Source organism: Ostrea edulis, chromosome 8 (genome assembly GCF_947568905.1).
Source record: "Ostrea edulis chromosome 8, xbOstEdul1.1, whole genome shotgun sequence".
Taxonomy (NCBI): domain Eukaryota; kingdom Metazoa; phylum Mollusca; class Bivalvia; order Ostreida; family Ostreidae; genus Ostrea; species Ostrea edulis.
In genome coordinates this window covers 54,087,089-54,188,029 of record NC_079171.1, presented here as the reverse complement: position 1 = coordinate 54,188,029, position 100,941 = coordinate 54,087,089, and the positions used below count along the sequence as shown (strand labels likewise).

General features: G+C 36.5%; 3 protein-coding genes across 4 annotated transcripts; 2 read left to right on the top strand and 1 right to left on the bottom strand.

Moving 5' to 3' along the window:
• Positions 1-4,135: 4,135 nt before the first annotated feature.
• On the top strand, positions 4,136-7,657 carry LOC125661945 (E3 ubiquitin-protein ligase Midline-1-like). The gene is made up of 2 exons (XM_056146471.1): positions 4,136-5,035; positions 5,357-7,657. Exon 2 carries the CDS (start codon positions 5,387-5,389, stop codon positions 7,046-7,048), a length of 1,662 nt encoding a protein of 553 aa, XP_056002446.1. The 5' UTR covers positions 4,136-5,035; positions 5,357-5,386; the 3' UTR covers positions 7,049-7,657.
• Positions 7,658-22,374: 14,717 nt separating this feature from the next.
• LOC125661323 (cytoplasmic aconitate hydratase-like) lies at positions 22,375-62,756 on the top strand. Of its 2 annotated transcripts, XM_048893288.2 has the most exons (23): positions 22,375-22,440; positions 32,987-33,085; positions 34,459-34,627; positions 35,024-35,161; positions 36,976-37,119; positions 40,085-40,154; positions 42,154-42,337; positions 43,506-43,645; positions 43,754-43,925; positions 44,441-44,541; positions 46,650-46,778; positions 47,254-47,401; positions 47,722-47,857; positions 48,856-48,940; positions 49,276-49,432; positions 49,682-49,746; positions 52,728-52,787; positions 54,240-54,344; positions 54,885-55,027; positions 55,472-55,619; positions 58,947-59,069; positions 60,039-60,224; positions 61,557-62,756. In XM_048893288.2, exons 1-23 carry the CDS (start codon positions 22,428-22,430, stop codon positions 61,665-61,667), a joined length of 2,826 nt encoding a protein of 941 aa, XP_048749245.2. In that variant the 5' UTR covers positions 22,375-22,427; the 3' UTR covers positions 61,668-62,756. The 2 variants fall into 2 exon arrangements, with proteins under 2 accessions (XP_048749245.2, XP_048749252.2); XM_048893295.2 differs by lacking the exon at positions 36,976-37,119.
• An 8,940-nt stretch (positions 62,757-71,696) lies between these two features.
• Positions 71,697-100,626, bottom strand: LOC125662647 (uncharacterized). Its single transcript, XM_056146465.1, has 11 exons — positions 100,147-100,626; positions 95,202-95,989; positions 92,257-92,395; positions 91,790-91,842; positions 88,426-88,613; positions 87,342-87,646; positions 87,091-87,231; positions 85,246-85,479; positions 84,442-84,548; positions 80,958-81,099; positions 71,697-72,922 (listed from the first exon to the last, which is right to left on the bottom strand). The coding sequence occupies exons 2-11, from the start codon at positions 95,309-95,311 to the stop codon at positions 72,125-72,127; spliced, it is 2,217 nt and encodes a 738-aa protein (XP_056002440.1). The 5' UTR covers positions 95,312-95,989; positions 100,147-100,626; the 3' UTR covers positions 71,697-72,124.
• Between the last annotated feature and the right edge of the window lie 315 nt (positions 100,627-100,941).

The following is a 100,941-nucleotide window of genomic DNA, read 5'->3' as shown; positions in this document are numbered from 1 at the left end:
GAAATAACTATGAAGTTTTAGAGCTAAATATAGCCAAAAACAACGTGCCAATAAGTGGAGCCAAATTCGTCCAAGGATAAGAGCTATGCATGAGGGAGATAATCCTTAATTTTGAAATGAATTTCTAAATTTTATAACAGCAATTAAATATACATCCGTATTTTCAAGCTAGTAACGAAGTACTTAGCTACTGGGCTGTAGAGACCCTCGGGGTTAAAATAAACTGTTAACACAAAACAAGTGACCCTTCAAAAATGGTCTGTAAAAGATTACCTACATTTTTGCAGATACTCCCCTTACATCGGAAGTTGGAGGCGCGCTTACCATTCCGGTCTTATGTTTCACATAGATATATGTAGTATTTTAAAACAAACAGTGTATAGTAAAGCTTACGTTACCAAATTCTTTATTAAGCTGAGTTTTAACAGTTTGTACTACATCTATGACGAAACAAGGTTCAGATTCTTCGATTTTATAAAGAAATCTTTAATACGTGCACTTCATCAAGTTCTAGAGTTTGGGAAAGGGGGGGGGGGGGGGGGGGGGGGGGGGGTTATAGCCGTATTTGATGTTTAGTTCTATCCAAATTATTGTGCAATTAATATCGAGAATTTCAGGAGTAATCTGTTTTAAAAACAATGGACACATAGAATTAAAAGCAAAATGAATCAGGCACGCAGCATCGTAAAAAAGGGGGGGGGGTGAAGATAATTTCACAATATTGCCTGAAAATTGACAAGTAAATTTTAATCCAAAGTTATAAAAAGCATTGATGGTGTGTGTGGTGTTGGTGGAGGGTGGGGGGGGGGGGGGGGGGGGGGGGGGCTAAGGTTGTTCTCTCAGTTCAATTTTACACTTCCACTGTGTAAAGTTCACGACAATGCTGTTAAAAAAAAAAAGAGGAGGGAGGGCAACCAATCTGTCTAAAATCGACCTCTGTACGTAAAAATTTATCAACTTTGCATGTAATGATAAAAGGTGTAGAGCCATTATTGCTACGTGCCTGATAATTATATAAGTGATCATTTGAGTAATTGCAGTACAGTTCAGTCCATGTTTTTACAAGTACAACGGCTAGTGTCACAATTTGCCTTGCATTTACAGCGAAAAACGTTCAAAAGTTTATCTGGCGCGACATGTAATTTAGTTTTAACGGATACAAGAATTGCTGAAAGCAGTGATAAGCCCCAATTAGAAGGATCCAAATTAATCATTTCTTTAGTCCATTCTATGACTTAAAAAAATCTTGCAGTGCTCCTTTTCTGCAGCTGTAGTTAGTAGTTAGTGGCAATGACTGAACTTATAAAAATGATATTGTGTTAGACAATTCTTCACATAGCAAATCTCCTATAAGTGTCTCTATGGTATTCCATCGTACAAAGTCGATATGACATCGACACCAGAATATATCTTTTTCTCTATGAAATCCTCATATAGGAAGGTGAAGATAACGAACAGTGATCCATCTCGTAATTCCTATAAGCAATACAAAATAGAGAGGTGGGCAAACGCGGACCCCTGGATATACCAGAAGTGGGATCAGATGCCTATGGGCTATAAGGAGTAAGCACCCCCTGTTGACCGGTTACACCCGCTGTGAGCTCTATATCTTAATAAGGCAAACGGAGTTACCCTTATTCAATATCATTGTGCCAAAAACGGCCTAACAATCTAGTATATGAAACAAGTCAGGCAGATTTGACCCAATGATAGGTTGTATTGGCAAAGTAGATTGTTATAACGACCATATAATTCGCGAAATGCTGACTTTAAATGAAACAGTTGAAACCCCTTCACCATCAACTTGTTTGTCAGTAGCCTGCCTCCATTTAAAAACTAATCATATACAGAATTTTTTCGCGATTTGTCTACATTTTTGACTATACAGGACCTGTTCCGATGCCGAACATTCTTGACGTTGTGTCGCATCCTGTGAATGCATGTAGAAAGGGAAAGGATTGACAAACTTCTTTTCCTAAAAAGACGTCTGGTTTTAACGATATTCTTCACTTATATTAGGGGCAAGATAAAAAATTCAATGTCTCACAAAAAACTAAGTTCACATAGTTTTCACCAAGAACCCCCCCCCCCTTTAAAACTTAATATGACAAATGTTGAAACTAATCGAATAACAAGAAAAGAAACGTACGATTATAAATAACACTCTGTATACTTTTCTACTGTTTATTCACAATTGAAAGTGTACACTAAATCTATTAAATGTTCATTAATATGTTTTAAATATTATGTGGTATTCAACAGTCGCTTGTCTTTTTCCTTTTTCCACTAAAGTGTAATCGATGTCGAATGACAGAAACTTGCTGGAGTTTTTATTCCCCTCCCCCTAACTAATTGAATTTAAATTTTCATCCGACATTGATTTCGTCCCTAAGGGCAGTTATGTTTATTTCAGAGTTCGTTGCTATTTCTGTGCTTTATATATAGACATTTCAAACACAATGTGCATTTTGTATGATCCTCTAAAATTTACGATAAATAACTGTATCCCATTTCCATTCTCAATGATCGTGTGCCAGCGTGGCGAGAATTCCATCGTCATCGAAAACAAGTTGTGTCTTGAATAGATGGCCGGGCGGTCTAGCGCGGTGTTCGCATGCTGCTAGGAGATATGGTTCCACAGGTCGTGAGCCCAAGACTAATTAGAAAGAGTAACTACTCGATTTTACATCAAATCATGATACTATGCGCAAGTGTTTACTTACATTGATTTTTATTATTTATATTATCAATGTTTTATTATCATTATTATTACCCATGAATGACTCCCCAAACCTGAATTTGAAAAAGAAAAGCAAAAATACTTTACTTACTTAGTTTTATAAAAGTTTTTAATACAAAACGCTTGCTCAAATGATGAAGATACAAAATAACTGAAACTTTTAACCCGAATGATTTTCCATACTTTCTTTTTAACAACCGTAATTTCCCCTTGTAAATTGACACTAATTCTTTAAGATTTCATTTATAATTGATTATTCATAACTTCTAAAGTAAATATTGTGTTTTATAATTAAAATTAATTCAGTAGAGGGTCAAACAAAATATTTTGAAGCTTTATTCGCGAAAGTTCCCCGGGAATGGAAGTCTGCAAAGAAATTTGAGATGCTGAGCAATATTGTATGTATATAGAAGGTCTTAAAATCACCCTTTTAATACAACTGTTAAGCAGTTTAATCGCGTTTTTTATTACATGCACTTTAGATCGTCGTGTATAACTTTATTCCGATGACTGTCACAGTTAAGTTATTCCCCTTTAAGTGTACGACATGCCGTAAACACCACAAAATATCGATGGTTTACTAAAACATTTAAGTCTAAATTTTAAATATTTCCCATTGTCCGATTTTGTCCGATTTTTTGTACGTTGTTAATCACGCTTTTGTTTATTAAATTCCGTCGAGTTTGTTTCTGTTGCAATTACTTTGAGGTGATTTGCTAGATTGACTAGACTATAAGTCGTTATAACAGATATTGACAGTTCCATCGTCAAACGCTCGACATCAGGTGTGAATGTCACTTGTCCTCGGAGATGACCTTAAAAACGGATGCCCCGTGTGACAGTAGGTGTGGCACGTTAAAGAACCTTCACTGTTCAATAACGGATGTCCCGTGTGACAGTAGGTGTGGCACGTTAAAGAACCTTCACTGTTCAATAACGGATGTCCCGTGTGACAGTAGGTGTGGCACGTTAAAGAACCTTCACTGCTCAATAACGGATGTCCCGTGTGACAGTAGGTGTGGCACGTTAAAGAACCCTCACTGTTCAATAACGGATGTCCCGTGTGACAGTAGGTGTGGCACGTTAAAGAACCTTCACTGTTCAATAACGGATGTCCCGTGTGACAGTAGGTGTGGCACGTTAAAGAACCCTCACTGTTCAATGGACGTATACGGCAAACAAAGGTTTTCACCGGTCTTCCTGTCGTCTCCATATGAGTGAAAAATTATGTCTAGTGTCCCACGAGATCCACAATACAATAACATGCATTATATTGTGATTTTTCCTTTAATAAATCACTGGAAGAAAGTTTTCTTTATTATTTCTGCTGTATTTCACTGTATCAACAACACTTAAAATATTCAGGAAATAAAACTCGGAATACATAATGTAGAGTAATCTCGCATGCGCGAGTGCAACAGTAGTTTAATTATAATATACACATGTACATAGACATCTGGAGGTTCATTGTTCCACTCAACTCATTCTACAATAGAAAACAAAATATGTTAACTACATGTATATTGATACACAAAATCATGCGTGACGCATTCCATGACATTCTCTCATCAGAGAGCACAATACGCAAGCTTCTCCTGGACGTTAAAACACGGGTAATTAACCTGTTCTTTATCTGTACACAGGTGAGCAATTTAATGTAAAAGCATGACAGGTAAATATAACCTGCGCACCGTTCCCTCTGGCGAGATACCGATTTCATACCCCTACAAACAATAAAATATGCGAGATGTAGGGTTTAATTTGTGTGCGGAGAAACGTTGAATTTCGTTAAACAGGAACATAGCATAGTTTTGTTTTTGTTTGAAAGTGATATGGGGGTGGGGGGGGGGCAATCGGAGGGGAAATTATAAAACAATTCGTTTAAAATTCTCGTCAAGCCCCCCCCCCCCCCCCAAAAAATATTACCCCGCCAGCCAATTTTTTAAAACATCCATCAACTGAAACGAATTGAAAACTAAAAGGGGGAGAAGGGTGGGTGGGTGTAGATAAAGAACCCTCACTGTTACGATTCAAAGCGAGGCCCCCGTGTCGTCAAGTAGACTTTGCAAATTTGTTTTTCTATTATTTTTTTTTTTTTATGAAAGGAAATTCTATCTTCTGACAGAAATGTTTACACAGCTACCCCACGTGATTTAGGTCAAACCAAGCTTTAAAACCATTTACACAATCGATAACACGTAGATAGTGTATACAGGCTGACACGTCGCACAGGTATTTAATTCTCAGGACAAGACGGAAGGTCGAAAGAACAGGGAGGCCATGTTGGATTTTAAGGTGAGACTAAATTATATATATGTATTTTGACATTGTGGTGTCAATAGTATCGATATTTGTGTGATTAATGAGATAGATCTGATCACTAAGGTATTAATCTGTGATCAACGGAATCGAGCTGCTCACTTCGTTACTAATTTCATAAAATTCAACGGGGGGAGGGGGGGGGGGGGTAGTATATATCATGTCTCGAACCTATCATTTCATTTTGAAATATCAAATTTAATGACCGGTGTTTCATACCATACTGTAATCCTAGCTTGTCAATTGTTTCGAACTGTCAAAATCTCTAATAAAGATTCTTTTTTTTTTTATTGACAGTGAAGTTCTGGTGTGATCACGGCGTCAGAAATGCATCCCCGGCGCAGTGCTCAGAAAGTCCTACTGTGTGACCTCTGTGAAACTGTTCCCCTACAGAGTCATTGTGAACTTTGTAATATAAACTTATGCAAGGCCTGTGTTGGGGAACATCTCTCAGATTCCTCTAAAAGACACAAAGTCGTGCCGTTTTTACAGAGAAAGGATACCCCTAACTACCCGAAATGTCTGAAACACCCCAATAAACACTGCGAATTTCACTGCGAGAAATGTAACATTCCTGTCTGTTCTACATGTGTCACCTCAGGTGAACACGAAGGTCACAAATTATCAGATATTCTGGAAAAACTCAGCGCTAAAACAGAAAGTTTACAAAAAGATCTGGACGAACTAGAAACAAGAATTTACCCACGATACCAAGAAATAGCGTCCAACGTCAAAACTGAGAAAGCCGAGTTAGAAACAAAGTACGGGAAACTGACCACAGCCGCTGACCAACAAGGAGAAGTCTTGCACCGGGAGATTACCGCCATTGTCAACAAGCGGAAATCCACCATTGCGGAGATGAAAACTAAACATCTGGACGCGATAAATAAAAATACAGATGAAATCACACAGAAAATGGCGGAACTCCAACAGATCATTTCCGACTTGAAATCAATCCTAAAATCAAATGACGTCTCCTTAACCTCTACTTACAAATCTAGGAATTCTGAATTTAGAACATTACCGCCTAAAGTCCGAGTTACAGTACACAGTTTGTCTGCTCAGAAAATAAACAAAGATCAGCTCAATGAAATGTTTGGTTCTCTGCCGCCATTATCCATTAACACAGAACATGGCGACACAATGAAGTCAGCAGAAGCTGTATCGTCTCCTCCAGTCAAACCACTGCTTGATGAGCCGCGCCTCACCGCCACCATAGACACTGGGTATGAAAATCTATACAGTGTTAGCTGTCTGAGTGAAGATCAAGTCTGGACACGCGGGGAGAACGAAACCATGAAGCTGCTCAACCTCCAGAGTAAACTACTGACATCAATACAAACCAAGTCAGGGAACGAACCATGGGACATAGCAGTGACACGGGACGGAGATCTTGTTTATACTGACCCTAATAAAAGAACTTTAAACCTGATAAAGAATAAACAGATACAGACCGTGATCACACTACAGGGGTGGAGACCTTGCTTTGTCTGCTGTACCGCCTCTGATAATCTCCTGGTTACCATGAACAGTGATGATGACAAACAATCCAAAGTCGTGCGTTACTCCGGCTCCACAGAGAAACAAAGCATTCAGTTTGATGGTCAGGGTCGTCCTCTCTACTCATCTGATAGTTACAATAAATACATCAGTGAGAACAAGAACCTGGATATCTGTGTGGCTGACTGGTCAGCTAGTGCAGTAGTGGTGGTCAATCAGTCAGGAAAACTCCGATTTAGATACACTGGTCATCCCTCTAATACCAAGCAATCATTTACTCCACGCGGCATCACTACAGACAGCCAGAGTCACATCCTGACAGCAGACTGTGGCAATGACCGTATCCACATCCTAGATCAGGACGGACAGTTCCTCCGTTACATTCACTGTGATTTAGAACGTCCATTCGGTTTATGTGTGGACATCAGAGACAACCTCTTTGTGGCTGAGTGGCGCACTGCTAAAGTGAAGAAAATCCAATATCTATAAACACAGTGTTAATTACACAGCTCTACAGTGTTAATTACACAGCTCTACATAGTGTTAATTACATCTGCTTGTGAATTACAGTCCTGTGTTAATTACATTCCTGTGTTGATTACAATCCTGTGTTAATTACATTCCTGTGTTAATTACATCCCTGTGTTGATTACAGCCCTGTTTAGTGATATGTAACATGTACTTGTGAGTTTAACTGATAGAACATTAGTCTCCACTGTTGTTTAGTAATTATATCTTGCAGTATCTGTATTATTATATTTAGTGGAACATCATTAATTTTAGCACATTAATTAATTACTAATTATACTCTGTTACTAGTTATCCATCTCTATACAATCTTTTCAAAACCAGTGAATCGCTGAACACAATCTAGAGAATGTAAATCAGTTATAATCGTGAAGTAATTAGTATTGTCACTTTGTCAGTATTTGTGTGTAGCCTTGAATTATAGTACATCCACTACTGAGTACTTGTATGTATGTATGGACTTGTTTCAGTGTGATAAACTACTAATTGAACATTATTCTGTTTGTGAATTATATCATTCAATATGTGTTTGATTTTACAATGTATATATTAGATAAACATGATACAGAGTTCAGTCTTACATTATTACTGAGTACTTACTTAGATTTGTAGTACTGTAACAGAGAGTGACCCCAAACGTCCAGTTTTCATCACAGATCTTCAGATTCAAGGTCATAGTCTTCTGTTTACCATCAATAACTTCACACCACTTATCTAAATCTCCAACGTCCTACAAAATAAACAATGTGTAATCATATCAAACTGAATTGTCAAGGATAGTTTGTGATATATTTACATGTTTACATAGATGTCAATGTAATGGGAAGGAAAAGAAGATATGGCTGAACCGGGAATCGAATCCAAGGCCCTTCATTCCCTTGATATGACTAGACCAGAAATTGGACCCGAGGCCCCTGTATTACTGGCCAGATGCTCTAACCACTGAGATATCCAGATTGATATCAATGGTTTGACTGGACTGGGAATCAAACCTGAGACCCCTGTATTACATATGTAATAGTCAGGTGCTCTAAACACTGAACTATCCAGATTGATATCAATGGTTTGACTGGACCGGGAATCAAACTCGAGACCCCTGTATTACATATGTAATAGTCAGGTGCTCTAACCACTGAGCTATCCATGCCGATATCCACAATACAAATAGAGTTTTTAGCTGACCTGAGCTGAAAGCTCAAGTGAGCTTTTCTGATCGCATGTTGTATGTCGTCTTTCAGTCTGTAAACATTTTACATTTTTGACTTCTCCAGAACCACTTGGCAATTTCAACCAGACTTGGTCAAAAGTATCCTTGGGTAAAAGGCCTTTAAGTTTATTCAAATGAAGCGCCATGTCCCTGTCAAAGGGGAAATAATCACAAAAATGCAAAAATAGGGTAGGGTCATTTAAAAATCTTCTCAAGAACCACTGGACCAGAACAGCTGAAATTGATATGAAAGCTTCCTGACATAGAGGAAATTCAATTTTGTTAAAATCATGGGCCCCGGGGGTTGGATGGGGCCATAATAGGGTATCAAAGTTTTACATACAAATATATAGGGAAACTTTTCTCAAGAACCATTGAGCCAGAAAAGATGAGATTTACAAGAATGCTTTCTGACATAGTGCAGATTTAAGTCTCTTAAAATCATGGTCCCCGGGGGTAGGATGGGGCACAAGGGGGGATCAAAGTTTTACATACAAATACATAGGGAAAATATTTAGAAATCTTCTCAAAAACTCCTGGGCCAAGAAAGTGGAAATTTACACGAAAGCTTCCTAACATTGTGCAGATTGAAGTTAGTCAAAATCATGGTCCCCCAAGGATATGATGGGGCTACGATAGCGGATCAAAGTTTTGCATATAAATATATTGGGAAAATCTTTAAAAATCTTCTTCTCAAAAACTACTGGGCCAGGAAAGTTGAAATTTACATGAAAGCTTTCTGACATAGTGCAAATTCAAATATGTTAAAATCATGGCCCCCGGGGGTTGGATGGGACCACAATAGGGGATCAAAATTTTACATACAAATATATAAGAAAAATCTTCTTCTCAAGAACCATTGAGACAGAAAAGCTGAGATTTACATGAAAGCTTCCTGAAATAGTGCAGATTCCAATTTGTTAAAATCATGGCCCCCGGGGGTTGGATGGGACCTCAATAGGGGATCAAAGTTTCACATGTGAATATATATGAAAAATCTTTAAATATGGGCCAAGGTGACTTAGGTGTCAGAGCGATGTGGCCCATGGGCTTCTTGTTCCAATCGAAATTTATCTGTTGTTATTAACTTTTTACATTGCCATCTTCTCCACAAACACTTGGCCAATTTCAGTCAAACCTGGTACCATTCATCCTTAGGTATAGGGAATTAAAGTTTGTTCAAAAGAAGGAACAAAGGGGAAATAATCAAAACTTAAAGCAAAAAAGGGTGGGTCATTTGAAAATCTTTTGAAGAACCACTGGACCAGAAAAATTCAGACTGGTGTAGAAGTTTCCTGATATATTATAGATACAAGTTTGTTAAAACCATGGCCTGCCTGGGGTGGGGTAGGACCTCATGAGGGAAACAAAGTTTTACATGGATATATAGAGGAAAAACCTTCACAAGACGAGAAGGTCACAATTAATCACATTAATATGCAAGCATGCCCAGGTAGTACAGATTTAAATTTGTTCAATATGTGGTCGTCAGGGGGGGTGGGGGGGGGGGGGGGTGGGGGGGAGTCGAACTACAATAATGGACGTTTTTGCACTTCTTTATCTCAACAATAACAGGGCCATGATTAGTCATATTAATATGCAAACACGCTCAAAAAGTGCAGGTAATTCGCTTAAACAAATCATTTTCAAGTGTTTTGTAGCCCTGTGGCTATAGCCGGGGAGGGGGGGGGGGGGGGGGAGGCATACTGTCCGGTCTTGTATGTCTGCCCCCTACTTTAACATTGCTACTAACTTTTGCATTGTGAGTCATATGGCTCTCATATTTCATATATCGCCATTCTATATAACAAGACCTTCCTGATGTTACCAGAGATTTCAACCTTGTGACCTTAACCTTAGAGTTTGACCTTTGATAAAGAAAACCAAACTTAGACAGTATATCCCAAACTATTCATAGTACAGCCTTTGGATTTTGTATATAGATTCCTTATGACAGAACCTTACATTTTCCACCATTATCTTTGACTTCGCTGTCTTGACCTTGAAGTTTGACTTATATTTCAAAACTTCAGGTGACACTTGAACCTTGCTGCTCATTATTGCTCATTTGTGAGTAATATGTCTTTCATTTTTCATGTTTGAATTTCTTGTGACAAAACCCTTTTAGGTATCAACATTTTTAAACTTGTGACCTTAGCTTTGGTTGATTGATTGATGTTTTCCGCCACACTCAACAATTTTTCAGTTATGTGGTGACGCCCAGTTTTTATTGGTGGAAGAGAGAACCCAGATACAATGTACCTGGGAAGAGACCACCAACCTTCTAAAAGTAAACTGGGAAACTTTCTCACTTACCGGCGCGAGCAGGAATCGAACCCGCACTGAAAGAGGTGAGAGACCGTGTGATTGTGAGCGCGATGCTCTAACCACTTGGCCATGGAGGCTTTGGTGTTTGTATATAAGATTCTTTATCACAAGACTCATTAATAAAATGATATTGTGACCTTGACCTTGAAGATTCATTCCAGCTGCGAAACCTTTATTGAACTTCAACTTGCTGATAACTTTTGAATGATGCGAGAATAACGAGATACAACTCATACGTGAACTAAAATTTACGTGTGGATCAGTATGACCATTTGATAAACCAATATCTAGGAGAAAAACATGCAGATCTTTAAAAGTAAGTGCTATTTTTATCTGAACACATCACGTTTGTTTAAAAACATTGTTTGGTCAATAGGGATATGGAAGTTGCTCTGATAAGAGGGGTGGTTTATAATTTCTTAATTATATTGATTGATTGATTGTATCTTGCTTAACGTCTCGCTCGAGAATTTTTCACTCATATGGAGATGTCACAAAGATTGGTGAAGGGCTTCAAATTTGGGCCTATGCTCGGCGCTTACGGCCATCGAGCAGTGAGGCTTCTTTAGCGTGCCACACGTACTGTGACAAGGGACATCCGTTTTTAAGGTCATCTCCGAGGACCCGTGACATTCAAACCTGATACCTAGCGTTTGTAGATGGAATTGTCACCACTTGTTTTAACAACTTAGGTATATCGCGGCTGGGATTCGAACCTCGGCCTTTCGCATGCAGGGCGAATGTGCTAACCTCTATGCGATCTCTTAATCATAGGAAGCAGAGAATAATCTCATACTTGAAAAGTAAGTGTAGATCCCTTAAGGGATATTTAAATAAGTTTCTACACAACACATTTGCAGTCATTCTAAATCACATGAGGTAAAATGTCCGAGTCAGCATGAGGAAACCTTTGATTTCCAGATGATCTTCAAAGTATAGATGAGATCTCACTAATGTATTCAATTTGTTATGAATTGATGTGATTTTTATCATTTCATTGATACATGTTTTTAAAAAATTACTTGATTGGAATATGATAATGAGTTGTAGTGTCAACCCCTTTAACTTTTCTCTACGTTAATATTCTGCTTTTGAAAAAAACACTAGATGTGTCGTAGCTATACAATTGCTTCCACCCAAGGTTCATTATTTTACCAAAGAAAAGATTTTTCCTATATATTACTATGTAAAACTTCTGATCCTTTAATATGACTCCACTATATGCTATCCCCTGATATGGTCTCATCTTACTCCTTGGTGTCATGGTTTGAACAAACTTGAATCTACACTATGTCAGGAAGCATTCATATAAATTTCAACTCTTCTGACCTACATGTAGCGTTTCTTAAAAAGATTTTTAAATGACTCCACCCTATTTTTTTTATTATCTCCCCTTTGGAGGGAGCAATGTCCTCCATTTTGCACAAACTTGAATCCTCTTTACCCAAGCATGCTTTGAGGCAAGTTTGGATGATATTAGTCCTGTGTTGAAAATGTTAAAAGTTTACGAAGAGACTAATAGACTCATGCTGGACAATAATTGATCAGAATAGCTCACTTTAGTTTTCAGCTCATGCGAGCTAAAAAGAGTTAACACTAAATGTCCCAGTCATTGCATGAATGAGGGATAAAAACAGAACATTTTACTTAATTTCATTAACAAACCTGACATTTTCTACAGCAATAGAGTTATCCAAGTCCTACAGAATGTCAGAGTCTCAGGGAAATTATCCTCATCAATCAGCCGGACATCTCAAGTAACTGCTACCCTGTAAAATTTATTTCAACATTAAGGAGTAGGTAACCAAAATGACTTCTTCACACCATTATATCATGCTATTAGAACACGAATGTCTACAAAACATCCATGTAATAATTCTGAACGTACCAAACTGAGAACAAGAAAATAGTTCTCCTTCCCCTCTTGTCTCAACGTAAAATTCAGAAAATAGTTCTTCTCCCTGTCACCTCACTACATAAAGTTCTGAAAACAGTTCTCCAACCCATCACGTCTCGACATCAAGTTCAGAAAATAGTTCTCCACCCCTCACCTCCCAACGTAAAGTTCAGATAATAGTTCTCCAACCCCTCACGTCTCAATGTTAAATTCAGAAAATAGTTCACCACCCCCTCACCTCCCAATGTTTTAAGTTCAGTATTTGTAAACATGTTTAATACTTAAACCATGTACATGTATGAATAAAGAGTCCTAAAAGTTCATTGTGGTGATATCAATGTTACTTAATCCTATTAATAATTTTTACATAAGGGCAGATTCTATCCAGAATTTAAGAATAAAGATTTGATGAAAAATCAATAGAAAACATTCTGTGTTGTTGAATCAGTGTACCTGTTGTCAACATCAAAGCATTAAGAAGAGGCCCATTGACCAAACCATTCACCTGAACCACCTTTGCCCATATTCAAAGATTTTTCCTATATATTCACATGTAAAACATTGATCCCTATTGTGCCCCCATCCTACCCCCAGGGTCGATGAAATTTACAATTTTGAATCTGCACTATGTCAGGAAGCTTCATTGTAAATGTAAACTTCTTTGGTCCAATGGTTCTTGAGAAGAAGATTTTTAAAGATTTTCCCTATATATTTTTATATAAAAAGTTGATCCATTATTGTGGCCCCACCCTTTCCCTGGAGGACATAATTTTAACAAACTTAAATTTGCACTCTCAGGTAAATGTAAACCTTTTTCGTCCAGTGATTTTTCAAATTCACGATTTTAAAAAAATTTCCCTATATATTTTTATATAAAAAGTTGTTGTGGCCCCACCCTTCTCCTGGGGGACATAATTTTAACAAACTTAAATTTGCACTTTCAGGTAAATGTAAACCTTTTTCGTCCAGTGATTTTTCAAAAGACGATTTTTAAAGATTTTCCCCAAACAGTGTTACCTCGGTATATCATCACTCATTATGTCGCCCTCCCCACACACCGCCATCACTCATTATGTCGCCCTCCCCACACACCGCCATCGAAATGTGTAGAACGGATTTCCATACACGCTTAAAATCCTGATATAATGCTAACCTTGCCTATCGCCATCTGCCACCTGTTTTCAGGTACAAAGGTCAATTTGCCTTTCTAAATCCCCCGATAACTATGCCAGCGACCTGAGGGATCAGAAGCCCTAACCATGCATAAAGGGTCTGCTGCAGTGAATCAGAGCGAAACTAAATTTAGTATATATGTGTCATGAAAACAAGTAAGCATAGGTAACTGCGATAATAACTTGAACATACTCAATTAAAAATTTTCTCTGAAAATGTCTAGTAGTATTGCTACTATCGGTTGCACACTTCTACCAATGTTCATTTGCACACTAACTAAATCTCTATTCGATGAGATTTGCTATCAAGATATGCTGTAAATTTTGTGCATCATGTGACTTTTGTGTGTATTTATGTGTGTTACATCATATTTCTGTGTCCCAGAAAATAGTTGCAGCCATTACATGTGTGTTTGTCAACCGCTCAACCCATTCAGTCAGCGTAGAACCTACCATGCCACAAATGAAACTATTGTAGATATACTTGTGTTTTACAAATGCACAAGGGCAGCCGCATTCTTTAGCAAACTTTAAAGAAGTAAAGCAAAACAATTATTTTTACACATCGCAATAAGTATTTCTGGAATAAATTCTTAAATGACCACATCCTATCTTTCTTCATTTGTTGATTATCTAACATTTGAAGGTGAGAGGCCATTCATTTAAATGATTTTTAATCCTTTAACAGTACTAAGTTTAATTGAAATTGGGCTCTGTGACTGTAGAGGAGTTAAAATAAGTTTACAGACAGATGGACAGACAGATGTGCAACAGACAAGTGATGATCAGAAAAGCCCACTTGAGCTTATAGCTAAGATGATCTAAAAAAGATAGAAATTTTACCCGCATCATACAAAAGTTTGTCTCCAGAAATGGATCAGATGCTAAGAGAACCTTGATCTGTCTGTTTTTAAGAGATACCAGTAAGAACTGCTCCTACTGCAGGGTGTCACCATCTCAAGAGGCCCAGGGAGCTGAAAAACCAAACTGACAATGAGTGCTGGAATGACCAGAAATCAAACAGGCAAATGAAAGTTTGAGCAAATTAAAAATCCTCATGAACTTTGTCAAAAGAAACCAGCTTGTTATCTTTTAAACAGGAGACTCACTGACCTTATTGGTCACCTGAACATTGGTTATTATGCAACACTACAGACAGACATACAGACATTACTGTACCATAATACATCCCATCTACAGACAGACATACAGACATTGCTGTATCATATAATATGTCCCATCTACAGACAGACATACAGATATTGCTGTAACATAATACACCCCATCTACAGACAGACATACAGACATTGCTATATCATATAATATGTCCCATCTACAGATGGACATACAGACATTGCTGTACCATAATACGTCCCATCTACAGACAGACATACAGACATTGCTGTACCTTCATACGTCCCATCTAAAGACAGACATACAGGTATTGTTGTAACATAATATAATACGTCCCATTTACAGACATACAGACATTGCTGTACCATAATACGTCCCATCTACAGACAGGTATATAACATGTTCAATTGGTAATGCACGAGATACGAAACACAGTGTTGGATGCAGACCAACAGCAATAGTCACTCAGGTAAAAATGCATTCCTAGAGAGTCAGGTACATGTAATCTACAGTTAATTCTGTAGGTAACTGTATGTACACTGGCACGATGCATGCAGCTACAACTCATGTTTTTGACTACAATCCAAATTGACAACATACATTCAAACAACATTATGTAAAATAACATCATTAGCAAGTGCTGTATTATAATTTACATAGTCTAAGGGAGATAACTGTAAAATCTGCCTTCATGCTCTTTACATGAACTAAACTTTTTACAATAAAAATGAATACTTCTCTGAGTCTTCTCAATTTTCCTTAAAGTGTTCAGTCTCCAACAGCAGGCAATGATGGAGTGGTGAGTTAATAAAATTTCTTCTGCCCATTAATACAAGTCCCTAAAAAATTCAATGATAACGAGGTTATAATGAACAAAATTAAGAATGTAAATGAGCCTGAGATGATTTAGTCACAGATGTTGCCAGCAGCTAAATGTCATGATCCTCAGGAGAAATGAGTCCCTACATGCAATCCCGCGATGACATGTACAATAACCCCCTGTACATATTATGTACTCGAGGGAGGTCGAGTCATTCTTGCAGCCAGCAACACAAAATGTGTACTCCTGCCTTAAAGTCTGTCACCTCAAAGCATGAAAATAATTAAAATGTTGACAAAGAATAAACTTTGCTGAATGGTCACTTACAAGAAGACAATGACAAAATGAAGATGGTGTCGACTATTGTGTTAGTGTATGTGACAAATAAAACCTCAGACTCATAATTAAATAGTTGCCTAAACATTTAAAGTGTGTAACAAGAAGACTTGATTCATTTTCTTCAAGAATTATTATAAATATATGTTTTCTTTCCTTAATCATTTGCTAGCAGTTAACATGGTTATTAGGTATAATACATATACTATATGTTAGTAAGTTTCAACAATGAATGTTTGAAATCTAAGGACTTGTTTTTAATAAAAGTGTTTTTTTTTATTCAATCATGAAATTTGAGCCAACCGTTTTCATATCCATTGGGCCAAAGGGGCAGTAAAAGTTCTCAGATGATTCTAAACAAATGAGTTGATAGTCGGCCAAGTGACCAGGAAATAAACATCGTGTAAAATAATGCAGTCCTGACTACCTCATTATGCTTCTTGAGAGACTTCACTGATCGGGTGCACAGTGCTGCCCACTTTACTGATAATGGACCAGGCAGCTCCGTTCAATGTCTGTGTGCAGGGTAGGTGCTACGATCCCCATCAATGTCTGTGTGCAGGGTATGTGCTACGATCCCCATCAATGTCTGTGTGCAGGGTAGGTGCTACGATCCCCATCAATGTCTGTGTGCAGGGTAGGTGCTACGATTCCCATCAATGTCTGTGTGCAGGGTAGGTGCTATGATTCCCATCAGTGACTTAGTGGACAACATCCTACATAAAAGAGAGACAACACAATTTGAATAAAACACATAAAGAAGTATCTCAGTACAAAAGTAAAAAAAGACAAAATATAAACAGGATCACGAGCCCAAGACAAAAAACTAGACATCCCGAGCATCATTCTAATTGTTCAGACAAAAAACTAGACATCCCGAGCATCATTCTAATTATTCAGACAAAAAGTAGACATTCACATCCGAGCATCATTCCAATTGTTCAGACAAAAAAACTAGACATCCCGAGCGTTGTTCAGACCCAAATATTAGCTCAATGTTTTCAATCATTGTTAAATTTCAATATTTTTAATTATCACACAAAATGATGAACTTTTGATGATTTGCCCCACAACAAAATCTCACATTTAGAAATAGTGCACCTTCCCACCCTAGACTCGGGGGTCGTGATGTAAACAAACTATGCAGGACAGGACACGGAGAGGCTAGAATACATAAAGTTGAAAAATAATCATCATGTTTTTGTCCTTTAAAAGATTTTCATCAAAAAAATGTCTTGATTGATAATGACAACTCTACTGTGGCTCCATCCTAATCCCAGGGGTAATCATAACATGACATAACTGTAATCTACAGTGAAGGAGAATGATCATCTGAGTTACAGCGTTATCTTTTTTATAACATCAATCCCATTTCTGTGCATTCCTCCTTGTGACCCCCACCTTGAACCGAAAAGTCGTGTTGTGAACAAACTTGAACGTACAAAGTCATGTTGTTAACAAACTTGTGACCCGACCTTGAACTCGAGAATCGTGTTGTGAACACACTTGTGACCCCACCTTGAACCCAAGACTTGCGTTGTGAACAAACTTGTGACCCCACCTTAACCTGAGAGTTGTGTTGTGAACACACTTGTGACCTCACTTTGAACCCGAGAGTTGTGAGAATTTGCACGAGGGGCCATCCAACCTCACTGCCACTCTGTTGTCAAAAAATTGTGAGTTATTTATCTACCAAAGACCAGAAATTAAAGCTTGTTTAAGCCAGCCACATTGATAATAAAATATCAAATGGTTAACTTTTTGCTTGTTTTTCTTATTTGTTTGTATGAAACATTTCCCAATTTCAATCAAATATCGCTATTTTCCCCAAACTTGAAGGCCCTGGCCCCTGGATTCAAGGGGTAAAAAAATCCCTGCTTTATGGGCAGTACTGCTCACATGCATAATCTGCATAAGAGAAGGGGGACTGGTTTTAATCAGACTAGAAATCATTGTGTCTACCAACAGGAATCTACACTACATGAGGATGTGGGCCTTGTTGCTTTTAATTGCATATCATTGTGAAAATTATTTTTCCAAAATCTTCCTATATATACAAAACTTTAGATTCTTGTAATGTCCCATGATGACCTAATGTTGGTGATGGTGTGCACAAATTTCGATGATCTCCAAAAACTCTTAATTAGTGCTGACCACAGAGGACACAATATCAAACAACTTGAACCTATAATAATTATTATATCACATGACTTATTGCACCCCTGTGATTCTAGGTTCTTGAGAACTTTTTTAGTATCACAAACTTTATTTAAAACTTTGAACCCCATTTACTATCCTATCCTTGCCCTCAGGAGAGAGCCATGGTGTTTACAAACAAGTGGCGGATCTAAAGGGCGTTACAATCCCCACCACATGTACACACACTTTTGGTTGATCTACTCTAGAAGGGATAACAACAACAACCCCTGTTGGATTAACTTTAAAGGAAATGTTTGCCCTTTTGTGGTTTCCACACCCCCGTGTTTTGGTGGAAAGGGTACAACATTACAAGTACATTGTAGGTCGCAGATTCCTTTGAAAATTGTTTGGATCCGCCACTGGTGTAAAGTGTAAACAAACACGCCTAGGCCTGCAATAGCATCACTAATTTATGTGGAAACGAGAGGGTTATTCATATTCGGTCTTTCCTATCCGATAGGGAATATAAATAACCCCCTCGTTTCCACAGAAATTATAGCATCACCAGACTGAATGTAAAAAACAAAATATTTCTGTCATGCCACTCTAGATAAATAACCATACAATTTAGTAATGCCTAATAGTACTGTACCGTTTGCTAAGTATCAGAAAATATACCTAGTTTAGCTAAACTAAGCTGTCCCTCAGATTCGGCAACCATTTTCGTTTTCACAGCAAGTGTCTTCTGCTTCATCAAGAAAGATAACTGTCGTAGGTTTTTAGTGGAATAAAAATCAGTGGCGGATCCAGAAAATTTTCAAAAGGAGAGAGAGAGAGAGAGAGAGAGAGAGAGAGAGAGAGAGAGAGAGAGAGAGAGAGAGAGATAGTCGAATACAGAAGAATTGCGAATGACATTTTTTGGTTGAAAATTTTCAAACGAGAGGTGGGGAGGGGGGGGGGGGGGTTACAATTTCCGTAACATACCCTCTTGATCCGCCACTGATATCTAGCAGCAATTTATTTTAAAGCGTACATTTATTATTTTGTCTCACTCCATGTTTGACGCGGCTTTGACTGCAAGTCTGATTTGAACAAACTAGCATGACATGATCACATTATTCAGCAAGAAACGCGGTATTGGTACAAGCTTGGATATGTGTGTCTTGGTACCACCACAGGCACTTGAAGTATGGGCATTACTACCCCCCCCCCTTTTTTTGATAATTTTTTGTAATTTCATGTAATCGTTCCACGCTTTTTGTAAGCTTTAGAGATTGGCTTTCTACTGGTATAATAAAATACATTTTTTTTAGTTTTGATCAATAAATAGATACAAAAAGAAAAGGGAAAAAATACTTTATTTATATACAGGTATATTTAAATGTATTTAATTACTATTTAAATTTATAGAGGTGTTTTTTCCCCTCTCTTTTCTTTTTGTAAATTTATTGATTAAAATTCAGATACCCGTGCTGACCCAGTACAAGCACCAAACTATGGACTGGAAAGGTGAACTAAAAATTTTATTTGCGGTTGATTGTCAATTCAACTAACTTCTCGGGAAAGAAAGGTGTTTCAAAGAATTCACTTGTTTAAAAGCGCTCGAAAATTCCACCGGGCTTGAAATTATCAAATCCAAAAGTGAATGATTCATTGCTAGCACCGCCGGGCAATAACGCAGACAGTCTTTAGAGTTTTATGTAATTCACAACACAAAATTCACCAGCAGGCTATACTCTGTTCACGCTTGTCCGATTGATTGATTGTATCTTGTTTAACGTCCCTCTCCGATTGATCGATATAAAGCCTCTACCAAAAATAAATTCTTAATAGAAAAACAGGCTACATACATGTACTTGGCCTCGACTAAAATTGTCCTATTTGCATTCCTTCATTTTCTTGACGTTACGCGGTGATTTTTCTTTTTCTCGGCAGTTTCGTAAAGTCTCGTCGTAAACATGCTTTTACAAATTAAAAAGTTCAGTAGACCTTTACTTGTTTGTCGCTATGTATTTATAGAATAATAAGGATGTCCTTTAACCAAAAAAAAAAAAAAAAAAAAGAGCACGTGCGCACCCCCCCCCCCCCATATTCATATTTTATTGATAGAGACCTGTCATTGTGCGGAAACACCCAACTAATCATATTCAAAGCATGTATCTGTGTGGAAGGAGTTGCATTTTGAGCCTCGGAGACGAGCGGATAAATATAAATACCAGATCCAGAAAACTCCCAAAAGGAGAGTGCGAGCAAAACAGGGGAGGGGAATCGAAGACCGCAAAAAAGCAAATATTTTTTGTTGCTGTTGAAAATTTTCAAATGGGGGGAGGGAGGGGGTTGCACTATGTAGCAGCTAAAGAATAGCAATTTTAATAAGTAAGTCAGACTCTAAGGTCAAGGTCACAAAGTCAAACCTCCTAGCTGCAATAATGTGTCTTGGGGGGGGGGGAGCAACTGTTTAGGATCTCCTTAATGGTGCATATATGTGAATGATTCACTCTCGCAACATTTTCTGGTGTCCTTTACTTACATATGTTTCTTAATTGATAAACTCACAACCTGTAAATTGCAATTTGTGAAACTCCATTATACCGTTTTTAACAATTGCGATTTGTCGATTTACATTGCGCGCTGCGTTTTATGCATTGAACATGAACTTCCGGCTGTCGAATTATTTCCATATGTCCATATAAGGTAATGTTTTCATTCAAAGTACGCTTTTCTGCCACCATTTTGTTCCTCGTGATGTTGAGTTACTACACGTAGTTTACCGTTATTTTTCCTTTTTTACTGTTTACAATGCGTAACTAAAGTATTTCTAATGGTCAACCAAAATATGAATAGCAGTTGTCGAGTTACTAGTGAGATACATCATTCACAATTCTTTGCAATGTAAATAATTAAGACTTGCGCCATGTTTTTGTTTTCATATCTAGATTGCTTGATAGAAAATAGCATGTTTAAACCAAAATCAGATGTGCCAAACACTAGCAGCTATTTAATAGTGTTCAGAATTAACGTTGCTTTAAACGAAACTTTTACTAGTATATTCAACCTATGTAAACCAAAACATGACACGAGCCTTGTTTACATAACAAAGAATTGTGAGCTCAGTATCTCCAACGTACGTACCTTGACAACTGACACTCAAACTTTTTTGACCATCAGAAATACTTTAATTAAGCATTCTAAACATTAAAAATGAAAGAATTTTGTGTAGAAATTTTCAGCTCGAATCGTTCCCATGTCCCTTTGACATGTATATGTTATATGTGTATTGATTGATTGATTGATGTTTTCCGCCACACTCAATAATTTTCAGTTATCTGGTGGCGCCCAGTTTTTATTGGTGGAAGAGAGAACCCAGATACAATGTACCTGGGAAGAGACCACCGACATCCCGAAAGTAAACTGGTAAACTTTCTCACTTACCGGCGCGAGCGGGGTTCGAACCTGCGCCGACAGAGGTGAGAGGCCGTGTGGTTTTGAGCGCGATTCTCTAACCTCTCAGCCACAGAGGCCCCTTTTGTGTAATGAAATGTCTAGGTATAAAGCAGATATATAAGATATTTATATAAATTATTTAGAATTCACTAGGATATATCGAATCGACATCGGTATGGAAATGAATGTTGTCAAAAGTTAAAACGTCGTCGATTTATCTGAATTTCGAGTTCAAGCCCAAAGCAAGAGATTTTTCTTCTCCATGACTTGGAAGCTTTTGAAAAAATAATGTCTCGTTAGAATATAATAACAAGTCAGTTAATAATGGATCATATTTCATGCCCATGAGAATTCCAACAGACTGTTGGAAGACCTGATCAGTGATCACCAAAGACTACGAAGATATTGTCAATGAGGAACTCCAGCATATTTTCAGAGAACTTGTGCGTAGAATAAAATAATGTTTTTGATGACCGACCACAATATATGAATGTTTCGTCTTCCCATTTTTATCGAAAAAGCAGTTGTCTATGAAGTCAAAATGTATCGTAAGAAATGATCATGTAAAAAGTTGAAAATGTTTTGACGTTATTGATGCCAGTCTAGTGCTTTCTAGTACTTTCAGTTCTTTGATTGATATCTATCTATTTCTCGTATGTTTTACTTTATGTGCCCCCAAGAACTCAGAATTGTTTAGCTTGATAATACAACCTTACCTTTTCTTATTTTATCATACTGATTATTGTGGTAAACACTGCAAGCTAATAGTAGTGTACGAGTAACAGCAAAACTGATAATCAAATCGAATAAATTAAAGTACAACTTGACTAGGTCTAGTGTGCGTGACTTCCGCAAGTAGGAAAATGGCGACCGAAGGTAGGTAGCAATATCAACATATCAGATCTTTCCGATTCCTTCAAACCTAGCCGTGGAGTTTATTTATTGAAGTAATGTCAAAAAAATTTAATTTCTGTCATTTCGATTTATTTATGTGTCTGTAAAATCCCGTTGAAACATTTCAAATGTTACGCAAGCAACTAATGACATGAACTTTGACCAAACCGTTCCAGATGTACTAGAGGTAAAACATTGATCAGCTGATTTTATCGGTCCATGGAAACACCGTAAATACCAGGTGTTTCCTGTAAATCCATGGACCCGTCAGAAATTATTGTCAGCAGATTCATCGAGGCTGGATATTCGAGCTGACGCATCTTCCGGAAATTGTCCGGAAAGGCTGACCCTTAATTTACTGACATCTCAATAAATGAATTATGGGAATATGTACAAAGTCCAGAGTGCATGTCAAACTAACTCTGGTTCTTCAATACCAATTTGTCGGACGGATGAGAGCTGTAGTGGGTACAATTATGTACAAAATGATACTACCAATCTTCATTGATTAATTGATTGATTTAATATTGTTTAACGTCCCACTCGAAAATCTTTCTTTCATATGGAGATGTCACCATTGTCAGTGAAGGGCTGCAAAATTTAGGCCTATGCTCGATGGTTATGGCCTTTGAGGTGGGAGGGTTATTTATTGTGCCACACCTGCTGTGACACGGGACCTCGGCTTTTGCGGTCTAGTCTGAATCGCCTCTTAAGACAAGCTAGGGATACCGAGGAACTATTCAAACCTGGATCCCCATGGGGCTGAAAATACATAATACAAACAAACAATGCTACCGATCTTGAATACTTAACAGTTAATGAACAACGTTCGAAAACAATGTGAGGAGTAAATTGCAGATCTACTATGTGTTCGACTTCGTTCCATAAAACCCAAAATTTGGGAAAATTCTGACACCCTTGATTTTTGCAAATTCTAAAGTTAAATAAATAAAAGCGACCCGATGGTTACCATTAACCAGACAACCCATTTTATTTAACAACACATACCCAGAAACATGCTATGTCAATCCCAATACGCCGGTTTCGAGATACGTCCGAGTTATTTCCCTTTGGCGAACTCTCGTACATAGTGAGACGTGAAACAATTTGTTTACACGCGGGAGTGGGACAGATATGCATCACTGTGTAAGTGAATGTACTCAGTAAGTCTCTCATACGCTGTTTGATCCCCCGAATTCAACTGATACACAAACTAAGTAAGTGATAAGTATTATGGAGTAATTAGATACATAGAATTGTTATCATTTTACGTTATTTTGCTGGTCAAAAGTACCATATCTAAGATATTACTTGCAAATATGACATTGTTTTTATGTTTCCACTTTAGTAAAACATTTATTTCGACGGTATTTTGTCCTTCCCACATTTACGTATTTAAAGAAAAGCCACTTTTAATACATTTCATCATCTTCCTCGTTGACTGTAGGTCCACTCTGTCCCACTTAGACATTCAAAGTTCCACTAAATTCACCTCCTACACAGAAGAGTTCGTATCTCGAAACTGGCATATTCAATGGTTTAACAGATTATTATCTATGTAAATGAAGAGAATGTCAAGTGCAGCCGGTATTGGTGTTTGCCAAATAACTTGCAAACCAAAGAGCATGAAAACATCTGGTACAAAAATTACGCAAAAGTAACATACCTCCAAATCTCAGATCATGCAGAGAGCCACTGTAATAACATCCTGTCCATTAATTAACAGCAGCAATGAAAATTAATTTAAAAAATGATTTTTGAACATGTTTATTATACTTTGACCTAACCACAACATTGCTCTTACTAAAGTTCATAACGATGTCACGGTTTATGAACTTTCATCAAAAGAGAATATTTTTTGTTTTATTGAATCCCAAACACAGGGATTTTTTAGGGTCTGTAGAGTGCCGAAATTCGGCCCCATTCCCATTCCCATTGCTGAAAAGCAGGTGTTTTTCCCAAAATGATGCCTAAAAATTCCCAAATAATGGATGCTTTAATGAGAATATATGCCATGAGGGGCCATTGAACGTCAGTGCCACTCTGTTACAAACTTTTTTGACAGTTTCTTCTCAGCCAAAGACCGATAATTAAAGCTTGTTTAAGCCACATTGATGTTGAAATATCAAATGCTTAACTTTTTGCTTGTTTTTCTTAATTATTTGTATGAAACAAATTTCCCAATTTCAATCAAATATTGCTATTTTTCCCAAACTTGAAGGCCCTGGCTCCTGGGTTCAAGGGGTAAAAAAATCCCTGAAACATCATGGATAACATTTGTAAAATCTACACGTTATTCTATTGATCCTCATTGACTGTTATTCTGAAGATTGGGTAACTGTTGTTTAATTTTAACAACGGGACGATCCGAAACATTGGACCATTTTGAATTAGAATCATTCCTATAGAGAAATGTAGTTCTAGACACAGAATGCGTTGCATGGAGTACAGGGATGGATTTTCTTCACTCAGTAAAATTAAATCAGCTAAATCAATCTATCTCATATATAGACTGAGCATGATGTAGCGTGATATAGAGATTAAACTGAACCCATGATAAGAGCATTTTAGAATTAATATATTGTTATCCCTGGCATGAAATCGTAAGACAGATGCTTCTTTCTTTATGTAACAAGCGATTCTTACTCCTGCATATTAAAAAGCGGAACTTGGTGTGGTCAGCTTCCAGTGTTTTATTTGGACGTGATTTGGGGTCGAAAATCGGCCCAAGTCCCAATCCGAAATTCCCTGAAATTTTCCCAAATCTGCCCGAAAAATTTCCAATCATAAATTCCAATTTTTTGTGTGACGTATCTAAACAAAATGTTTATATTGCAGGGTTTGACACTAAGGCACGTCCGACCGACCGAGTCTACTAAATGATAGGTCCGGTCGGGTAAAATGTCGATTTACTAGTCCGACTGGTCGTGTTAAAAAATAAACAAGAAACTTTACTTTAAACCACAAGATATTTTATTCTTGGCTAAAAAAAAATAACTGCAAAAAGTTTGAGAGCAAGTTTGAATCTCGTGATGACACAATCTCTATTTTATAGTTGTAATAAATAAGTCGCGGTCGGGTGTGATGTTTTACGACATCAACTCAATGTTAATGTGTGTAAAGTTATGTTTTGGATAAACAGATATAAATTGAATTCATTTTCATTAAAAAAAACCCAGTTTAATTGAATTAAATATTTATAAGAAAGTGTTCATCCAATTAATAAATTACTTCTAGAACAACCATTTTTCGGTGCTGGTATATGTGCGGGAATGTCTCTATATTCAAATATGCCTTCTCATCCTCAAGGAAAGATGTCCCAAGAGAAAAAAAACTGAAAAGGATGGAAAGAAACAAAATAGGGCTTATGAAATAGAAATAAAAAAACCGGTTTATGTCATTTTATTCTAAATGGACTGAATAATTTCCGTGCCTGCAGAATTTAAAGAAACAGAAAATGTGTTTGAAAATAAAAGCATCAAATAAATGACAAGATTAAAGTTTTTTGAGACAATTAAATATGTTTTAGTTCAAACTTAACGTTTGTAACTTGAATTAAGTATCTAAATATGTAGAAGCTATCAGTTAACTTTTTTCTGGAAAGTTGGTCAGGGCTAGTGGATGTAAGGTCAGGTCTAGTAAAAATCATCTGAAGTAGCCCGACTGGTCTAGTGCTCAAAAAAGTAAATGTCAAACCCTGTATTGTGTACACTTTATTTATTATGGCACTTCTGGTGAGGAAAACCTTGTGATTTCTTGTTCAATGAGTACTGTCGCAGCACTAGTATTCATTAAATGTGAAGCATGGTTGTTACACATTACAGTGGAACCCCGTTATTACGTTCCCCCTTTATTACGTTAGTTCGCATATTACGTTGGAATTTCAAAGCACAAAACCATTTCTTAACAAACCTATATAAATTAGACCTCGTTATTATGTTGTCCTAAAATGCCGGGACTCGGTATTACGTTGTAAAAATTCCGACAAAAACGTAATAAACCCCTAATTATTCAATAGTGATTCTCAAAATAATAAGCCATTCACACCTTGACTGCCTAAGGCAGTCACCATGTAAATTTCCTGGTCTGTTTGGGGATTAGAGACGCTTGACTGATCACGCTTCGATAGATCTAGCGACATCAATACAGGTGAATACCCCGTATAGAAGCCAGTGATAAACAATTAAATAATGTTTATTTAGAAATTGTACTCAATGAAATTTACTTCATTTTTCATATTTTGATAATCAAAGAAATAATTTCTCAACCACCTGCGTGTTCAGCATAGTGTGATTACCTTCGCTATTAAAACTCTATTCACGGAAAGCTTTGGTACCAAACAAGAAAGACAAGATTTATCGTAGCAATGTTACAACCGCTTGGGTAACTGCTTGGACATAGGTGACTAAAGGTGTTCAATTAAAAAAATTGTTCGTTGTTTGGACATGCAGCTTGGGTGTTCGTAAATCTCGTCCATACATACACCAATCTATCGGCCGATTCGTGCACGGCATTTACCTCAGTGAATATTTTAAAATCCCTTGATGCGCACGTGATTTTAGTGCCATCATTTAGCGTTGTAAATGAAATCTTCGTGCATCATTATATTTTTTTTTATGTGGATTGCGCTTAAATTGTTCTCCGTGTTTATCGTTGGTGAGAAGTGTGTACGTGTTGGGTATCGTGTGCGTTTTGTGTCTATAGTTTTGTTGTTTTTTGGGTGGGATTTTTTTATTGTGTTGTGTATTGTGTAATTGCGAATATTTGTCAGTTGTTTCTCCTATTTCAAACATAGGTGGCGCAAGACTCGTTTACGTCCTTGTTGACTTCCGGTGTACATAAGATTTATGAGAGATTGTAAGGTTTTTGTTGTGCAAATAGGGAGCGGGGGTAGAATTCCCGAGATATGAAGCTTTTATAAAATTCAACTGGTTCATTGCCGTCATATGTGACAGCGACAACGATCGTTTTAAGTTCCACTCAGCGTCGTGCGCTATAAACTTCAGTCTTCAGTTCAGTCCACGTCCGACTACACAGATATCAGATGACGACTTTATTGCAGAAAGTATTTACGGGGGATTAAACATTTGCTCTGTAGATCGTAATATTCTGCATGAATGTTTTATGCTGAAATTTTATCTATCCTTAGTGATACAGTCATCAATGATCTTATAATTCTATGACCCCCCCCCCCCCCCCCCCCCCCCCCTTCTAGACTAGATCTATAATCGAACAGGGGAAATTTGAGTCATCAATATATAAACGAAGTATGGTACAAAAATATATTTCAGATGTCATTTAAAAATTAATTTTAGAGTTAACCAAGGTAATCAAAACATGAATTGCTACCAGCACCCCCCCCCCCCCCCCCCCTCCCTCGGTACGACGACGCGACTGTAATGGAGGGGTGGCTATAATCAGACTGTAACTGTAAGGCAGTGAATATTCCTAGGACTTGTTTTCGTTTTTGATGACTGGATTGTAAATTAATTTCAACACTTTACTTTCATTGTTAATTTTGTTATAATTCAAAAAGTGTTGTAAAATATTGTTTGAATTTCAGGGAAAACGAGTCTAGATTTTTCAATAGTCAATACGTATGGAATTAATCAAAATATGGGATGATATTGTCAAACTTTCATAACTTATCAAAGTTTGCATTATCAAAATAGTTATGTTGTTATGTCATGTTTATCAACTGACCCACGGACAGTCCTAGCCTATTTTAACTGTTGGCGCAAACCAGAAGAAAAATGCATCTCAAGAGATTAAGATATTTCTGAATTTTTTAGAAATAAAATTTGAATCATATCTACTTTTATCAAAATTAAATGCAAATTCATAAAGCTATAAATTTATCCAAGTGAAGTAAATACAAATTTCACTGTAATATATACAATGTTGTGTTTATATAAAAGCCACACACAGGCCTATTGTTCATTGTGGTTTTTTATTTTAAAAAAAATCATTGCATTGCGTTTTTCAATATTCACTTGTAACTTCGATTTCAATCTGAAGTATGAACATTCAAATTGACCTTCAAATTGAAAAGTGTACTACATTTGTTAAGTAATGTATTTTAGTATAAAATCACTCATATCATGAACTGTCATGGAACAAACATGATAAATCCTTATACGTGAAAGTAAACACGGGTCAAATTATGTAGGCCTACATCAGTTTCCTGCAACACCATGGACAAACGTCATTTGGATACAACCATTCCTATACGCAGGATACAGTCGTGCTTTTCACGCAGAGTACAACCAACTCATAGTATATCAGTCATAGTATATGGATGGAGACGTGAATTTAGAAGTTGAAAGAAAGCTTGAACTTCCGTCTTATTGCAATCCAAATTGTAATATTCAATTAAAATGTAGAAACTCGAAATTTTGAATCATTATTGTACACCTAGCATATGGGGTAGTAAAATTTATTTGACCTGCCAATTTTTATGCTCTCGCTTGCCCTATAATATGGACTAATAAAAAGTTAATCGCAAGGACTGTTTACCTACCGTGACGTCATCACGTAAGTGATACAAGTTAAAACACGCAAATAAACTGTTAAAGAGAAGTTATACATATACATTCACTATTACTACACATTTTAACAGCTTAATAATAGAAATTCAGAGGTATATGGATATATTTGATAATTGATATTCTTAATCCTCGATCGAGAGAGAGAGAGAGGGGGGGGGGTGGGTGTCCGCATCTTATTGTTTTAAACATATGCAATTCAACAACTTATAAAGAATTCTGATGTATTGTATATTATATATTCAACCTAAACTACTGTTTAAGCATGTAAACTTAATTATGAAGTAGTTTATAATGAAAAACGTTCAATGTGTATTGAATGTCTTTATTTAATCGATGTGACAGAGAAAATTCGGTTGCAGCTGAAACTCTCAACGTGCTTCCCTTTCCGCCCAGAGAGTCTTGCAATGCGTTTTCTAAGTTCGTCTCTAAGCGCAGTGAGGTCCTACGAACCATAATCCGCCTTCGTTACTAAATATTCAACAACTTTCTAATCTAAATGTGTCCTTCCGACGCTCTCTTAAACTTGAGGTTAGAAACGCCTTGGACGTTAACGGATCGTGCGCCACCTGTAATCAAGGGCGAGTAATTTGAAGTTTTATTTGCCATTAGAGAACTTAATAAAAACGATGTTTTGTTATTTTTTTTTAATACGAATGTTGAATACGAATCGGAACGAGTTATTGAGAGAAATTTACATGAACGCATTGTTTTAAAGTTGAACAAAATGGCGGTCCAAATGAATGCAGAAAAAGCAACGTTTATCAAAACATCCTTATGTATCCTACACCGAAATAAGAAAAGGGATAAGAACATGAAGAATTACGGACATTAAAGATAAGATGTAAATAAAACAAAGTATCATAGTCTTTTAAACAAAGAAACAGTAAAGATATATTCACACAACCCTTCACGGAGTACCAACGGACGATATACAATTTCCAAATGATATTTTTAACGGATTTAACTGGGAACGTTTATTACGTTGCCCCCGGTATTACGTTATTTTATCGTGACAAATGGAAAACGTAATAACGGGGTTCCACTGTAATTATATCGTAAAGACACTTCATTCTAAATGTTTGATTGATGAATGTCACAAATTATCACTAAAAAATGAATTTTCGCAATTTTCTTGTTTTGTTGCTAATTTTCCTGTAGCTGCAATAATGTAGCCCTCTCTGATTTTTTTTTTTTTTTTTTTTTGGGAGAGGGCTACAATTCCTTAGGATCTCCGTAATGGTGCAAATGCGGGAGTGATTCACTCCCGCAACATTTGCGCTCATTCTAAACATTTCCTGACTTTCTTTAGGTAAATAAAATGATATTCTATGTTTCTTAGTCAATATATAAATTTACAACCTGCAACTTTAGATTTGTGAGGCTCTATTCTACCGTTTTCAACAATTTCGATAAATTCCAATATCTCGATTCATATTTGTGCGCCATGTTTGATGTACTGAAGTTTCAACTTCCGGTTGTCAAGTCATTTGCATATGCCATATAAGGTATTATTTACATCAATGGACAAGTATGGAGGCGAAAGCTATTTCGTCGGTATTGAAAAGGTTTGAATTTAATATCAAGTTAAAAACCGATTAGCAGAGTGTAAATTCTTTCTGCAACAATATGATTTTCCTTTCTTTGTCGAAGTGGCTCGAGTAACTACATTTTCGAGCTGATTGTCACTGTTTAGGCTTTTCATTAGATCCACCTACGAGATCTCGCGATAACAAGCATGGCGGAGCAGATGAAGAATTTTGCGCTGTACATTATATTTAATGAAAAACACCTTTATTAGACATGCCTGAGCACAAAGTTGGTACTCCTTTTGGTGTAAACAACATTTGGGACTAATACACAGAGTTTATTATCGGTTATTCATAAAATTATTTTGCACCATTACGGAGATCCTATGGAATTGTAGCCCTATCCCGAAAACGTCAGAATAAAAAAAAAATTGGATAGGGCTACATTATTGCAGCTAATTTTCCTGCTGTATGTGCCCCAGTCCTAAAGTACTGAAAAAAAAACCCCGCTGGCTGTACGATTTGATTTTGTTGATCTGGTTTCAGAGATGGGTGTATTTTGATGATTATTTTTACAAGTTCAGCATCACTGATAAGGTGCTATTGCTATTTAAATGGCATTATCACACACAAATAAAGCATCAGTGTGTATTATAAGTTTCTCTCTGGGAATATGATTTCTTTTCACAATATGTCTGCATACAAATGCACAAAATTTTAGTCGAGGACTAAAGTACAGTGGAACCCCGTTATTACGTTCCCCCTTTATTACGTTAGTCCGCATATTACGTTGGAATTTCAAAGCACAAAACCATTTCTTAACAAACCTATATAAAATAGACCTCGTTATTACGTTGTCCTAAAATGCCGGGACTCGGTATTACGTTGTAAATATTCCGACAAAAACGTAATAAACCCCTAATTATTCAATAATGATTCTCAAAATAATAAGCCATTCACACCTTGACTGCCTGAGGCAGTCACCACGTAAATTTCCTGGTCTGTTTGGGGATTAGAGACGCTTGACTGATCACGCTTCGATAGATCTAGCGACATCAATACAGGTGAATACCCCGTATAGAAGCCAGTGATAAACAATTAAATAATGTTTATTTAGAAATTGTACTCTAAGAAATTTACTTCATTTTTCATATTTTGATAATCAAAGAAATAATTTCTCAACCACCTGCGTGTTCAGCATAGTGTGATTACCTTCGCTATTAAAACTCTATTCACGGACAGCTTTGGTACCAAACAAGAAAGACAAAATTTATCGTAGCAATGTTACAACCGCTTGGGTAACTGCTTGGACATAGGTGACTAAAGGTGTTCAATTAAAAAAATTGTTTGTTGTTTGGACATGCAGCTTGGGTGTTCGTAAATCTCACCCATACATACACCAATCTATCGGCCGATTTGTGCACGGATTTACCTCAGTGAATATTTTAAAATTCCTTGATGTGCACGTGATTTTAGTGCCATCATTTAGCGTTATAAATGAAATCTTCGTGCATCAATATATTTTTTTAAAATGTGGATTGCGCTTAAATTGTTCTCCGTGCATGTTTATCGTTGGTGAGAAGTGTGCAAGTGTTGGGTATCGTGTGCGTTTTGTGTCTATAGTTTTGTTGTTTTTTGGGTGGAATTTTTTTTATTGTATTGTGTAATTAGAGAACTTAATAAAAACGATGTTTTGTTATTTTTTAATACGAATGTTGAATACGAACCGGAACGAGTTATTGAGAGAAATTTACATGAACGCATTGTTTTAAAGTTGAACAAAATGGCGGTCCAAACGAATGCAGAAAAAGCAACGTTTATCAAAACATCCTTATGTATCCTACACCGAAATAAAGAAAAGGGATAAGAACATGAAGAATTACGGACATTAAAGATAAGATGTAAATAAAACAAAGTATCATAGTCTTTTAAACAAAGAAACAGTAAAGATATATTCACACACCCCTTCACGGAGTACCAACGGACGATATACAATTTCCAAATGATATTTTTAATGGATTTAACTGGGAACGTTTATTACGTTGCCCCCGGTATTACGTTATTTTATCGTGACAAAATGGAAAACGTAATAACGGGGTTCCACTGTACTGCATTTAAACGGCTATAGCAAAAAAAGAAAGAAAAGCAAACCTAAACAATGTTCTTTTGTCCAAACCTCAAAATCCTGAATTGGGGGGGGGGGGGGGGGGGGGAACTACATTGGCTCGATTCATCAATTTAACTTTACATTCTTATCTTTCAATTTTACAGTACTGTAAGATTGGTCATGGGGCCGGGACCAGGACCCATCAACCATCTTTGGCTATTTAGACTTTTTTGGGGCCGGGACCAGGACCCATCAACCATCTTTGGCTATTTAGACTTTTTTGGGGCCGGGACCAGGACCCATCAACCATCTTTGGCTATTTAGACTTTTCTGTTTTCTTTACATAGGACCTGTCAACCCATTTGAGGGAATAAAGAAAAGTGTAGAAATTGATGGGAAGAACTTCTCCTTCTTCAATTTGGCTGATCTTAAAGATGCCAGATACGGTAAGCTTATGAAGTTGCCAGGTACTTTTTTTGTACTTTTCTTTGGATACTTTTTTTTGTACTTTATACATTTTTGTGCTTTTCCTATACCAACTGAAAAGTATACTTTTATGATACTTTTTCTATACTTTCTTAAGAGTATACTTTTTTTGTACTTGTCTGTGGATATTTTTTTGTACTTAATACATTTTTGTGCTTTTTCTGTATTCCAATCATACTTTTTATGTACTTTGCAACAAATACAGATATGCTAAAAGTATACTTTTGTTCTCTTATAGCACAAAAAAAGTATACTTTTTTGGACTAAATTTGGAACGACCTAATGCATGGTTCCAAATTTAGTAAAAAAAAAAAAAGCATGCTTTTTTGGTACCTTTTTTGTACTTTTTTTCTGGTACTTTTTTTGTACTAAATTTCGCTCTCGGGTAAGCTTAAAGTTATCAGATACGGTAAGTTTAAAGTTGTCAGATATGTCAAACTTAAAGTTATCAGATACGTCAAGCTTAAAGTTGTCAAATACGTTAAGCTTAAAGTTGTCAAATACGTCAAGCTTAAAGTTGTCAGATACAGTAAGCTTGAAGTTGTCAGATACGTCAAGCTTAAAGTTGTCTGGTAAGGTACTAAGGTTAGAGTTGTCTGGTAAGGTACTAAGGTTAGAGTTGTCTGGTAAGGTACTAAGGTTAGAGTTGTCTGGTAAGGTACTAAGGTTAGAGTTGTCTGGTAAGGTACTAAGGTTAGAGTTGTCAGATACTGTGAGCTTTAAGTTTCATTGCTTTGTCTAACCCAGAGAGCAACCCCAAAAATGAATTTTTAAAAATTCCATTTATTTGTTTGTTGGGTAATCAGTGATTTTTTAAGGTCCATTTTGGGTCTGAATTTCGGCCCAGGCCTTTCCCCTCCTTAAAATTGTCATTTTTTCCCCAGTTTAGCTTGCATTTTTCCCAATAATGAAATTATGCAAGGAAAACGTATTTGAAAAAAAACAAAAAAACATTCGATATGAATTATATACATATACATAAGACATAACAAAGAGTTATGGTAATTAATATAATGTTTGATATGATTTTGAAACTTATTTACGATAAAATTGATTTGTCCCAATTTGAATGAAATGTCGACAATTTTTCCCAATTCGAAAGCCACAGGACCCTTGTTAAAAATGTAGAGAAATCACTGGACATGCTGAATGCATTACATTACTTTGATCTCATTCACAAGGATGTTGATATTCTAATCAGAGATGTCTTCTGCAGAATTAAGCCAGGGATGCCATCTTTACTAGTTTGTTGACCAAACTTCAAAGATTGGTAAATTTGATTTGAAGTGAAACTTGATAAGACATTTAGAATTTTGTTTGTTTTTGACTGTAGAAAAGTTGCCATTTTCCATTCGAGTTTTATTGGAGTCGGCCGTGAGAAATTGTGATGAGTTTCAAATACAGAAGAAGGATGTGGAGAGCATATTGAACTGGGAGAGGAATCAGGGACAAAGCGTGGAGATTCCATTCAAGCCAGCGCGAGTCATCTTACAGGACTTCACGTAAGTCTTCTTTATTTTCATTGGACGGCGTTTCGTCTTACAGGACTTCACATAAGTCTTCTCTATTTTCATTGGACGATACACTTGTGTTCTTCTTCCTGGTCCATTTACTTCAATGAAGAAAAAACTACTGAGGATTATGATTGTAGTTTGACTGTCGGCAAAGTTTTATCCCATCTTAAATGTTCGTTACCCATCAATTTTTGAGGGAGAATCTTTCAGGATGACAGTGTTAACTTACTTGGTCAATCCAACCTTTTCTAAATTACAATAAAAACAGATCAAATGTAGAAATATCTGTTCACTGATTAAGGTTTATATCAAAAAGATTAGATCCGGTGTGTTGTCTGTTTGATGCGTTATTAAATCCGGTGTGTTGTCTGTTTGATTTTCCAGTGGTGTGCCAGCTGTCGTGGACTTTGCTGCCATGAGGGATGCAGTGAAACGACTAGGTGGCAACCCAGAGAAGATCAACCCTATCTGTCCAGCGGACCTCGTTATAGACCACTCAATCCAAGTGGATGTCTCTAGAAGGTATTTTTGGTGCCTGGACACCAGGATTCCACTGCAGCTTTGTCTCTATAATTTGTACTGCAACTCCCTTGTACTCCTCAAGAGCTTGTTCCAGTAATACTCTATGCTTGTTTCATCAACATTTTTTGGGATATTTGATTATCAAATTCTATTAAAAGTTATTTTAGACCTATATACAGTGAAACTTCCCTAAACCGGCCAGCTCTCGGACCGGAAAAAACGGCCGGTTTAGAGGGATGGCCGGTACCGAGAATTTAGCAATTATAGACATTTTATCTCAATATTCACAAAGTAGGTACTGTTCACTTTGATCTGGTGATCTATGATCAATTATCGGTGGAGATTAAATTAGTCCGCTTATACCTACAGCTAATTATGAATTACAAGAAGTATTCTCGCTGAAATCATCTAATTTTAAACTGAAAGTCTATAGCATGATACATAAAGATAACACAGAGGCCTATTATTGGAATTACTCTTACCTATGAAAACTCTGTTTACATTCATCGCTTATGTCATTAACAATTTTGTTTTGACGTTTTCTAAAAAGTACAGTAGTAAATATGAAATTGTAATTTGAATATTTCTTTGGAATTTTAAGTCTATAGAAACCAAGAAAATTAATCTATCTTTTAATAATTATCATTAACAGTCATGGGTTTGTTCTTTATTAACTACTGCTTATATCCATACAATAGTATGGTGAAACAATATGGCGTTTGATACTGTATTCATTCAATACATTCCTACCTGTTTTATACATTTTGTAAGGAATTTGGAAGGGTAAATTACACATGTTTGTTAACAAATGCACTTTAAATAGTGGCCGTTGTCCGGTTTTCAGGGGTGGTCGGTTTTTTAAGACATTTTTTATAAGGAAATGTTAAGATTTTTGCCGGGACTTTGAAATTCGACCGATAATCAGGGAGAACCGGTTTTCTGAGGGGCCGGTTTGGAGAAGTTTCACTGTAGTATGTTACAGCTTAAGTTTGACTTTCATCAACTGGAATATTTAAGCCTTAACAATATTTTATGAAATTATTATTGGTTTTATCACCACGTGGTTGAACAGGAAGTGTTTAAAAATTATTTAGACAGTACTTTTCACTGATCAGTACATTTTAAAAGAGGAATTTTAAATATTAATGATCAATATTTAGAGAATTGATGAAACACTCCATAAACAATGGAACAAGTTCACATTAGTTTTAGAGTATCACCTGCAGGAAAGAGGGGGGGGGGGGGTGACCTTAAGTATTCTAAATTCTTTAGTTCTTATGTGCATGATGATCTGCAAAACATAGTGTGTTCATTCCAGGCATAAAGTCTTTATTATTTCCTCTGATTTTCTTAATGAGTCAAGTATCTTTATTCACTTGAATGCTTATTTCTGCCACTTTGACAATGTGTATTGTGAAACAAATCTTTGATGATAGGACATTATTCATGAAATTAAAAAAAAATCTTGATTTATTACATAGTTAAAACTGTAAGCAGTTTTATCTTATGGAATTCAATCTCAATTGTTTTTCCCAAAGAGATTTGTAAAGATCTGCAAATTTTGTTTATTTTACCTGTTGAAATGCTGTATCAGAAAAGATAACAAATTAATATTTTAGAAAAATTTTCAAAATACAATTTTTGTTTATGGTTCATATGTTTTAGAATTAATTCTAAATTACTAGTAGTTGAATTTGTAATTACAAAAACTTTCCCCAGTGACTTGTCAATCTGTCACATAGTTACCTCCCCTTATGTCTCTAGTGTATACAACCATTTAATCTCATAATCTCACGCCTGTAATTCTGTTTCAGTATATTGAAATATTCTCCCAACCCTGGAGGAGGTCAAAGTTCAGAGGTTCAGGGGTCACAGAGGTCAACCTGCAACCTGTGTGTTGATCCTCGATCTCCCATCTCCGATCAAATATGTCCTTTTCACAAGCAGAAGACGAAGGGGTTGGTAGTTTATTTGAATATATACGATGCAAGATAAGCCATGCTCGATATTCAGTACCGGCTAGTTTAGATTACCGTATAAGCGGAATTCTTAGCGAGGATTTAATTTTGGCACAAGTGATGAGATCGCTGAAATTGAATATCGCTAACAATTTTATTCCATATTGGAGGTCATAGTTATCTTTCCTGGAATTATAAAGTCGCTAAAATTAGCTCTCACTAAATTATATACCAATTTTTATGGGATTATACAGTCATGAAAATTAGCTCTAGTGAAATACATTTACCTGTTTTTATGGGAAAATCACTATATTTGTGTCTCGCTAAAATTTCCATTTATACGGTATGCACCTCTGATTTTAGGTGAAGGTTGTGTACTTATGTAAAATGGCATGATTTTGGGATGTTAAGAATATTGAAATCTCAAGCAAGACTGAACTACATTTTATTGCATAAATTATAAATTCTTAAAAAAAAGAAAATTGCTAATTATTAGCAACTAGACTGACCTGTGTTATTTGAAACACAATTTGAGGGCGGACCAAAGGAGGATCTTATTTATCATGTACACCTGCAAACAACCCAGACTGAACACAGACATATATTGTTATATTGGCTTTCCATGACAAAGGTTCTTGGATCCAGTAACTGCACTCAGTTTCTTGGCATATTCTGTAGGTTGGCTTGTCAGTTAGTGAGATCCCCCCCCCCCCCCCCTCGATTGTTTAGAAGAAGGTTGAGCACTGCATTGATGTGAAATGATTTCTTGGTTGAAAAGATATTAAAAAACTTTTTTGGAACTTAACAGATTTTTTGTAAACTTCCTAAGAATTTGCAAAATAGAAATTTCCAGATTGGTACCAGAATCTGGACGTTCTTTTGTTAACTTTGGTAGTTCCCACTTTGTGCCCCTGAACCAAATGTATACATTATTATGCATCTTCTCTCATTATGTTCTATACACAGAACTTGATTTCAGCTGTTAAGAAATACCACAGCAGTGTTCAAAATTGGTTTAAAACTCAGTATAGACCACAGGTGTATGCCATTTAACAAGATGACATAGACCTCATCAAATTGGTATACATTGAAAAAAAAACAACCCACAAATTTAAAACATTATTTACTTTAATGTGCTTAGAAAGCATGTTTTCTTTCCATTTCCTTAACAATGTCCTCATTTCCTCATTACACTTATCAGAAGTCGACTTTTGAGATAAACCTAGAAAATTGGCATTGACAATTTGGTCTATCCATATCACAATTGGCATAGACTGGTTTCATTTGACATAGACTCGGTCTATCGGTGTATGGTTAACATAGACTGGTGTCATTTGACATGGACTCGGTCTATCGGTGTATGGTTAACATAGACTGGTGTCATTTGACATGGACTCGGTCTATCGGTGTATGATTAACATAGACCCGGTGTCATTTGACATGGACTCGGTCTATCGGTCTATGGTTAACATAGACCCGGTGTCATTTGACATGGACTCGGTCTATGGTTAACACAGACCGGTGTCATTTGACATGGACTCGGTCTATGGTTAATTTTGAATACTGCCACAGCCCCTGTAATAATTCAAGGAAGCTGTCATGTCTTCAGAATAATGAAAATGTGGTGGAGGGTTTATGAATGGAATCACAGATTTGTAGTTAAAGTATGTGGTGGGGAGGGGGGGGGGGGGGGGGGTAGAAGGGGAGATCTATATATACTGTGTACAGCACAAATTGTGTCTGCTATATTTTCATCCATTTTGCATTCATCATTTAATCATTTTAGATTTGAATCTGGGCATGCATTCATTACTTTGCAGGTTTTTTTTAAGGATCAGTAGGTGTAAAAGGTGGAAATTAAGCTCCATTCCCAATGGAAAAAAAAACCCATGTATTTTTCTCAATATATATGATTTGAAATTCCCAAACAATGAAAATAAAAACCAAAGCAGGGAAGCATTTTGTGTATAAGAATGTTGTTCACGGATCTCAGAATACAAACCTAGTTATTTCGGCCTCAGCTTCTTTAAATGAGGAAGGTTTTGACCAAATTGAAGGTCAGAAGGTCAAATTATACCTTATAGCAGTGGATTTTCCCCCCTACTTCTTTGTATGAAAGGTTTTTCCCAATTTTGAGCAAATGTGGCTATTTTTGTTGGAAAATCCCAGGTCCTTGATATCAAGTCATAGATAAACCTGCTTTAAAGTAGTGAAAAAAAATACTTGGGACCTAGATACAAACTTGGGCAATATCATTCTCTTATGCACTTCAGCATAAGTAACAATGGCAAAAATTTCCCTGTGTAAAGGAGAATGAAGAATCATCATACTCATACTAAGATCAGGGGAGGGAGGGGCTTGTCTTGACATAGAATGAAATATTTGTTGTCTGATATGTTCTTGGACTCGAGCCTCTGACAACAGCTGTAGTGTTCTTTGTTTTGCTTGAAATCATTGAAACATATTTTTTTCTCAACATGATAAAGGAAGATATATATATATATATATATATATATATATATATATATATATATATATGGAGAGAGAGAGAGAGAGAGAGATGTGAAAATTGATGCTCTAGGATAAGACTAGTATCTGGTATTCACAATGCTGAATCATGATGTTTGTTTTCATTAGATAGGTCTATATGCTGTATCCTACATTGAGTTCTCTCTTGATGTTTATATCATTGCAATCTGTATGTATTATGATACAGTGATTTTCTTGTGGCCTTAGTAGTCACCGGATATTGATTAGTACTTTCCTTGTGACCTAGTCATAGGATATCAGTTCTTTTCCTTCCCCCATTGCTCCATTTTATCATTGAACAAGTACACCTGCACTCAAGTCTTAGTTTTCATTTTACATCATGAGAGAGAGAGAAAGAAAGAGAGAGAAATTCTTTAATGATGTCATTAATTAATACAATTCAATTTCTTCATTATGGTTCCTTTATGATTTTCAGTGCAGATGCTTTGGAACAAAATCAGGAACTAGAATTTGAGAGAAATCGGGAGAGATTTGTCTTCCTCAAGGTATTGCAAATTACAGATATTTCGAACTGGTTGTTTTTCTGTATCTACAGTGAAACTTGTATATACAGAATTTATTGGGGGCACCTGCATACTTGTAATCAATATTCCTTGTGTCCGGTAGTTTGTGTACATGTTTGTGTACATGTATATACAGCCTTGACAGGTGTTACACTTCTAGAACAGTACTGTTGAAAACAAGATTAACTGATATTCATAAAATTAGTAAGATAATGGATGATGCATTGCATTTTGTATCAAGATTTTATTTAAATGCGTGAAACCTTTAAGGCAATGTCGATTGTAATGAAATTTTGACGGAGGTCAGAAAATGAAGACTTTGCTGAACAAAGGAATTGTGTAGTGAAATTGACAGGAAAGTTACTTCCTTTAAACACTTGATGAACAGTAATATTGTAAACCAGAAGTCCGTTTACACAAAACCAGACTGATCGATGAAGGATGTGGGCATTAATATATAGATAGACACAAAACCAGAGTGATTGATGAAGGATGCGGGCATTAATATATAGATGGACATAAAACCAGACTGATTGATGAAGGATGTGGGCATTAATATATAGATAGACATAAAATCAGACTGATTGATGAAGGATGTGCCGTGCATTTTTACATCGTTATATGTAACTAATGTCTCTATCAACAAGATCTGTAAATAGATATAAATTTTGCTGTATTTATTATCCATTTTTATGTACTGGTAGGTGAAATGTAAAAAAAAAATTTTTAAATTTTTTTTTAAGATGAATATAAAGAGTTTTAAAAGGAAATAGAATTAATGTACCGTAATAAACAAATGTTTTTCAGTATGTATCATCAAATGAGTTAATTTTACTTGTAACGCGCAATTTGATTGGTTCATTGGACTTTATCAACATTTCTTTATATCGTATAAACAAAGTTGTCCTTTAGTTCCGCTTTACGATGTGCTAGGAATGACTGCCCAATATGTTTAGTCCAGCTTTACGATGTGCTAGGAATGACTGCCCAATATGTTTAGTCCCGCTTTACGATGTGCTAGGAATGACTGCCCAATACGGTTAGTCCCGCTTTACGATGTGCTAGGAATGACTGCCCAATACGTTTGGCTTTTCTGTTTGCATTTTGTATCCACATCATATAGAATTCATATTTTCTTTAGAATTAAATAATATGAAACATGGATTATTGAAATAAAATTAATATGATTTTTACTCATTTTAAACAATTTATGGTAAGCAAAGATAGTTTTCTCTACATTATAAACCGCTTTGTGGTCTATGACGCATAAACTGTCCAAACTTTCTGTATATCGTATAGAATTAAGAGAAATTACTTTCATTCTATAAGTGAATATCCCATCACTTGAAACTTCCATTATTTTAAAATTCGTGTATCAGCGCTAGTCTTAGGAATACCGCCAATCAGATAGCCCTCTTGTCAGTTTGTATCAATCAGATAACCCTCTTGTCAGTTTGTATCAATCAGATAGCCCTCTTGTCAGTTTATACCAATCAGATAGCCCTCTTGTCAGTTTGTATCAATCGGATAGCCCTCTTGTCAGTTTGTATCAATCAGATAGCCCTCTTGTCAGTTTGTATCAATCAGATAGCCCTCTTGTCAGTTTGTATCAATCAGATAGCCCTCTTGTCAGTTTGTATCAATCGGATAGTCCTCTTGTCAGTTTGTATCAATCAGATAGCCCTCTTGTCAGTTTGTATCAATCGGATAGCCCTCTTGTCAGTTTGTATCAATCAGATAGCCCTCTTGTCAGTTTGTATCAATCAGATAGCCCTCTTGTCAGTTTGTATCAATCAGATAGCCCTCTTGTCAGTTTGTATCAATCGGATAGTCCTCTTGTCAGTTTGTATCAATCAGATAGCCCTCTTGTCAGTTTGTATCAATCGGATAGTCCTCTTGTCAGTTTGTATCAATCAGATAGCCCTCTTGTCAGTTTGTATCATGAATTTCTCTACAGAGAGCTTTTCTTCTTGTATTCCAGTGGGGAGCATCTGCCCTGAAGAACATGCTGATCGTACCCCCGGGGTCGGGGATTGTCCACCAGGTCAATCTGGAGTACCTGGCCCGCGTTGTCTTCAACGAGGAGGGTCTTCTGTACCCAGACAGTCTTGTGGGGACAGATTCGCACACCACCATGATCAACGGACTCGGGGTGGTCGGCTGGGGTAAGTTACTTGCATACTCACACACCACCATGATCAACAGACTCAGGGTGATCAGCTGGGGTACATTCATGACTTAGGGGGGGGGGGGGGGTACACAAACTTGATGGATATTGTAAAATGAATTACTTATTTTCGAGAAATAATTTTGTGGAATCATTTTAATTTGTGGGGCCAATGTTCGTGGTAAGTAAAATTTTGCTGGTTTCTGGGGATGTAATTTCGTGGGTAAGCGATATGATGCAATAGGAGAGATAACTGTACTTGTTTTAAATTAATGTTCAAAGACACGTAAATCCGTGGGTAAGAGTGACCCATGAACATCAACCCCCCATGAACATCAACCCCCCACGAACATCAACCCCCCACGAACAATGATGATTCCACATCAACCCCCCATGAACAATGATGGCTCTACATTATGAGATCTTAGGAGGTTGAGTTTTACTTGTTTACATGTATGTCCGGGGTATTTTGATTACAAAGTTGAGTTTTACTTGTTTACATGTATGTCCAGGGGATTTTGATTACAGGTTTTAATTTGTTCTTGTGTACAGTGGCATATTTTCTCCAGTTTGTTTATCTTCACTCGCTGCAAAACCCCAATTTCACAGGACATGATTGATAAGAAGGACTAGCTGACTTCGGAATGTTATCTGGCCCTTTAGGGATCATTGTTATCAGGCCCTTTAGGGTTCAATGTCATCTGGCCCTTTAGGGGTCAATCATCTAACTGATTCAGTAGTGTACCCCTGTTGGGTTTTCAGAACAAGTTGAGGTGTCTGTCCTAAATCGTCTAAACTTGCCATGTTATCCTGCATTTAGCTGATGGATGTTTGCCATCGATACAAGAACGAACAACAGATATATATTTTCCTTGTCTGTTGAAAATTCACCACTGACCGTTCTAGCTTTGTGGATTGAGATGCACAGCAGACAATGTTTTGATTGTGTGTTTGAATGCCACAGGGATTTAGTTATTTTCCCTTACACATGTCAAGTTCAATTCTTGATACCTCTTTAAATTTCTGACGATGTTTGTTGATTTATTCACCTGTGATGATGTGTGTTGATTTATTCACCTCTGATGATGTGTGTTGATTTATTCACCTCTGATGATGTGTGTTGATTTATTCACCTCTGACGATGTTTGTTAATTTGTTTCTTGCAGGAGTAGGCGGTATAGAAGCAGAGGCGGTCATGCTTGGTCAGGCGATCAGTATGGTGCTTCCAGAAGTGGTGGGGTACAAACTTACCGGAATGGTTGACCCTCTGGTGACCTCTACAGATGTTGTGCTGACCGTTACCAAGGTAACTCAAATTTTCACCAGACCTAAAATCATTTGCACAGATTGAAAATATTCAGACATATATATACTGGAAATAAAAAGATCTAACATGTTGAAACCTTGATTTTAGCACTTGAGACAGATTGGCGTGGTGGGAAAGTTTGTGGAGTTTTTTGGACCAGGCGTGTCCCAACTGTCCATCGCTGACCGGGCCACCATCTCTAACATGTGTCCGGAGTACGGTGCCACAGTGGGGTTCTTCCCGGTGGATGAAAAGAGCCTGGAATATCTCAGACAGACAGGTGGGGAAAATCACTTATAAATATTAAGTAGATCTATACGCTTTGTACGAGACACAATCGATGTTGTCATGGGTACGTGCGTATTAATTTGAGCTTCCTGTGTCTATTGAGTGTGTATTGATTTGAGCTTCCTGTGTCTATTGAGTGTGTATTGATTTGAGCTTCCTCTTTCTATTGAGTGCGTATTGATTTGGCCTTCCTCTGTATATTGAGTGCGTATTGATTTGAGCTTCCTGTGTCTATTGAGTGCATATTGATTTGAGCTTCCTGTGTCTATTGAGTGTGTATTGATTTGAGCTTCCTGTGTCTATTGAGTGTGTATTGATTTGAGCTTCCTGTGTCTATTGAGTGTGTATTGATTTGAGCTTCCTCTTTCTATTGAGTGCGTATTGATTTGAGCTTCCTCTGTATATTGAGTGGGTATTGATTTGAGCTTCCTGTGTCTATTGAGTGCGTATTGATTTGAGCTTCCTGTGTCTATTGAGTACCTACTTTATGTTTAACTTGTTTTTTAGGTCGATCAGAGGAGAGGATCAAGTTCATTGAGAAATTCCTACGAGAAATCAGAATGTTTAGGAACTACAACAACGCGGAGGAGGATCCTGTATTTTCACAGGTGAGGAAGAAACCTGCATTTGTGGTTTGTAAAAATATAACCAGACAACAGTTTTGTTTTATGATGAGAGAGAACTGTGGTCTGTTTTGTTTTATGATGAGAGAGAACTGTGGTCTGTTTTGTTCTATGATGAGAGAGAACTGTGGTCTGTCTTGTTTAATGATGAGAGAGAACTGTGGTCTGTCTTGTTTTATGATGAGAGAGAACTATGATCTGTTTTGTTTAATGATGAGAGAGAACTGTGGTCTGTTTTGTTTAATGATGAGAGAGAACTGTGGTCTGTTTTGTTTAATGATGAGAGAGAATTAGGGTGTGTTTTGTTTTATGATGAGAGAGAACTGTGGTCTGTTTTGTTTAATGATGAGAGAGAACTAGGGTCTGTTTTGTTTTATGATGAGAGAGAACTATGATCTGTTTTGTTTTATGATGAGAGAGAACTGTGGTCTGTTTTGTTTAATGATGAGAGAGAACTAGGGTCTGTTTTGTTTTATGATGAGAGAGAACTGTGGTCTGTTTTGTTTAATGATGAGAGAGAACTGGGGTCTGTTTTGTTTAATGATGAGAGAGAACTAGGGTGTGTTTTGTTTTATGATGAGAGAGAACTGTGGTCTGTTTTGTTTAATGATGAGAGAGAACTGGGGTCTGTTTTGTTTTATGATGAGAGAGAACTGTGGTCTGTCTTGTTTTATGATGAGAGAGAACTGTGGTCTGTTTTGTTTTATGATGAGAGAGAACTATGGTCTGTCTTTTTGCAGTAATATCTTCTCAACAGTGTGATAACAGGATATTTAATGACATTTATAACGAGTCTATATAAATCGTAAATATCAATTTTATAGAACGGAATTACAACTGTATCAGATGGAGTCTAGTAATTTAAATTTCATCTGACATGATAATATAATAAATAAATTTATGTAGTGCCTAATATAAAACAAATTACTCTAGGGCGCTTTACAAGGGTAGCAGTGAGGACAGCAACAATAAAAAAACAACCCCAAAAAAAACAATTAAATGGAATTAAATGACAGTATGACATAGAATCTGACGTGTGGAGTTAAGAATGAAACTATTACCTGTATAATTAGCAATGTGTCAATTTCATCCTGCTGAAAAGTATCAAATCAAGGTACTGAAAGTATCAAAAGACGATTCTTGTGAAAGCCTGATACAGTCAACGATAGCTGTTCATCCTCTGTTAATGATTTTAAGAATGTTGAAATTGTTTAAGAAATTAAAACATAATTACCTAATTCCTTATATTGAAGATCTATATATTATTAAGAATTTTATACACTAATGTGCTAATTGCACATTTTTCTGCTTTTGCATTTTAGGGAGGGGGGGGGGGGTGTTAAGTTGATTACGAAGTGTTTACATGTTGTGATCAGAGTTGTAATTCACATTGTTGACAATCAAAATAAAAAAGAAGTGATGCATGCAAAGTATAACTATAAATTATTTACAAGGATAGATCTGTCGAATTCGTAGACTTTTTCATTTAATTGAATCCATTCTGTGTTGTTGGTAGTTTAAGTATGCCTGTCTTTATTGAACAATTGTACAGCAGCTGTTTATAGGCGACACCTATCCCCCCCCCCCCCCTCCCCCTCCATTTACATGAAATGATCTTCCTGATAATCAACTTGGAAGAAGATTTAAATTCTGTTTCTTGGTATCATAATAACAATCCCCCATCATATAAACCGTATAATTACATTAAACTAGCATCACATTAACAGGGATGAACTGTGCAGTGAATCGTTGTAACAATCGTAACATTTCCCTGTAATCGTTGTAACAATCGTAGCAATTCCTCTGAATCGTTGTAGCAATTCCCCATAATCGTTGTAACAATTCCCCTGAATCGTTGTAACAATCGTAACAATTCCCCTGAATCATTGTAACAATCGTAACAATTCCCCTGAATCGTTGTAACAATCATAACAATTCCCCTGAATCTTAATTCCCTTGAATCGTAGCAATTCCCCTGAATTGTTGTAACAATCGTAACAATGCCCCTGAATCGTTGTAACAATTCCCCTGAATCGTTGTAACAGTCGTAAAAATCCCCCTGAATTGTTGTAACAATCGTAATGTACTTGTAGATGGTGGAGCTGGACCTCAGTACTGTGACATCGTGTTGCTCCGGACCGAAGCGGCCTCACGATAAAGTTCCCGTGTCGGAAATGAAAACAGACTTCCAGGCCTGTCTCAACAACAAGATTGGGTTTAAGGTCAGTATCTCGTGATGCTTTTTTCTTTCTCTAAACGTTGTCCCCTTGTTTGACTCTGTTAGAAGACAATTTTATACTATAGAAAGTCTAAGGTTTCTTGTTTTCATTTATACCTACCCCTGTGAAGTTTTCGTGGTTTTCTCTGGTAATGTATGATACATGTGTTGACTGTTGTACTTATTGTGGTTGTGCATTTTATGGTTCAGAAATATGGTGAATCTGGTAGACAGTGATAATTCTATAAATTGAAAACATACAAACAATATACAAAGTATGTCAGGCACCTTGTGATGCGTAAATAAATTTCCCTAGAATGTTTATGTTTTCATTTAGCAAAACAAGTATTCTCTTTAGCAAAACATTCAAGTCTTCTATTTAGTTCAAGCATGTATTCTATTTATATGAGGAGAAATGAATATGTAAAGATAATGTACTATAACTAAGCAGGCATATACAAGTGGAATATGAATTTCAGGGCTTCGCTATACCGGCCGACAAACAGGCAACCAAAGTCCCGGTCGTGTATGACAACCAGGAGTATGTCTTGTCACATGGTTCTGTCGTCATAGCAGCAATCACCAGCTGCACTAACACCAGTAATCCTAGTGTTATGCTCGGGGCAGGTAAGAATCGGTAAACCTAGCGTTATGTTGGGGGCAGGTAAGGATGCAGATAGTTTTAACACCTCTTTAAATACCCCCATCTCCTCCATTTCACAATTCATTTTAAAGATGCTACATACATTTCTCTCAAAACTATATCAATTAATTTGTTTACATCTTTTTCTTTACCTCAGGGCGTACATTGCACATTTTGTACATTTGTTTATGATATTGCTAAAAGTTAATTATTCAATGTGAAAAAAAAATATCAGTTGTTTGCCGGCTTTTAAATCCGTGTTCATATTCTTGAAATCATATAAACTTTGCTTGTGTATCTGTAGGTTTATTGGCTAAGAAGGCAGTGGAGGCGGGGCTCAATGTCAAACCATACATCAAAACCAGCTTGTCTCCAGGAAGTGGAGTCGTCACTTACTACCTCAGGGAGAGCGGGGTCACACCTTACTTAGAGAAACTAGGGTAAGTATCAAAAGTCACACCTTACTTAGAGAAACTAGGGTAAGTATCAAAAGTCACACCTTACCTAGAGAAACTAGGGAAAATATCAAAAGTCACACCTTACTTAGAGAAACTAGGGTAAGTATCAAAAGTCACACCTTACCTAGAGAAACTAGGGTAAGTATCAAAAGACACACCCTACTGAGAGAAACTAGGGTAAGTATCAAAGGTCAAAAATTCAGAGCAAGAGCACTAGATAAAAAATCTTTTTATTCAGAAGTTACATGTAGTAATTTTCAGGACATGATGTGGCAGTTAGAATTTGTGATTGATTCTCAGACAGGTTCAACATTGTAGGGTATGACTGTATTACAAATAATTGATTTTCTACAGGTGTGATATTGTCGGGTTTGATATGTGATTGATTTTCTACAGGTTTGACATTGTGGGGTATGCCATGTATTTGATTTTCTACAGGTTTGACATTGTGGGGTATGACATGTATTTGATTTTCTAAAGGTTTGACATTGTGGGGTATGACATGTATTTGATTTTGTACAGGTTTGACATTGTGGGGTATGACATGTATTTGATTTTCTACAGGTTCGACATTGTGGGGTATGACATGTATTTGTTTTCTGCAGGTTTGACATTGTGGGGTATGATGTTTAATTGATTTTCTACAGGTTTGACATTGTGGGGTATGACATGTATTTGATTTTGTACAGGTTTGACATTGTGGGGTATGACATGTATTTGATTTTCTACAGGTTCGACATTGTGGAGTATGACATGTATTTGTTTTCTGCAGGTTTGACATTGTGGGGTATGACATGTATTTGTTTTCTACAGGTTTGACATTGTGGGGTATGACATGTATTTGATTTTCTACAGGTTTGACATTGTGGGGTATGACATGTATTTGATTTTCTACAGGTTCGACATTGTGGGGTATGACATGTATTTGTTTTCTGCAGGTTTGACATTGTGGGGTATGATGTTTAATTGATTTTCTACAGGTTCGACATTGTGGGGTATGGCTGTATGACGTGCATTGGTAACAGTGGCCCCCTACCAGAAACAGTATCTGGAGCAATAGAAAAGGTAACAGTCTTGTAGAGAAATGACAAATTTTGAATGTAATTCTTCCTGCGACTTCATTTATGTAGTTTCTGTTGCTAATTGCTAAAAGTTTATCGTGCTATGGTATACATGTATATTGGACACCCTTCCCCTTTGGAAGATGCAGTAATTGTCAGGTGGACACCCCCCACAGGAAAAGAATTCTGGCTTTGTACTAGCGAAGACAAAGAATTACAAGTGCAGGTCCAATATGGTATTCATAGAGACCAAAATTTATCTTCACAGAATTCCCTTGTTGCCTGAAGGCTACTTTCATATTTGTAATGATACTTTCACTTTCTTCTGATTTGTTACAGGGTGACCTGGTGGCCTGTGGTGTTCTATCAGGGAACCGAAATTTTGAGGGGAGGATCCATCCACTCACTAGGGCTAATTACCTAGCCTCCCCACCCCTAGTCATCGCCTACGCTTTAGCCGGCACTGTCCTGATCGACTTTGAGAAAGACCCCCTGGGTAAGGAACCATGTGGTTGTATTTCTGTGCTGCATGTATCACTGGTGCGACAGAAAATTAGGACAACACATGATAGCTTTCCTTGTAACTAAGTAACCCTGGATTATATTAACATTATGGATTTTTTAAAACCACTGAATGAACCAAGGATTTATCAGCCAGATTTGGGAAATTCCATCTTTATTGATTTGGGGATTTTTCATTTGAAATGCTGTCAAATATCATGATCAATTTTTGTCCATTTTACAGGAACCAATCCGGAGGGCAAGCCAGTCTATCTTAGAGACATCTGGCCAACTAGAGATGAAATCCAGGTAAGTGTTGCGTCAATTCTTGAAATCTGTGTGAGAATAAGAGGTCATGAGATAGAATTATAGAAACAAAGCATTGGCAGAAGATAGAAACACAGCATTAGCAGAAGATATAAACAAAGCATTAGCAGAAGATAGAAACACAGCATTAGCAGAAGATATAAACACAGCATTAGCAGAAGATAAAAACACAGCATTAGCAGAAGATATAAACAGCATTAGCAGAAGATAGAAACAAAGCATTAGCAGAAGATATAAACACAGCATTATCAGAAGATAGAAACACAGCATTAGCAGAAGATAAAAACACAGCATTAGCAGAAGATATAAACAGCATTAGCAGAAGATAGAAACAAAGCATTAGCAGAAGATATAAACACAGCATTATCAGAAGATAGAAACACAGCATTAGCAGAAGATAAAAACACAGCATTAGCAGAAGATATAAACAGCATTAGCAGAAGATAGAAACAAAGCATTAGCAGAAGATATAAACACAGCATTAGCAGAGGATAGAAACACAGCATTAGCAGAAGATATAAACACAGCATTAATAGTAGAAGATAGAAACAGCATTAGCAGAAGATAGAAACACAGCATTAGCAGAAGATATAAACACAGCATTAATAGCAGAATATAGAAACACAGCATTAGCAGAAGATATAAACACAGCATTAATAGTAGAAGATAGAAACACAGCATTAGCAGAAGATAGAAACACAGCATTAGCAGAAGATATAAACACAGGACAGGCTGGGTTAAATATTTTTTTGATTGCAGGGTGTATCCCACAGTTTGTTAGGGTAAATTACTTTAGTAGGATTTCTTTTTACAAAAGGAAGGGAATATTAAATTATCTGAGAGAGAAATTGATATATAGTGGAGACTGCTACAATACTTGAATATGATTGGAGCATTAAAGCAGCATGTTCTTAGGAAGTTTTCAATTTATTGTCTCGGAAATGAACAGTGAAATCGGTGCTGGTGTTGGTAAATTTATCAGTCACGTTGATTACAGTGCTGGTGTTGGTAAATTTATCAGTCACATTGACTACAGTGCTGGTGTAGGTAAATTTATCAGTCATGTTGACTACAGTGCTGGTGGTGGTAAATTTATCAGTCATGTTGATTACAGTGCTGGTGTTGGTAAATTTATCAGTCACGTTGACTACAGTGCTGGTGTTGGTAAATTTCAGTCACATTGATTACAGTGCTGGTGTAGGTAAATTTATCAGTCATGTTGATTACAGTGCCGGAGTTGGTAAATTTATCAGTCACATTGACTACAGTGCTGGTGTTGGTAAATTTATCAGTCACATTGACTACAGTGCTGGTGTTGGTAAATTTATCAGTCACATTGACTACAGTGCTGGTGTAGGTAAATTTATCAGTCATGTTGATTACAGTGCCGGAGTTGGTAAATTTATCAGTCACATTGACTACAGTGCTGGTGTTGGTAAATTTATCAGTCACATTGATTACAGTGCTGGTGTAGGTAAATTTATCAGTCATGTTGATTACAGTGCCGGAGTTGGTAAATTTATCAGTCACATTGACTACAGTGCTGGTGTTGGTAAAAAGGAATGTGATTCTAGAATACGTCGGTTTCGAGATACGTCCAATTTATTTCCCTTTGTAGAACTCTCGTACATAGTAAGGCGCGAAAGAATTTGTTTACACGCAAGAGTGGGACAGATATTCATCACAGCGTAAGTGAATGTGCTCAGTAAGTTTCTCATACGCTGTTTAATAACACGAATTCGACTGATACACAAACTAAGTAAGTGATAAGTATTTAGGAAGTAATTAAATACATAGAATTCTTATCCTATCATGTTATTTTGCTGGTCATAGGTACCATATCCAAGATATTTCTTGCAAATATGACATTGTTTGTATGTTTCCACTTCGGTAAAACATTTCTTTCGATAGTATTTAGTATTTCCCACATTTACACATTTAAAAAGAAGCCGCATTTAATACATTTCATCGTCTTTCTTGTTGGCTGTATATCCACTCTGTCCCACTTAGGCATTCAAAGTTCCACTAAATGCACCTCCTATACAGAAGAGTTCGTATCTCGAAACTGGCGTATTCAAACTACTAAACGTGCATTTTTGAATGTTGTGAAGAAGTCCTACATGCATGTCATGGCAGGGCACTTGGGGATTTATCTCTGGTTTTTTTCTAACAGTGAAGGGCACCTTTCTCCCTTTGACAACAAATGACTATTTCTCCTTCCACAGGTAAAAATAGTCCTAGTAGGAATTACAAAAAATTGTAATTGTATGAGAGTTTTAACAAAAATCATTTCTATATCTTTTCCGTAATTTTCTGTAATTATCAAAATCTTATGATATAGATAAAAATAGGTAATCAATCGATTTTTATGCCTAATTTGAGATGATCTGGGACCCCCCCCCCCCCCCATGGGAGCTTACAGCTGCTGGATAAAACCCTGGTGGATGATGCAAACTATTGACCTCAGAAATCTGAGTATGTCACACTTATCCAGGAGATAGCAGCATAAATTAATTGTATGAAATTACCTTGCTCCCCCTCCCCCCTTCCCCCAGGGTCTCTTCGTCAGTGAATGTTCTATAGGTAGCAGAACATTTAGTCACATCTGTAGTTAGAGCGTCGTGCTCAAAATCACACAGCCTCTCTCCTCTGTTGGCGTGAGTTCGAATCCCGCTCGCGCTGGTAAGTGAGAAAGTTTCCCAGTTTACTTTCGGAAGGTCGGTGGTCTCTTCCCAAGTACATTGTATCTAGATTCTCTTTTCTACCAATAAAATCTGGGTGCCACCAGATAACTGAAAAATTGTTGAGTGGCGGAAAACATCAATCAATCAATCAATCAATCGGAATGAATAGACAAACTTCCCACACTGTAGGTGATTTTTGAACTTCCCTGTACTTCCTTACATATGAATGTACAGTGTAGTATTGATTTGAAGTATGTACATGGAATTTTTGTTTTGCAGGCAGTAGAGAGAGAGTTTGTAGTCCCAGCAATGTTTACCGATGTGTACTCCAGAATTCAGGTAGGTGTGTTGTGGATTAACTTTCATGATTTTCTGTTTATATATACAGGTACATGTAGGTTTGTTTCTGTGTACATGTAGGTTTGTTTCTGTGTACATGTAGGTTTGTTTCTGTTTGTTTCTGTGTACATGTAGGTTTGTTTCTGGGTACATGTAGGTTTGTTTCTGTGTACATGTAGGTTTGTGTCTGTGTACATGTAGGTTTGTTTCTGTTTGTTTTTGTGTACATGTAGGTTTGTTTCTGTTTGTTTCTGTGTACATGTAGGTTTGTTTCTGTGTACATGTAGGTTTGTTTCTGTTTGTTTCTGGGTACATGTAGGTTTGTTTCTGGGTACATGTAGGTTTGTTTCTGTTTGTTTCTGGGTACATGTAGGTTTGTTTCTGTGTACATGTAGGTTTGTTTCTGTGTACATGTAGGTTTGTTTCTGTGTACTTGTAGGTTTGTTTCTGTCTACATGTAGGTTTGTTTCTGTGTACATGTAGGTTTGTTTCTGTTTGTTTCTGGGTACATGTAGGTTTGTTTCTGGGTACATGTAGGTTTGTTTCTGTTTGTTTCTGTGTACATGTAGGTTTGTTTCTGTGTACATGTAGGTTTGTTTCTGGGTACATGTAGGTTTGTTTCTGTGTACATGTAGGTTTGTTTCTGTGTGATGAAATTGATGAGAATCAAGAATGATGTGAGAGAAAATGAGAAATTTTATAAATTGATTGAAATGTTTTTGCAAAGGATTATGTATGATCACAGTTATTTTGAGCCTCTGTAGATAAATGTCACATTTCAATTTTCTAAAGTTTTAAAGAAAAACTTGAATCTTTTTATTTTAATTCGAAAATTAAATCATGATCTTTACAGTTTCAAGTAATACGTCTCATACGTTTTCAGCCATTTGGATAGCATAGACTCGAAACTTATTTAGCAATTTCTCAATTTTTAATTTTTGTTGAAGTGATGATTATTTTGTTGACGATTAACTTCTAGAAAATGTAAGAGTGCAGTTTCAACAAGCAAGGTATTTTCTGTCACGTGTACTGGGAAGAGAAATGTAGGATATAAATGAAAAGTTTTGTCCGAGCCTGCACTAAATTTTTTCTAAAAGAATAACTACATGAAAGTTACGACTGAATGTCAAATAAATGATGCTAGTCTCCATGGAAACGTCATATTTATGATGTTGTAATTTTCATTCAATCTCATTTTGATCAGTTTGGGAAATAACTACACAATTAAGTTGCATCGGGATTCTTGGACAAAATGCACTGAATTTGTAAACAATTTGAATGTCAAATAATGGTATAATTTTGATTTGATGTCATCTTGATTAGTTTGGGGATAATTGGACAGCTGAAGTTGCCTGTAAGTTTTGATGGGCAAATAGAGTGTTTATCAGGGATAGTCCTTTGTGAAAATTTGATTCAAACATGTTACTGACATTGATCTGCCTTCATTATCAGCAAGGAAACAAAAGGTGGAACTCCTTAGTCGCACCCGAGGGCATGTTGTATCCGTGGGACGAAAAATCAACCTACATCAAATCACCTCCATTCTTTGAAAGCATGGTACGAATTTCTGTCTGAAAATAGCATGTTACTTTTTAATGTTTTGTAAAAGGAATTCTATGTCATGATTTACATGATTCAAGACATGAAGGGTTTTTAAATATGTGGACAAAAACGTCAGTCTGCTTCTGAATATTGCGTACATCCAAACACTGTATTTTTTCTCACTGGGCATTGGGTCTGCGTTAGTTAGTTGTTAACAATGGTGGACATGATGATTATATAACCAGTTTAACGCCGACAGATATCTGATGATATTTTACATAAGATGACGAGATTTAACTCTGACAGATATCTGACGATATTTTACATAGATGACGAGACTTAACTCTGACAGATATCTAATGATATTTTACATACGATTACAAGTTTTACTCTGACATGGATATCCTGATTTTTTACATACGATTACAAGTTTTACTCTGACATGGATATCCTGATTTTTTACATACGATTACAAGTTTTACTCTGACCGATATCCTGATTTTTTACATACCATTACAAGTTTTACTCTGACATGGATATCCTGATTTTTTACAGGGCAAGGAAGTGTCCCAGCCAGAAAGCATTAAAGACGCTCATGTTCTACTTAACTTTGGGGATTCCGTGACCACGGATCACATATCCCCCGCTGGCAGTATCGCCAGAAATAGTCCAGCAGCACGTTACCTAGGCAATAGAGGGTTGGTCTCCAAAGTGTTTAGATTATAGCAAAAATTTGAAAGATTCAGGGAGTTAATTATGAATAGAACAGAGATTGACAGATGTCTTTGTTGAGCTTATCATTTATGGATATTAAAAGTTTTTTTTTTGCAATTTTGATCAAATATTGTGGGTGCTGAGAAATTGTGTGATAGAATTGATAGGAAATAGTGCTGGAACTTGAATAGTGTTACAGGTTTTATTAGGGCCAGCTTGTATGGAATTTTACCTTTGAATCCTTCTTTAGTGTGCATTTGACTAAAACATGGATCTTAATGTTTATATTTAAAGTCAAGAAGGTGAAAAACTCTCAAAAGCCTCTTTACAGATTTTTATGAAATTGGTCGGAATGATGCTCACGATACAGTTTTCATTTGACAGGTTATCCACTCGTGAGTTTAACTTGTGTGGATCTCATTTTTCAGGTTAACCCCTCGCGAGTTTAACTCGTATGGATCTCGTAGAGGAAATGATGCCATAATGTCACGAGGCACCTTTGCCAATATTCGTCTAGTCAACAAATTCATGAGCAAGGCCGGCCCCAGAACGCGACACATACCATCTGGTGATGAGGTGAGTAATGTAGAGACTGGAGTTCTGAACGCGACACATACCATTTGGTGATGAGGTGAGTAATGTAGAGACTGGAGTTCTGAATGCGACACATACCATCTGGTGATGAGGTGAGTAATGTAGAGACTGGAGTTCTGAATGCGACACATACCATCTGGTGATGAGGTGAGTAATATAGAGACTGGAGTTCTGAACGCGACACATACCATCTGGTGATGAGGTGAGTAATATAGAGACTGGAGTTCTGAACGCGACACATACCATCTGGTGATGAGGTGAGTACTGCCCCAGAACGCGACACATACCATCTGGTGATGAGGTGAGTACTGTCCCAGAACGCGACACATACCATCTGGTGATGAGGTGAGTAATGTTGAGACTGGAGTTCTGAACGCGACACATACCATCTGGTGATGAGGTGAGTAATGTAGAAATTGGAGTTTTGAATTTTTCTACAGTATAACCTGTTTAGTGTGAACACTTATTACAATGACTGTATGTAAATAATGAAGTTTCGGAACACTTCTAGTATACCGGTCCCCAAAATATGGCGCTAAAATGTGTGCCGCCGAAGGCGGTTTAGTATATATATACGATCGCGTTAGCGATCAGTAAAATCGCTAAAACGGGAAAAAATCACAAAAATAACCCCAAATTCGAATTCCTTGTTAAAAATGAAGTTTAAAAAACTGTTTTTTAAATCAGTTTTTTAAATCCGAAATGAAAAATAATGCAAGAAGACGTACATTTTTTGTTCCAAAATAAATGGAATCCGTTGTTGAGCAAAAGGGTCACGTTCGCTTTGTATACGTAATTCTCATGAATATTTGTATGATACGACGTCACTGGTGTTGATGTAAACAAACTGAACAGCTGATTTGCGATGAAAATGCCTCTAAAAACTGAATTTTTTTTTATTTGTGCTGATGCAAGAGAGCTGATTCACTAGGATTATCAGTTTTGATAAATTTGGACGGCAAAATATGTGGCAACGGGAAATTTGGATTAAAGGATTCGTCATATTCAAGCGACGGATTTATATGGAGATGTTCTAACCAAAATTTCCATCAGGACTGGTAGCTGGTTTGAAAAGCACAAATTAACGCTGGAAAAAGTTCTGTTAATAACATATTTCTGGGTATACAAAGCTAGTAAAAGTTTCGTGAGACACGAACTTGAAATTGCAAGTCAAACTGTTGTTGATTGGTATAATTATTCTAGAGAAGTGCATGCATATTTAAGAGAAGAATTCAGACAAAATAGGAGGAGTGGGATTTTTTTTGTTGTTGTTGAAATTGACGAAATTTGGTAAAAGAAAATTTCACAAGGGACGGTGTCTGGGTTTTTGTTGGCACTGAAAGGGAGACGAAAAGGTACTTTTTTACAACAGTGGTAGATCGAACACGAGAAACTCTGCTTGAAATAATAAAAACCAAGATATAGCCCGGTACAACTATAAAAAAATCTTACAGACTCATTAAATCTGTATATGACCCTCTCGATACTCGTACCCAACCTTACTTCGGAACCCATGATTGCCAAACAACGACTAGTTCTTCAACCCCTCGATCTGATTAATGCAAACAACAGCTTATAGATGATTTTAGGTTGTAAGGTAAGATAATTTTAACTACATTTGACTTGTCGGGGGCTGCCGCCCCCAAGCCCCCGCTTAGTATACTCAAACGCCGTCGGGCTTTTATTTTTATCGCACGATTTTCATTGCTCAGCATCCGAGGCGAAAATACAAATGGCGGCGTGTTTACATTCCGCTTAGCAACGGCAAGGGAAATAACTGTTCATGCACAGTCGCGTGCTTCTGGGGACCGGTATACTAGAAACTTCCCGAAGTTTCTCATGCTTTTATATTGCTTTCTTTAAAGAATTTGTTAAAACCAATTCATATATTATAATAATGTCCATTTCAATCAAACACATTAATTTCAGAGCACAATTTTTTGGGTTTTTTTGTACTTAGGCCAATTTTTTTTTTAAATTGGTTTACGGATTTCAAAATTTTCAAATCCGTTCGGAGGAGGTTAAAAAAAAAAAAGTTCAAATGACAAAATGTTAATAAAAATGAACTTGATTTGAGGTCAATGTTTTATTATCAACTTTAATATTCTCTTCACTGTCAACTTAGAATGGTGGTGGAATATAGCGACTATTGTGCACCTTGGCAACAATGCTGTTTCCTTCAAAAATGTTATTTGTTTATTAACTTTCTATCATTATCAAATGTCCATTGTTTACCGTTTAGTTATGTAAATCCCAAAATAAAAGAACCACATCGTTTTTCTATTCAAAAGATGGCATCCATGACGTATATAGGGACGCACTAATCACCTGAAGTACTAAAATCCTGACTGACCTTACCAAGTTTATATTTTGTCTAAAAGTTTACTTTTAAGCTTTAAAGTCTTATTTATGAAGTCAAGTAAAGTTATAAATAAAATTCATGAACCCTATAAACATTTATTCAAAAAATCTGAATTTTATATAGGTCAGATCAATTTATTGTTGGTAGTCAACAAAATTTATACAATGAATGAATTCAATGAAGTTAAATATGTTTTCAACCTCCTTCAATATATGAAGAATTACACATATTAATTATGAAGAATATTTCTTTAAAATTCATTAATAAGAATTTAAAAGTGTATCCTTGGCAAAATGTATGTCTGGTAAGGTCAGGTAGGGTTATACTTGTTTATGTGATTAGTGCAACCCAACGTACGTCATGGATGCTATCTGAAAACAAGTGTTTGTTTTATTATTTTGGGATTTACATATCTAAATGGTATGCAATGCATAATTAATGCTAATTGGAAGTTAGTTTCATAAACAGATAACTTATTGGAAGCAAAAAGCATTATTACTAAGGTGAAGAATAATTGTTAGCACCGGCTGAAGTTGACTGATATTCCACACATGACACATGAATATTATGGACTGTCCCGAGATTTTGACGGAGAGGCATCTGTCCAAATATCCAGTCCAGGGGAATCTATTTTCTTTTCTTTCTTTCTTTTTCTTTTTTTGTGAAAAGGAAAAATTACAGCATCGGAAATATAAAAAGGAGTGAAAAACCATTTTATTTTTTTTCCAACATCCCCAAAAATAAGTGCGGCGGATCCGTAAACCAACTCAATAAAAAAAAAAAGGCCTTAGTGCTTGATATTGCAGTATTGTGCAAAATATGGAATGATCTTATATTACAGGTCCTTACAAAAGTTAAAGCAGTAGAGAAAATTAAAACATTGCAAAAGGATCTTTTCACCTTCAACACAGTTTTAGTAACACATTTTTTATTTTTTTTTTTTACAGATGGACATTTTTGATGCTGCGGATCGATACCGTAAGGAAAACTGCCCAGTCATTATTCTGGCCGGGAAGGAGTACGGGTCTGGTTCGTCCCGGGACTGGGCAGCTAAAGGGCCCTGGATTTTGGTAACGAGATTTCCTGAATTTTCTCTTCGGTTTTATTTCCTGCATTTCTTTTCTGTTCTATTTGCATGTGTTCTCCAAGTATTTGTTAACTGTAGAGGTTATGGAGTCAAGATTGAAATTTTTTCTGTTTACAAACCTATCATTAGGGCCTCTCTGAAGTATGTGTGTGTGTGTGTGGGGGGGGGGGGGTGTTCTATCTTGTATGTACAGTGAAGTCTTCTGTTTACAAACCTATCATTAGGGACTCTCTGAAGTGTGTGTGTAAAGGGGGGGGGGGTCTATCTTGTATGTACAGTGAAGTCTTCTGTTTACAAACCTATCATTAGGGCCTCTCTGAAGTATGGGGGGGGGGGGGGGGGGGGGTCTATCTTGTATGTACAGTGAAGTCTTCTGTTTACAAACCTATCATTAGGGACTCTCTGAAGTGTGTGTGTGGCGGGGGGTCTATCTTGTATGTACAGTGAAGTCTTCTGTTTACAAACCTATCATTAGGGACTCTCTGAAGTGTGTGTGTGTGTGTGGCGGGGGGTCTATCTTGTACGTACAGTGAAGTCTTCTGTTTACAAACCTATCATTAGGGACTCTCTGAAGTGTGTGTGTGTGTGGCGGGGGGTCTATCTTGTACGTACAGTGAAGTCTTCTGTTTACAAACCTATCATTAGGGACTCTCTGAAGTGTGTGTGTGTGGGTGGGGGGGTTCTATCTTGTACGTACAGTGAAGTATGTGTACTCCTGCAGGTTCTTGGTTTGAGTTTTTGTGTCCGTAGGATGAGACACAACCTAAGAATTTAATAAATGTGGAAAAAAGATAATTAGGAATTACACAGGTTTTAATTAGACAGCATTAACTGTTCAATGTTGTAAAAATGTGTTTTCATAGATTTACCATAAAAATAGGGGTCAGGGGTCACACTTTTCTATCATCGTTGTATTCCTAGTCCCCCTATGAAAATCTTGCTTCTTTTGTAGGGTATTAAGGCAGTGATCGCAGAGAGCTATGAGCGCATCCATCGTAGTAACCTGGTGGGAATGGGAATAATTCCGTTCCAATATTTAGAGGGTCAGACCGCAGAAAGCCTGGGACTCACTGGAACCGAGACCTTCTCCATAGAAATCCCAGACAACCTCACGGCCGGTCAAGTGTTAGAGGTCAAGGTGAGTGTCCAGGGCTCAACATTAACTTTTTTTCCTACTTGTCCATTCGGACAAGAGACAAAGATATTTACTTGTCCTAACTTCAACTTCACTTGTCCGGAAATTTTTTTAAAAAGGATATAATATTGTCAACTTGAAAACTGTATTTAATTTACTTAATATATAGTCTATTTTTATACCTGCTTGATTGATTGTTTTTTATCTTATTATCTTGATAAAAACAACAAACGCATAAAACAAAATTTTATCTAGACTTCCCATCTTGAATCAATGGCTTCGTAAGATCCATTGATGCATTCTCTCACCAGAGGGCGCGCTACGTTGTGGAGCGTAGCGTAACGCTCTCTGGTAAGAGATTGCAATGGGTGATTGAAAGTAGTACGCAATAAGTGAACACCAATCCCGATTGAGTTTGACTCAGCTAGTAATCGAAGTTCATTTTCCATGCATTATACATGTACTTCCGACTCTTAACTACCGATAAACTTTTCACAAAATTGTTTGGAGACTTCTTTACATAAAAAAGCGCTTGTCCAATCGGACAAGTGCCCATCAATATTCACTTGTCCGAAATGTTTTTCCACTGGTACCGGACAAGCGGACAAACGTAAATGTTGACCCCTGGTGTCTGTGTCAAGGTGAAATACTGATGCAATAATTGAAGGTGGAAATGAAAAATATTGGAAGAGCTGTTTTGTTGCTCTGTGCAAGGCCCATATTTTAAAAGATTTTAAATGCAATGATCAAGTTGGCATGAGAACCCATATTGCTTTTGGTATCATGCATGGGTCAAAATTTGGTGCACCGCCTAATGCTAGTATTTTCTCTGTGAGCGAACTCCCATGGGGACCCAGGTTATAATAGGTCCTCAGTGCCCTTTGAACTCCCGTGGGGTCCCAGGTTATAATTGGTCCTCAGTTCCCTTTGCTTGTCAGAAGAAGCGACTAAATGGGACAGTCATTTGGATGAGCCCGCAAAAACCGAGGCCCTGTGTCACAGCAGGTGTGGCACGATAAAGATCTCTCCCCACTCAAAGGCAGTAAGCACCAAGCATAGGCCTAAAGTTTGCAGCCCTTCACAGGCAATGGTGACGTCCCCATTTAAGAGAGATATTCTCAAGCGGGATGTTAAACAGTACACAACCAAACAACCTCCACAAGTCCAAAGTCTTTGGAATGGGGCATAAAGAATATTAGAACAGCATATTTTTGAATTTTAGAATCTTCATTGTTGTACAGAACATTGACAGGGCATGATTTGAATTTTAGAATCTTCATTGTTGTACAGAACATTGACAGGGCATGATTTGAATTTCCTTCCTTCCTTTCGTAGCTGAGCGATGGCAGAACATTCCAAGTGAAAGCGAGGTTCGACACAGAGGTTGAGTTGACCTACTTTAGACATGGTGGGATCCTGAACTACATGATAAGACGAATGCTCTGACAGACATAACCTCCGAGTGAAAGTTGCCATATCAGGAGCACAGAAAACACTGGGGATCGCTTTGTTGATTACGATTTTTTGATTTGGGGTGGATGATCTTGATAGGAAAAAGTGGAAATTTGCAGGCTCAATGCTTAACACGTGTCTTTCAGATGTTTATGTAGAGTTATCTCCCTTTTTATTTTGCCATTGATTTGTGATCAAGAATTTGGAAGAAAAAAAAATGTGTTCAGAAGTACGATGTTTTATACTGGTATAATGTACAAGGTTAATTCTCCGTTTTGATATTTTTGAATGAGCAGATGATATGCCTGCATACAATGAGGTTGAAATGAATCTTTCAGGAGCTGACGATATCAGGGGGAAAAAAATTGCATTTTGAAATTAGGTACAAGGTACCTCTTTTGCTTTGATGAAAAATTATTTTACTGTGTATTTTTTTTTTTTATAAAAGAAATAACTGATATTCTTAATTACATTGTGTATTGATATTTATTTCGACTTTGGAAACCTCTTGTGTTTGAACTTTATGTTTTTAACAGAGTTTTACGGTCGGGTGTAAGCATGCATTTGTATGATTGTATTGAAAATGTTACTGGGTTTTTAATTTTGATTTCTATATTAAGAAAGCATTTCTGTAAGATATTTTCGGGGTTTTTTAATTTTGATTTTCTGTATTATGAAAGCATTTCTGTTTGTTTACACGTACCAGCTTCTCTTTCTGAATATTCAGGTTTATAATACATGTGAGGGGTCTACTTTTTGTATTGATTTCCAATTTATGATTTGAAAAATCAGTTGTATAAATGAACATGGACAGAATTTGCTGTGAAATTTTTATTTGAAATTTACGAAACAAATTATGCTATTTAATGAGAATAATCCCTAGGATGATGAGTATGTGATGTTGATTTGAGAGAATATGTGTTAGTTAATTAATACACACATTTGTGTGTTTTGAACGATATAAAATTTGTCGTGGTTGATATAGTATTACAGTGACTGTTGATATACTGTTATATTGACTGCTGGCAAAACCCAGGAGAAGAAACTGTAACAAATAAAACTCAAATTCATCATGTGATCAAAGATAGTGTTGTTTTGTTGATTATTTTAAAGTTTGGGGGGGGGGGGGTGGCCTTGTATCAGATTTTTTTAGGTCATCTGAGTTTACTCATTTACCTATTGCAATTGGTGCGTAGTACGTTAACAATTGAACAATTTTAACTTCTTCTTGATAACTACTTGTCCAATTCTTTTCATATTTAGTATAAATCATCTTTAGGACAAGGGGGACAAATTGTAAATTTCAGGACTCGCACCCTGGGGCCTTAAGGGCGGGGCAAAAATTGACCAATTTTGAAAAAATTTCTTCTTGAGAACCACACACATGTAAGAAAAACTAAATGCATAGTGATGTAGAGCAGGAAGGCCTCTACCAAAATTGTAAATTTCATGATCCCCGGGGTAGAGGTTCTGACCCCAGGGTGGGGCCGAACTTGGTTTATAGTGTTTATGTGTAAAACACTTCAATAACATCTTCAGTGCTGTTGATACTAAATTGTTTTTGTTCTGTCTTGTCATTTTGTAATTCTGTCATTCTGTCTGAAACTTTAACTTTGCTAATAACTTTTGAACAGTAAGTGATGGAGCTTTGATATTTCACATGAGTATTCCTTGTTACAAGATATTTCCGTTGGTATTGAACCTTTTGACCTTGACATTTGACCTACTTTATTTTTTTTTTTACCTTGGTCATAACTTCTAAATGGTAAATATTAGAGCTTTCATATTGTACATGAGCATTTCTTTTGACAAGATCTTTCTACTGGTACCAAGATATTTGCCCTTGTGACCTTGGCCATCTTCGGAATTGGCCATTATCGGGGGCATTTGTGTTTCACAAACACATCTTGTTTTTTTTTCAAACTTCGTATGAAACATATTTGGAACAAGGGGAACATAAATTGTAAATTTCAGGATTCCTGCACCCCTGGGGCCTTAAAGGTGGGGCAAAAACTGCCCAAAATTGACAAATTTTCAAAAATCTTCTCAAGAACCACACATGTCACAAAAACTAAATGCATAGTGATGTGGAGTAGGAAGGCCTCCACCAAAATTGTAAATTTCATGATCCCCGGGGTAGGGGTTCTGATCCCAGAGCGGGGCCAAACTTGGTATATAGTGCTAAATGGATAGAGCAGGTAGTCTTATACCGAAAATGTTAAAAAAAATGTATCATTACATGTAGCAAATTATCACATGTAATGAATAGTAAATACATGTGTTAAAAGAATTATTTCGTGTAACAAATTAAGATCTTGAAATTACTTAGCTGGGTAATTTAGAATTCTACAGAAGTTGGCAGTTTGACTAGACATTGAAGGATCACGCGCATGTCCTGGGCAGTGAGGAATCATGTGCAGAGTCTCCATATAAAGGGGTAAAATGATATGATGCTGTGCTCTTACGGGATTGAAGATATGATTTAATTGAAGGGTAGCCCTACTAGGTGCTCTAGATATTGTTAGTCCTTCCTGACATATGTAGTAAGTACCAGACTTACCTGTGTGTTCAGTTTGTGCAGACGATTTATTATTGTTTAACACCAGTCCAAGCTGGAATGTATACAAGATTGGAGTTTACTAACTCGCTAGACACGCGCCTCTGAGATTGGAGTGTACTAACTCGTTAGACACGCGCCTGTGAGATTGGAGTTTATTAACTCACAAGAAACGCGCCTGTGGGATTGGAGTTTACTAACTCGCTAGACACGCTCATGTGAGATTGGAGTTTACTAACTCGCTAGACACGCATCTGTGAGATTGGAGTTTACTTACTCGCTAGACACGCGCCTGTGAGATTGGAGTTTACTAACTCGCTAGACATGCGCCTGTGAGATAGACACTTCATTAGGATGACACAAAAACATCTCTTTCTAGGGACAATGTTTAAAACGAAATAAAAGTTTACCCGTCCTCTTTGCTACAGACTTGATCTGTTCTATGCTACAGTGTTCACTGAATGATAACATGGAATCTAATCTTGGAATGGAAGCTGGGTAAATCCAGAGGTTACTGTGTCAAAATTTAATTGTATAAATACATAATTACAAAAATCATTGTCTCAACATTTCTACAGATTATAAATATATATATTTATACGTGTACAGTATAAAACATGTATATAAATGGCTGTACTCTGCTGCCTTCGTGCGTATGTGCGGTACAGAACTTAGAAATTTATGTTCATCAACAAAGAGGCTTCATTCCAACCATATTTTCTGCGCATGTCAGAGGAAGTTGCACAATTTTCAGTAAATGTTGGTTGAGGTCTTTGATAGGCGCAATACAAGCTCCAAACGGCAGTAGCAACACGTACAACCACGCGACGAAGAAACCCACCGGCCAGCCAAGGAATATTAAAATCAGAAACCATAGAATGGCCCACAAAATCCCGGCACCACCTTCCCCCTTTCCCATTTTAGATGATTACCTGTAAAAGAAAAAACATAAGTCTTACATAAAACAGATAACAAAACAAAAAAATAAACAGTAAAGTAGGTTTCATTAATCTTGAGGCTTTTTGTTCCTTTTAAGAAATAGAAGATGGTTTCGAATTTTTTATTTCAGTACTTGCCATCCAGATAAAAGCATTTATCACGAAGCTGCATTTATTACATCTTCGTTAATATAACCAAGGGTCATCGTCGCTAGCCACGGTTATTGGGTCCGGTAGTACCTACCCTACCTAGTGTAAACGGAGACAATAGGCATAGCTGGCGACGATGGCCAAGGGTTTACGATCCGCTCCGCTTCTTTGCAACCCAGGCATTAAAATAGACGTACTATATTTTTTATTCATAGGCGCAAACTTCACATCTTCAACGCATTCACGAGGAAATGGCCACAATAACAATTTATACAGATAACAGATATCAAAGGAAAAACGTTGAAAATGCAAATATTTCATAATAAGTGCATCTTCACTAGCCAAGGGTTTATCATCCACTCCGCTGTTCTACAACTACGCCAGTTCCTATGTAAATGACAGTCGTAGGTAAACTTAAAACATAAATTTCAATTTTGAAAACACGTGTCGGTATGAACTGCTTGAAGCTCTAAAACGCGCACCATCAAGTGTATATATGTCAGCGTGACACCACTAGTCATCATTGTAAAAGGAGGTTAAAACCACGCGTGTACGCTCCACACGTTAACCCCCCCCCCCCCCCCCGCCCTATCTCTCTCTCTCTCTCTCAGTTAGGGCATCCTTGCATTATCTACCAGATAATACACGCGTATTTTTTTTTTATAGTAAATTAACATAAGAAAAAAAGGTATCTCAGTTACATAGGGGCACGAATGAAAAGTTCATGCGATAATCACTTCAGAATTGTGAAAGAAAAAAGTTGTTAGAAGAGACTGTCAGTGAAGACATGGTCTCACTAGTTTAATCTGATACTGTGTGTGTATCGGAACCTTCAATATTTTGTGGGTCACGTTTATGGGGACGTACATGTAACTATCGGAATATTTTTTCCTCATATACATGCAGTACACGGTCCTTACAATGCACGTTAATGGTCGAAAAATGGCGTATCAATTATCAGCTGTTCTTTCTCTCTCTCTCTCTCTCTCTCTCTCTCTCTGTCTGTCTTTCTGTGTCATATCTATTTCTGTCTTTCTGTGCGTCTCTTTTTCTCTCTCTCATCTTTATCTGTTTTTCTCTATTTCTATCTTTCTGTTTTTCTCCCCCTTTCTGTCTTTCTCTCCGTCTCTCTCTCCTCTCTCCCTTCTATGTCCCCCTATCTTTCTCTCTCCAATTAAAATAACGAACGTAAGTAGCCTATAGTTTGGTAGATTATCAAAATATTTAGCCGTGTGTGAATACACTAGGAGAAGGGCGGCGAATGCCTGTTTACATTATTACAATGGCTCACACACACACAATCACGGCATAGAAGTGGGTCGAGCAGATTGACTCTATACACCACAATCTGGACGTTAAATCAATCGGTGCATGAACAATCGCATACCTTCGTTCACAGTAAATAAATTCTCCACGCCTTCTCAAAAAATGTAAATCCTATAAAATTTCGTTATATATCCTGCCCATGCATATCTATGGCTAACTGCTACTGAATCGACACTTTCTTTAAATGCGTTGTAAACTTCCTAATAGCAAAAATTTCTTCTTCCCTCCCAAAAAATCTGTGATCGATGAAACTTGCAGACCTACCTGAGGGTGGAGTTGATAACGGCTGTATCCTCTCGTTACTAGTTGTGTATTAGGTCGCTGACACAATAAGTCACGTGAAGTTAATAATAAAAACTTTATCATGTGAAAGATGATACACCATCAACACCCCGCGACCGGAAAAAATGTTTCCGCTATTGCGTACAGAGGGGCGGGCGCGGATCTATGAGTGAATACGTAAATAATTTGTTTTCCTGTGGTCTCTTATCAAGAGATATTATTCAGTGTTCTTGCTTATCAGGAATTTACTCGTACTGCTAGTATATGGTTTTTAATAAAGCGATATCAGTGTTTGGACGTGTTGTACTATTTATTATATTCTATACTAAAAGTTAAAGAATCATTATCACAATATAAAGGGGGACTATCAGTTTAAAGATTCATTTCACAATATGAATGGGCGCTGACTATCAGTTAATTAAATTAGGACGTATACACATTGAATTCCAAGACCCGTTAGAATGTTGGAATAGATGGAACATATCAATAAATCTGAGAGTGAAGAACGCGACCTGCAATCGAATTTTATGAAAATTAAGTAAAATTCTATCAATGGATTATTTGCTTCCAAACTATATGTAGAGCTGTTTCGGCCACTGTTTCTATATATAAACAAACGCAATTCCTACGTCAAAACTACAACAGAAGATCGCATGATGTATGGATTTAAGTTAGTGGTATTCCTACACACGTACGGTAAAACTGCTCAAGATAGGCAGGACCTTCAAACATTCTGCTCGTAACCCCCCCCCCCCCCACCACTATTTATTTATTTTTTTTTTTTGGTTAAGGGGAATTGATATCACTATCTTTTGAAATGAAATTTTAGATTGACAAGGAATTTAATTTGAATGATGCGTCATTTTGATAACAATCGGCAAATACATGCGTGGATTGGCAGTTAACGCCCATTTAAACATTCTGCTCGTGGATTTCGTCGTTGGAGGATTTATATCCCTGTCTTCGGAATTTAATAATTTCAAAGATGCGAAATTAGAACAATTTGGATCATGGGTGATTTATTGTTAAACATGAGATATATACTGAAGAAACTGCGTACAGTGGCGGATCTAAGGGGGTGGGTTGCAACTTCCACCTTTTAAAAAATAGTTTAGCAAACAAGAGGCCCATTGGTCATATCGCTCACCTGAGTCACTTTGACCATGTCATTGTTCAGCTGTTGTGATTTTTAAATATATTTTTTTTCTATCAATCTTTATTCCCATAAGAGATTTTGACCCCATATTGTGTTCCCCAACCTAGCCCCAAAGTATTAGGACAAAGCCGCGTATAATATAAAATAACGCATCTTAAAGACCTACGTTTGTGACCTTCAAATGACATTTATCAGATTACTGGACACAGGCCCGCAACAGGAAAGAAAATCAATATATGCATGCGTGTGGTGAAGGACACCAAACAAACAAACAAACAAAAACAAAAATCAAAACAAACAAAAAAGCGAAAAGGGAAATATTAACTTTGATAATCTAAAAATGAAATGGTCCTGTACATTATCAAAATAAAAATCTTTAAGGGAGTGGTGGGGATTTCCAAATCTCAAAACATATGCCGGTGAATGGTACCAAAAATATGGATCCCTCTCCCCGCCTTGGATCCGCCTCTGCCGTAAGCACAAATGGATACCCCCTTCAAGTTTAAAGGTAAACTTTCGCTAATCTGAATGTTCTAAAACGATTGAAATAACTTGCTTCCCCTGAATCCAAAAGAACGGCCAAATAAAGTAATGCCCTTGTCTAAACTTTCTCTGTGATTATGTCTCTGATCTTCTCGTCTGACCCCCCCCCCCCCCCCCCCCTCCTTTCTTGTTGTTGCATATCCCCCATGTATGTCAGAGTTCGCTGCGCTTCCTACATTTCCCCCCCCCCCCCCCCCGTGTTATGTATATATTAGATAAATTTTCAATAGATCATTAAGATATACCGGGAAGAAAAACAACCCCATGTCTGACAAGTTTGCCTACAACAAAACAGCCGACACAAAAAGCTTGTATACAATAAAACAGCCGACTCAAAAAGTTTTTATATAACAATACAGCCGACATAAAAAGACTGTATACAACAAAACAGCTGACACAAACAGTTTGTGTACAACAAAACAGCCGACACAAACAGTTTGTGTACAACAAAACAGCCGAGAAAAAAAGGTTGTATATAACAAAACAGCCGACACAAAAAGCTTGGTATAAGGCGTGTTTGGTGATTCATCGCTGTTTTTCCATCTTCTTGACGGTGATGAGTTGTAAGGAAATTCGTATTCTTCCTTCTTACACCACATCTTCATCTACAAATTAAGGACATGCGTCACTATGGACAATTTGAGAAGATTTGGTACACGAATATTCCCGACGGACTCCGACACAGAAAATGTGCAATGTGTTTACTGTTGGACAAGTTACAAAGCTTTCAACGAGATGCTTTACAACTTTTTTGTCAGTTTGTTTTGAAATTGATTTTATTCAAAATATAAACATACCAAACAACTTATCTCTTTCCTCCTTTATCTGGTCCACTTTCGTGACCATTGATTTGACTAGTTGAGTTTGCATACCCGATTTAATTTATTCGTACAAAGGCTGCACACCGTTGAGTGAAAGTGGAGGCATTTTAAATAGAGCATAGCTGTGCTATTCAAGTGATTTTTTTTTATGACAGACCCTTGTAAACCCGATCTTTGATAGTGGCATAACAATACAGACACACACACACTTTCATGGGCACCGCCATTACTGTTGACGCTTAGAGTTCGGGGATACTTACGGCGATTTCCATTGGTCCTCGATAGGTCACGTAAGGTCATGAATTGTAAAGATTTGTGCGAAAATATCGACGTTCAGCTAGGCAATGATATTTGAAATGAATTGGCAAATATTGCTGATATTTGTATATATTTGCATTTGCCAATGTATTTTCTTATAACTATGACTATACTAATGAAATTTACTTTCAATTTCGTATTTTAAGAGGTACTCTACATTATAGAAATGGTTGACTTCCTTTTAAAACATGAATGAAAATGTAAATTTCAGCCTTCGGGCGTTATAGGATTTGAGGATGTGACCACCTTCATGTCATATCCCAATAACACTCAAAACTAATATCTTATTTCTTAATCTCATCGATGTTTTAAAAGGAAGCCTGTTATTATGACGATATAGAGTACCTCCTTAATGTGAGCCCAATGATATATTTCATTCTCCTCCTCATTTTATCTAATTCTGGTGTCGGAAGCACAAATACAATAACCTTTTCTGGCATCAGATTGTTAAGTAGTCCATTACTGAACCTTGTTAGACTACATAACAGGTGCTGGCCAAACACCCAAACTAAGACTTGTGTCATTCTATGTTCGACCATTCTCCCCAGTGTATTTCCCCCGAGTACCAGGGCGTGGAATAGGCATCCAACTATATTATGTGCATGTAGGCCTACATATCATGATTTTTATGGAAAATACAAAGACAAGAAATTAAGAAATCTCAATTTAATAGCAGAAGAAAAGAAGAGAAAAACATTGCATATTTGAAGGTAAAAATGCCGTAAAGATGACAGAACACCAGGCAAAAAAAAAAAAAAAAAAAAAAAAAGATAGGTGATTTGGTAATGGACATTATAAATAGAGACTATAGCGGAAATTCGAACTACAATTGCGACATTTTTACCCACTCCTTGATGTGGCTTTATAGTTTTCTCAGATCAATTTTGCTTCATACATGCTGTAAATGAATTATTTCCTAAAAGTTTGCCCACCATGTACTAAAAAGAAACGTTCAAGTGTACTCGAAGTCCATTTTATAAAGGTAAAGATGAATACATCGATTACATAAGATTGCTGATTTGCGGATTGCATTTTCTGTCTTTTCTCTTGAAATTCGCCGTATTTTCGTTCTGTCGCTTTTCGTTATTTTGGGGGCGAAATGACGTATATTGTCGTTTTTTGTCTTCTAGTTCTGTTGTTTATTTGCTACGAAATAACGAAAAGATGGCATGACACAAACAACGTTTGCGCCGATCCACGTCCGAGTCTTCTTACCGGTTACGGAAAAGGACGAGCGCGTGATCTGATTGACATTTATGTACATATGACAACAGACTTTGATGGCGTCGATCCACATACGAGGTTCATTTGCGGTTATGGAAATAGCTGTGTAGTTACGATTGTGACTGGTAGGAGACAGATTACGCGAGTTCTCGATAGGTATCGTCTGCTTTACGATAACATGACGGAGCAAGCAGCGACTTTTGATCTGGGAGAAATCAATGAAATTGAACTGCGTTATATGGGGCTCAGTCAACGATGACAATTTAGTTGAAGGGATGTTGAGCTTTTTACTTGATATTGAAATGGAGCCGAGTCGCATTCCACCGTTCCAAAGACACAACCTGTTTTCAACGTCTCCTCGAACGCAATGCAGCATACATCCAGTTCTGTAACTTTACCTGACCTGAACGCACACCCAGTTTTGTTTATATTACGTATTTAAGTATTCCTATGCGCTATTTAAAAAAACCCCGTTGCTTCAAGTTCTTTGATGAGAGAAACTATTTGTTTTTCTATTTTAAAAACATAATTAAATGATAAGAAATAAAACTTATAATTCTTTATTTGATGCATGTGTCAAACGAAAAATTGGACGGAAAACTTGTTCATCAATGCGCGAAGTTTTCCGTCCAATTATTCGTTTGATACATGCATCGAATAAAGAATTATAAGTTTCCTTTCTTAAATCATCAAATTTCACATACATTTATGAAGGAAATATGTTTATTTTGAATGTAAAAGCACAAAAATGAAACATTGACATAATACACGTATTTTGATTTTGTAAAGAACTTCAAATGATGGTTAATATATCTGTGAGGGACTCAATCAACTTTACATGTATAAATTTAATTGACGTTAACATTTGGATTAACTTATTCTGTTAAGGACAGGGAATAAATCTGAACTTATAAATGGATAAATGTTGTCAATAAACTACAAAAGGCTTGCTCCTCAATTCATGTTTGCACTTCTAATATTGTTTCATATTTGAGATGAAATCCGCATATAGCAGATGTGATTATACATGTATATGATGGTAGTGTATTCAAATTTTCATCTTTGTAATTCCCAATTCTAAATTCCAGCATTGAATAAAGAGATGGGGCTAGAACCATCATTCCAAAACCATTGTCTTAATTGAAATCAGTTTCATGACAGCATAACATTTGCTTAATGTCCTCCAACACGAGTGGAAGAGGTGCTATTTTCTGTACAAGTATAAATATACGCTCCTGGTTTGCAAGTATTTCTTCTCGATGTTCAGCCAACTGCTGAAGAATTTCTTCAATGAAATCTATCTTCCGTTGCATTTCTCTCTGCGTGACATTTGTTATAATTCTATCAAATGCTTCCCCATAATGAGTTTCCAATGCGTTACATATACTGCTTCGAATTGTTAATTTATACTTGTCATACTTCTCATCTACGATTCTTCTCTTATTGCCATTGCTTGCCCAAATGGCAACAAGAGGTAAAGCTAATGGTGCTGCAGCTACCGCAACAGCAGCGCCAGCCACCATCATTGGAAATAATATCGGAGTGGCGAAAGCACCAGCAATATAAGGCATAACAGATTGTTCCTTTTCAGAAACAGACGCTTTATCTTCTACATCGGCGAGTCCTGTCCATTCGTTCTCCATCTTCTCTATTTCCAGAGACATCTCTTCACAGAATTCTAATATTCTGTCTTTCAGTTCCTGAAACTCTCCGACAACCTCTGGACACCGCACTATGCTTTCAATATACTCGGCTACTCTGTTTTCTACTTCCTGGCCAAGTTTTTTAGGCGCATAAGATATTTTCATGATTGGTTTCCACTTAGCTGGATTCAATATTCTCTCTTTTCCGAGATCTGATGACATATACTCCAAACTTCTATATGCCTGTTCCTCGATAAATCTTCTAATTCGATTTTGCCAGACAGTTCTTTTCTACAAAAAGGCAAAGCATTCAAATTTATAGAAATCAAACATTGCATGTAAATACTATTCTATTCTATATTGTTGTTAGAATGTTTTGTTAGTATCCAGACGTGTATTTTCAGTTTGTCTATTGTCAAGTGTGATGAAAAGATGTATTTGATGAACAATAATCAATCTCATGACTAATATAAATACAAATTTTAGAGTTGGGCAAACACGAACCCCTGGATACACCAGAGGTGGAATCAGGTGTCTAGGAGGAGTAAGAACTACCTGTCGACCGGTCAAACTCTCCGCGAGTCACATATTTTGAACAGGTGAGGTAAACGGAGTAATCAGTAGTCAAAATCAGATTGTATTCCTTGTATGATTTATGTAATGGATCACGGTACGTTATCTTCACCTTTTATTGTAAAGAACGAGCTAACAATACGCAATTTCCGAGTTGCCCAATAGTTCTTTCCCTTTGTGGAACTCTTACGCACAGTGAGACGCAAAACATACTATCGTCCACACGCGGTGGGTACAAATGCTTATCGCTGCCTTCATATATTTCCTAAAGGCCGATTATCAGTCATCATGCAACCACCCAAACTGCAGGACACACAATATTAGTAAGTTTATTAGTATTTAATAATAAAATTGCTCAAACAAAAATCGATAATCACCATTTTTCTTAGATTAAAATATCACTCGTGCAGAGGAGGAAATAAAAAATAATTTCATATTTAATTTGATGGCTGACATAAACAAAATTTACACTATCATTGCTTTTATCCGTATTTACATAGCTAGTCTATAGTATATGTATACCATCTTGTACCCACCCAAGCGTTCAACAGAACACTGAATGTACCTCCATCACAGAAGAGCTGATATCGTGGAAGTTGCATACGTTCAATACTGATATGAAACACATCAAACAACATTTGATCTAATGACAGATTGTATTTGTAAATTAGCTTGTTAAAACGATCTTAGAATTTGCAAAATGCTAACTTTAAACGAAACAATGCTTTATTCTAAATGTATAGTCACTTAAGGTGTAGGTTGTGATTTTTGCCAGGTAATGAAACATCTTTTCCAACTATTCTGGGCGGGAAGTCAGAATTTGCTCGATTCTTTTTTTTTTTTTTTTTTTTTTTTTTTAGCTTACCTGACCTGAAAACTCAACTGAGCTTTTCTGATAACCTGTTGTATGTTGTCTCTCCGTCTGAAAACTTTTTAGATTTTCGATTTCTTCTCCAAAACTACAGGGCCAATTTCAGCAACCAAATTTGGCAAAAAGCATCCTTCGGTAAAAAGGCTTTCGAGTTTGTCTAAATGAAGGGTCATGTCCCCTTCAAAGGGAAGATAATCACAGAAGTGCAAAAAAAAAAAAAAAAAAAAAAAAAAACAACAACCCAAAAACGGTGGGGTCATTACAAAATCTTCTCTAGAATCACTAGGCCAGAAAAGCTGAAATTTACATGAAAGCTTCTTGACGTAGTGTAAATTCAAGTTTGTTCAAAATATGGCTAGGGGGTAGGGTGGGACCACAATAGGGTATTAGAGATTTATATGCGAATATATAAGGACAATCTTTCAAAATTTTCTTCTCAAGAACTACTGGACCAGAAAAGTTTGCATTTACATGAAAGCTTTCTGATATACAGTTTAGTGCATATTCAATTTTGTTAAAATCATGTTCCCTCGGGGGACAATAGGGGATCAAAGTTTTACATACAAATATATAGGGAAAACCTTTAAAGATTCTTTTCAAGAACCATTGAGCCAGAGAAGTTTACAGTTAAATGAAAGCTTCCTGACATAGTGCAGATGCAAGTTTGTTAACATCACGACCCCCGTGGGTAGGTTGGGACCACAATGGGGGATCAAAGTTTTACTTACAAATATATAGGGAAAATCTTTAAAAATATTCTCAGGTACCATTCGGCAAGAAAAAATTTACATTTATATGAAAGCTTCCGGCATAGTTCAGATTCAAGTTTGTAAAAATCATGTGCCTCGGAGGTAGGTTGGAGCCGAAATAGGGATTAACGTTTATATGTGAATATATACTAGCGGAAAAAAGAAACTGTGCATTATAAAATTTATTTTAATTTTTCAATATCTATTGTTTATATTTATGAAATCTAAACAATCGATAAAGGTGATGTTTATATCGGATAATACCCGACTCAGATGCACGGATTTTGTCAAGGTTAGTGAACACATGTTGTTTATTGAAGTATTCGTACGCACGAGTTTTACTGACCAATACTGTTTGGAGTAAGTGGTGTGAAAGTTTGTTTGGACACTACTCGTTAAGGAAAGCACTTTAGTTTTGACAAAATTTACTCTTCTGTCATGCCACGACTCAGCAAAAGCCATCGTAATCGTGCTGTTGGGATGCTTCAAGTTGGATTGACACAAAATATCGTAGCAAGACACTTAGGGGTTCATCGGAACACCATATAGTCATTATGGAGACAGATCCAACAATCTGGTAACACTCGAGATCGACCATGTTCTGGGCGTCCTCGTGTGATGTCGCGTCGACAGGACAGCCACATTAGACTTGTGCACATGAGAAATCGTTTCCAGACAGCAAGTTTGACTGCTCGTAGCATTTCTGGACTTCGACCAATCAGTCCAAGAACTGCGTAATCGTCTGCACGAGCACAACATCAGACCAAAACGTCCAGCGGTGCGCATAATGCTGCTTAAACGTCATCGTATCGCTAGACTAGCGTGGTGCAGACGACATCTGCGATTCAGAATACAGGACTGGGTCAATATTCTGTTCACTGATGAATCCAGATTTCATTTGGCCGTTGTAGAGTGTATCGTCGCGTTGGGGGAGCGGTATAAGGACGCTTGTTGTGCATCGTCGACAATTCGATGAAGGTAGTATTATGGTGTGGGGTGGAATAGCAGCACGTGGAAGGACCCCTCTACAAATTGTCTATGGAAATCTCACCAGTGTACGCTATCGAGATGAAATTATTCAACGCCATGTGATACCCTTCATACAGAGACAGCAACATCACATCACTCTGCGGCAAGACAACGCAAGGTCACATGTTGCACGTGTAGTCGGGGGCTTTTCTGTTTAACAGAATGTTGATGTCTTGCCTTGACCAGCTGTTTCCCCCGATTCATCGCCGATCGAGCACGTCTGGAATGAAATGGAACGACGTCTACACCGTTTACCAAATCAGCCAGTGACATTGGCTGATTTAGGCCAGACTTTAACTAACATCTGAAACAACATCCCTCAAGCATTTCTGAACACATTAGTGGCATCAATGAGGCGCCGTTGTCAAGCATGCGTGAATGCAAATGGTGGTCACACGCGTTATTAACTTTGTTAATTCAAGTTCGAATACCAGTGCCTTTCTAGTGTGCTGAAATTGACGTTAACATTAATGAATTGTGAAATGTAACAAATACATTTGTTAACAGTTTTACAAAAAAAAATAAAATTTGTTTATTGTTATTTTTTAAATTTTTTTTTTTCATATTGTAAAACTTATACGGTACCAATTTTGATGCACCAGATGCGCATTTCGACAAATAATCTCTCTTCAGTGATGCTCAACCGAAATGTTTGAAATCCGAAATAACAATGAAGTTTTAGAGCTATTATAGCCAAAAACAGCGTGCCAAAAAAGTGGAGTCAAATTTGTCTAAGGATAAGAGCTATGCATGAGGGAGATAATCCTTAATTTTGAAATGAATTTCTAAATTTTGTAATAGCAATATTAGATAATGCACAGTTTCTTTTTCCGCTAGTATATAAGGAAAATGACCCTAGATAGATATTGTCCAAGGTGACTCAGTTGAGCTATGGCGCTCTTGGTTAATTATTGCTTATTTTGTCATTACTGCTTTTTACCAAATCATCATTTGGTTGCTTTATTTATGTTTAGGGCGAATATATTTAGAATATAGAAAGATACTTATAGTTATTTTTCGGGATTCTTTAGGATTTAAAATCACAGGTGTTTAGAGAATTTCTAACAAAATAAAAAGTGAATCTGATAGGATTTTCATGTAAATACTGCGACGAGGAACGCCATTTCGCTATATTGTATAGACTTATGTACCCTTGAATCATTGGTTGATTATGTAAATTGCATATAGTATAACTTCTAATGAATATTTTCGTGATTTCTCATTGGAAGAATTATTATTACGAAAGGTGAAGATAACGAACAGTGATCAATCTCATATACTTCTATCTCTTAAACATATATCTATTGAATTTAGGTGATTTCTGAAAATATAACAAAAAGTTGTATTTCTATTACCTATCAAAAGATCTCACTTACATAGTGAAATTTCAAGATGACGGTATACATGATTAGAGATTCGTATGATCGTTACATTGTGAGAGGTCAGTTAAAAATTACATTGTCACTATATGACAGGGATGATTGTAACTAACGCTGAATAAGTGTTGAGGGACTTGAATAGCAACGTTATTACGGCTGAAGAAGCGTTACTGACATATTTTAAATTTAGGAAAAATCAATTACATTAAAACGTATGACTTTTCAACACTATATACGACCATTCCTCACGGCAAATGAAAGACTAGACTTTTTGACATCGTAGACATTTGCTTCTTCAACAAAAATGGGAAAAGGAAATATTTATATCTAGTGATCAGTCATCCAGAAGCTTACTACTCTGATTCCACGCACAAGTACTCTGAAGTTGAAATAAAAAACATTGCTGGAGTTCCTCATTGACAATATCTTCGTGGTCTTTGGTGATCAGGTCTTCCAACAGTCTGTTGGAATTCCCATGGGCACGAATTGTGCTCCTTTGTTAGCTCACCTGTTTCTATATTCATATGAAGCAGAATTTATTCAAAAACTTCTACGTGAGAAGAAAAAAAATCTCTTGCTGTGGCCTTTAATTCGACATTTAGATATATCGACGACGTTTTGTCTATTAACAATAATAACTTTCATTGATATATTGATTCAAGATATCCCTCTGAGCTCGAAATAAAAGACACCACAGAGTCGTCCACGTCTGCTTCATACTTAGATATTTTATTGAAAGTAGACATTAACGGCAAACTGACAACTCAACTGTATGACAAACGGGGTGATTTCAGCTTCTCCATCGTCAACTTCCCATATTTATGTAACCATATTCCATTATCATCTGCATATGGTGTTTATATCTCTCAACTGATTCGATACGCAAGAGTTGTTCTGCGTACAGTCAGTTTCCAAATCGAGGTAACTTACTGACAAACAAGTTGATGGTACAGGGGTTTCAACAGTCTCGATTGAAGTCAGCATTTCGCAAATTCTATGGTCGTTTTAGCGATCTAGTTCGTCAATACAACATATCATTGGATCAAATGCAAGGTGAAGATAACGAACAGTGATCAATCTCATAACTCCTACAAGCAATACAAAATAGATAGTTGGGCAAACACGGACCCCTGGACACACCAGAGGTGGGATCAGGTGCCTAGGAGGAGTAAGCATCCCCTGTTGACCAGTCACACCCGCCGTGAGCCCCATATCCTGATCAGGTAAACGGTGAATGCTGTCTGACGTGTTTCATGCCAATTTTTAGGCCGTTCTTGGCATACTGATTTTGACTACGAATAACTCCATTTACTTGATCAGGATATAGGGCTCAAGGCGGGCGTGACCGGTCGATAGAGAATGCCTACTCCCCTTAGGCACCTGATCCCACCTCTGTTTTGTCAAGGTCCGTGTTTGCCCAACTATCTATTTTGTATTGCTTATAGGAGTTATGAGATTTATCACTGTTCGTTATCTTCACCTTTCGTTTAGGAGTGTTGGTATCGCCTAGACATAGTTGCAGATACGAGAGGTGTTGGTATCTTCATGACGTCTAGATTGGGAGGGGTGTTGGTATCTTCATGACGTCTAGATTGGGAGGGGTGTTGGTATCTTCATGACGTCTAGATTGGGAGGAGTGTTGGTATCTTCATGACGTCTAGATTGGGAGGTGTTGGTATCTTCATGACGTCTAGATTGGGAGGGGTGTTGGTATCTTCATGACGTCTAGATTGGGAGGGGTGTTGGTATCTTCATGACGTCTAGATTGGGAGGGGTGTTGGTATCTTCATGACGTCTAGATTGGGAGAGGTGTTGGTATCTTCATGACGTCTAGATTGGGAGGGGTGTTTGTATCTTCATGACGTCTAGATTGGGAGGGGTGTTGGTATCTTCATGACGTCTAGATTGGGAGGGGTGTTGGTATCTTCATGACGTCTAGATTGGGAGGGGTGTTGGTATCTTCATGACGTCTAGATTGGGAGGGGTGTTGGTATCTTCATGACGTCTAGATTGGGAGGGGTGTTGGTATCTTCATGACGTCTAGATTGGGAGGGGTGTTGGTATCTTCATGACGTCTAGATTGGGAGGGGTGTTGGTATCTTCATGACGTCTAGATTGGGAGGGGTGTTGGTATCCTCTGCATAGATACTCGGTTTCAGTTAGGCTCTGTAAACCTAGGTTTCAGTGAGGTCTTGTGATTGGAGAGAAGGCAAGCAAACAGTTAACATCCAAATTGAAGGTCAAGCAGACCATTTATATTATAGTATACGTTGCGCATATTTGTATATTTTGAAGGACACCAAGCTCTCCTGAAGGTAAGTTAGACCTATTGTAAATACATTGCGCATATCGGTATATTTTGAAGGGCACCAAGCTCTCTGAGGTTTGCTACTACGCAGACCCGGTCTCACAATATCAGGTAGTCTGATAGTCTGACCCCAACACATTAGAATACTACATGTATGTTTTGATGGTTACCATGGCAACAATTCATATTTTCTACCTACATTTAAAAAATCTACATTAAAATATATCTTTTATATCGAGTTCACTGGAATATATCGAATCGACATAAGAATGAAAGTGAATATTGTCAACAGATAACTGCCGTCGATATCTAAATGTCGAGTTGAAGTCCACAGAAAGAGAGTTTTCCTTTTCATTTAAAAACCTTTGAATCAATTTTTGTACCTTGTAAGAATATAGAAACAAGTCAGTTAACAAAGGAGCACAACTAGTTTCTATGGGAATTCAATCAGACTATTGGAAGACCTGATCACAACAAACTACGACGATATTGTCAATGAAGAATTCCAGTATGTTTTTGATATCGACTTCAGAGCACTTCTGCGTTGAATAAGATATTACTATATACTAAACCCGTAAAATATTTCCGAGCAAAATGGCCGTTATTACAAATAACGGAGAATTGGATAATCTTTTTACCTTGGTGACGCCACCTTTTGACGGATTCGACCCCCCCCCTTCCCAGGATCTTTACTACTTTATCCATATCAAGTTGTATCAAAATCCTTCAAGAAATATATGAAAATGTCAAAATGTAAAACTTATACGGTATCAATTTTGATGCACCAGATGCGCATTTCGACAAATAATGTCTCTTCAAAATGTCAAAAGTGACCCTGCTCGTTGTTTGCAATCTTAAAAATATCAAGAAAAATCTCACAAATATGATTCAATATATTTTGTGTAACTTCTTTTTACAAAAAAGGCCATTAAGTCCAATAAGTGCATGATGATAAAGATAAAAAAGGAATGAAAATCACAGTATTTTGTATCGAGTTATATTTCTGTACCCTCACCTTAAGACACCGTTGTACAGAGTAAATTGACAAGGACTGCAATTTCGTTACGAAGAAATTAAAATCTCAACAGTGTAACAATTAGTGAACTGATCACTATAATGGATTCATATTGTAAAACTCATACGGTACCAATTTTAATGCACCAGATGCGCATTTCGACAAATAATGTCTCTTCAGTGATGCTCAACCGAAATTTTTGAAATCCGAAATAATAAACTTGTAAAAGGTATTTTAGGGGAAAACAGAGTGCCAAAAACTGGAGTCAAATTCGTCTATGCATGAGGGAGATAATCCTTAATTTTGAAATGAATTTCTAAATTTTTTCACTGCAACTAAATGTACATCCGTATTAGCTAGTAACGAAGTACTTAGCTACTGGGCTATAAACTGGCACTATACCGATCTGCATATCGTCTTCAGCTCTTGAATTTTCTTCTGATGTTCCGTTTTCTTTTTTTCCTGTTCTTGCTTTGTTCTCGTCACCAATTTCAGCTTGCTGTAGATTCCCTTCGACATGGCATCTAGTAGTGAACTTATATATCTAAGATAAAATAAAACAAGAAATCAGAAATTCGCTTTCTTATGAAGACAAATCGAGGCAGGCTACCTACTAATAAGGTGATGTTAGAGGGGTTTCAACAGTTTTGATAAAGAATTCTGTTGTCGTTATAATGATTTTATTTACCAATACAACCTTTTATTCGGTACAATGAAAGGTGAAGATAACGAACAGTGATCAATCTCATAACTCCTACAAGCAATGCCATTTGCTATGTGAAAAGTGAGGATAACGATCAGTGACCAATCTTATAACTCCTTCAAGGAATACAAAATAGAGAGTTGGGCAAACACAGATCCTCTAATATACAAGAGGTGGGTTCACGTGCCTAGGGGGTGTAATCATCCCCTTTCGTCCGGTAACACCCGCCGTGGACCCTATATCCTAATAAGGAGTAATCTGTAGTCGAACGCATTTGACCCAATGATAGGTTGCATTGGCAAACTAGATCGTTATAACAACCACAAAATTTACGAAATGCTGACTTTCAACGAGATTGCCGAAACACCTGTATTGTCAACTTGTTTCTCAAGTACCCTGCATTAATTTAAAAACTGACCATTCGCAGAATAAGCTCTTGCGTATCGAATCAGTTGAGAGCTATAAACACCATATGCAGGTGGTAATTAAATATTTCTACATGAATATGAGGAATTAACAATGGGGAAGCTGAAATCATTCCGTTCTGGGTTCTTTTAATTTGAGTTCACTGGGATATATTGAATCGAATGCTGATTTTAAACAAGACTATCTAAACCCCTATAATATGAATTTGTTAGTAGCCTGTTTCGAGTAGAAAACTGACCATATGCAGAAGAAACTTTTGTGTATCAAATAAGTTGGAAAATATAATCACCATAAGCAAGCAATACTGGAGTATTGCTACATAAATATGAGAAGCTGACGAAGAAGCTGAAATCATCGCGTTTGTCATAAAGTTGACTAGTTACGCTGCCGTTAATATCTATTTTCAATAAAATATACAAGTATGAAGCAGAAATGGAGGACTCGGTGGTGTCCTTTATTTCGTTTTCACAGGGATATATCAAATCAACATATGAATGAAAATAAATATTGTTAATAAATAAAACGTCGTCGATATATATAAATGTCGAGTTGAAGGCCACAGCAAGATATTTTCTCCTGAAGTACAGTTTTGTGAATAAATTTTGTTTAGAATTGGCACAAATTTTTTAGAATTTTTAAAATCCGCATTTGATTTATTCCACTTCTAGCATGTTTTTGCACAGTGTGTTTGAAGTTTCTCCTTTACAGCCGTAAATTTTGTCGGGATAGTCAAAGATAGGGGCTTCATAGATCAGTTAATGGATCCAGCAATGCATCTTTCTTTGGAAGGGTTGTTTCATACGAATTGAGGCCGTTGGTTTCACACTGATTTGGATAACGGATTATTCCGTTTACCCGATCGAGATTAAGGGCTCACGGCAGATGTGACCGGTAGACATCAGACGCTTGCTCCTCGTAGGTACCCCGCTTCTGGTATATCCTGGGGTCCGTGTTTGCTCTACTTTGAATCTTATAATCTTTTTAGGAGTTATGAGATTTATTGTTGTTCGTTATCTTCACCGTTTTATTGATGACACCTTCATTTTGTCATAACAAGATAACTTTATTAAATCTTCCTAAGGTGGAAAGTTCTCTGTAAATTTTGATCATGTAATCGGAGTAATCCGTAGCCAAAATTAATATGCATGTAAAATTTATACGGTACTAATTTTGATGCACCAGAACGGCCTTACAATTTGTATGAAACGTCATACAGTACTCGTCATAATGACAGGTAGAATTTGCGAAATGTTTACGATTAAAATAATGATGATATGGAGAACATGCTCTTACTTATCGAATGAGTTGAGAGAATAAACACCATATGCAAGTGATAATGGAATATTGTTTCATAAATATGGGAAGTTGACGATAGGAAATTTGAAGTAATCCTTTATGTCAAATTTTTACATTTCCTTTAACCTCTGTGCATATATTCAGTAAAGCATCCAAATATCGGACAGCTGTGAAATACCCTGTTCACTTGGACATATCGAATGGACATATGAATGGAAATTCATATTGTTCATAGGCAAAAGAGTGTAGAGTTGAAGGCCACAATATGGTCTTTATAACGATCTACTTCGTCAGTACAACTTCTCATTAGGTCAAATACTGTCCGACGTGTTTCATACCGATTGTTAAGCCATTTTTGGCACACTGATTTTGACTGCGGATAACTCCGTTTACCGATCAGGACGTAAGGCTCACGGCGGGTGTGACCGGTCAACAGGGGATGCTTACTCCTCCTAGACACCTGATCCCACCTCTGGTGTATCCAGGGGTCCGTGTTTGCCCAACTATCTATTTTGTATTGCTTATAGGAGTTATGAGATTGATCACTGTTCGTTATCTTCACCTTGCATGATATTTTTTTTTTCGTCTTGAAGTTTGTGAATAAATAATGTCTAATTAGGACGCAAAAGAAACAGCTGATAAGGGAACAGATATTGCGCCCACGATAACTCCAAAATACAAATGGAATACTTTATCTCTAAAAAGTACATAGGTATTGTCAATGAACGAATCCGACATCTTTAAAGCAAAATACGTAAAATCAAACAATGATTTTTTGAGCGACCGATCATAAGATATGAATATATCCGTGTTTTATTTGATGAACAGACAGCTACCTAAGATGTTAAGACGTATTTGATTTATTGGGAGAAATATGAAACTGGTAAGTTTTAATGCTGCTGATTTTTGAAAGTGTTTGTTGTTTCAAATTTATGAAATGTTCTTCTTAATCTATGAGATTTCACATTTGATTTACATGTTTTCTTATATATTGTGGTAAAATAAGTCTAGAATTTCACAGCAATTAACATTTTGGAATAATGATAGGAGCTTGGTGAATATTTAATGGACCCTACAATGTGTCGTTGTAAGGGTATTACTGAAAAACTCCATTAAAAGTACTGTAAGTTAAATGCATTCATAAATCAACTGTGATATAAAAGTCTTTAAGGTAGAAATATGCTTTTGAAGAATATCATTCTTTGAAAGGAAACTTAAGATATAATTTTCAACCATTGTCGACGAAAACATTTTGCATCATAAACATGAGAGGTGAAGACAGCGAACAGTGATCAATTTCCTAACTCCTATAAGCAATACAAAATATATAGTTGGGCAAAACATCAAATAGGTAGACAGCCACGTAACCTTTATGTGAATCATGGGATCAAATTAGAGACGCATGGATAAATTACATCTTTGAGTGCACATGACATTATTTGTAGAAAGTTTGTTCCTTACCTGAAATGACATTCTATCCGAAAGCTTTCATTTTCCTTTATAACAGTTTCCAAAGCATGGCGAAATTTTTTGAACTCTTTAGAAGAAGGTGAGTGCTCACAGCAAACCTTAAGCAATACAAAAATGTAAAGCACAATAAAACTCACCATCCGAAATCAAATAATGTTATCCATGTAGTTTTGTTAGGGACGACATTTTATACATTTCGCCAATACACACACTGGCGCATGTATCAACACATAGCTATATTTTCATGTGGTGAAGATAACACACAGTGATAAATATCATAACTTATACAGAATACAAAATTAAGAGTTAGATAAACACGGATCCTTGGATCACCAGTGTCGAGTAGGAGAAAGCACCCCCTGTCGATTGATCACACCCGTGTGAACCCTGTATCATAGTCAGGTTAACGGAGCAATTTGTAGTCAAGATCAGCATTGAAAGAACGGCCTAACAATTGGTATGAAACACGTCAAACAGCATTTGACCCAATGTCAGTTTGTATTGACAATATATTTTGCAAAATGCTGACTTTAAACGAGAATGTTGAAACCCCAGTAATATAAAGTTGCTGTCAGTAGCCTGCCTCGATTTAAAAATGGATTGGTTTGTAATGCTTAGGTAGCTGACACTGCTCTTGTTTCTTTTTATCTAATTTCCATCAATTTGTATCAATGTATGAATAACTTTCCTGTGCATGTATTTCACTGCAATTTGACATAACAACAAAAACAGATCGAAAGGATTTGATGTCTGCTATTTCAAAATTTAGAAAACAAAATATATAATTAGATATACCTCTTTTAAATTCATTCTGAATATGTTCTCGTTCCTCACAGACGGCCAAAGTCTGTGAATTCTTTTTGTAACACTCTGCCATGTTTTTTCCACTTCGTCTTCTTCACTGCTGTCATCCGAGTCATTTTCGATGGAGTCCCATTTGTTAGTAACGAAAATGACTCTACTCGGATCAAAACATGGCATTTCATTTTCACTCTGTAGGTTAGTGATTGCTCTAAGTATTTCTGGCAGCTTGAATGATACAAGAATATGGAGTAGCAATGTCATATTTACATACACGTAATACCAAAATAAAACCTCCACCCCATTTCAAACAACAGTCTGATCAAATCTTAGATCACCAATTCCAAGTATTTATTTCCCTTCTGATCTTTACACGATATTTGCTTGCAATGAATGTACCTCTTCCAAGAACTCTATTCTGCATATAGAACCTATTGCACCACCCACGCACAGATGATTGCTAATAGGATTTATTGGGCATCATATGCTGTGTCCTCTTACACCCGTGAAGGACGGGAGACAAATTTCTTTCCATAACAAGTGTGCATTATTCACATGCATCTTTCCCCCCAATAAGCATTTACTACTAGAGATAATGTGTAGGAAAATTCTAAAAATTGGCAGATATCTAATAAAAAATCTTTTTCAAAATGTCAGACCGATAGTATGGATGCATAAATTGTCATGATTAATAGCTGTATTGAGAAATTGACAGTCTAAATTTGTACTTTTCAATGCTGAACATCCTGAATTGCTTCATAAGAAAGGTATTGGTGAATACAACACATTAACTGTGATCAGATCATATGCATGCATATTCCTGGCACACTGCCGTTTACCTGATCAAGATATAGGGCTCACGGTGAGTGGGACCGGTAGATAAGGGATGCTTACTCCTCCTAGGCATGTGATCCCACCTCTGGTGTGTCCAGGGGTCCATGTGTGCCCAACTATCTATTTTGTGTTGCGAAAAGGAGTTATGAGATTGATCACTATTCGTTATCTTCACATTTCATTGATCGCTATCTACACCTTTCATTACAGTTACTTTGAAGAACACAATGAGGGTCTTTATTCTTGCTTATTCTTGCTTCAAAAGTTAGCCTACTTTACTACATGTAATATGTTTTATTCAGATACTTAGTTAAGAGATTACCTTGCCTCAAATTCCAAATTTTTGAAAGCATTTTTAATTAGATAAGGTTTGGAGAATGAGAGGTTTGCGTTTTAATATTACAAGAGAATAACAATTGAATATCAAAAGCTAGGACAAAATGTTTTAAAATACAGAGGGTTTCGATTCTCAGATTTTTATTTTTATTTTCATCTTGTAACGGATATAAATGCACAAGAACAGCGAAGGGCTGAAAAAATGACCACCATACTTGAAAGTTGACAGTACATAAGTGTTAACATCTTATTTTCTTTGTCCTTAGTTTAGATATGCATGTACATTGGTTGGTTGTTGTATATTGTTAATGTCCCTCTCGAGAATTTTTTCACTCATATGGGGCGTCACCATTGTCGGTAAAAACTGCAAAATTTAGGTCTAGGCTTGGCTCTTACGGCCTTTGAGAAGTTGGTTTTTGCGGTATAATCTGAAGGACCGCCCCATTTAATCGCCTCTTACAACAAGCAAGAAGTAGTGCGGACCTATTCTAACCTGGATCCCCACAAGATTATATCTATTGTAAATTGTTGTTCATATCAAATTGTTTGAAAGTATTTAGTTTGGATAGATGTTATATCACCAGGTAGATCAGGCAATCGCAAACTATTCAAACTAGATAGACGGGCATAATGTATCATTTTTCATATTTTGTTTTTCACAAACATTACCCTATCTTGTTGCATGCCCCCAGCATTTGCCACATTAATAACAAATATAAAAGAGACGGCGTTTGGCAAATAATCCATCAATTTCCGGGTGACTGTTCCCGATCCACCAATACCAGGTGTATCCACGATGATCGTGTTCCCCTGGAAATAGATATTATGTCAGCCGTACTAAACAAATATTGTAAGAATCTTACTGCTACATGTATATCTGTAATTTGAAAGAGTGGAAGAGAAAAGTAAGTCTTTCATACCTCCAAAAATGGCACAGGAATCCCTATATCCACACTTCTGTACTTTGTACCACTGTTGACGATGGTCATGTCCGTCATTCTCTTCAAAATCTTTCGAAGTTCTTTTTCGCCTTCTTTGCTTCCTACATCAATTTCTGGTACATCTATCTCTGAAACAGCTCCTGATTCCATTTCCGTTTTAACCTTGACTTCATCTGAGTTTCTTATTTTGCAAACTGTCGATGTAGATTCCCTATTTCTGCCCTTAAAAAGTTTCGTTCCAAGTATTTTGTTGATGAGAGTAGACTTACCAGCACTAGTTTCTCCTTCAAAAGAAATCGATTTTGTGATGTGAGTGGGTTCTGCCTGTGGACTCGCATGTTTTGCTTGTTAAGGATATTTAGGCTTACACATTAAATCATATGCTCATAAAATAACGTTGCACAAATCTTCCAATTCTTACATTGTTTATAGCAACATTAGCCACAGTGATACTTTAAAGGGCATATTCCATGTTTGATTGTTCTGGTGACGGGAATTCCAGGGTTCAAACAGGCCAACAAAATAAAATTTCTTTGAATTTTCTCGATATACTACTATCTCTACTACACTTAGACCACGTGTTATCTAACATTGAGAATCATCGGTCCTTTCAACCTTTTTCCAATTCAGACATTGTTTGTGAAATCGTTTGAAGTGGGTTGGAAGTAGTAACTAAATTTGCTTTATGTATCATAATTAACCTCAATATCTCGAACCTCAGAAATCTCAAAGATTTTTCTTGGTCCCTTCGAATTCGACTGTAATAAATGCCATAAGTTATGGATTCGATTTGCCGTCAACTTCATATGATGTAAACTTTATGTTTGCCCAACTGTCTATTTTGCATTGCTTATAGGAGTTATGAGATTGATCACTGTTCGTTTCCTTCGCCTTTCATTCATAGACAAATTCATGCTCCAAGTGCATTTTTTCATAACCCATACAATAAAGTTATAAACTAAAATAAGTAGTGTTATCTACATCTAAACAATAAATAATACATGCATATCGATCTCTTATGCTTTCAGCTTTACGTATAGATGAAATGTAAACTACAACTTACCAGAAATTACAATGCCATGATCTGCCTCACAAATATCTCTCTTTCGTTTTTCGATGCACGCGATATTATCTGGAAAAGCTCTTTCAAGACAACGTTGAAGGTTTGCGTCATATTCAGGACTTTTCAGAATCCGCAGAATGTCATCGTATATGGAAACTAATTTTTCCTTAATCATTTTTCTATCTGACCTGAAAATCAATAAACACTTTTGAATAGATTTACAAGCTTAAGATTGCATCGAAGTACCTGTATCTTTGTCGGATATTGAATAGAATTGCAGTTATGATTTAAAGGGCTATCAGGTGTCAACTACAGATATAAAGACACTAATAGGTGTAAACGTGTAGAAGTAATCATTCTAAGCTATGATGATAAAAATGTTAAGATAAATTTAAATCCATGAAATTTAAACACTTATTGTACGCATGGAAGAAAATCGAAACATCATTTATTAGAAGTATAGAAGTCAGTATGGATTGTTTACATAATGTTTGCTTTTTATGTGTTCACGTCCCTTTCATAATACATTCAGTTAACATGTATTGAAATATTAGAAGCCGATCTTGAAGTTCCAGAAATTTGGACTTTTGCATCAGTACTGTAGTTGTGAGTAGTACTAGTAATATCAAAGAATTCTTGTCATCTGAAGTGACTCGCCACTCATATATCTAAATCCAGTAGGGATCGGGTTAAAATAGGTCTTCAATAACCCTTGCTTGTCGTAAGAGGTGACAAATTTGGGTGGTACTTCTGATGACATCACAAGAATCGAGGTCCCGTGTCACAGCAGGTTTGACACGATAAAGATTCCCCCCTGCACAAAGGCTGCAATCACTGAGCATAGGCCTAAATTTTGAAGCCCTTCACCGGCAATGGTGGCATCTCCATATGAGTAAAAAATTCTTCGGTGAGACGTTAAACAATATACAACCAACCAAACAACCAGATTTCTAAACACAAGTGTCTGAAGAGGTGATAGTCACTACCATTCTGTCTTAAGATAGTCGAATGGCGCTTTAAACTGTGACTGTGACTGTAATAACTTACATACATTAATATTTCTATCAACGTTTCTGTCCATTTATCAATATATCTATATATTTCAGCTTTTCCATTATAAACGTCCCATGTTTGTGTAACAATTTCCCATTATCACCTGCATATGGTGTTTATGTCTCTCAATGTAAAACTTATACGGTACCAATTTTGATGCACCAGATGCACATTTCGACAAATAATGTCTCTTCAGTGATGCTCAACCGAAATGTTTGAAATCCGAAATAACTATGAAGTTTTAGATCTAAATATAGCCAAAAACAGCGTGCCAAACAAGTGGAGCCAAATTCGTCCAAGGATAAGAGCTATGCATGAAGGAGATAATCCTTAATTTTGAAATGAATTTCTAAATTTTATCACAGCAATGAAATATACATCCGTATTTTCAAGCTAATAACGAAGTACTTAGCTACTGGGCTGTAGAGACCCTCGGGGACTAACAGTCCACCAGCAGAGGCAAGTGATTCAATGTACTAGAGCTCTTTCTTCGTATGATAAGTTTTTAATCGAGACAGGCTACTGACAAACAAGATGATGTTACAGGGGGTTAAAAACAAGAAATCCAAAATTATCTCTCATTCTGATGAAGACAATGAATCGATGCAGGATACCTATCAATAAATAGAAGTTACAGGGGTTTCAACAGTCTCGATTAAAGTCAGCATTTCGCAAATTCTATGGTTGTTAAATCGCTCTAGACTGCCAATACTTGTGCATTTTCTTTTAACGATCTAGTTTGCAAATACAACCTATCATTCGGTCGAAAACTGTCTGACGTGTTTCATTCAGAGTTTTAGTCCGTTCTTGGCACACTGGTTTTGACTACAGATAACTCCGTATACCTGATCAAGATAAACGGCTCACTGCGAGGGTGACCGGTAGACAGGGGATGCTTACTCCTCCTAGACACCTGATCCCATCTCTGATATATCCAGTGGTGCATGTTTGCCAAACTATCTATTTTTATTGGTTATAGTTCGTTTTCTTCACCTTTCAAGGAAACGTCACCATCTCCAGCAATGCTTTCTAGCTTGTTTAATGCCAATTGTTGTTATTACTCCTCCTGAGGAACTGACCTGGAGGTTATAAAACGTTTGCTGTGCTCATACTCAAACTCAAATATGTTTGTTTTGAGTACAACTCTGAGCCACCTCCTGGCATACTCGAAAAATCTTGAGAATGTACTCCATTTGAGTACGTGAATGAGTTTATAAAAGTTTGATAACATTCACTTTTGAGTAAGAGTACAAATTAGAGCTTGAGTATGATGTCATGCTAAAAAACGTTTTATAGCCTCCAGGCCTGATTGTACAGCTGGTATATTCAGGTGTCATTGTTTGCCCAGCTGTGAATACCTTATAGGAGTTGAGATTGATCACTGTTCGTCATCTTCACCTTTCGTGGAAGAGATTCAATATCACAACTGGCAAGTTGCAAAGTCATCTTGAATATAAACGTGATTATACACCTCGTCACCTTTTGAGTATGAAAGGCGAATATGACGAACAGTGATCAATCTCATAACTTCTATAAGCAATATAAAGTAGAGAGTTGGGCAAACACGGACCCCTGTATATATCGTATGCATGGTTGACTTCATCCAGTGGAGTTGCTTGAAATTTTCAAGGACTTCCTGTTATCTCGTACCAATTTTTGTATGATACAAAACTTATTGCTCATGGACATACAGATGTAGTTTTAAATTGGAGTGATTTTTGATATTTACCTTGAAAGCTGATTGTTTAGAAAATAGATGCCAGAAAGTTAGAAACCATCCCTCACACCTTTATCAATGTTTCGTTTCATCGAGTTTAATATTGACTAGAAAATGCTAGATAACGATCAGTAACCAATCTCACAAATCCTAAAACATATTATGAAATTGCAAGAATGACAAATATCCCTGGGAACACCACATGCGGGATCTGATATCTAGGAGGAGTAAGCGTCTCCAGTGGGCCTTCTATCTTTATCAGTTAAATGTAGTGTTCCTTGATCAATATCAATGTATAAAAAACGACCACACAATGATCATGAAACACTTCAGACAATATTCGACAGGATGTATTGGTAAATTAGATCGTTATAACAACTCTGTCCTTTGCGAAATGCTGTCGTTATACTGGACTTTAATATCAACTTTGTCACCAGCCTGTCGGTGTTGAAAAAATATCCTTGCTTAGCATTAAATGGCGACCAAGCGATGTATGGTTTTCATGACAGCTTTGAAAAGGAATGTATTGTATTGATTGGATTCACTGATGATGATAGAGATGATGATGATGATGATAGTGATGATGAAAGTTACCCATACGGTTTGATGTCAGCTTTCCATCGATTGTTGCTTGATTCATTAATTTTCTGCGGGAAAAGAGCAAGAAAACATTGAAAAATGTTAAATTAGAACAAAATGAGCTAAGCATATTTTTGCAGGATCAGCATGCGACTTGATTTGAGGTACATATACCTCATAGCAATTTGTTTTTGTAAAACCTGTGGTGGCTGGAAGTGGCTTCTGATTATTGGGGCACAGTGTATAAAGACAGAACTGGCTGGTTTTCTGTTTCAAGCACAATATGATAGTTATATATGTTGTTTAATCAAAATTTGAAATACAATTCAATGTTTCTATATTACCACTTCTTTTTACCAGTCCCTATATAAAACATACCAGACAGCATTTGACCCATTCACAATTATGATAATGATGTCTAGATAATATATGTTCGCAGAATATACGAATTGTTTTTGAAAATGAATGAAAAACCTTCTTACCTTTGTGCTATTTCCTATTGAAACTGATCTTGGTGGAATTGGAGGAGGAACTTTCTCGATTTTATCCAAGCTAGTTGGTCGCAATATGCGTGTTTGTAGTAAAACAGATTCATTGGATCTCGCTACTTGTGCACTGTTCCTGGTCAAATATAACTGCAGATTACAAAAATGCATACTTTCTTCGTTTTGGCGCGTAATATGTTTTTCTAATTCGCGGGTAAAAGTTTACTACTCAAGCGATCTACAATAGTGCAGTTATGCCTATCTTTATTTGCTGAGAGGTGGTTACGTAAGGATGCAGTGGACTGCCTCACTTAACCCCTGCTTGAGGAAAGTAGCATTTTTGTAAATACATGATGAAGAATTTATGAGCATAATGTAGGACTGCATCTAATGTATACGTACATATTGATATTATGTAGTCGTTTCAGTATTCAAACAATACGTGATGAAATTTTATTTAAACTTATCACTGTCCACTATTGATACACATGACTACTTTTGTCAGAATTGTACATCAATGTAAAATAAATCAAAGTGAGTAATTTCATAATTTCTATAGTAAATACATAATTGAAAATTGGGAAGACTTGGAAACACTATGTATATATTTTTATTTATCATTTAATTACTACTTTATATTTTCAAATCGCAGTTCGTAGTAAAGATATTTTCTATGTAAATGTTGTTAGTATATTGTTGTAGTTTTATCATTAATTCTTTGATCACATAATTATTCTCTCTATGGTTAAGAGAAAAGAAGATATTGAAGCTGTACAATAAATTTCAACAACAAGGTATAATTAATCTCTTAACTCCAAAAACGAATACCAAATGAAGAGTTGGGCAAGCACGGATCCCTGGATATACCAGAGGTGGGATCAGGTGTTTAAGAGGATTAAGCACCCCTGTCGACCGGTCACACCCGCCGTGAGCCATATAACTAGATCTGGTGTATATGGTCATTAAAGTTAGTAGTTAAAATCAGTGTGCTAGGAATGGCCTAGCAATTGGTGTGGAACACACAAGACACTATCTGATCCAATGCCAGGTTGAGTTATTGATTTGCTAAATGCTGACTTAAGCAAGACTGTTGAAACTCCTGTAACAGGAACGTGTTTGCCAGTAGCCTGCCTCGATTCAAAAACTGATCATACTCAGAACAAGCTCTTGTTTATCGAGCAAATTGAAAGATATAAACACCATATTGCCCAACTCTATATTTTGTATTGCTTACATGCATAGCTCTTATCCTTAGACGAATTTAACTCCACTTTTGCTGATAGGAGTCATGAGATTGATCATTTTTCGTTATGTTCACCTTTCATGCAGGTGATAACAAATATTACGAAAAAATATGGAGAAGCCGAAATCATTAAGTTTGTCTTAACGTTGAGTTCTTAGTTTGCTGTTTATATCTATTTTTTAATTAAACTATTTAAGTACGAAGCAGATATTGAGGTTTCTGTGGTGTCTTTTATTTCGAATTCACTGGAATATATCGAATCAACATATTAACGAACATTGTCATTGTTAATAGATGAAAGGTGATGAGAGCGAACAGTGATCAATCTCATAACTCCTAAAATCAATAAAAAATAGATAGTTGGGCAAACACGGATCGACCCCTTGACACACCAGAGGTGGGATCAGGTGTCTAGAAGGAGTACGCATTCCCTGTCGACCGGTCACACCCGCCGTGAGCCATATATCCTGATCAGGTAAACGGAGTTATCCGTAGTCAAAATCAGTGTGCCAAGAACGGGCTAACAATCGGTATGAAACACGTCAGACAGCATTTGACACAATGATAAGTTGTATTGACGAACTAGATCGTTATAATGACCATAGAATGTGAGAAACGCTGACGTCAATCGAGACTGTTGAAACCCCTGTACCATCAATTTCTTTGTCAGTAGCTTGCCTCGTTCTGAAAACTGACTATACGCAGAGTAAGCTCTTGCGTATCGAATCAGTTGAGAGATATAAACACCATATGCAGGTGATAATGTAATATTACTATATAAATATTTGAAATTGACGATGGAGAAGTTGACATCATCCCGTTTGTCATACAGTTGAGTTGTCGTTGATGTATCTAAATATGGAGTTGAAGGCCACAGCAAGAATTTGTTCTTCTCATGTAAAAGCTGTTGAATAAATTCTTCCTCGTAAGAATTTAAAAACAAAGATAACCTTTATTTATCACCGGATATAAATGTTTCAATAAAAATTTCATATGATGAAATTTGATTTAGATTTCTGGATGCATCGAAACATAGGGAAACTTCAACATCAGTTTTAATGCATACAGGTATGATTATGTACGTCGTAATTTAGTGGAATAAACAACCCATCTGTGAAATAATACAATTCCAAAAATAAGAAAGATTAAATTGGTTTTACACATATGTTCCTCGGACAGATTTAAAAACTCTAAGCAGCATATTTTCCCACGAAGGTATTCTTATGGGGTATTCATATTTACACGACTTAATACCATTAGTATTTGGTTGGATTTAGTATTTAACTCAATCAAAAGGCATTTTGATTTACATGGATCATGTATTAGTTTATAGAGCCACGTCTCGAACGATAAACAGAAGAGAAGAACACTGACACAAATTTACTTATAAATAATTTATAAAAGACATGCCGTATATTGGAAATGTAAGTTACACAGACACAACTTAATTACGGAAAATGAAAAAATGAAGAACACTTTTTACTCTAAGAAAAAATGTTCCTCCATGATTCGTGTGTGGAGTCATATCGTTGAAAATTTCATATGGTGTTTTGCCTCGTTATTATTCCTGATTTGTTGAATATACATTTTTATTATGTTTATGGGGAAATGAATTACATGTCAACTCATAGGTATCATCAGCATTTTTAATATTTGCTTTATATGGGGAACGTGTTACAACTCATGTTGTTAAACATACGGTTCAAAGCCTTGTGATCCTGTGGTTCTCTTGTCCATGGGATAAATTGTCCAACTGTTCAATCCACAAAATGAGGACAAAGAAACAAAACGCATTCGATGAAAGTGCATATTGTTATAAATTTACGAATAATTGGCATGAAAAAGACACATTTCGTCTTCAATATTCGTCAATGGAATGATCATCAAAGAATCTATTTAACTCATTCTCTCTTGCTCCCCCTCTCTCTCTTTGTCTGTCTCTCTTTCTCTCTTAGTTTATTCCTCATGCAATCTTTTTTGAATTTGTACTATGTACATCTGACATTACCTTGGAAACTCACGAAACATGCCCTGGACATTCGTGTACTTGTTTTCGGCCATCTCTTATGTAGCAAATGACTGAAATAACGATCGAAGAACACATGATAAAGTTCGTTAAATCTCTGTCGAATTTTTATCGAATGAATAATTAGGAACAATTTATAAGAGAAAATAAAATACAGATATTTGATTTAGAGTGAATAAGAAAAGTTGAAACAAGTGTAAAATAAAGGTAATTCAGAGCGTCAAGTCCAATCAATTGAAGACAAGAAGAGCGGAGTAAACTACATCGTTGATGCAATTAGGTCGATCAGCAAGCGTGGTGTTGGCCCACTTGAAGTTGAAAACGCAATTGTTGAAGACAGATTTTCCAAAATAAATCAGATCTCAGAATTGACGGGTATAGATGAATCACGCTAACGCTAAGCTCTATATCAGATTTTGGAAACAACGTCATGTTCATGGTTAGGACTTATGGTTGGAGCACTGTAAAATGAGATAAACTTGAATTGATAGAAAGTTTTTCTTCTCTTGAGATATTGTTGTTCTAGGATTTTAATGAAGATTAGCAGCAATGCCCTGACATGATCATCATTTTTCGAACCTCGAAATCAGAATCACGCATGGCTGTGTATCGACGGAAACAAGTTATCTCCAACATTAAGTAAAAAGGTCTATAAATCTACTTCCATGTCTTCACTTCCAATATCAAAGTCTTCTATTGAATTCGCCATGTTGCAGACGTTGCAGCTTTAGTTACATACGGTATTTAACGTAAAACAACTGAAGGATATGTTTAATGATTCTGGTTTTTCATTGATGGGATTCTTGTCTGTTTACCAAATATGAATATCCCGATGCATGTTCTTTTTTCCTAGTCTATTCTACTTGGAATAATGTATTATTTTACAACAATTTTATAATATCCTGACGTCATAGACGCTACTCTGACGTCACTATCGTATGAAATATTCTGCTATTGTCAACGCAAAGAAACACAAACTGGTGACACGAGCAGAATCTACAAAATTAATCAGACACAAAAACAAAGACCACTGAGGATGTTTCACAGAGGAAAAAATATCTTAGCAGACCTATGCGAGAACTGATGATGTTCTACCAGAGGAGAACTTTGAGAATCTTTGCTTCTCATGAAAATATTAATATCTGTGAAGGAGCAACTTCAAATGTATTGTGCCACAACATATGCCAAAAGTGGTGTGAATCAAATGTGGATTCTAAACATTCTGAAGAACTTTTAGCAAATTTGAAATCACCAAACTTTCCACAAATCAACAACATCAAAACCTATGACTTTCTAACTCTCCACACGACCATTCCTCACGATAAATCAAAGACTAGACTTTTTGACGTCATAGACAGTTGCTTCAATAGGATGTGGAACAGTGATCAGTCATTAAAACTTTGTTAAACACGCATATGCACTATTTAATTCATATTAAAATGATACTGTAGTTCCTCATTGACAAGATCTATGTAGTCTTTGGTGATCAGGTCTTCCAACAGTCTATTGAAATTCCCATTGTCACGAATTTTGCTTCTTTTTTAGCTGATCTTTTTTGTTATTCTTGCGAGGCAGAGTTTATCAAAAGGGCTCTACCGTATATACTTGCCTACAAGTCGGTTCACCTATAAGTCAGTTCTATAATTTTTAGGTTATTTTGGAGATAATTGCCATTGACCCATTTATAAGTCGACCTAACTTTTTTCAAGAATCGGTTGACAATTTCAAATCAATGCTCAAATGGTTTTTGTTTTTACCTGTGTTTCAAATATTTCAGAAATGTGCCGATATTTGATATTTTTCCCAATAAATCAATTTCATATCAATATTCTTATGTATTTATCTGTGTTCCAATAATGTTTTGGGATATGACATCGATATTTCACTTTTTATTCTCAACAAATTAAACAGTTACTGTTTTGTTTTTTTCGCCCATGTCTTTGTTCTTTAAAAAAAAATACTAGGCTATATATTACGCCATCCAGAAAAATACTAATATTCTTAGAACACTCATATAAGGCGGAGATATATTTTTTAACCAAAATTTAATTCCCAAAAATCCGACTTATAGGCGAGTATATACAGTACAAGAGAAAATATATTTTGCTTTGGCCTTCAACTCGACATTTAGATACATCGACGACGTTTTATCTATTAACAATGACCATATTTGCAGGCCCTCGGTACTCCTTGCATGGATTAAAAGGCGACTAAATATCTCGGTGTATATTTCATATTATGACAGTCAGCGACATATCTAGTCTAGTTTGGATGCGGGTACCTTAGACATGGGTTTCAAGTCAGTATTTAGGATATTCTGTGTTCATTATAACGATCTAATTGCCAATACAACCTCTCCTTGGGTCGAATGCTGTTTGATGTATTTAGACCGTTCTCTACATACTGGTGACGTATTTAGGCAGTTCTTTACATACTGGTGACGTATTTAGGCCGTTCTTTACATACTGGTTTTGATTACGAATTACTCTGATATATCCAGGGTCCATGTTTGCCAAACTCTTAATTTTGATTTTCTTATAGGAGTTATGGGATGGATAGTTTTTGTTGTTCCCCTAAATTTGTTTTATTTCAAGTTCATTATTGCTATTACATTGAAATCAATACAAGCTTGAGTCACTCTCATGAGAGAATTGAATGATCGCGAGGAAATCAAATCGTGTAAGCAGGCCATTCCTACCCTTCTTGTAAGCCATTCTTAGAGCATATACATGATCATTTCGTGGAAATCATAGATACCTTTCATAAAGGGGACAGCGTCTCATGCCAACCGATTGGCACAATCCATTCATGTTCTGTGTATAGAATTTCAATATTTCATGCACGAATCAGTTCCTTGACAGTGGCGTAATAGTTTCAGAGTCTGTACATTATAAGATCTAATTCCATATAATCAGTGTTTAGGAGAGAACTCTTCTAGGGCAGTCGGAAGGAACACTCTGAAAATGCGTTACAGCGATGCTGAGCAAAAGTCCGAAACCTTACCGAACAAGATTCATGACACAAAGGATGTTTATGATCAACAGCAGTTTTAACGTCAAACAAAACCAGAGAAGGAACTAAATATAGGAATAGAACATAATTAGAAACTAAAGAAACAAATACAGGAATGAATTGTTTGACAGAGAAAAATCCATACTCAAGTCAAAACAAGATCAAAGAACTCAAGAAATCCATACTATATTCTATACTACAGACCGATATTGGCAAGCTTAGACATATTGTCATAATTCCAATGTTATTTTTTCTTATAGTTATTATAATTGGACAAAATAAAGCTCAACAAGAATTTACAAATTAACAATTCTGAAAAACACTATATATAAATATGCCCCTGGACGCACACACACAAAAAAAAAAAACAAAAAAAAAAAAAGAAAAGAAAAAAAAACAAAACAAAACAAACATCCCCCTAAACCCCCCAAAACAATCATAAAAACAACAACAACAACAACAACAACAACAACAACAAAAAAACAAAAAAAAAAAAACAAAACAAAAAACAAAAAAAAACAAAAACAAAAAAACCCCAAAAAAACTGAAGTAACGTACAGAGGCTCAACGAGGAAACTTTTCAAATTTTTGAAATTGATGATACAGAGAAGAAAGTGGAATCATATGAATGAAACATTCTTTTTATTTTAATCACAAACATAAATAAAAGTGCTTCGCCTTTTTTGCCTTAGAGATTTTACATAAAATCAATAAACCTGTCGTGTTTAAAAGTAACAAATGCAGAGGTAAATAATTTAAATCGATTTTTTGATATCCTAAATCATATCAGTAAACCCTCAACTTAAATCAGGGTTATATTTTAAAATTTATTGCCGAAATGAAAGATTTACATTTTATCATATAACCTCCAATGTAAAACACATGATTTACAATTGTGTAATATTAAAATTCAATGATCTTGAGTGAATCGATTTGGATTCTAAAATGCAAATTTAACCCAAGTTGTGAAAATTCATTTATTGAAGTGCATTGATGTTGCAATCATATGATTTAAGAAGCATATCAGCAGTTGACATACTTACTGAGCTACACAGTTAGACAATCAAACTTAAAGAAATATAAGGTATTGCTGATATTTGCATTTATTCATGTCTAAAAGAAGGCGTTATTCCTTCTTAATGCACTCTCCTTTCACAGTTACGAACCAGGGTTAACGCTCATGTAACTGAAAAGGATTTTTCACTTAGAAGCACTGGTTTCCTTGACCAAAACACATCTAGATCGCGGAAATGTTAAATTGAGGATGCATCTGCACTAAAACCATGCAAAGTGCACCCATTTCCATCAGTGTTGGTCGTTGTTATTTGAAACGTAATTAATTTTAATTAAAAAATGTGCAAAACAATTTCTCGTTGATAAATAGATCAAGCAAGACCAATGATGTTTACGTACGATTACATATTCACTAGACACTACACAAAAACATTCACCATTATATAAATTTTGTATATGGAGAATTCAACATCAATTGACAGGATTATTCTGTTGTCATAAAGTCATCAAATAATTATTCATCAATTCAATATAATGCAGTGACGAAACGACGATTTTGACGGTAACCTGGTAACTTTACATGTATACTTACAATGCTTTGAATGTCTTTTATCTCCCGCATAATATAATATAATGAAGAGATTCGTAGTTTACTTCCTGTTAAAAACTCTGTTATCGGTAAATCTCGTATCTACCTAAGTGGGTTGTAAATTCAACAACTACAGAAGAATTTGGTAAAGATCTTATTTTCGATCAGCATATCCATAGTTTGTACCCCTTTTTTAATTATCTATCTTGAGCATATCAATGATCTCTCTACCCCGTGTTGATGATTTGTAAAAGAAAAATTCATGCATCTACATGTGGTTTGTATTAATATTTTTGTCAAAGACCACAAATGACATTTACAATGTATATTGAGAGAGACTTGGGGTACAATGTGGAATGCTTTAAATTAACTTTACAAGAAAGTGATGCTAACGTTACCCAATATATATTGTACTTCTATATATCACGTTCCTTTTGTTCCCACATGCAGAGGTTGTAGAATGCTGTATTTATATCAGCTATGCCATCATTAGTTGATTAGTAACATGCTAACAACGACTAAATCACTGAAGCTGTAAATCCCGGTACGGAACCGTTCACCTGATCAACAGCGGGTGTGACTAATCAACAGGGGATTCTTACTCCTCCAAAATACCTGAACCTCACCTGGTGTGTTCTGGGCACCATTGTTTCTCCATCTTTAATTTTACATCATTTATAGGATTTCTTAGATTTTAATCACTGCGCGTTCATTTTAGTGCCCTTTTCCGCAGTCGGTGATTTTGTTGCCTATTGTGTAGGTTTCTGATTGAATGGTGTGATATCGTGCTCAATGTAT

Excerpts from the sequence above, each read along its gene's own strand:
- LOC125661323 (XM_048893288.2), top strand. Across the intron at positions 35,162-36,975 it reads CAAGTGGATGTCTCTAGAAG|TATATTGAAATATTCTCCCA; the intron begins GTATTTTTGGTG and ends ATTCTGTTTCAG. Across the intron at positions 60,225-61,556 it reads GTCAAGTGTTAGAGGTCAAG|CTGAGCGATGGCAGAACATT; the intron begins GTGAGTGTCCAG and ends TTCCTTTCGTAG.
- LOC125661945 (XM_056146471.1), top strand. The coding sequence starts at position 5,387 with ATGCATCCCCGGCGCAGTGCTCAGAAAGTCCTACTGTGTGACCTCTGT.
- LOC125662647 (XM_056146465.1), bottom strand. The coding sequence starts at position 95,311 with ATGCACTTTCATCGAATGCGTTTTGTTTCTTTGTCCTCATTTTGTGGA. Across the intron at positions 84,549-85,245 it reads TCAGAATGAATTTAAAAGAG|GTTTGCTGTGAGCACTCACC; the intron begins GTATATCTAATT and ends GTATTGCTTAAG. Across the intron at positions 72,923-80,957 it reads TGAAGACGATATGCAGATCG|AAAAGAACTGTCTGGCAAAA; the intron begins GTATAGTGCCAG and ends GCCTTTTTGTAG.